Raw genomic sequence first — 121,896 nt, 5'->3', positions numbered from 1 at the left:
ACGGCACGGCGGACCTTTATTTTGACGGTGCTGAGAACACCAGAGCCTGAGCTCACAGCGCTCGCATTCTCCGCGTTCATTAGTTTACGACCTGTCTAACACGATATTAGATAGAATTGTTATACCTGGAAAGTAAACAGTATATAAAAAGGTATTTGCGTATGCCGTGTGGTTGATGTCCAGTGTCGCTAGCTGAACAGAAATGCAAAATCGTGTTTCGCATGGTCCCCTCAAAGTTGCGTTGGATTTTCTCCTTAGCGTAAAGGTTGAGATCTATCACTGTTTTCCATGTTCGTAGAGTTAGTTTCTGGGGTAAATATATAGTCTATAATCCATTTTGTCAAAATGGCGGGTGCTGGTGTTTCGCGTGCGTTCGGCCAATCAGCGAACACTAATGTCACTGGTAGTTCCTATAGTGCTGGTTTAGACCCTACTCTGAAGTTGGAGCTAAATTAGTTCCTCCAAAAAAACAGGTACTTCCGCCATTAGTTCTGGGAACTATGAAAAGGTTTCTCCGGTGCGAAAGCCCCTAAGCATTGACTAGAGTGGCCGCGATCAGCTCTGGTGGCCGTGTCGGAGCCGTAATGCGCCGCAGATGTAATAAGGGGTAAAGTATATTTGAGACTATAGACTATATAGTTCTGCCTATGTGAGATTATCGTTTGATTAATTCTTTTCTTTGCGTTACAGTACAGAATGGCTCTTTTGTCATTATCCTGAACATTGTATAAGCATTCATTTCATGTGTCATTGAACATAAGAGAGGGGAGCGCACTTAAAAGTCACATCCTTTTGATTTTCCCCGCAAAAATGTCCTGAGTAAAACATAAAAATCAGTCTACAGGCTTTCAGAGATAATCTACAGTACGAAGTCGTGGAAGGGGAAGGTCGGGGAAGGTATCGTTTTTTTAAGTTTCGTTTCAAGCTGTTCACACTTTGGCAATTAAAAAAAGCGATTAAGACATGAAAAATCTTACATATAGCCCCGTTAAACATTTCAAATTTGTATCTAATGGCTTATGGATAAATGTTCTGTAAAATGTTAGTTAAAAACATTTTTGTAAGTTGGAGTTGGAGTGGATAGTAAAGGAAATTCAGAATCTAGACAAGGAAGAACAAATCTAAACTTGGTTAAGAAATAATTAAAATTGTATTTGGTCAGTACATAATTCCATTTGTTATTTCATAGTGGTAATGATTATTATCATCCACATTTTAGAATAATTGAAAAGAAAAGGTGTGTCCAAACTTTTCACCGGTAGTGTCCACATACACTGTACATTAAAACACTGACTCTTTGTCCCTCTGCATGCATACCTCTGTAAATACTGTGAAAAGAAAATATCATTCTCATTTCAAGCGTCTGACCTTGTGTATTCAACTAGCTCATCTAAGTCTTATTTGTATATGATTATAGGACTATGAAAAGACATGAAGGCTTTTTTTCTACCGGTGTTCAGGTGTCTCTGGACTTTCAGCTCAGGGTTGAGTCATATTAATCGATGGGTTCATTAAATATACCATAATATAAATACAACATTAATGCTTTGTTCTGATGCTGCTGTGAAAGTTGTAGTTCTCATTGTAAAAAAAAAAAAAAAAAAAAAAAAAAACACCACATACAGTATGTGGAATATGTACATAATAGATAGTCATGCTTTGTGCTTTAATGTGTGTTATCATGACCAATGAAACCAGAGAACCAGTGGCCACGTTCAGTCAAACTGCTAGACAAAGCCAGTGATCACCAACTTCATTAGTTTTAAGGCAGGCAATAGCAGGTTGACTGAATTTGCCTATTATCCTGAACATCTCCTATCGTATATTGTAGTGTGGCAAAATATGGATGTCCAAACTCATTTTAATTGGCCAGAGGGTGAACCTATTTCATACAGCATTCAGAAATGTCATGCACTGGAATTTGCTGTTTATCGTTTTTGTAGCCTTGCTATTCTGTTGCATGATGGGACACCAAGATTTCAAGGGAACCCTTCGTTTCGTCATGTTTAATGGAAGTGATTTTATTTGCCAGTGGACAATTCTGTCCACAACACTGAACATTGATAGGAATGGAAATTCAAAATGCAAAATATCGCAATTTCCATGTTTTCAAATATTCAGCTTAATTAATTGCGTTTGTTAAATGTGATGTTTTTGGATCATTTTTACAAAGCCTGTCAATAACATCATATCAGGGTCATAATTTACCCCAAAATCAAAAGATAAAAAAAAATATATATATATATATATTAAGAAAGTATTAAGAAAATGACATGTATTAAACATTGTGAAAAGAAAAATGAAATTGTATAGTATTTCTACATCATGGCAGTGTTTGTGATCAAACAACAAAAATATTGTCTTTCATTGCTCTCATTACAGTAATGAGAATCATCATTGAGAATAATGAGAATCACAAACAAACTCAAATTAAATCATCCGGATGCATTACCGTAATGAGGATTCGGAAGGGAAATGTCCTTAATTATGAGCATAATGTCACAATGCAAAACATCTTAATGGTCCTTTAAATAGACTATGTAAAATATATACCGGTACATTTTTTTCTTTTTCATATGTTTTTAGGATGAAATATGATCTGAAAAAAGTGAAATTCACCCCTTTGGATGACAGTATAGAGTTGACTGGCCTGATTATTTCTTTACACTGATTAAAAAAAAACAAAAAAAAAAAACAGATGATTCTTACATAACATGGCTTGACATAAAACCAACCCATTGCCCTTTAAAAAAAAACATGATAATTATACATCAAAACAAGAAAATATGCAAATGACCTGAACATCTGGAAAATGCGTGTTCAACTTTTTTCTTTCGAGGTTTGAAATCTTTTCAGTGTTTGGTGATTTCATAGCGAATGTGAAATGTGTTTTGTTTGCATGTTTAGCAGCATTATTATAAATGTTTCAGTTTAAAACAGTCTGTCACTTAATTCCAAAAATACAACTCTGGGAGTATATATAAAAAAAAAGAAATCAGTTCCCAGATTCACTGGGAATCGCCTTATTAAATTTGTAAAGTGATTTTTGATTGTTTATATGTTCAAAAAAATTGAATTGTTTTATATGTTAGTACTGCCACAATAAAACTGGAGTGAAAACATTGTAGTCTTTATTTTTGCTTATTAAGATTTCAAATTTAAACCAACATTCACTCAATTATAAATGCAAATTAAATACAGTGAAATAAGAATTACAGATAAGACATTAGCATGACATTCATATAATTGTGAATACATTTAACATATAATAAATGTTTTTTTAAGTGTGCACTGTTTATTACACAATATAATGTTACATATATGAGCTGTGCTCTTGAGAAATTCATAAAGCAATGATAGTATAAAGATAAAAGCTTTCACAAAAGCTTGTTTTAAAATGGGTTCAGCACTGAGCAAGTAAAGGAAGAAAAAAAAAAACATTTTTAAATGTATTTTTTATAATTTAAAGCTACAAGCCAAAAATGAAGGCTTTGGATCAGGCATCAACTTCCAGTTCTGTTAAAAAACTTCTGTCATTTTTCATACACTTCTTAGAACTTAAACAGAACTTTTCACATTATTTCAACTTTCACATATTACCACTCACACACACACTTACAGAACTACTATGATATATTCCTTCTCTCTTAGCTAAAGGAAGGTTTCATGAAATAAATAAAGGCAAAGTGCAGCGTACTAAATTCCTGACTGAGTGTATGTTCACTTCATAAGCTACTAATAATCGTCTGTAATATAAAAGCTGTGAAACGCAGGGCTGTTAAAGGCAACCCATGACTCAAAGCTATGAGACAGTCCTGAGGACAATACTTGAACACATTTAGCACAGTGAAAACAACTTGGACTATCGCAAACCGGCATCTCCCATGTAATGTGACTTGAATAAATAGTTGAATGATTAAATATTTGATTAGCTCTATGTCGAAGCCTCGCGTCGTACCTGCACACGGGCTGTCGCCGGGTCATGTGACGTGGACACGCATCAGCCCATGCAGCAGTTTGGGCTTGGCATCTTTTTGTTATTGTTTCCAGACAGTTTGGCCACTGACACGGGCTTCTTGAACTCATCAGCATGCTTGGTCACCTCTCTAAAGTGCAGGAAAGAGAAAACATTTAGCCTTTTAAGTCTTGACTTTTAAATGTATTAGGCTAATATGCAAGTATAATGCTGGGAAGTGAATTTGGTAACAGTAGAGCTGGGCGATTAATCAAATATGATTTTGGCTTCCAATGATTATGAAAGCAAAGTAATGGCATTAAAAAATAAAAATTATATATATACACACACACACACACACACACACACATTATAGCATATTTTTTAACTTGTTTTCATTTCAATTATATTTAAAGTTCAATGAAATCCACTGTTCAGTAAATGCATGATGCTTGCAAAGTCTATGAGTAACTGTGTTAAATAATCATGTTTATGATTTTTGCCGTAATTGGGCAGCCCTAGGTTCTCATTTTCGGATGTGAACTGAATGCTGAAATTTGCTGCAAAACATTACACAAGAAGGCTTGACTGTCAGAATAATGTGTTTTTATTCACTTCACAAGGGTTCATCAATGCGTTATGCTCAGATTATTAAACTCAATAAACCTCAATCTGCTGCCCTCTTGTGTTGAAAGCGCTTTATGGGTGAATCTCAGAAAACCTATCAAGAATATGTCTCCAAAATATTATTTTTACGTTTTTCCTGCATTTTATTATATGAATTGTATCACTGCTTTACACATTTATTTTTTCAATTGAATACTGTCATGAAAACACAAAAACAAATAATCAGTTTAAAAAATAAACTGTCTTTGGGGGAAAATATGTATGTATTTATTTAAAAAAAAAAATTCAACTTGGTCTTTTGAATTCAGAGAGAAATGTGATTTGGACATGTTTTTGTAAAAATGCACCTTTCAACTTTAGTCTATTTGGGTATCATTTTTGGGAGTCAGATGTTGACTTTAAAATGTATACCAGACAGAAGTATTGTATTTACAGAATGTGATTTCATTTTGAATCGTGGACTGGGCTTACCGGGCTAAATGAAGAACAGCCTCAATGATGTTGGATCCATCCTTTGCACTCGTCTCACAGAATAAGGCACTGTATGTCTGAACGGAGAGAGCAGCCACAGTTACAGTTACACTTACAGCAATAAAAACTGCACAGAAGACCAATGGCCAAAGTCAGGATTTACGTTAAATTAAACATACAATTTCAGTGTTTATTTTTTTCCCCCAAACCCTATTGTTTACCCCCAGAACACTCGGAATATACTGTATGATACGTCACATTGGATAATTCTGTGATACTTTTGCGTCTTTTTGATGCTGGTCGCCATTCACTGCCATTATATGGACGAGTTTGAGCGGGACATTTTTTTAAAATTCTCCTTTTATGGTCCATTAAAGGGCATACGTCATTAGAACAACACCAGGGTGAGTAAATTATGATTTAATTTTCATTTTAGGGTGAACTATCCCTTTAAGTTAAAAAAGTCCAGTCTTCTGAAGCCTATGATAGTTTGTTGTCTATGATAGACTATTTTTATGGTGTGTTCATGGTGTTTAGTGTCCATTTTGCCGCTTGAAAGTTTCAGACTCCGTTCATGGTAAACTGCATGGAAAAGAGCAGCCAGCTGTGTGTTTTTCTTTTGTGTTTCAGGGGAGAATCAAATTCAAACGGTTTGTATGAGGGTGAGTAAATAATGATCATTTTCATTTTTGGGTGAACAATCCCTGTAAAAAAAACCGAAAGCAATGGTAAATCATAGTGAATAATGTCCGGGTACGAACCATGGCCAGTTTCTCTCCGTAGCTGGTTGGAATACAGGTGACTCCATCCAGAAGAGCTTCCTTTCTCAGGTCTGTCTTATTCCCAACAAGCATGATGGGAATGTCATCCTGGGACACATCCTGCATCAGAAATGAATATCAATCAGTATCTTATTCAATCTAACCCAGCAACATTCCATATATCAGTATCTTTTAACTGTAGGTGTATATTTAAAATGTCAAATCATCAAAAACTTCAGGGTACATTCAACTTTAGAACCAAAAGATCAAGAAAAATCTATTTAGACATGTTCAGAAGATTCCTCTTAAATTCACCAAGAACATTTATGGAAACAAAGCTATAAAAACGCTTCATTCAGAAATATCATGAACACATTTGCATAGGACTGTTCAGCAACTAGGATTGTCCCAATGAACAACAGTCTTAAAGGGACAGTTCGCGCAAAAATGAAAAAAAAAAAATCATAATTTTCTCACTATCATGTAATTCTAAAACCATAAGACTTTTGTTCATATTCGGAACAGCATGCTTGCTTGATGCGCAAGAACCAATGAGGTTCATTCTCTTGTGTTACGCAGCATTTTGTGCTTCGGCAAGAACCAATGAGGTTTGTTTCACATGAAGCAAGTACAGTTGAGCTTATGTTTATGTTTTTATGTAAATAAAAGTCTAAATTAAATGTTCATCATATAAAGTGATCAAGTCTCTTCAGAAGACTTGGATTAAACTGTTTGATTCATAAGATAAGATTTCATTTAAAATATCTTTGTGTTTTGAAGATAAATGAAAGTGTTATGCGTGTGGAACAGAGAGAATCTAAATTTTACAGTCGCGCCAGGAACAAACAGTGCATTTAATTCCTAGAGTTTGGAAAGTGGTCAAGTCAACTAAATGAGGACTGTTTTGTATGAAACCTTAACTAATATTATAAGTTTACAATTACTGTAGTAAAAAAAAAATATGCTAAACAGGACAGCGTCGAGAAAATACCTCAATGATGTCGACCCATTCGCGCACATTTAGAAAGCTCTTTTCGCAAGTGACGTCATACAGTAGAAGGACCCCATCAGCTCTCCTGAAGTAAGACTTAGCAATGCTCCGAAACCTGTAAAAGAGACACCAGAATAATTAACCAGTCCTACTCGACCTGTTTAGAGTGGGATTCGAACCGGGGTCTCAGGCGTGGGAGACGGGTGTGCTAACAAGGATGCCAAAGACCACAGCCTCTAGCATCAGGGTATGCATATCGTAATATCATATAATAATAATTGTATTTTTTGAAAAACTAGAAATCTCAGGAGGTCATTCAGGTAAGAAGAATCCTGGGTCTAGAAGAACAGGTCGATTAGTTTAGAGTTTAAAGCCGTGACACACCAAGTCAATTGTCGGTTTTTGTGATGTGTCCTACACACCCTTGCAACAAGTTTACTGAGTATATTGAATTGCCATTGGGCAGTCGGTGAGAAAGATCACTCTGATTGGCAGTTCAGCTTAGATGTGCACAAAAAGAATAACCAGTGGATGAAAAAACAAGGAATAGTCACACAGAGTCATCATCTTACCTGAGCATTCCAATACACAAATATCTTCATAAAACATGGTTGTCTGGAATTAAGAAAGTGAAGACCAGCTGACAACATGATTCATATTCAAAATGGTAAGCAAGCACTGCCTTGTTTACGGTTTGTACTGTATATCTGCAGTCCTTGTTTTGGTTCCCCATTTCGAATCACGAACAGGGCTTGACATTAACTTTTTTCTCTCATCTGCCACTGTGGCTTGTGGTTTTCCAAAGTCACTAGCCTGACATCGATACCATGGGCAAAAACTGCCATATAGATATTTTTAATATTATCTGATAATTTGGCTGATGGTATATTAGGCTGCTGTCACTTTAAGACCTGACGCATTATGCGTTTTCTTAACTGTTTGTTCACTTAAAACATAACTGGACTGTGTTTACGTGAATACTCCCCGGCATTTTTAATTATTTTGTGTGTATTTGACTTTTTAAGCGCAATAAGCGATAACATTTTTTCTTAATGTGCGCAAACTTTGGGTGTGGGCACAACATCTGTGGAAATGAGTACAATTATGTGCAATGCGTGCAATCCTATGCTATGCCGAAATTCGAGTCCTGTAACACCAACAATATTCATCCAGAGCAAATAAAACGAGTGAATGAGGAGAGACGGTTTTGTGTGTCACTTGCTGTCGGAGAGATGAGAGAGCAAGAACGTGCAGCTGATATAGTCTATTCCATCTATTCTGTGGAAAATTAATGTTGGAAGCCTTCCAAATATTTCAGTATCGATATGTATCGAAAATATTTTTGACGACACTAAATTGCACTTAGTTTATTATTTCAGATGCCACTTCTGAAATACACCCGTGGGTGTTAATGTCAAGCCCTGGGGCCTCATTTATAAACGTTGCGTACGCACAAAAGAAGGCGTACGCTGCTCTCTACGCAATAATTGGTATTTATTAAAAGCAAACTTGACGGGAAAATGTGCGGTCCTTCACGCAAACTCTGACCCAGGCGTACGCACAAAAACGGGTGAAATGAGAAATGGCGACACCGTCGGCAGATGGAAGAAATACGTGAAAGTGTGTGAAACTGTAGACCGTTGTGTAAAAGAAATGGCAATACTGCCTCTCATAAATAACATGAAGACTTCACAAAGCAAGTCTTACAATTAACAGCCTACATGAACACCCGTTTGATCGATCTGCATTGTAAAACAAACAAAATCAAAAGAAGATTAGGCTACAACAGAAATGCAAATTAACGCATTTTCACAAAAGTGAAATATGTTCTGCAATCATATTGGCATGTTATGCAATTCATCCTCATAACACATCTAGCTTGTCAGATGCAATCAAATGGATGGTAATAAAATGCCATGATGCCATCACAATGCGTAATGACGTGAGTGAAGTTACGTTTCTTGGTTTTCCTCTCAGTGTTTGCCATGATTTCGCAATCAATGAATATTAACTTGTGGGAGTTTCACGGACTATTTATGGGCAACTATGGGCGTGACATGAAGCCGCAAAAGCTGCGCTACATTTAGAATTGATTGTGATTTATTAAGTAAAAACTGCGTAGGATGTGCGTGCGCACGGTTTTATAAATCTGAATATTTCTGTGCGTACGCATGTCCTATGTTTCATCCGTACGCCACTTCTGACGCAAATCCTACGCAAAGTTTTATAAATGAGGCCCCAGGTCACGAATTACTACTGCCACCTGCTGGTATAGATAGTTATTTCCTCTCACACAGGCGAAGAATGTGCGTTCTAGTTGGCTGTAGTCTTTGCAGTGTGTTCAAGCACAATTTTTTGAACCAGACACAGGTGACGCGAAATGGCATCACAGTCGGCTTGTGTCACCGCTAGTTCTATGATGTCGGTTTGGTGTGTCACAACCTTTAAGACCAAAAAGGGGTATAAATATGTTTCGGGCTTCAACTTGATTTTGGGCACTGGGATCTTACCTTTCCTGTCCAGCTGTGTCCCATAACTGCAGCACTGTTGGAACACCATCCACCACCAAAGTTTTCATCTGGAAATCAACCCCTGAAAGGAAAAAGACACATTGTTTAACAATATTTGTGACAGTTAAAGATTAAATTTAAGTGCAGTTAAGCGTTAGAAAGTCTTACCCAGTGTGGCACTAGTGTTGCCTTTGAACTCGTTCTTACAGAGACGAAGGAGGAAACTAGACTTTCCCACAGCGGCGTCTCCTGCCAGCACAATCCTGTAAGCCTTCTCGGATGGAGGCTGAGTCACTGCCAAATCATCCTGCTCTCTCTGCACAGATGCACACACATTTGGGCTTTAGACTTTGAGTCTCAGGACTGGGATTTGTTTGAGTTCAGGATTTAGAATGCCGTGGGTCAAATTTAAGCCTTTATGATACTTCTGGCAGGTGAATCCAGTACCTCGGTGAAGATGGCAGAGAGGCATTTCTTCCCTGAAGCAGTAACTTCATCTTTCTGAGCAGGCTTTGACAGAGTCCAGCTCAGAACGGATTCGCTGTCCGACCCAATCACAGCCTCTTCTTGCGCTTCCACAACCTGAGCGAACAGCATATTTTAAAACAGGAATCTGACTGATCCAGAAATGACAGCAAGTTAAGAACACACAGGGAGATGCCTTTGATTTATTCATTATCTGTTCATACTTAGTATGCTTGGTTGACATTTTTATTCTCAAAAAGTTTTTATTATTCAATGTAAAAAAAAAAAAAATGTATTACGTAAAAATTGGATCATATAATCAGAATCATACAGAACAATTACCTGAAGAATGAATCTGACTGTTGAAAAATGAAGATTTATAGCCACAACAGCATGTGGGACTGTTTCTATTTATTTCATCAGTTTAAGAACATCATTTTTTAGAAAAACAGCTGCCTGAGCAGATTTAGCAAATAAACAAGCAAATATTGCTTGTCAGGGATCATTTTTGAGTTGATTGGACTGTGGTTTTGTATGAATATGCACCAGTGAATCAGTCACAATAAGACCTGGAACGTGTTGAAAGTCTGTAGCTTTTTGAGTGGTCTTAAAATACTATTATTCTCCTTCACTACGACATTCATGACATTCTGCCCTTGTGAAAAAAAAAGCGTGCTTAATAATATTTACTATTTATTAACATGCCACTTTTCTGGCTTTCCGTGTTTTCAATATTACTGTATATGGTAGGGGCGGTATCTTCTGAAAGAGTTCTGAATCTCCTGATCAAAACACAGGAGCACAAAAGCAGAAACAAGCGATAGCATATGTAAGCAGATGCATATGTAAAATAACACGATCATCAACATTGAAAAGCATTTAAATCAAAGCTGCCTAATGTTACTGAATGAAATGTTGACCCAGGACGAGCTATAGGACTGTGAAGCTTTGGGGGTGTTTATGGACTCGATCTACTCCATATATGTTTTGATCATCATTCTGAATCCCATCCAGACGTAGTAGCTCAAAATGTTGCTTTTTTTATTAAACTTACCCACGTTCAAGTGTTAGAATGCAAAAGAATGCATTAAGCTAGAATAAAACGAATACATTTTTTGTTAAATGTGCACTTTAATGTACTTCAAATCTTAAAAGCATATTTTCAAAAAACAACTTTCAAATATTATATTAAAAAGTTACAAAATGTATTTTTTTTTCACCGTTAGAAGTCGATAACCTCTTACAAAGGCGTAGATTGATGACGCAGTGAATAAGCAGAATCATGGAACTTGTCGTCATGCCGATGGATCTAATCATGTTTATGGGAAATAATGGTTATGGATGAGTGAATACATTCATGTTTTTTAACATTGTAATGAGAGACAGATATCAACGTCACAATGCGAGTCCCGCAGATATAAAGGAATGAGGACATTTCATTCTACCGAACTACCCGCAAGTGCTGAATCAGTCAGTTTATGTAACAAATTAAACTTGTGAGGTAACGCGCCGTGACGCTAGACGTTACGCAGTTGTCCACATCTGTCACCATGGTTACTATGGCAGTACGAGCGGAAAACCAGGGATAACGTGGATATTACGTCAGTGACAGGCGTCATTGATAGGGGTGGTGATGGCGCAGTGGATAAGACACATGCCTTTGGTGTGAGAGACCCGGGTTCGAATCCACTGTGAGACACCAATGTGTCCCTGAGCAAGACACTTAACCCCTAGTTGCTCCAGAGGCGTGCGACCTCTGACATGTATAGCAATTGTAAGTCGCTTTGGATAAAAGCGTCAGCTAAATGAATAAATGTAAAATGTAAATGTGACAGGCGACAAGTGACAAGGGATGGGCACTATTTAAAATTATGAATTTCTCAGAATTTACAAATTCTTGGAAACATTTAGGATAATGTAGGTAAACAATTGAAATAAATATAGGTAACACTTTATTTTACAGTGTCCTTGTTACATATGTTACATGTACCATAGTAATAACAGTAAATTATGCATAATTACATGCAACTAACCCTCAACCAAATCCTAATCCTACCCTAACCCTATAGTAAGTACATGTAGTTGCTTAATATTACTCAGTACACAGTAACAAGTGTATCTGAAATAGATAACACTGTGCTAGTGGTTTTTGGATATTTTGATACAAAATTCTTACATATTGTACCTTAAATGAAATAAAAGGCCACTTAAGTGTACTTAAAGAGAGTACATATATTAATGACTGTTTCTTAACGCACTTAAGTACACTTAAATTGAAAGTCAAAGTGGTAGTTGCATAGCTGTCAATGGAGGGACAGAAATCTCTCAGATTTCATTAAAAAGATCTTCTGTCAAAATGCTGTCAGCATTAAGTCTGAGAATGATTCAAGGGCATACTGTATATACAGTAACGCTTGTGATGGTCAAGAAATTACACCTCTTAAAATGTTTTGGTTCAGCCTACTTATCTATTGTAAAAAAAAAAAATTGTCTTTTAAAAGCGCTAAATTACAACTTCATCATTACAGATATGTAATTATAAATAAATACATTTAAATTCATGAAATGTCAATAGACATCAAAGTATATTTTAGTTTACCATAAATTATTGTCAGTACATTTAGCAGTACACTTTAAGTATGTCAGAGACAATAGAAGTAATTATAAAATTACATAAAAAGATGTATTTAAGCAAAAAGCAATGCACAGCTAATTGCATTTAATATAAGTAAAAAATATATATATTTATTTGCAGTTAACATGTAACTAAGTATCTGAAACCATTACATTCAGTTCATACTTAGGTATATTCTTTCAAAGTATATTATTTCTGTAATCTCTTTTTAAAGGTATGTATTTCTAATAGAGCATGATGGAGAGCATAGTGTTTGAATGGTTGGTTGGGAACATTTACTGACATCATACCTCTGTATCTGATGTGTCTCCAGACTCAGTGGTGATGTTGTCCTCTGCTTGGAAGTCCAGGAAACCTTCCAAGGAAGATCTCTGATGCTCATAATCGTAGCCCATATTTGAGCGCAGGGTAGACATGCCGCTGTCGGGGAGGCTGTCTTCCTCAAAGCTGCGTCTGCGCATGGGGTCGCACAGCGCCAGGGCCAGAGCCTCACAGCTCAGCCTGCGACCCTCCATCAGCCGAAAATGAGGACCATAGTCCTCGTCCGCACACGTGTTACAGCATCTAAGCAAGTTTTCATTGTGACAACATCAAAGTTATAAGAATCTATATTTGCATTTCCTAAATGCACAAAACAAAGAATGTTTGTGCTGAATTAATGCAGTGGTTTAATACTAAGGTTTAGGGTTTAGAATGTGTGATCAATATCAATACATTGCAATAGGGTTCTACATATTACAGCATGTAGTAAAAAACTCTAATGTTATCTGCAAATATCTATGCAAATATCTTACCGATCAAAATGAGAGGAATTCTTTCTGTAAACTCCAGGTGAGAGTCCACTAACACGCTGTAAGAGAAAAAAAAAAATATGTCTAGAAAAAAAATCATTCTGTCCTAGTAGATAAGCAGAAATGTAAATATAGTTGACTTGAACCCTAATCCATGCCTCTTAAAAAACACACACACAGTCATCAAAGCATTACCCTGTTCAGCAAGCATTGCTCTCAAATAGCTTAATCCATTTTACAACATCATTAAAATTAAACAAAGGCTCTGGACAGAATGGGTTTCTTACCTGAGACTTACTCTTACTCTGACTGTTCTCCAAGGCCGTACGTAAACTGTCATTACTGTCATGGAGCTTTCTGTTTGCAGCCCTGGATATGGAAAACAATAACAACAAAAACAATAAAGCAACAAACCAAAACTAAACAAAATATACTCGACCAAGAACTAACTTCACAACTTTACTAAAATCAAGTCCCACATTTTTTCTTGTTCAAGAAGCTGTTTCACTCGAATATACATCACAATAGGGAAGAAAAGACTAACACAAATAAGTTCTGTCATGAAACTCTAGATAGTGCAGATGATAGGTCCTTAACACATAATTCTCTATAGAGCACAGCTGATTGGTTAAAGTGGAGCCAATGAGCTCACATGCTCAACCTTTATATATTTAGTCAGCATTTGCCTTAGCAGTGCAGTGTGCTTTCAGAAACCATTTTTTTTGGCCGGGCTGTGTATATCAACATTGTCATATCCATTACCATGCCAAACAATCCAAGAGTTGTAATGACAGAACTTCCGTTTCATGCGGACTTTAAAGATGTTTGGGAGAGCAATTAAAAGAGTAAAGGCACGTAAATATTACATTCATTTGACTAATTTAACTTTTTTACTAACTGAACTGCATCTCCACTTTGAATTTACAGTGTTTGGGCTTGTTTTCTATTGTCACAAAGAACCTGCAAGTGAATCCTAAAAGTGGCTTAGAAACAGCTTTAAATGTTTAACAGCTTCTGCTGTTAGCCTGACATGTTTCTAGCTGTGCTGGAGTGTCATTGATAGCAGTTTCATGTAGTGCTGTGTGTGTTCAACTCACTGAAGCACCTCGATCTGTCTCTCCAGGTTATCTCTCTCCTCAGAAAAGCACTTCATAAGAGCCTCATCTCTGCACACAAATCAACAAACTTTAATACTTATTACATAGAGTCATTGGAACATTTATTTTATTTATGCAAATAAAAAAAAAAATCTGGGATGACCTTTATGTTTGGTTAAGTTTGAAATATGTAATATAAATATAAAATATTTCTTTTTCTTTGAATTATGATCATGAATTTTTGGTGAACAATATTGTGCTGTTGGCCAATTACTTCATACACAAATGCAGATTCTTTAAGAACCCTCCTACTTTCTTACTTTTCCATAAAGATTTAATGATCTTCTTCAAATCTTTAAGACTCGTGCGTAACAAAAAAGCCCTTAAATTATATAATCTTCCGAATGTATTTTTTGATGATAACCCCCTTTTGTAATATTTTATTTATTATTTAATTTCCGTTTTGTTCTTTAGGTTTATGGTGTTTATCTATACTGTTTGCTGCTATTTGAACTTTTTTGAAACGTAGTAAGATTTGTATTTTGAGGTTTGTTTGGTATTTTGTATGTTTCTTTAAGTAATAATAAAAAAGAAACTTTAATACTTATGAGGTTATTTATGTTACTTATGTTACTTATTTGAGGTTAGTTCAAATGCATGTGTACACAGTAAGAACAAACAAAATAAATGGTAATGGCTGCACTAGCAAACACCACTTCTTAATTTTATACTGTAAAACAAATTGCAACTGTTATCTTAAGGAGCTTTTTCTACCATTCAGGTCTGGCTGTTTCGTTGGCTTAACCTAATGTAGTCAGGTTGATTCAGTCATTCAATATTTGGGTTACCTGACAACGTTTTTTACACTGTAATACTCCTTATAATAACGCTGGGACACTCACACACAAGTAAACTGCGCTCTGTTTTGTCGTTACTAGGTGACAAGGTTCAGACATTCCTGTGCAGTGTAATGTGTGACACCAGGATATCCTGCTCTGACGATTTCAGCACTGCAAACAGTCACAAAACCAGTTTACAGCTGCTCATGCGGGGGAATGATTATGTTCTTTCATTATTGACACTGACGTATCCAATAGGGAGGGTTAGAATCAGAAGAGATAGTCTGGGTTACTTCAGAATACATATTTGATGGGGTTCTTAAAAATTCCTGGTCTGAAGATCAGAATCCAAAGGGTTCAATACATATACATCAATAACTAAGTCAAATGTGAATGCTGAGATGCCGCCAGCACGCACACAGAGAGAGAGCGAGAGAGCGAGAGAGAGAGAGAGAGAGAGAGAGAGAGAGATGCTCAGTACCGTTCAAAGTTGATGCTTTGGTCTGTGAGATCACTCTTCAGAGAGTCCAGCTCACTCTGCAAGAACGCAACATTAGTGTGGGACTCCAAAAGCTCCTGTTTCAACTTCTGGTTTTGCTGAAAAAGAGAAACAAGACAAAAACACATTATATAATATCATACATAACTTTTGTTAAGATTCGAAGTAGGAAAGCTTTTGTTTATCAGCACGGAATAAAACTATTTAAAAGATAAGTGCGACTTTTTATCTCACAATTGCAAGTTTACATCTCACTATTCAGAATTGTGAAATATAAAATCTGAATTGTGAGATTAAAAAAAAAGTCTGAAATGCGGGATATAAACCAGCAATTGTGAGAAATAAAGTCTGAATTACGAGATCTAAACTGAAATATTTCTGGTGTTTTTTCTCGCAATTGCCATATCTCGCAATTCTGACTTCTTTTCTCAGAATTGTGAGATATAAAGTCGCAATTGCGTGTTATAAAGTCCAATTCTGAGGAAAAAATAGAGACTTTTTTTAACTTGCAATTGCGACTTTATATCACGCAATTCTGACTTTATAACTTGCAATTGTGAGTTTATATCACGCAATTCTGACTTTATAACTCGCAATTGCAAGTTTATATCACGCAATTCTGACTTTATAACTTGCAATTGCAAGTTTATATCACGCAATTCTGACTTTATAACTTGCAATTGCAAGTTTATATCATGCAATTCTGAATTGTGAGATGTAAACTCGCAATTACAAGAAAATAAGTCAGAATTGTGAGACAAAAAGTCGCAATTACCTTTTTTATGTTTTATTCTGTGGTGGAAACAAGCTTCGATAAATAGGCATACCAGCATTAGCTCATTGTTCTGTCGTTTCAGTGCTGAGGTTTCCTCTTTGAGGCTGGTACTCCTGTTCTGGTTTTCCATCTAAAAAAATCAAAAATCAAAAATAAATCTTGTCTACAGATTGTTTCAAAGCAGCATCACAGTAATTAACAGGAAAATAACAGTGTTAATGCTGCAATTTCATCAAATTCATTTTCAGCTATAAGCGGCTCTACAGAAGACAATGGAGTCATTTCCCAGCTTAATTCAGTCTTCAGTTCTCATCTGATAGTGTCAGTGCAGTTAAATCGATTATATAACTCAATATTAATTGTCTATTAAACCCCAACTTTTTTGAAACCAACTTTTATACAGCTAAAACTATATAAGCCTGTTATTAGTAGGAGTCAGTCACCATCTGCAGAGTCTGTATCTTCTGCTGAAGTTCACATATCTGAGACTCGTACTGGTGTTTCATGCTGCTCAGAGTCGTCTCTGCTTTTTTAGACTCCTGTGGGAAAATGACAGAAACCATATGCTGGGGTTAAAAATAATACAATGTTATAACATTATAAGGACAAAAAAAATTATACACTGAGTAAAATGTGTTGGATTGGAAAAAACTAAAGACATTACTAAAGTAAAACATTAAATCAAGACAATTAAGGGAACAAAAGGCTGCAGAATGCATTCATAGGTACAAATGCTTGTCTCTTTTTACAGGAACTTGAACAGGTGCAACAACTGAACAAACAGTCAGTTCATTTTACATTACATAACGTGAGAAGTCGCGGAACACGGCTCTAAGATAAGGAACAAGAACAAACACAGGACTGTCGAAGATTGTCTGCACTAAAATGTGACGTCGTGGATAAATTAAGCCTTGAAAGTGATCCAAGACACTCATATGATTTGGCTGGAACCCAGATCACAGCAAACACCTGTACCAATTCCTTTAGAGTTGTGTATGTCAACTCCTAACTCAAAATAAACAGAGTGCTGTATCCATAGAAATAATACAAATACCAACACTAAAATTGTAATTGATTATATATTACTTCAACGCTTGATTACAGTGACGATGGAAAATAAAATGCAGAATATTTCTGGACTATAGATAAGGGTTGCTTGCAAAAAACATTCAAATGTTTGGTAACATACCAGCCTAATCAGTTCCTTTAAGATAAGCGATCATTACAAATCAACATTTAAAAATGAAAATGAACCATTATTTTGATAATTTTAAGTTATATATTATATTAGAATTAGTGCTGTTAATTCGATTAATTGTGATTAATTGCATCTAACATAAAAGTTTGTGTTTATATAATATATGTGTGTATATATATATATACATATATATATAATGTATCCGTGTGTGTGTGTGTGTGTGTGTGTGTGTGTGTGTGTGTGTGTGTGTGTGTGTGTGTGTGTGTATTTATATATACACACACACATCAATATATTCTTATTTTCACATATCAAATATCATTTTTTTTTTTCTCAGGCGGTCTGTTCTGGGTTTGTTGGGGTGGGATTGAAAATGTAAAAAGAGAAAAGGCTGGTGGTGCCAACGGAGGAGCTTCGGGAGCATAAAACGAGAAGCGACGACAGTGAAGGGCGAGAGAGGACCAGGCCTGGATTTTACATTGTGTTTTGTTTATGTGTGTGTGGCAGTCGTCCGTGCGGGGCTGCCTCTTTACTTTCGTTTTGTGTTTGTTTATTTATTAAAGTGTGTTTGAAACGTTTGCCGGTTCCCACCTTCTTCTTCCCTGATCCCTTAACTTCTCTACAATCACAGTTGCTCTTGAAAATAAAAATAATTACGCCAAAAATGTAACTGATTAAATTAAAAAGGAAATAAAACTAAATTAAATAAAACTAAATCCATAAAATAATGGGAACCCCTTAAACTGTCTAAATGAAGCGCCTAACAAAACCCTTCAAGGTTCTATGTAGAACCTTTCCTTTAAAAGTATATATTACTCCTGAGGTTGGATCAGCCAGGTCTTGTGTTTGTCTCCTCACCTGTAGACGTGTGTTTCTCTCTGCAGTTTGGATGCGGTGATCCATCTCTTCCTCCATCTCACTCAACTGTATAGCCGACTGATCCTGAGCTCTGAACAAACACCCACATAACAAACATTAGTCATCACATACGTAACAATATACAATACTCTTAGTGAAATAGTTCACCCAAACTTTCTTTCTTCTGTGGAGCACATAAGAAGATTATTTTTTTGAAGAATGTTGTTAACCAAAAAGGTTTGGTTATCACAGACCTCCATTGTATGACAAAAAAATTGTTCCACAGAAGAAAGACAGTTACACAGTTTTGGAATGACAGCAAATGATGACAGAATAGTAACTACATGTAAAGTGTAACAAGGACACTTTAAAATAGAGTGTTTACTGAATTTTCTTTTTTTAAAGTGCCCCTATTATCATGCCATATTGAAGGCTCCTAATATTGTTTTAGAGGTTTACATGCATCAAAGGTCAAAAAACAGTTTATTTTACACCACATTTTTTCAATCTCTCTATATCCCTCTTTCTGCCAGCCTACTCTGCTCTGATTGGCCAGATGGCCCAGTCTGCTGTGATTGGTCTACCGTTTACATTATCATGATTTTGCCATCAGTCCGAGCGCAAGTCCGATGATGAAACATTGGAAGAACTAGTTATTGAACCCGAACCTCGCAAGGACGACTTGAGCAGGACGCTTCTCAGTGGTACGCTACTCAGTTTGACGTTCATCATGAGATGTTGCACCTGTAATGCTTCTACATCAGCATTAACAAGCGTCTGTCCATCAACAAACTGATGTGTATATTTCTAATTTATTGTGGTACACATGTGGGAACTGTATCAATAACATATGTTGGCCGAGCACTAACTTGAATAACTGATGTAACAAACATTTCTAAAACAAATCTTGCTCCATCCTTTATCTTTACTCAAAGTAGTAAGAACAACAGAAAATCTGCATTAATGTACACAATTTTAGGTAATAGTGGCCCACAGCTGATTAGCAGAAGTATTTCAGTAAGTGTTAGATAAAATTGGATAGCAGAAGTCAACGATCAATGCAGAGCAGAGTAGAACACCAGATCTGGGGATCAAGAATGACACAAACACAGAAGTGCAGTTCACTCAAAGTCATCTTTATTGTGCTCGTGCCATAGTTTAGGCTATATAGCAAGTCTAGGGTATAGGCTGAAACCAAGAAAAACAAGTCCATACAGAAAAGAAAGGAGACTGTCAGCTTCTCTGAAAGAGTCCATAGAGAGACAAACAACTCCATTCATTATTATACCATATGCAACATTGATCCTTATGGATAATAACTAGCACATGCCTTACGAGCGATTGACTAAACAGAAACACCTGCCCGCAGGAACGAAGGGTCCGACCACAAGCTGAGAGTTTGGCGACAGTGAGGGGTAACTTGGACCCGGCACAAGCCGCTCTGCCACGCCCATCTTGGGACTCGATCGTGGAGCCAGTGTTGGAGCGGCCTCATATGAAGCAATCCGAGCAGCGTTACCTCAGCTGCAGATGCCATGTGCCCCAGGAGCCTCTGAAAAAATCTCATTGGTGCCGCTGTTCTGCGTCTGAGCGAGCTCACGCTGTTCAACACTGACTGACACGCTGTCATGTTGATCGAGTCCAACTCCATACCAAGAAAAGAGATCCTCTGCCCAGGGGTGAGTTTGCTCTTTTCCCAGTTGACCCGAAGCCCTAGGTGGCTGAGGTGACTTCCGTGGTTGACTTCCGTGGTTGGCAGGATGTGCCGTATGGCCTCCGTCTGCTTCTGGGCGGCCGAGAACTGCTGGGCAAAGCTCTCGATCGCATCGCCCAATAACCCAACCTGGGTAAGAGGGGCATCCAGGAACCGATATTGGACAAAAACTTACAAGCCTTGGATGGGAGGCGTGGATTACCCCGCCAGGAGGAGGCGGACGCTGGACACAGTTGCATCGCAACGGCACGCTCCACCAGCGGGACATCCACATACCCCTTAGCTGCTCCTCCATCGACTAGGATGGCTTCTGGCACTATAAGGCGCCGTCCACGTCCTAGTGAGCTCCTCATGCACTTCTGGAAAGAATGGTACCGGGGCGGTGCGCTGAGAACCAGCACAGCCCGCCCCGAGAAACCAATCGTCCAACTGAGAAGGTTCGGGACGTGGAGGAGGGACGACCTTCTCGGCAGCCCGGGAAAGCATAGTCGCCCATTCTGGATTGGACTCAGGCAACGCTACACTCCCCTAAGGTGGTAACGCAGCCGAATCCTCATCTCCAGAGGACTGAAGCTCCCCCTCCGATGCTGCAAATGACATCTGGTTGTCAGGTGGAGCCTCCAAAGGACACGACTGGTTGTCCATGACAAGGACCAGCACGCTCCTTTGGAGGCTCCAAAGGCGGCAGCGTTTGTGAGGCGTGAGGGACCCACGGAGATTGCCTCGGCAGGGAAGCCCTCACGGTAATCCTCAGATCACCCTGGCTAAGCACCGAAGTAGGTCTTATTCTGAGGTCCAGAATAGGCACTAGATCGGGGCATAGGCGAGGGGACTCCACCTCCCTTGAGGTAAGCGAGTCTCGATCTCAATGCTGCCATAGTCATATTCCCGCAATGGGAACATGAACTATTCACAATGGCTGCCTCAACGTGCTGAATGCCCAAACACGAGAGGCAGCAATTGTGGCCGTCTGCTGGCGCCAGGGAACGACCGCATCCAGAAACGCACAGGCGGAATGACATCCTGAAAAGGACGCAGTGTCATGCTTGTTTTGCTCTTTATAAGAAGAAAGTACTCTTTTAATCTCTCTCAGCAGTGCTGAGGCACCTAGGGAGAATGGCCACGATACACAGCAAAGAGATCTGCTGTGCACTCTCAGGGAACGGCCACCGAAATCGACTCAGAAATTTGTGCTGTGAAAACAGCAGTTTGTTTGAGGTGTAATTCAGCCCGCGGCCACTCGCTGAACGCACAGTCACACCAACACTGTAGGGAGAGGCGAACAAAGAGATCTTCAACATGCAGAGTCTTGTTGCTGGAGACAAACAGGAAGCTCGGCTCCGAAGTGAAAGACAATGTGTGTGTGCGCCCGTTTCCTGTTTATACCCACGCGGCGGAGCGGGGCGCGTGACGCGATTCACGCATGCCAACGTTCATTGGCTCATTCTGTAGACACTCGAAGATGATAGGGCTCCCGGAAGTGATCCCAATTACGTTGTCACGTCGACGTTACGTCGAACATGAGCGACTGATAGGGAACACTGTTTTCACACTTGACAGTTTTGGTTTGATTGAACGAACTCTAGTGTGATTGCTTTGTTAGTGCGGTTCATTTGAATAAGTGTGAACGCTGCCACCCGAACCCTGGTGAGCACCAAACACTGAAAAAGTGGGTCTCGGTCTGCTTTCAAACGAACTCTGGTGCGGTTCAACCGAAATATCAACGCAACACGGACCAAAGACATCCAAACAAACCAAAAACAGGACGTAATGTCACAAGATGCCACCCTAAAAAGAACAGAATTATACCTCCAGAAGTTACGTAGCCGATTACAGTTTGGTACAGGTGTTGGAAACATTGTCTTCCTGCAGCAGATCTTGGTTTGTGTGTGACAGAAATTTTTGGCATTGTTTTGACTCCTTTACACAATTTCTAAGCTTTTTGTGAGTTCTCAGCTGGTAAAAATACCACCATATAACAAACGCATTGAACCCAGCACACAACATTGTGTTTGGGATGTTTGGTAAGTTCCGTCACAAAATATATGCCATAAAAACCTTTTTTCGTTGTTTTTGTCTTTAGGGTTGGTCATACAAATGACAGTGTGCACACTAAATGAACCAGGACTAAATGTATCATTTTCTTTCTTGGTCCGGACCAAAAGAACCAGGACAACCAAAGTACAAACCCAAAAAGTAACATCACATTTAGGGCCAGATTTACTAAACGGGGCAAATTAGCGTGAGAGCGCAATCCCATAACAGCGCCGATGGGAGTGGAACGTTCAGCGCATGATTTACTGACATTGCGCAGATTAAAGAACACAGACGCAGCCGGATAATTTGCATAATGACCAACTCAATCTACCAAGAGCAGCGCAAATTAGTGCCTGGTTTAAGATATGCTTTTTTGGGGAGTTAAATAATGACGCAAATACCAGTAACTCGTTACCCGACTAGAGCAACCCTTAGTAAATCACCTTGGATGATTCATTTAAATACTCTCCTCCCATAAATTTTGCATCTGAAAGGGAAACTCCTACAAATGCATATGCAATAAGGTCAGCCACAAAAATGACTTTCCATGCCTTTTCAGCTCAAATTTTTCACTGCGTGTCTTTAGTAAACCCTGCCAGTAGTTTTTTAACGGCAAAAGAAGGTTTGCGTTGGCGCAAGCTGTTAGTAAATTTGGCCCTTGAGCTGCATGGAACTATTAAGCAACTCAAGAACCATAAAGATGCTGCAAAGAATTTCTGAAGAGCTCTGAAGGTTTCAACTGCACCCAGTTTCTATTAAAAACAAGGTGAAGAAAACTGGCCACAAGAGTATGTAGCCTATGTGCATGAGAGTGTGTACCTCTTTACAGCAAGTGCCAGATGTTCCATTTCAGTGTTCAGTATTCGGATCTCTTTGATAAAACTGAGGAGAACTCGTTCATACTGAGGGACCATTCTGGGCTCCGTCAAACTGATGTTCTGGAACAGAGTTGATACTGGCTCAATCCTACACACATAAAAACAACACCAAGCCATTAAAACTTACATAAATGTAAACTGGAAAAGAAAGAATCATCTGTAGTATTTATTCACAGAATTTATGTAAAACTAATTGTTGGGGATCACCCAACGAAATATGACAAGCATTAAAACTATTGTGACATAATGAAAGATCTCTGCATACACATTTATGGAAAACATTTATGCATCTTGTTGAGTTATTGAGGTTAAAGCTAAAGGTTAAACTTAAGGACAATCATGTGTTTTTCAGGCAATATTCAACCCAATGAAGTCTAATAAATTGGTGCCAGGTTGTTCATAACTGCATGTTTTTGAGCCTCATGACTTTGCTGTTCTCTTTTATGAAGTAGCACTTGTGGTGTCAGATGCTATGGCTGATGAGTGAAATAAGAGAGGTATTGATAGTCCACAACTAATCGATGTTCTGTCGACATTAGCGGGCATGAAGGCGATGTGTCTCATGTCAAGCCTCTGGCTTCAACTCCACCGTCCTGACATGACCGACATCAACCAAACAAAAGCTCAAATTCTCATGACTTGAACATTTAAAATTGTACAACTTGGACTTGTAGACTTGGAAAGATTTCATGATTTAGAACATCAGCTTTCACCACAAATATGAAACAAATAAAATCTCCCTCAATAATTTCACATATTTCTACATACATATGGAGACCTGTACATTGTGGTAAATGGGTGGCAGTGTACCTGTTTGGATATTTGCACAGGCTGATAACCAAAACTAGGTCAGATATATTTAGTTATTGTAATAGTGTAGATAGTGTAATTGTCCCTTTCATTTTGATATGTGATACTTTTAAAATTTTAACATTTCAGCCCAGAATAAAGATAAAGATAAATTTAATTTGTTTAGTTGCAGTCTACCAAACAGTGTTTGGCAAAAGCAGTGTAGCTGCATCGCCGATTACACACTTTTAAAAATAAAGGTTCTTTATTGGCATATATGGTTCAATGAAGAAACTTTGACATCAAAACTCTTAAATATATATATATATTTTTTTTTTATTGGCATTGATGGTTCCATGAAGAACCTTTAACATCCATGAAACCTTTCCATTGCACACAAAGTTCATTATAGTAGAACAAATGTTCTTTAGGTTATTAAAATGTTCATTACACTAAGTAAAAAAATATTATTTTAGGTCTTATTTAGGTCTTTTAGGTTCTTTTAGGATCTTATGCCATCACAGCGAAAAACCCCTTTTGGAACCTTTGGAACCTCGTAGAATACTAACCAAACAGAGCTCTCAGATCGGAAAGATCAAGCCAGTTACACCTAGGGTAAATTTAAAACATGCTGAGATGGCGTTTAGCCCGCAGCTGGAACCAGCTTCTATCTAGAGGATATCAGATATGTCCCGTCAGTAGCTTCCTTTAAATCCAGATTAAAACACATCTGTTAAAACACATCACACTGTTTCTGCGCTGTACAGATCGCACTGAACAGTTCTTTTATTTTTTTAATCCTCTTTTCCTTTAATGCCCCTCATATTCCTTTTAATGTAATCTTATTTCATTTTAAATTATTTCTTTTCTTTTTACTTTAATTGTAGCCTAATATTTTATATTTCTTAAGAAAGTTTTTATGATTGCGATTTTTTTTTAAATAATAATCTTTCTGTAAAGCACTTTGAGTTACACTTTGTATGAAATGTGCTATATAAATAAACTTTCCTTGCCCTGTGTGCTAAAATATGTTTTGTGGGTTTTACCAGGTTTTGTGTGATGTTAAGGACTTCCTTTAAGAAAATTTCCATTAGGATATTTTAAGACTCCAATTACAAAATCATTTAGCAAGCAAGCAATAGCCATCATTTCACTGTCTAGGTTAACTATAGACCCAATATAGTCCGGCTATGAGTAATCCACCAAAATCACCTTGAATTTGGTTACATGTCATTTTTGCCTAAATAACTTACGCGATATTCCATTGAGTAAGCAAAGTCAACAGTGATTACAAGGTGTTTGGTTTCATTTCTTCACTCATTTCTTTCTTTGTTATCTAATTGATGACTAGTCTATTCTTGGGCTATGGTTATACATCTATTACATTTTCACTGACAGCCCAAATTTTGCCTTGTTTTAGCCTATAGACGTCTGGGTTGTGTTTGGACGGCTATTAGACGTCTTTTAAACGCAAAATTGCTTGCAGGGAGGAATCCCACTGAAAAGTCTTATTCCTTTGTGCTAACATCATTAAAAGGAAGGAAGAAAAAAAAAAAAAAACTGAAGGCAATCAGAGGGGTATAACCCTAAATATGTTCTTTAAACTTCTTTTGTTAAACTCCTATGGGAAAATAATCAGAAATATTATGGAAAGTCATATTACCATAAGAAAAACATTTAGCTTTGTTAACCTGGTTTTGTGTTATGTTGTAGTCCAATTAAATAATTTCCATATAGTAACTTTAAGGATAAATTTAAATTATAGACTTTTAAATTTATAGACTATATATGAATACTGTAGAATTTTTTAACGCATTCTTTAGTATTTTGGTTGACTGAGTTAATTTGACAGCTTTATGGCACAGCCTGACAGGTGTTTTACCTGGGGATGAATTTGAGCTGATCCCCCAGACGGGATTTAAAATCCTCCAAGGCGGCAGACGAACTTTCCCCGGCGGGTTCGCTGCTCATCTTCTCGTCTTTCAACAAGTGTGACTCTAGAAACCCGTCCATAAATTCCTCCAGATTGATCGTGCCGTCTTTGTCGGTGTCAAGTCTGGAGAAAATGTCATCTGTCTCGGTGGGTCGGACCTTCAGCTCGGAACATATTTTCAAAAACTCCCATTTCTCAATGCGTCCGGAGTGATCCACATCACAGGCGTGGAAGAGCTCGAGGAGTCTCTCCTTTTGCGCGTCAGACCCCATGGCTGCTCTAGAGAGATGTTATTTAGCAAACATTATGAGTGACTTTTCAAAGTGAGTAGACCTTGTGGTATCTTGCTTGTACATTGGCAATTTCATGAGTTTGGTGAGTGGAGTAAACGCCCCTTACACAAACTGCGCTGAGTAAACAAACTCTGTCAACTTTGAGGCGTTTAGTTTGCCGCGGCTCGTCACGAGGAATTTATAAAACAGGCTTACTTAACAAATACCAGATAATAGAATATTGTTTACAGTACAAGACACTCACGTTTAGCATTTTACCCCTGGATGTCACACTAATAATTGCCCGATTTATTCCACAACAACGGAATGTTAGGCCTACCTGTCCCTTATACACTTACGAAAAGGGTTGAACACAAACAATCAAGAAAACTTGAAGAATTAAGTCTTTTCCCCCCTCTTTTTGAACGAAGTATCAGTAAAATGAGGTTAACATTAATAGAAACTTTAGATTAACTTTAGGCCTAACCCTGTTACCAACATTTTCGACATGTAGCCTACAGTTTAAATTTTCTTTAGTTTTATTATTTTATTATGGCAATAAGCAAACATTAATCATTGCAGTCTTTTTAATTGATGCTTTTGTCTTAGAATAAGGATTTAAATATGACAGAAACATCATGTGCATCTTACATCTTAAATGAAGAAGTGCTTAGAGAGATTCTTAAAAGGTTACAGTGTAGTTCACCCAAAAAATTAAAATTATCCCATAATTTACTCACCCTGAAGCCGTGTGTAAGACTTTCTTCTTTCAACCAAACACAATAGGAGTTATATTAAAAAAAAAATCCTGGCTCTTCCTAGCTTTATAATGGGAGTTTTTTTTTTTTTTTTTACTTTTTTGAAGCCCAAAAAAGCACATCCATCCATCCATCCATCCATCATAAAAGTAATCCATATGGCTCCAGGGGATCAATAAATGCCTTCTGAAGCAAAGCGATGCGTTTTTGTAAGAAAAATATCCCAAATTATAACTTTATAAACCATAATCACTGGCTTCCAGTAACGGAATAATTATATTTTTCTTACAAAAACGCATGGCTTCGTCTCAGAAGGCCTTTAGGAGTCATATGGATTACTTTTATGATGGATGGATGCACTTTTTGGGCTTCAAAAAAATGGTACCATATATATATATATATAAATATATATATATATATATATATATATATATATATATATATATATATATACAGTGCTATGCATAAGTTTAGACACCCATGCTAAAGTTGACTAAAAAGAGGAATAAAAAATCATATTTTGGAAATTGAACTTAATGCCTTAATTTAAAAAATGAGGAAAAATCCAACCTTTAAGGACACCAATTTTCTTAGTGAATGAATAATGTATCGTAAATAAATAAATGTTCTTCCTTAAAATACAGGGTGCATAAGTTTGGACACCCCTATGTTAAATTCCCATAGAGGCAGGCAGATTTTTATTTTTAAGTATTTTTTTTTTTTTTTTTTTAGGATACTATGCATCCTGATAAAGTTCCCTTGGCCCTTGGAATTAAAATAGCCCCACATCATCACATAGCCTTCACCATACCTAGAGATTGGCATGGGGTACTTTCCATAAGATCATCTCTCAATGCAAATCAAACTAGCTATTAGGCTAACTGAAATAAAACCATGCCAATCTCTAGGTATGGTGAAGGCTATGTGATGATGTGGGGCTATTTTAATTCCAAGGGCCAAGGGAACTTTATCAGGATGCATAGTATCCTAAAACATTTTTTTAAAAAAAATACTTAAAAATAAAAATCTGCCTGCCTCTATGGGAATTTAACATGGGGTGTCCAAACTTATGCACCCTGTATTTTAAGGAAGAACATTTATTTATTTACGATACATTGTTCATTCACTAAGAAAATTGGTGTCCTTAAAGGTTGGATTTTTCCTAATTTTTTAAATTAAGGCATTAAGTTTAATTTCCAAAAGATGATTTTTTATTCCTCTTTTTAGTCAACTTTAGTATGGGTGTCTAAACTTATGCATAGCACTGTATATATATATATATATATATATATATATATATATATATATATATATATATATATATATCACAAATTCATATTGTGTTTGGCTGAAATAAGAAAGTAATTTAGTTTCATTAAAAAGTTTCTTATTTCAGCCAAACGCAATATGAATATATATATATATATATATATATATATATATATATATATATATATATATATATATATATATATATATTATATCTATATTTATATATATTATATCTATATTTATATATAAATAAATAAATCCTAGGATGGCTTCAGGGTTGAGTACATTATGGGAACATTTTAATTTTTGGGTGAACTAACTCTTTAAATTCATCTCTGTTTTCAGCAATAACATGATGTAACATCTTCACAGTGTTCGCAGAACTACACCAGCCAGCTCTTTATGCAAGGTAAAACCCTAGCAATGTACTGTGAAAACTGCCTATGCAGTTTAATGCCTGAAACACTAGGTGGAGACAAAATATTCAGGACAAACAACAGCCACCAACTTTGCTGCCTGCCAAACATGTGAGAATTGATTAAGCACATGTATGTGGGTATCTGGTCAAATCATTTTACAAAATAATAACAATATGAGTGCACGATTGATGGCAAGAATACAATGGACAGCTTAGATCTGACAGTGTTTTGATGTAGGAAAATGAAAACAAGTGAGTCAGCTGTCTTATTTAATGCATCATTCCTGCAGATATGTATATTGAATGCAGTATCATTGAGGGTTATAAATTAAAGCATGTCATTATGCCATTGGTCATTTGAAACATGTCTGGTTCTGTCCACCTTTGCACATTTTAATATGTATATTGATATTTTAAGATTAACAAATTATACTAATAAATCATCATAATATTTTGACCATTATCTAAGAGCATTCTGGGATGCATCACTGAAGTTGAAGCCAGGGCATCATGTTCAGTTTAGTATTATATCAGAGATGGGTGAATCTCACCAAAACGGTCAAAAACATGTCCGCATTATATTGGAAAATCCTAAAAGACAAAAGAATTAATAATAGTCTGCAGTAATGCAAAAAAAATGTAATTCTAATTACTTTATTGTAAATAAAACAATTATATATTATTGAAATTATAAATCAATTTGTAAAAGTTTTGTAATGATGGTATTTGCTTAATTTATGCAAATTTTATTTGCAAAAATTATTGTGGTTAATTGTCATTAAATGTCACAAAATAAAAGATTAAAATTAATATATTGATAATAGAAAATGTATATACATAAAAGTTTGGGGTCAGTACCAATTATTTATTTTTTTGACACTGAAGATTGGATGATGATACTGAAAATACAGCTTTGTATCACAGTAAAAAGTATATTTTAAAATATATTAAAATAATAATAATTTAATAATTTTTCTCAATATTTTACTGTATTTTTGATCAAGTAAATGCAGACTTGGTGAGACTTTTAAAAACATTTAAAAATCTTAACAACCCCCAACTTTTTATTGGGAGTGTACTGCACTTTATTTTGTGATCTTACTTTATTATTATTATTATTATTATTATTATTATTATTATTATTATTATTATTATAGAATAGACTTTATTGTCCCATTTGTGGGAAATTTGTCCTGGACAACCATGATACGGCCAGTGCACAACATTGGACTTATATAACATAACATACAATACATACAATAACACAAAATAACTGAAGAAAATACTGCAACAATCCAATCCAGTTTTGGAATTGTCTATTTAATAATTTAACTGCAGTTGGCACCAAATAATTTTTATAATGATTTGATTTACACATCAACAACATGTTTATATATGAAATATGTTCATATGTTTATATCCCATACTCATGTTAAACATAGTGTGGCAGCAAAGATTGTCAAAAAGAATTGTGCTAAGTTCAGGGAAAGTGTCACTAAACCCAGTAGAAAGAGAGTGAATCAGAGAGACAGGAGGCAAAGGAAAGACATATAAAAGCAGAACGGTAGGGAAAAAAAGGGGTGGACCCGGTGGAGAGACATGTATATATCTAGGATGAAAAGATACCGAGGGGGAGGGAAATAAGTGAGCGAGAGAGTAAGATTGAAAGTGAGAGAAACCATGCTGTTTAGGTATACAACCTCAGTCTCAGTGTCTTTCTTGCCGTGCTTGGACTGTCAGCGTTCTGGACTGAGCCACTCTTCATACCACACGGGAAAAACATTTGAGAGAGAGAGTGTTTGTGTGTGCAGCCTGAATAAGTGAGTCAAGCCCAATGCACATCACATCTCTGCAATTGTCTGTCCGAACTGTCCTTACTCCTGTGTGGATGTGTGTGTGAGTGAGTGTGGACCCACATTTCTCCATCAGTGTGTCTGTATGCGTGTCAGACGCTGGCTTGCTCTGCGCAGTCTCTCCAAGCTCCAGTCTTGCGCTCTTTCTGCCTCAGTCTGAGGACCGACACATCCTCTCCCCTCTCGCTGCTGCTTTGCCCTGGATCACCTTTGGCCTCCATGAGTGCAACTGAGGGAATCCAGCCTCTCCCTGGAAGGTAAGCCAAACCTGGAGTGTCAGAAGAGCTGGCATGTGGGAATGTTTTATTGAAGCTTGTTTTATTGGAATCAGAGGCTTTTCAACTCAGAGTTCCTCTGGGACCAATTTTGGGATGCATTGGAGGGCCGGACACTTCAACGACCTTCCAGAGTTTCCCTGATGCAATCTGTCTGCTTTATTTGTTTTATGTGCAGAGCAAAAATAACTCAAAATTTAAGAGCTTGAATTATTGCATTGAAAATACATCAAAAATACAGTAAAACAGTAATATGATTGCAATTTAAAATAAGAAAAATGTATTTAAAAATGTTAAAATGCCATTTATTCCTGTTATGGCAAGGCTGAATTTTCAGTGTTGTTGTAGTGTGTGCAAGTGATTTATAACATACATGAATAATTCTAAATTAATTGCTACTGTGTGAAGCTTAATCATTTTGGCCTTGTTCGGAGCTTTAAAAATCCACTAAAAAATTATTTTAGTGTGGAAAGTTGTTGATAAAATGGCATCACAAAACATCTAGATTGTGCTCAATTCCCTAGACAAATGGTGCAGCTTGTCTCGCAAATTTTTTTTTTTTTTTTTTTTTGTGCAATGACTTCCACATGACATGCTCCTTCAGATGAATGGACATTTTGGCATCTAGCCTGGACGTTGTGACAAACAGTGATAGCAAACTGCTTCCTGACTGCTGACGTGTGTGCGTCACCATCTCCTATCCCAATATACTTTGAGGGATTTATATTTAGCCAACAGTTGATCAGAGCTCAAAACCCTACATATATCTTGATCTAAATGTTATAGAGTGTGAAGATGGCGAATAGGTTATAGGCAAAGCAAATCTCTCTTGTCAAAAGACAGAAGAGAATAATTAGCTCTTCTGGAATCTAATGTCTTCCATTCAGTAATAGACAGGCAATGTTGCAACAGACTTGTTTTGAAATACAAGCAACATGTGAGTGTTCATACGAGTATACAAGTAATATAGGCTTTCAAATAATCAAATTTTACTTGAATACATATACTACATTTAAAATGTAATCTGTTATAGATTTAATTTTTTAAAGCACCTAATCTCCAAATTAATTACTGTAATATGATATGTTGTTACAAAATATTTTAACAACTATTTTAAAACTGTATAAAATATGCAGTTTGAAAAAGCTAAAGTAATTAATTTTACATTAATTATGAAGCGTAGCGTCAGTTCTGGCAAGTCACGCTGACTCTCAGCTGATCCACGTCTACCTATTGGAATACGACGCCCATCACTGTATATATAAGCTCCTTCAGTATTGTCAGCAGCTATCGCGTTCTCAGGAGCTAATTAATTACCCTCCTCCATCCCCAGCTCCTCCTGTCGTCAGTCAGGATTTGGCATTCTGATTCCCCTTGAATCAGAATAAATTCTCGAATTATGTTGTACTTAAAATCTTGAATTAATGATATCAGCAATACATTCATGTTGGTTCTGTTCTGTTTCCCCTAAGGGGGGTTATTGCTGCTCTCATCCATGCTAGGCTGCATGAATGCGCATGGAGTTCATGCCAAGAACAGAACCATCCCGCCAATCCAAACTGTTGACGATAGTGGTCCCGACAGAAATGTAAATATGCTTGTGGGTAACTGACAAGTAAAATAGACATTAACAGAAAATGCTTTTCAGCATCAAGACTGTTAAAATGTGAATGAATATTCATGTATTTTAGGTGTTATAGTCTCTTAAATAGTTCTGTGGTGTGACATTTTTTTAAAATAAAAAATAAATATAAAATATTTTACACTAACGTTCTAAAGTTTGTTCTAAAGGAAGATGTTTTTTCAGTCTCGTTATGCTCACAAAGGCTGCATTTATTTGATCAAAAATACAGTAAAAACAGTAATGTGAAATATTACAATTTAAATTAAAAAAAAATCTATTTTAATATTTGTTCAAATGTATTTTTATTCTTGTAATGACAAAGTTACATTTTCAGCAGAAATCATATGCTGATTTGTTGCTCAAGAAACATTTCTTATTATCAATGTTGAATATAGTTCCCTATTTGATGTGGTGTTGAATTCTGACACTAGGGGTCGCACTTGGGAGCCCCAAACACCTGATACTTCAGAAATGGCTAATGAAAATTGCCGAGTGGAATTGCATGCGTCACTCCCCGGATAAACGGGTATAAAAGGAGCTTGCGCGCAATTATTCAAATTTGTTCTTTGGAGCCGAGTGGTGTTGAAGCAATTGCTCTCCCATTTCACCTCTGCTAGGAAGCTGATTCATCTGAATATACATCGCGTCACAGCGGTCTCTACCACACTGACACAGATAATTGCAGAGAGTTCCCCTGAAAGCTTCAGCAAGAAAAAAAAAAGAGCAGTTTCCTCTGAAAGAGCAAAACACAGACAAAGAGCGTCTTTTTAAAGATGTCTCTCCACCTTTGTGTTTCTGGTTGCGGTCGATACCTGTCAGCCTCGGATGGCCATGAGCGCTGCCTTATGTGTCTGGGTCGTTCACATGCTGAGAATACTTTTGTGGATGGTTCATGTTTTAACTGTGAGAACATTACCATGGCGATGTTGCTGTTATGGCTCTCCTTTCTGGTTAGAGAGGGAGTCACCTCAGCCTCTGGATGAGTTTGACGTTGTGTCACATGTCCATTTCTCATTGATTTCTCATTGGGGGCTCGGGATGAGGATGAGTTATCGAATGAGGACTCGACTGGGCTCCCACCCAGTCTGACTAAAGTGGACCTCTGGAACCTCCACGTCTGGCCCCTAGATGGGATGTGGAAGACTTGAGTGGGCTATCACCAAAAGAGCTTTGCCTATGCTTTGAAGTGATACTAACAACACTAACTGGTGTTCATCCCACAGAGATGGGCAGTCTGGTCAGTGCTTTCCTTCCTGCAGGAGAGGTTTGAGGGTCGGCTGTCCCCCTCCACCCTGAAAGTGTATGTGGCCGCTATAGTGGCATATCACTATGCAGTGGATGGTAAGTATTTATGGAAGCATGACCTGGTCATCAGATTCATTAGAGGCACCAGGAGGTTCAATCCATGCCTTATTCTATCATGGGATCTCTCTGTTGTCTTGATGGGCCTACACAGAGCTCCCTTTGAGCCACTGGAGTCAGTCGAGCTAAGGGCCCTCTCATTGAAGACAACGTTCCTGACTGCACTAACTTCCATCAATAGGGTGGGCGACCTGCAGGCATTTTCTGTCAGCGAGATGTGCCTTGAGTTAGGTCTAGCATACTCATAATCCTGAGACCCCGACCAGCCTATGTGCCCAAAGTTCCCACTTAGTGCAGCAGATTAATGGCATATTTCAAGAGAATCGTTCAAATTGGTATAAAAGCATGAAATTTGGCACAGATACTCTCTAAGGGTCACTTTTTGGGAAAAAGGCGTTGGCCACCCAAAAATTCAAAATGGCGGCCATTTTTTCAAGATGGCCGCTATTTCTGTCAAATTCTCATTATGTAAATTGTTCAAACAGTGATGTAGGCATAACATTTTGTGAAAATACTCATTTCAGAATGTTTTTTTGGAAAACGGTGCTTGTCCCTCAAAAATTCAAGATGGCTACCATTTTTCAAGATGGCCGCCATTTCTCTTGAATCCTTACATCTTTTTTTCAAATGGTGATGCTATCATGAAATTTGGTACAAATATTCTTCAAGGAACATTATCATGGAAAAAGGTGTGTGCCGCTCAAATTCAAGATGGCGACCATTTTCAAGATGGCCACCATTTCTGTCAGAGCTCAATTTAATGTGTTAAAGGGTTACTTCAGGATTTAGCATTAAGCTTTGTATTAGTAGAAAACCTGTAGTATTTTCGAATTACCATGCTTTCCATCCTCATATCCCCCTTAGACAAGAGATTTATGTATTTTTTGTCTGGAAAAAATCCTCCGATGACGCAAATATCGTCATTTTGCGTCATCGGAGGATTTTCTGGACAGAGGCTAAAGACTACAGCCAGTAGATGGCGTTGTTCCGCATGTTTTCAGCCCGCCCATACAGGGTGGGATCTCACTCACAGAATGTACACAGTATCAGCCGTCTTTCTTTGGAAGCTAAGCTAGCAGGCTCTTGTTCAGTGGAGAAAGCTGAATAGTAGGAGAAAGCTGAGTAAGTAACCATCCTCCTTTCCCCGGACTTGTCCGGCGGGCGAGATCGTTCAAAATGTACGGGATTCAGCTTTTGCTTTCTGCGGTCGCCATTCATTGTTTAACGTTACATGCACACCTTTCAATCTAACTGAATTCATTCCGATTGGTGAATTTGAATGTAGTGTTTACATGAACGCTAAACAAGTGATCGGTTGATGTGCGTTTTACCATTGTTAAGAAAAATTCCCGCTTCTCCGTGAGAGATGCGAGACCCGGCGCGTCTCAGAAATCATTGCACCGGCCTCGCGCTGTTCTCCCGCGGCCGTCAGCCTCGTCCTGCTCGCCACTGTAAACATGAATGAATGGCGACTGTAGAACGCAAAAGCCGAATCCCGGACATTTTGGACGATCTCTAATCCCTCGCAAACTCATCACGTAGGCTAGCTATTGTTGTTGCTAGCCTACGCACTCTTACCGGTAGGCGTGGCCTCCTAAGGCAGCGAAGCAAGTGCATTCTGGGAGTTGTTGTCTTTCATCCACATAAGCCAAAAATACATTTTCTGGCTTTTCTCAGTCTAGAAAGCTCCAAATTCAAAAATTTCTTCACATTTCTTCTACTTAAATGACCTATTTTAAATACACATTCATCTTCCCAGAGGTGAAGTATCCCTTTAAGGAAGGTTTTGTTTAATAGAGTGAACGTCATTACACAACCAGGGAACACTGGTGACTTCACTGCTGTGGAACTCAGCATGGGGTTCAGTGTCAGCTGATCTAGTTTTACTTACACTGTAGTTCTTGACTAGTAGTAATAGTATAGCTAAGTTTAGTGTCCCAAATGCTGCCTAACAGCCCCTCATCAATTAGCTAGTAATAGACGTAGTTAGATAGCTGCATTTGAATTGACAAGTTGTGCCAGCGCGGGAGAGCCGAGCCAAGGGTAAGCGGGGCAATATATGACTTGTTCATGTATGCTTACCTGGAAGGTGTACAGATCACACAGGACTTAAATGGCACTGGATGAATGATCAGGCTAGGTGTAGGTGACCCGTACCTAGTTGTATCCCACATAGATATCCATATAAAGGCTAGATGTCTTAAGGCGGAGTCACTTCCGGCATCACCGGTGGCCATCTTACCACAGGGAAGCTGTGCATTAAGGTGAGTGATCAGCACGCACACAAATCCTCATATCTCACTGAAATCTTGACGGATTTACAAACGGTTTGGTTTCTTACAAACGTTATTAAAGTGGCTATAATTCTTTCATATGGAAGTCCATTGTTATAATTATTCATATGTATGCAGTATCATAACTACATCTCTGACGTTTATAACAAACCAAACCGTTTGAAAATCGGTAGAAAATTGAGCAAGTTATGGTTATTTAAAAGTATATGCACCATGTTACGAGTGAGTGAGCACCCTGTGGTAAGATGACCGCCACGTGCGGACGTCGACCTCCATTGGCCAGCAGCGCGCACGAGACATCTAGCCTTTATTATATGATATCTATGGTATCCCATACCTGAATGTGTACTATGTCTATGATTGAGGTGGTAAAAGGATAACCACTCGGCCTTAATCAGACAACAAACCCCCAAAATGGCAAATGAAAATCCCATGTCAGCCAAGAGTCCAACTGATTGGATGAAATGTTGTCTTTGTCAGACAGACACAAAGGAACCCCTCCAATCACCACCTACCCATCATGTTTCTCAACATGATGGCTATAAAATGATTGCCACCAACATTCCACTCTTTCACAAGATGAACAAAATGCCAATGACCCTGGACCTGGAACGACTGGATGAAGTTGGGGGTATAGAAGCTACTTTGAGAAGGAACCAAGCGAAGTATCACCACAATTGTCGACTTCGGTTCAACAACACAAAGTTACTTCGTGCCCAGAAGCAACAATCCGATGCTCAATGTAGTGAGACAGATGAAGGCCAAACAAAGCATTGCAGAACCATGATGCAGAAAAGTCTAGATGATCAGGTTTGCTGTCTTTGTGATAACATATCTCCTGAATCTGACCTACGTCAGGTAATGACACTGCAACTGAATGACAGACTACATGAATGTGCACAAACACGGAATGATGCTAAATTGTTTCAACTAAGTGGTGCTGATGCCATTGCACAGGAGCTGAAATACCATCATTTGTGTCTCATTCATCTTTACAACAGATAGAAACTCCACCTCAGAAGGCTTGAGAAAGAGTCACAGAGTGAAACGATTCAACCAGCCATATTTCCTATGGCTCTTTCTGAACTGGTCGCCTATATTGTTGAAACCAGTCTCAATTCTGATGGTCCTTCTGCCTTCCATCTCGCAGATACAGTGGGGAGAACAAGTATTTGATACACTGCTGATTTTGCAGGTTTTCCCACTTACAAAGCATGTTAAAGTCTGTAATTTTTATCATAGGTACTCTTCAACTGTGAGTGACGGAATCTAAAAAAAAAATCCAGAAAATCACATTGTATGATTTTTAAGTAATTAATTTGAATTTTATTGCAAGACATAAGTATTTGATACATCAGAAAAGCAGAACTTAATATTTGGTACAGAAACCTTTGTTTGCAATTATAGAGAACCTACGTTTCCTGTAGTTCTTGACCAGATTTGCACACACTGCAGCAGGGATTTTGGCACACTCCTCCATACAGACCTTCTCCAGATCTTTCAGGTTTCGGGGCTGTCGCTGGGCAATACGGACTTTCAGCTCCCTCCAAAGATTTTCTATTGGGTTCAGGTCTGGAGATAGGTCTGGCTAGGCCACTCCAGGACCTTGAGATGCTTCTTACGAAGCCACTCCTTAGTTGCCCTGGCTGTGTGTTTCGGGTCGTTGTCATGCTGGAAGACCCAGCCACGACCCATCTTCAATGCTTTTACTGAGGGAAGGAGGTTGTTGGCCAAGATCTCGCGATACATGGCCCCATCCATCCTCCCCTCAATGCGGTGCAGTCGTCCTGTACCCTTTGCAGAAAAGCAAGCCCAAAGAATGAGTGGAGTGGAGTTAAGACCAAAAAGCTCTATTTTTGTCTCATCAGACCACATGACCTTCTCCCATTCCTCCTCTGGGTCATCCAGATGGTCATTGGAAAACTTCAGATGGGCCTGCACATGCGCTGACTTGAGCAGAGGGACATTGCGTGCGCTGCAGGATTTTAATCCATGACAGCGTAGTGTGTTACTAATGGTTTTCTTTGAGACTGTGGTCCCAGCTCTCTTCAGGTCATTGACCAGGTCCTGCCGTGTAGTTCTGGGTTGATCCCTCACCTTCCTCATGATCATTGATGCCCCACGAGGTGAGATCTTGCATGGTGCCCCAGACCGAGGGAGATTGACCGTCATCTTGAACTTCTTCCATTTTTTAATAATTGCGCCAACAGTTGTTGCCTTCTCACCAAGCTGCTTGCCTATTGTCCTGTAGCCCATCCCAGCCTTGTGCAGGTCTACAATTTTATCCCTGATGTCCTTAGCTCTCTGGTCTTGGCCATTGTGGAGAGGTTGGAGTCTGTTTGATTGAGTGTGTGGACAGGTGTCTTTTATACAGGGAACGAGTTCAAACAGATGCAGTTAATACAGGTAATGAGTGGAGAACAGGATGGCTTCTTAAAGAAAAACTAACAGGTCTGTGAGAGCCGAAATTCTTACTGGTTGGTAGGTGATCAAATACTTATGTCATGCAATAAAATTCAAATTAATTATTTAAAAATCATACAATGTGATTTTCTGGATTTTTGTTTTAGATTCCGTCTCTCACAGTTGAAATGTACCTATGATAAAAATTACAGACCTCTACATGCTTTGTAAGTAGGAAAACCTTCAAAATCAGCAGTGTATCAAATACTTGTTCTCCCCACTGTATGTGCAACCTGTACCAGCAGCGTATCCTCTGTGGACTACACCTTGCCGTGGTGGAGAGGCTTGTGTGCTCCAATGAACCTGAGACCTATGCCAGCGGGGATTTTATATCCCTGGCAAGTTTAACTAAGCTGGACAGGTCAAAGGAGAGAAGGCAGACAAAGCAGACTTTATGACTATTTGACAGAAATGGTGGCCATCTTGAAAATGGTGGCCATCCTAAATTTCTGAGTGGCACATACCTTTTTCCAAAAGAGTGTTCCTTGAAGAGTATTTCTGCCTAATTTTATGCTTGCATCACCATTTGAACACTTGAAATAATTAATATTCGACAGGAACGGTGGCCATCTTTAAAAATGGCGGCCATCTTGAATTTTTGAGGGACAAGCATCTTTTTATATTAACTTTTCTATTACCTTTCATCTTTTTCTATGTCCTTTAGAGAGTATTTGTATCAAATTTTATGCTTGGATCACTGTTTGAATAATTTATATAATAAGCATTGAATAGCATATTGAATTTTTGAGTGGCCAACGCCTTTTTCCAAAATAGTGGCCCTTAGAGAGTATCTGTGCCAAATTTCATGCTTCTATACCAAAGTGAACAATTTTTTTACTAATCTGCTGCACTAACTACCCCTTTTAGATATCAAATGATAAACTTGCAAGCGTTGCATCAAGACGAGGCAGACCCAGCATTATAGTTGCTGTGTCAAGTATATTTACTTGGACCATACGCAAAGCTCTAGAGACAATTTTGGGGAACAACAATGGGGAAAGCTGTCTCCAAACAGAAGTTGGCCTACTGGATCGTGGATGTGATTGCCATGGCATATCAGGCACAGGGAAACGTCCTGCCCCTTTGGAGTCAGAGCACATTCTCCTGGGCGCTAGCCAACTGCGCCTCTCTAACAGACGTCTACAGAGTGACGGGCTGGGTGACACCTAATACCTCCGCAAGATTTTACAATCTCCAGGTTGAGCCAGTTTCATCCTCTTTGTTGTCAGGTACGAGCAGGTGAACTGCACGCAACTGGCTTTTGTCTCCCCTAAGTGCGATAACGTGCGCCTTTTGTCCACGTGAGTTCCCTAGTCAGACCCCTGCGGCAATCAAATCACACAGTGGTTTGCCAACATATGCATTGCCAGAACCTCGTAACTCAGTTCAACAGTTGTGCCATTTTCCAAAGGAACCCCTGATATCAGAATTGAACACAGAAGTGGCTGACAGATAGGGAATGTCTCGTTTACTATTGTAACCTCCATTCCTTGATGGAGGGAATGAGACGTGGTGTCCCTCCTGCCACTACCTGCTGGATGACCAGGACACACTCTCGGCTGCTTAGCACAAACCTGAATGAGTGGATGCACGCTAGCTCCTTTTATAGCTGTATGTCTGGAGGAGTGGCGCATGCAAATTCCACTCACCAATTCTCGTTGGCTTTTCCTGAAGTATTAGAGGTGTTTGAGGCTCCCAAGTGCGACCCTTAATGTCAGAATTCAACACCATGTCTCATTCCCTCCATCAGGGAATGGAGGTTACAATAGTAACTGACGTTTTCCTGCTTCATATTTTTTGTGGAAAACATGATACTTATTTTTCCAGGAATATTTGAACAGAAATTTCAAAAGAACATTTATTTAAAATAGAATCTTTTTACAAATATTTTCTTGTCCTTACTGTCACTTTGGATCAATTGAATGCATCCTTGCTGATTTAAAGTATTCATTTCTTTCTTTCTTTTTTTTTTTACTTTCTTACTTACTGACCACAAACTTTTAAATATATAAATTAAATGTACACTTTTGTAATATAATGCATTTCCACACGACCAGGGCTGCTTTTGTTTCGGCTGTTTCATGTGATGTCACCACAGAATGATGCCTTGAGCTTATTACAAGGACAGTTCCCCTGGAATAACCGGGGTTTGAGTTCCCTGCTCAAGGGCACAATGGTGTTGACTTATGGCTCACCTCTTGGGGGCATCGATCCAAACATCTTCCAGTTTCCAACCCTGAGCGTTAACCACTGCAACACACCACCCCATTAGATACCCCAATTGTAGTGGGATCAGGATTAATTTAGCCTGGACCACTGTCCACAGATGATAAAAACCAGATGTAGATTTTCACCACACATTGCTTTAAATTTGTGATTAAAACTACTTTGTCTCATATAACCACACAGTCCTTTCCTAAATAGGTCATTATTAGTCATTTTGGCAAACACCAGATGTGTTTTTACATGATTATTTTTTAATGATATCCATTGTGCGATCCTCTCTGACTACTGGTGCGTCTTTATTCTGTTATCTGCTACTGAACTCTGTGCACTTTAAAAAAATAAATAAAGGCTCCAAAAAGTGAGTTATGCAATGCAAAAACGATTCAACAGAAGATCCATTTTAAGTTTCCACAAAAAAACATTCATTAAAGAGTTCTTAAAATAACTATTTTCTTGGACATTATGGAAAAAGGATCCATGGATGTTAAAGGTTCTTCATTGAGCCAATGATGCCAGTAAAGAACCTTTATTTTTAAAAGTGTAGCTTCTTTAAAGTGATTGTCAGTCTCTCTGTGGTTTCTCTCAGAAGACTTCCTCTTGGTTGTGTCAAAGTCTGAAGGACAACCTCTTTAGGCAGTGTCTATAGATGATGTAGCTTCCACTTCAATTTGAACCAATGAACACTTTCTGTGAACTGAACTGTACGTTATTTATGGAAAATCACTGACTGAACACCAATGCAAACAGAAATTCACGTTTTAAGTCAATTTTCTGCACTGAAACCAAAATATACAGCTACATTTCACTGTAGGATTTTATATAATAAGAAACAACACTTTTAGTTAGAGATCATATTAAAAAAGGGCATGGTAGAAAAAAAAAAGCTGAATAGATCTCCAACCAGCCAAATGAAAGTTTCGCTTCAGTGGTGTGTGGAGACAAGGAGAACTCACTGTCCACTGACAAACACACAAACACATGCTGGGGTACCTCTGGGTATTTATGGATGAAATATGATCTGTTCTTACAGGCGGTGTGTGGGAGAAATATTTGTTGTAATGGGCTTTCAGTTGCAGTAAGTGCCGCTGATTATATACATTAGGCTACATTGATGTTACTGATTTAAAACAATTATGGGCTTCTGGGTAGAACTTACTAAGAGTCTTTCTATGTTTTGAATGGGATACTAAATTGCCTACTGCATACTGCACAGTATAAACAGTATACTCTCTAGAGTCTTTTTTTTTTCATGTGAAGCAGAGCCCAATATGCTACAAAATTGCAAAAACACATTATATAAAGCAGGGTTTCCATCCCATGTGTTCAAAAGAACAGGGCATAGGAGCAAAATTGAAATCGAAACGGAAGATGCTTTTATTAAATGTGATAAATTACAGGTGTAGATTGCAAAACAAAACACTCTGACGAACTTCTTGTTTGCTTGCAAATGTCAGTGGGTGCTTTATGTCTGAAGTGACAGTGAGTCAGACAGTTCTGGGACAGGCTTTGGCTCCGGCATGTCACAGTGTCCAGAGAAACTTGAGATGCTTTGAAATGAAACATAGTCCAATAATATTTTTCACAAATTTACAAAAAACACTCTGCATACAGCAAAAATAGTATGATGGTAGTGTGCTATTTCGATATAGCCTTTGAGTCTAACAGTTATGGAGTTTCTGTGTATGAACTCTGAAAATACGGCTCCATGAGGCCAGCTAACACCTTAAATTATACCGTATCTTGATTTTAACTACTGTTAATGTCATATGATTATGATTCACTGCAACCTAATTTATGTTCCCTTCAGAAAAAGTTAATATATCAATAAAGATTAAAAAAACAATGAACAAAGATAGTATTCACTGGGAAGGCCCCTGGGCTGAACAGTTCTGGTTGAGTGTGCTCATCTTTGACACGTCCAGGATTGATTTGTTAAGATCAGGAGACAGTAGGTCTCAGAGACCAGTAGAGATCCACAGGGCTCGAGTTTTTAAAAAACAATCTGTATATCCCCCATTACCATCCCCATTAGATTAATAGTATTGAGTATCTATTATATAAAACTTATCATGCAAATGAAACATTAAAAATCTCTAATAAACTATAAAAACTATAAACAGTAATTCGACCAATCAGAACTCAATATTGTAATGCGCTGCGCACAGTCAGCATGTTTTCATCGTTAACAGATAGCTAAAGTGAGCTGATTGTAAGGGGTATTTGCTAAAGTTGCATTCAGTTATTGAAAATGAATGCAGTCACCTAGAGGTGATGACACACATGCATATTCTAGCTAAATGTAGGCTACGTGTGTTTATTTGTTTATGCATTCATTTAAATCTGCACAAGAACCATTCAAGCCACAGCTAATGACTGTACCGCTAACCGCTAAAAAGCAGCATTTTTGATGGAGTTTCTGGCTGTTTCTATCCAGATATTTAGAATAAAAGGATGTGTGCTGTATATGCATCAGTGAGGGATGAGAGGCGATACAGAGAGAGAGAGAGAGAGAGTTCCATTCAGAAATGATCACCCTATTCTTTTCGTTATCGAAGATCGTTAGAAGATTTCGTTAGAAGAACTTTGGAGGCCTGAAGAATGTGGGGCTCAAAAATAATTGTCATTTGGAACACATTTATAGAGTTACTTTAATGTTTTCAAAAAAATCTGTTGACAATGATTCGACTACAAACACTTCAGTGAAGACTCTCCCTCTGAAGGCATCATTTAGGCAGTTTGGCAGGCTGTGCTTAGTTATACAAAACTACAGTCATATAAAATATTTCATGAATACTACATGCCTATGTAGATTTTTTATTCTTTTTTTAAATTAATTTTATAATAATTGTGTATATAAACAGATATTTCCTCTTTCCACAGTCTATATCAGGAGTTTTCTTTTTTATTTATTTAGATTTGTCTGTTTGGTCAGCCAGTGGCCTTTTGGGATTATTTACAGGGATTTTGAACACTCTCTCAATCACACACACACACACACACACACACACACACACACACACACACACATACACATTAGTCATAACTTTGCTTGAATGCCAACCTCAAATTTTACATTCTTCTCAACGTTAACACTGTCAGGCACAAATATGACACCAAGAAAAGAGCAAAAAGAAGAAAAAAGTGTCAATACCTTCCCGTAATTTCACTCAGGGTCTGCTTGGGATTAACCAGAGCCCATTTTGAAAACAAATTAAATCTGTTAGTCTCTCTTAATCTTGACCATGACAGTCACCGAGTGTCAGGATTCAGATTTTTTTTTTTTTTTTTTCATGAGTCATCAAGTTTCTGTGCTTGATCGGCTTTAGTAAACTTCATTTTCAGAAGTGTAGAGGCGGCTGACATGATTCTGATGTTTCATGCGGCCTAGGTGCTTATAATTGCATGGTTATGTAACTCAAGAGTGTCTCATTGAGAAGCCTAAAGCATGGTGCTTTGAGAGCAAAAGAGAAAGTCCATAGCAAAGATTCAAAGGCTTAGAAATCAAACAGAAGGGCCTGTTATCTGGAGAGGATGTCTGGGAATGTTGAAATTCTCGTTTCTATCATTTGTGATATTTTTTTTCAAATGCATGCTTTCTTTTCAATAGCTGTCTGTGTGGTGCACCTACCAAAATAACATAAATGTGACTCATGTCTTCTGTAACTGGTAATCATCCCATAAGCACTTTGATGCACAACACACAGCGATGATAATTACCTGATTTTTGAAAAAAACTTGATGGCTAATTTGTCAGAATTGGAGAGTTTAGATCTGACAGAGTAGAACTTTGGCTAATTAGCTTATTCTGTTGTTTTGAATAAGCATGTTGTGCTTTGGTGTTATGACAGTTGTGTTAGTGTTAGTTGACAGCATCTGCCATTGCAGCTAAATGTCAAGTGTATTTCCAAAAGAGAGCTTCATGCATGCAAGATGAAGATTTTTTCCTTATGACTTAATGGTGAACAAAATTGAACACAAAATCAGTACAAATATAAATTGTGAAGTATTAAGAAGGACATACTTATAACCCTGTAAAGCCTACTGGATCCTTTTTAATACACAACATTTTTAGGCCTCTACATTTTTAACATAATTAAAACTTTGCAGAAAAACCTGTTCTACTACATGCCTTCTGTCATCTGATTGATAGTTTATACGTTTTAGCTAGTAAAAGTCTTTTTTAAATGATTGTAAAAACGTCCCCCTTCAGGTCGTGGTTCACGTTGCTGTGAAAACTAATTTTTATAAAGTAAATGTAAGAATAACTTTTATATTATTACTAATGAGTTGAACATTTACTGGACTGAAGCAACTTATATTTACTTGATTATCCATACTTTCTCATTCATATTTTAGAAAAATCATGTTTAAGGGAATACGTTTACACAACAACAATGTTTAAAACGGAGAAGTTTTTCCTTTGAGTTTTCCGCGTACAGACGACACCATTATCAAAACGATCCCCGTTCACATGGATCCGCAAAATGACTAAAAACGCTGTATTCTGCTGCCAGGCCATTAGATGGTGATGAAACACTATAGACTGAACACGTAATACACATGTGCATGACGTCGTCTTCAGAGATTCACGTTTTTGTTGTTTACTCGGAGACCGTTTTATGCGGCAAAACGCATAAAAAGTTTTACGTTTTTAGTTGAAAATGGTGTCGTGCAAACATCCCCTTAATCTGAGCAATGCACAGAAATCTGTGCTCAAGACATAAACTTTATGAGACCGCCCATACATTTCCATAAATCTAAATACATTCTGATCAATTTTGATTGTATGGAACATTGGGATTAGATGTTATCATACATGCCCTAATAAAGCAATTAGCAATGCTGATATGGCCATCTTGAGCAATCACAGGCCAACCTTGATAAAGTCATGATTTCATAATTAATGACTTCCCTTCTCTAATGTCTTCCTACATCGACTCCCTTCTCCCTGACCACGTGAGGCTGCGGAGAGTTTCTGAAAATCACTGCAAGATACTGCTGTTTATAAGCACTATAATGTGTTCCCTGAGAGTTTATATGGGAATAATGAAGAGATTCTATAAAGATTAACTGAGTTAAGAAGGATTAGACAGAAAGGTCGGAGGATATTATCTCTGGAACTCTTGAAACAAATCATGTGTCCATTTGAAAGTAGCTCATAATTTAATACAAACGACCTTCATATAAAGACAATGATGACCTTTCAAAAGATTAAATAACATGCAGACAGACAATGACATGAAAGATTATTAAATACAGATGAAGAGATATTAAAAAAATGGGGAGTGGAAAAACAAGAGGGATACAGAAAGATGAATTAGGATATTTAAAGTATTGATTTTACTTTTCGTACTTCCAGGGGTTGCTGAACCATTTATAGATATGGGATTCAGGTGTGCATTTGCATTTGCACAGTCTTCCAAACCCTGCTGTGACTTCAACGTGTCTTATGTTTCCTCTAGACAGCAATGAGATTAAGACACTATGCGGGAAGGATACAAAATAGGACTTTAAACTGAATTAGTTTTTTTTTTTTTTATCTCATTTAACAAAGTGTCAGGGAAACAGACCTGGTTAACTTTCAGTTTATTTTGAATATGGAGCTGGTTATGTGATGCAAACGTCAAAATGCATTAGTTTATAAATCATGCACTATAGTAAATGTAACATAGTATTGTGGAAGAAATTGCTAATACTTCATTTATTGATAATTTACCCAAGTTTTACTGCATCTAGTGTTCATTTCATCTGTGTAAGGCCTGCCCAATCGGTCCGACGACAGTTTCCGATAAGCGGGTGAAGGTTTACTGCGTGTTACTGTCTTTTCAGCGTGACAAAGTAATTTAATTCCAATTAAACATTTATCTGACTCCATTTTATCATGACCTCCAATTTAGGTTGGAATGCCAATTGCTTATTGGTCATTTATATAATAGTTTAGCAGCACATTTGATTATTCTATTTAACACTTTACTCTTATTATCCTCGTTCACTCGGGTGCCAAAGTCACGCAAGGTCCTCTCACCGGCCGTTTAATGCGGGACCACGATCACAAACTCGCCAGTCTGATCAATAACCAGAGGTTATGGCTAAAGCAATTTTACAATGCCGCCAAAGCTTGCTATTGTGAAAAGGTACCCATGTAGCCCCCTACAGTCGCCTATATTAGTTAAAGCCCAAACAATAACCAGAAGTTATGGCTAGTACATTAAGATAATGTCACTCCAATGCTTGCTATTACTTCAATAGTATTTTTATCTAGCCCCTTATAGTAATGCGCCTGCATAACAATTTAGTTAAAGTCAAGCAGTTAGTCAGGAATCTAGAATCTCACCAGATGTGCCGCATGCTCCATCTAACCTGAGATCTAGTACACCCAAAAAAATTATATGTTGGCTTTAACTTTTTTATGTCAACAGGTGGGTTACATTGAATTTATGTAACATTATTTATTTCAATAAACTTAAGTTAATTACATAAGGTTAATCCAATGCCGTTTGGTTTACGGTCTTAATTTTGTCCAAAACAATTAAGTTAACTAAGTTAAATTATCCTAAAATTAATATTTTTACATTCAACCAAAACAAATGATCCAGTTTCATTATGAGTTTATTCAATGAATACATTCACTTTTTCTTTTTTACAATTTTGTTTACATTTTTGCAAACATTTCCAACGTGAACATGTACAAAATATTTACTTTGTAAAGACTGCCTTCACTTTTTCAAGAAAAATAATTAATTAAATAATAAATAATTAAAAATAAAAGCATGTTGCCTTTAAGTGAAAGAATTTATCAAATACTTATAAATATGCTCTGCAAAAAAAGCAGCAAACAATTTATCAGTTGTTAAAAACAAGACTATTATTCAAAGGAATGTAACATGGTTGATATTGAAACAAAAGTACTGTAAAGCCCTGACGTCGTCATACTCAGATTCTAGTCAGAATGTGAGTCTGATACTACTCCAACTACTCCATTAAAGGTCCCGTTCTTCGTGATCCCATGTTTCAAACTTTAGTTAGTGTGTAATGTTGCTGTTAGAGCATAAATAATATCTGTAAAATTATAAAGCTCAAAGTTCAATGCCAAGCGAGATATTTTATTTAACAGAAGTTGACTACAGTGAACGGCTCGTTTGGACTACATCCCTCTACTTCCTTCTTTAATGATGTCACTAGAACCGTTTTTTGACTAACCTCCGCCCACAGGAATGCTCCCTCAACTCTACTGGCTACTTGCGCACTTCTTATAACTTACTGTTTACTCAGCTCTTACGGTGATTTTCTGAAGTAAAACTGACGCTTCATCTTTTGTGTGATGTACAATAAACTTTATTAAACTCATCAGTATATGTTTGATCATCATTCAGACAGCAGACTTGTAGGCTATTAATAAATAATGGATACATACAAGCAGATGACAAATACGTTATAATAACCGTAATTAAACTACTAAACTATACCTGTTTCATCTCCATACAGCACTCTGACTCTGTAGGCATTATTGTCCGACTCGAAATGAACGCCGCTACTGAGAGTTTCTGATATTATCATCATTCCGAGAGATGAAATTGTCCTGACAGACTGTGCGCGAGCTCATGAAGCTCCGCCCCCTGTGTCGTCCAGCAGCAGCTCATTTGCATTTAAAGGGCACACACTAAAACAGCGCGTTTTTCTGTGCCCCAAAAAATGACAATTTAAACATGCTGTAAAAAATGATCTGTTGGGTACTTTGAGCTGAAACTTCACATACACACTCTGGGGACATCAGAGACTTATTTTACATCTTGTGAAAAGGGGCATAATACGGGACCTTTAAGCTTTGATTATGGGGCGTGTTTCAACCGAACCAGGAAAGAAAATGCCTCTGCACTCAATTGGATAGACCTACAACCAATCAGAGCAACGTAGTAAGTGACGTATGTTTTTCATTCATGTTTCCGATCGACAAATGCCTTGATCGCGGTTCTCTGTTCCTCTTTTAAAATTAATGCGATGTCGATATCTTCTATAACAGACGCGATGGCTCTCGTGATGAATCTACACATGATGTTTCATAAACAAAATTCAGGAGGAGCACGTTCAAATAATCAATCCAATCAACCGTCTACGGTCTACACTATCAGCATGAGAGGAAGCATATATTTATCACTCTGTCAACTCACCTAACATTCCTTGACAGTTTTCAGCATCCCTCCACTCACTCTCGGCTTGGTCTTCCACAGCCAGGAATACGGGGGGGAGTACTTTGGGTTCGGGCCGAATACCGAGCCCGCCCTCTCCTCGTACAGCACGCCAAATATGCATTTATTCCATAGATATCATATATAAACGCGTTTATATATGATATCTATGATTTATTCTATCTGACTCATTAGTAAGCGTGAACTCGTGCAATCACAATTCTCCAGTGGCAGTCATTTGATTTCAACCCAAGCGCTCGTTGATGACGTGGATGATTACGTTACTGTTGCTCATCTGTCCATCATCGCATAAACCCCACCCTGACAATTTGATTGGTCCGAACAATTTTTGTTCGGGCATAATAGCTCCTCAACAGATCGAGTCCAGACCGAACTTCCCGACCTAAACATTTTGTGGGCGGGGCTAAGTTCGGCTGGCATCCAGGCTAGTAAAGCCCCTTTCACATGATCATTCAAATCATCAAATTGCCGGGAAATTGCCAGAACGCCTTCTGTGTGAACGCAAACACAACCCGGGATTAATGCCGGCATCGATGCCGGGTTGGGGACCTAGTAACATTGCCGTTTTCAGTCCCAGAACGCGCGCTGTGTGAACAAAAGCCGTCATCAATGCCGTGTCGTAATGATGCTGAAGCCGGGATCGTTCGCCAGCTAGTGAAACGGTACGTAATGTGCTAGTTTATGATCGAATCAGAGAGAAAAAAATGCACAAGCATGGTTTCTCGAGAGAGAAATCGCAGCTCATAAGCAAACTTAAGACGCTGATGGGACATTACATGTCACGTCGATGTCACGTGTCTTTACGGGAGTTTTACGGCTTGTGTGTGAATGCACTCTGATTCTGGAAAATCACTGGCAGTGTGAATGAACCAAAATCAAACGAACCCAGGTCAAATCCCAGGTCACTTTATCTGTGTATTTTCCGGAATCTCTGTGTGAAAGAGGCTTAACAGATAACAGTCAACAGTGCAACATTATAGAAAGAGCAGAAATGGACCTGACCTCAGATTACAGGAGTTTATTTTTCAAATAAGACCAAACATCGAAGAACACGTCTGCACATTGTTCAGGTTTTCCTGTATTTAGATGCCTTAAATCATGATGCCAACATCTTTGTAAGGGTCTGTAGCCTCTGCTCCTTCATGTCTGACCACATAGATTCCTAGGGTGGTCTTGCGTATCGAGGTTAGGGCTTCATCATGTTCAACATCCTAAAAAAAAAAAAAGTCAAATACAAAAAGAAACAGTTAACAACAGATGAGGAGTGAAAGGGGGAGTTGGTTTTAGAGAAACATACAATAATTTAAATTTTTAAAAAATAATTTACCATGCACTCCTTCACAAGGTTTGAGGGGCCCTCGTCCAGGTAAACGGCAAGTGCTTTCAGGATGCATTCACCTTTTCCCAGAGGTGTCATTCTGAACAATGAGACAAATAAGCAGTGTTCAGAAGAATTAACACAAATGATCCCAAACTTATTTCTACAAAGAGCCAAAAAAAATATTATCTGCAACTGCATCTGTGAGGGCCTTAAAATTCAGAGAACCAGTACAAGAAAACTAATAAGTGGTTCTAAACCAAAAGCGTTCCTACAGAAAAGCTATTAAATAATCTTGGATGTCAGAGCTGTTCCAATTGTAGGTGCAAAATCACAAATCTGATGCTGCTGAGAAATGGGGTAAAGCGACGAACAAGCTCTGAAATTAAAACAGAATTAATCATAAACATTCCAGAGCTTGTATACCAAGCTTCAAGGGATACTTCACCCAAAAATTCAGTATTGTTTTTTTACTGTCATTCAAGTCTTTTTTTCTTCCTAGGAAATTTAATTTTGACCTGTTTTTCCTGCTCATTTCTGTCATTACAATGACAGTCAATGGTGAGTTCTTCTTCCGAAGGTTCAATAGCATCAAACAATTCCATGGGACTTTTGAAGCTTCAGAACAGGAACTCACCATTGACTTTTATTGTATGGACAGAAATGAGTAGGACAAACTGGCCATAATTCACCGTTATAGTTAGAAAAGCGAAAAACAAAAGGGATTCGGTGACATGAAGCTGAGTAAACAACAATGACTGAATTTTCATCTTTGGGTATACTATTTGAATCTATAGTGAATTATTGTCAGATTTAAAATGATGATGAATTTAGCAGAACATACCAGATCCATAACTGATAGGATGCTTATGATCTTCTGTGCCGCTGTTCCTCCTGTCTTTTTGACATTTTTGAGGAGCTGGGTTCAGAAATGATCGAAAAGGACAAATCAGGTCTTTACAATATTATCATACACCAACACTTACAGTATTTCTTTAACAGCATTTACCTGATTTACATCTAAAGGCCTTCAATTTATAATTGCATACAATAACCATCCGAATAATTCATCACAGCTTTACATTATAAGTGAATGTAAAACTTCCCTAAAGAGTGCTGGCTATCTGTTATTAAATTCAGCGATGAAATGCAAATCTTCGAACATCTCATGCCTCCTGTGCGTAAATGATCTCTCCATCAGCACCTTGATAACCTGCATAATATCGAGCATAAATGGGACCACAGCGAATTCCATGTTTTAAAACTGTGTCTGTGTCCATGTACCAACCTGAAGTGTTTTTAAAGCTTAGATCTGGATGTACTTAACCCTGGACGCAACGTAATCTACTAAAGTTAATCATTTCAGAGTAAATCAGAATAAATCCAAATGTAACAATTTATTATGTCAGGTACATATATCATGCCAATTACATAATCTATTCAAAGATAATCAATACAAAACATCAAATGCATCAAAAAACATTTAATGGTCTTTACGCAGTTATTGAATGGAAGTGAATCAACACTTATTTTGTTTTTTTGAAAGCTGCTTTACAGCAGAATTGAACTCCTGTTTATCCCTGTAAACATGCTTTGAAACTGTATTGTATAAAGCATTATATAAATAAAGGTAAAAAAGAAGGTCCACTGAGACAGGACAGGCCTAAAACTGCCATATAAAGGGGCACTAAAATAAAATATAGACTCCCACTCAATCATTACTCATGATCCAATAGAAGTGTGTGGTGGTGTTTGTGTCTACAGAGACATTGTCCTCTGCCTGTGTTTTCTTATTTTATTCCTCTGTTGCTGTGGGACATTTGGGTGTGTCATCTGTGTATGAGGATTGGGAAGCTCCGCTAAGTTGTCGCCCTGATTTCTCTACACAGATACAATTTGCTAATGTTGCTAGTGCCTTATTAACTGCTATCTGTAACTCGACAGATTAGTTTTTATGATGACACGTATAATTATTGTTCATTAGCGAGCTAGACTGAAGATGGATAAACTCACTCGCAAATTAAATGCTGTTCTTTTGAACGTTCTATTCATCAAAGAATCTTGGAAATAAATTGTACACAGCTGTTTTCAACATTCATAATAATAATTGTGTTTTGAGCATCAAATCAAATCCGCATATCAGAATGATTTCTGAAGGATACTTAAGACTGGAGTATTGATGCTGAAAATTCAGCTTTGATCACAGGAATAAATTACATCCTAAAATATATTAAAATAGAAAAGAAATTTTAAATTGTCATACTGTAATTGTCACCAATTTGTACCCAATTTGTGGGAAGCGACTCCTGCTTTCCATACTCTCATGCATCTCCACTAGAGTTTCAGAAAATATCTCAACAATGTCTCAAACTGTGCTCAGGTTTGCTGAGATACAAAGTTTGCAATGAAATGTCAGAGATCTTAAAGGAAAGTTCACTTAAAAATGAAAATTCTGTCATCATTTACTCACCTTCAAGTTGTTTCAAACCTGTATGAATTTCTTTCTCACAAAAGAAGAGATTTTGAAGAGTTGATGAGTACCCCATTGACTTCCATAGTATTTTTTTTCCCTAATATGGAAATAGATATTCTTTGGTTTGAACCAACTTTAGGCTGAATAAATGACATGATTTTAATTTTTAAGTGAACTATTCCTTTAATAAGAACTGAAGCATATTGCAAATGAACTAAACTGCTATCCAGATTCCTTACAGTTCAACATTCTTACAGTAAATGAACTGTCTCATTTGTTTTTACCTTACCTCTGAGGCAAAGTTAATAATGATTAAATAAAGTAGAGATCTTTAAGTTTTTTGAGCTGTGAAGGAGCATCCTCTCAGCAGTAAAATCCTCCTCCGTAAGGCTGGTACTTAAGTTTAACCCAGTAGGCATTAGAGCCGATGTAAATACACTCTAAAACACTGTAGAGCTTTGCACAGTAGCATTTATACATTTGCCCTTAGCAAGATGCTTCGAATGCAATTACTGGAAATTACAGAGCCACTATAACAGCTAGAAAACCAAATGATCATTCCCTGGGAGGCAGTGATTGCAAGAAGCCCCCCAAACAGCCTTCATGGGAGCCAACGGAACCGAGACAAAGATGCAGAGATGGTTATAATAATTACACTCCTGAGAGTTTATGGATTAGCTCTCTGAGAAAAAAAATGGTGACACCATATTGATAATTTTCTAATCCACATGCAAAAAAAAGCTAATTACTCATCACAGCAGAAGACCTTAATTATTTAAGCTCAAAGGAAATTTAACAGTCTGCAAGCAGACATAAACAGACAGTCATTGTCAATAATCATCTCTATTTCGGCACACTTTTAATGTTAAAGGTGTAATTTTCTTTAGATTATAAAAACTTACCTCCTCTTTCAGTTTAATATTCAAAGTCATTTGATAGCTCTATCAAATCACCTATCACATCCAACACTCTATCAAAACATCGCTCCATTTCTTTGAGTCAAGGAGGTCTATAATACCTGGAGAGAGCTTATCATTATCATTCCCCTTCATCTCAATGGCAGCTGCTCGGCGGGGGCTGGTCCCACTGGAATTACACGATTTGAATCCTGCCATTTTTGTGTCACGATTATGTTCAGTTAGTTTCACTTTCATTGACTTTTAGTTTGTTTATCGTCTGTTTCCTGTTTCCTTTGTTTTAGTTTTCCAGCCAGTCATCTGTTACCATGGATATTCATTTAATTATCGCAGCTGATCATTATTGGGTTCGTTATCATTGAGTATTTAAAGGGATAGTTCACCCAAAAATTTAAATTCTGTCATTGTTTACGCACCCTCAAGTTGTTCCAGACCTGTATGAATTTCTTTCCTCTGTTGAACACAAAAGAAGATATTCTGAAGAATATCGGCAACCAAACAGTTGATGGACCCCATTGACTATCATTGTATGGGAAAAACTACTAAGTCAATGGGGTCCATCAACTCTTTGTTTACCGAATTTCTTAAAAATATCTTCTTTTGTGTTCAGCAGAGCAAAGAAATGTATACAGGTTTGAAACAACTCAAGGGTGAGTAAATGATGACAGCTTTTTCATTTTTCGGTGAACTATCCTTTTAAGTTCCTTATTTCCCTTCTGTCTATTGTCTATTGTTGGTGTTTGCTATGTACTCTGTCTCGAGTTGTTTATAAAGTTCAACTACCATCATGGTGTATAGACCATGGACTAACCTACAGAAAACACTAAACCAGACTATTTGAATGCTGAGCAAGCAATCTCATTGGCTGCAGGATCAGCAGAGGCCAACCAGCTTGCACCATGCGGTAGTGATTTGATTGCTTGCAGATTGCATATGAAGGACCAATTAGCTGACTGAACAAGATATATATTCTACAATTTTTATTTATTTCTATTTTTTAAATTTAAACTAAAAGTTTATATTAATTGTCAAAATATAATTGCTTACATGTATATAATATACAGATATAAAATAGGGATATAATATAAATAACAATTCATATAAATATTATAAATAATTAGAAGCAAAAAAGGACCAGTATTACTACTTTCCTGGGTAGCCGTTACAAATTGACAAGCATTTAAAGTTACCTGGGAAATCATGTGACTTATGATTAAAAAAAAATAACTGTACACTCTGAAAAAGGCTGGGTTATTTTTTCAACCTAAACTGCATGCATGGCATGAATATGTGTAGAAAATACAAGAAAACTAATCAAAGCAGAGAGAGAACTTTGAAGCTGACTGCAGCGAGGAACATATTCTTTTAAAACTGTTTTTTGTGTTTACTCTCACAACAAAATCAAGCGGTGACTGATTAGCGGGAACAGAAAAAATCAGAATGGTACTTGAGAGGAGTGATTAAAAACACTTTAACCTTGTTGATTCGCTATAATACACGGTTTATTCCCGACTTTAAGTGTTTATCACAGGCTTTGAGTCCATGTGTTTCTTGGTGGCACTCAAAGCTTGGGCTTTGGCCGTAGTGGAAATATTTTCATTGGGGAAAGAAAAAATTAATTGGTCTTCAAAATTAATTCAACAATGTTCAGTGAACTTTTAAAGCAACTTTGTTTAACTGTATGAGCTTTATAACGGCGGATTTGCCATTTTTTTAATGCACATTTTCTCATTTATAGACATGTACACATTGTTTTTACTTTTGCTTATATATTTTTCATGCTTATCAATAAATTTCACCGTTGATTATTACTGTAGCCAGTGTTGTTAATGTAGTCATTCTGTGTGCGTTGAAGTGATTTTATTTTACAACTCATTTTGGGTTCATTTTAAAGTTTTAAACCTTTCTATAAAATAAACGTCTTAATGTAAGTATCCAAAATACGTTTGGGACCAGTGTACCAAAACAACCTACAATAAATTGAATCAAGCTTTTCATCTGTGGCATTTGCTGCTGTAGTGGCGTCCACAGGCTGTTGACTGCGTAAGTGATTCTGATATTGCACAGGGAGCCAGTTGGAGATTAAATCTACTGACGTTCAAACAACTGCCCCCTCTAAGAGCAAAAATCTACATGCAAATCATAAACATGCCGATGCTTATTTTTCCAAGCTTCCACCTCCAGCAGTGCAGACACTGTTATTTCCTTCAAAGAGAAAACATCAATGGTCAACAACACCATGCTGACCAATGCCTGCTGCTTGTTCTCAAACTAACAATCTAAGCACTAAAGCTCAGATGCATCATCCCCGAGCCGTTAGCGAGCCTGCTTCTCGGGCTAGGGTTCTTGTGGCTATTAGGAAAACCTCACTCTTGTGGCTAAACTGAGGTTGGGCCCACTCCTCATCCGAAAAAATTAGCTGTAATGCTTAATGCACCTCAGTTTAGCCACAAGAGTGAGGTGTTCCTAATAGCCACAAGAGCCAGGCTCCCAACCCATACTTTAAATTCCCTCTAAAAAAAATGTATTGTAGCCCAATGAGGGAGTAAGGGGAAGAGAGGGGGGAGACTAGATGAAAGGAAGAAGAAAGAAAAGCATGAAAAGGGAGCAGAGAAGACGCATCCCTGCTCAATCACTCTTCTATTTTTCAGCATCCAGATCTGTGTGTTACTTGATTCGCTTCACCCTCGGTTCCTCAGAAGGAGAGCTAGCTTAAGCCACACTCGCCTTTTGCTTTTCTCCCCAGGAACTCGTTCCTGGAAAGGGCACAGATGATCTAGGAGCGGAAAGGAATGAAAAGGGGGGCGAGTTTTTAAAAAAAATGTATACATAGCACCCAAATGTGTGTGTGTGGGTTTTTTTTTTAAATACAGTTTTGTTTAACCACACTCACTTTTTGCTCTTCTCCCAAGGAACTCGTTCCTAGAAAGGGCACAGAAGATTTATGAGGAACTTGAGGGAATGGGGGGGGGGGGGGCGAGAGCTTGGGCCTCAGCCCTGCTCAACCATTCTCCTCTTTCTTTGCACAACCACAGCTCCACAATCTGTGTACGGCTTTTTCTTATTGCGCTTCCTTTGCCCCCCACTCCTCGGAGGCAGGGGCGGATATAGGGATTTGGGGGCCCCAGGCAAAATATAGGAATGGGGCCCTTTACCAACACATTTACCTGGATCATCCTTGAGGTTTTCTCTGTTGTGATGCTTGCTGCTGCACAGCGGTCTGTCCCATAGTTGTCCATTTTTCTACATTTTTCATGTAGTCTACATGTTATAAAGGCTTTTATTCTTGTTTTAGACCCCGAAATAGCAACAGTAGGCTATATGGTGAAATCACACGTGGAACTGTCCGAGCGGTGTGGTGTGGCTTAGAATTGTCAAATTATAATTTTCACCCCAGTGTAGTTACAGTATTCAAGTTTAAACAGATTATAACAGTATTAGCGTAGATTGGACACTAGGTGGTGCTTTGGGGTAATTTTCACTTATACACAATAACGCAAATATGTAATTCTATAATTTTTATTTAATTTAACAAATTTAGATAAAAATTAAAATCAATGAAAATGAACTATAATTTAACACACTTAAATTATTATTTCAACCAAAAAAGAAGTACAAATTTGCTGTGCATTCAATGGGGTGAGTTACTGCGCACCCGTCCTCTACTTGGGTCCTTCACAGAGCACGAGTGAATGCCAAGTGAATTAAGTTATAGCTTGAGAGACATGATATTTTCATTTGTTACCAGCAGGATACACAAGAAGCACATCCAACGTGGACGCGCAGATGGTTGTCGTGGTAACGAACACCACGTGCTGAACGCGCATCCCGTATATAAAAAGCATTTTTAGGGGGCCCTTGGATTTTGGGGCCCAAGGCAGTCACCTACCTTTGCCTAATGGTAAGTCCGCCTCTGCTCGGAGGGGAAGGCCTGGTAGCCGCACTCGTCTTTTGACTCTCTGTGGTCATTAAAAATCCCCGGCATCCTGGCCAAATTTGCCCCTTGGCCTCTGTCCATCATGGCCTCCTAATCATCCCCATATATACTGTTTGGCTTCATCACTGTCTCCTCTCCACCAGTAAGCTGGTGTGTGGTGGGCGTTCTGGCGCAATATGGCTGCCGTCGCATCATCCAGGTGGATGCTGCACATTGGTGGTGGTTGAGGAGATTCCCCCCTTCCATGTAAAATGCTTTGAGTACCTAGAAAAGCGCTATATAAATGTAACGAATTATTCTCCCCAGGAACTCTTTCCTGGAAAGGGTGTAGACCAGTGGTTCTCAACTCCAGTCCTCGGGACCCGCTGCTCTGCACATTTTGTATGTCTCCCTTATTTAACACACCTGAATCAGATCATCAGCTCGTTAAGAGAGACTCCATGAACTGAACTGAGTGTGTCAGATAAGAGAGACATACAAAATGTGCAGAGCAACGGGTCCCGAGGACTGGAGTTGAGAACCACTGGTGTAGACGACTTAGGGGGGCCTGAACCCAGCGAGGGATGTACTTCACGAAGTACAGCCGACTGCATTCTCGCTTCTATGAACCTGTCCAGAACCGTCTCAGTGGCCGTGCCAAACAGTCCCAAAGGCGAGACAGGGTCATCAAGGAGGACAGTTGTATCTGACTCCTTGATCCCTGACAAATTATGCCAGAGATCTAGCTCTCTGTCGCCACCATAGGAGCCATGGACCGGCCAATAGAGCGGGCCGCATTTTTGGTGGCACAAAGAGCTAGGCCATACCATAGACTGTAAAAGAAGATGAACGACGCACTTTCACTCTCTTCCATTGTAGAAAAGTGAAGCCGCCAATGTCCCAATATGGTGCTGACATCTTGTGCTGATTTAGGTCCTGATTCTGCTCAGCAGTGAGCGTGATGTGGAGCGGCCCACACTCTCGCAGAGATGTTTAGTACAGCAGAACAACTCATTATGTCGGTGTGAAATAAACAGTTATGGAAATGTAGAAATTAAAGTTGAAGGTCCAAACTCCTCCCGAAAATCCCCCAAAAAGTCTGTTGGTGCCTCAGTGACTACTTCGCTCAGAGAAGCTGTCAATCACAGCTGTCAATCATGACGTCACACTCCCGTTTTTATAGCAATTGTTTAGTTTGCCTCACGTCCCATTAGACTACATGGAGAGGGGCGGGGTTTATGACCTATACTGGGACCAACCTCCTAGGGGGGCGATCGAGATGCTTTGGCTTCACTTTTCAGGACTTGTGCGGCACGCTTGGGCCATGCGCAGTTCAGAGACTGCCTCAGGAGATAAACCCTTCCCTTGATCAAGGTCTCTGAGCAGATCTGCTTGGTAAGCTTGCAGTACTGCCAGGGCCGGACTGGGACACAATTTCAGGCCGGGAAATCCTACACCCATTCAGGCCATCCTATGCACCCAAATAAAGTTTAGAAACACGGACAACCCTATTTTTTCCTAAATTACATTTATCGGTCTAAATCCTTAGGCTGGGGCTAAAATAATTAAAGACTTTCTCTTGAACGGTATATATGTGTGTATGTATGTATAAAGTGTGCGTATCTTTCTTGTATCTGTCTCTTCTTCACCTGTCACTTGTTCTGGCCTCATGTTACAAACAGAACTGTCTCCACCTTGGTGCAAAACAACCACCTTATTGTAATTTGTTTGCCCAGAATCTACATTTATTTTAGTAAAAAATCTAAGTATTATATTTATGACAAAATGTTGTTGTTTTTATCTTTAAATTACTTAAATATCCAACATTTAGCAACACTATATTTCATACAATATGTTTAAAAAAAAGTAAAAAATAAATCTTATTTTGCTTCTACATGTCATCTCACTCCCTGGCTGAATGTGTGATCATTGCACCACAGCTAGTGCTAGGTTGACTGTCTCCACCTTCATTTGATAAAAAAAAAAAAGGAAAAAAAATTTAAACCTCACAAATGGCCAGACATAATTTTCTAAATTGTCTAATAAAATGTTATTGCATTATTTTTTGTTGATGTCTGCACTATCACTCCTGTCTCCCTGCTCCCAGTACCTACCACATAAATGTGTCTGCTAAATTACTAATGTAACTTTACACTAAATAATATTAATCTCCTTTAGCATACAGTATTTTGAGTGACGATAGTAATAGGGGCGCTATACCGCTTACATTTGCTAGCATTTCAATACTAAGTTAACGAAGACTTGAAGCCCTGAACAGGTCATTCATTTTGCAACATTTTGATGCTTGTTCTTGGAGTGCTTTCTTTTTCGTTGTCCTTTCCCTCTCTGCTCCACCTGGCTGTTTTCTCTCCATCATCGGGTGCTGCTCGCATTTTCTGTTTAACCGTTTGGCTGAGGCTTAAAGTCAAATCGTAGCCTTGCCAGTCAAGACTAACAGATTCATGATTTTATTTTATAATAATAATTTTATTAAATGACGAATTTGAAAATGATCACTAGTAAAGGTAGTAGTATAAAATAATAATAATAATAATAAATAAAAACGCTGGCTGGCAGCAGGCAAAATTAGTCGCCAGGCCACCGGGAATTCTCCTGGTGCTCCCGATGGCCAGTCCGGGCCTTAGTACTGCCATAGTGTGCAGAGCTCCACCAGTCTGCCCAGCCGCAGCATTTGCTCTGCCCACTATCCTTGATGTTGTGTGAACCATGGTTTAGAGGGCAATACGGGAGCCTTCAGAATGAGGATGTCCCCGGTGAAAAGGTAATTCCCTAAATTCCTTTCCATCGAGACATCCACCCATAACCCTGCTCTACATTCGAATAACTCGAAGCCAAATGGACCGCACGGCCAGAGTATGGATGTCTCCTCACACCTGACATCTCATTGTGCAGGTCTGGGAGATAGGGAAGACTCACCGGAGCTGCACACTTACAATTCAGCAGATATCGTTTATCTAAACAACCTTCCACAGTCTTGCGCTTCAAACCGGACTAGTTTGAACTCTGGCTGTGGCACGAGTCATAAGTTTCCTCAGCTCATCGTATTCAGCGGTTTGCTGCATCGAGCTGGAAACAGATCTATTAGGCTAAATATATCAATTTCTACTGACACCACATCTATTATATCAGAATCACAGCAATGAGTTCTCTCGCTTTCAAGTTCAAGTTTACTGGAAAGGGAACAAAGAGTCTGGGCTTGTCCAAACTCAACTGTGCTGACAATAATTGGAAGACATTACAATATTCAGTTTCAAATTCGGCAGGGGGCTCCGTCTGCGTTGGGTTGAATGATTGCATTCACTTTGCCATTCATGAATATGTCATCAAAATAAGCATGGGGAACTCTGAGCAATTGTGAAGTAAAGCAATACGTTTCAGAGAAATAGCAGTGTTCTGTGGAGTTGGAAAAATCATGCTGACTGAGAAATGTTATTTTCTGTGGATCACAAACGATGAACATATAAAAATGTTTACACACTCCTTTCCTTACTTTAACACCATAAATGTGTGAGGAACAGATTTAAAAAGTTGTTAGTACAAATATTTTTATAATGTCTTCTGTTTTTATGGCAAGCAGGTTTATATGCAATTCAAGGAATAAACGAGTTAAGGTTTTAATCTTACAAATTGTATGATAATGTTCTTAATCAGCATCTTCTTGTCTATGCCAGAAAAGGTTCTAAACTGAACTATAAAGGGTTCCCAAGGTATCATGTAGTGAATTTATTTGTAATTAATTGTATAAAATTTTATGAACTAAGCTTGTAAACATACTTTATCACAATAATTTTTTTTTAAATAATCCATTAAACATGCAATAATTTAAGACGTTTCTCCTTATATAGAACCTTTTTGGTATAAAGTGTTCTTAAAATTGAGTCAAGAACCCTATGGATTCCTTCCATGTAGAATTATTTTGAAGTAAATGTCACTCCTTGTGATAATTACATTTACAAAATATCATGTTTGATATTTATCAAATATCAAAGAAAGCATAATAAGAGTATAAAAGAATGTCCTTAATCAGTGTTATGCAATAGAATGAAAAGTTTGCCTTTTTTAAAGATTTTGGTCAATTCTAAAGCCACAATCTTAGTTTGAACTAGTGAAGCCTCAAGCCTCAGTGAAGAAGCAATAGGAATATGGCATTTGCGTCTCAATTTGTGTACTTGATATAGGTGCAAAACAGTACAAAACGAATTGATGAACCTCTCGACCTCAGTTTATTTTAGTGTGAGATGCTGACTTGTGCGTTTTTACAGAGTCAATGGATCATATCAGTTCATTTGAGAGGTTTACGTAGCAGCATTCATTACAGTACATATTCACCATGCTTGCAAAGCAGCTTAAGAGTACCACAGACACTTTTCTTATTTAAGAATAATTTGCCTTCGCTTGCCTCTGCGGATAAGAGCACATCAAAGCATCCCATTCATTCGATATGCGTTTTGCAACAGTGAGGCTGTTGACCGTTAAGTTCAAATCCTAATGGCTCAAAAGCCGATTATAGTGGAAAATTTTGATTAAAGTGCTAAGGAAAGAGGGGAAAATAAAAATGTCTTTAATGTTTAAGCATGGGATATATAATGGCAGTTTACTATGTACCATTGTGCTTTCTTTTAACATTCAGACTGGAAAGGGGTGGTAGGGTTAAGTAAATTTAATCAAGCCGCAAAGATGTTGGATTTGAAATTATATAACCATGCTGATTGAGTATATTAAATGGAGAAGTGCAAGGGGAGAAGTGCATGAAGGAAAAACTGCAAGAAAAAAAAAGTGAAAACTAAACAAAAATATGTATATATTTATATCTAAATGTAATGTTTATGTAATTTAATTGTATAAGAGTTCCATCATTTGGGTTACTGTTTTTAAAAAATGCATAAAATGAATGTGATGCATATTTGTCAGTCCTATATAAATGAAACAAGACTGAGATTTATGTATTAGTACTAATACACTGAATGTTTTAAATGCAAAATAACCAGGTTAAAATATTTATCATCATTAAAAACAAGCTATAGCTTGCACGAAAGCTCGCCAAATTTGAACCATGATCATACTTTTAAAATAATTAAATTTAATCTTTTTTTCTCACAATTAACAGATCTGAATAAATTAATTTTGAAAATATTATTGCACCATTATCAAAAGCTCATGTCGTCTTAACTAAATCTATTTGCGTTTAAATTAAAATGTATTATTAAAATTTATATTAAATGAAGTTTAGTTGAATTCAAGAGGTTTTTTTTTTTTTTTCACCTTAAGACTTAAGTAAAAATTTTAATGTAATTGAATACTTCTATTGTCTTTGAAATATGATTAAAGTGTATTGGCTAATGTACTGACAAGCATTTATGGTAAACTAAAATATACTTTATTGTCATTTCTATTGAAACTTATGGCCTGCGGCATGACAACGATAGAGTTCACAAACAAAGTCTTTATTTAGATAAAAAAACACTATCTTAGGAAACGTATGAGAAAATGCAAACCATATAAACTGAAAGAAGTACAGATGAGGAACTGAACCAAACAGAGTTTATATACAAGACGAACATAATGACATGAACATTTTGTGACTATTGTTTTGTACACTGTTGGATTATAGGATAACAAACAGGTACGATTTTAAAACGGTTTAATCTGAAATCAATATCTCTTATCTCCATAATTATTTATGTGGCGAAATTCTGTGTAATAAGTGGTATGACTGTACCGTATCCCTTAAATGTCCGTCTAATTTGAAATTGCCGCGCTAGCAACTGCTCTCTCTGCGGAAACTTTGCGTTTAAAGAGCTAATAAAATATTTAGACTCAGATCAATATTTTGTGTCTAATTATTTACTTATGTGGCAAGTAGCCGTGTAATAAGCGGGATGATAAAATTCCGCTTCGCGTTGGGGTCATCATCACCCTGTCGGGGGTTTATTCTCCGATAACAACCGGCTGGATGTACATTATCCCTTAAAGTCCTCTTGTAGTGAAAATCAAGCTTTTAATGTTGTTTATATGTCTATGTGGTGTTTTTGATATGCTTTAACATTTATAAATCAACACCATTGCTGAGTATTTTCATTCCGTGAGTTACATTCAAGCTATTTTAAGGCCGGAAGAATTTATTCCCTTTCGTACGGTCACTTCGGCGGCGCGGTCGAGGACTTCGCCCAACAGTTCTCGACCGCCCAGAAGCAGACTGAGGCTATTAAGCATATTCTGCCCCGACGGCCTGGGCCGGGGGAGAAACTTTTGTTCTCCGCTCCCCGCTGCTTGCCCCCCATCGGGCAGAACCTTATTGTGGTTGAAGACCAGTGGGTTACGGACAATGCTGGACCTGCGCGTCGTGAACCGATCCCTTCACAGGCTTCCGTTCAAGATGTTGACAGCAAACGCATTTTCGAATTCGTCCGTTGGATTGGTTTGCAGAGATCGACCTGAAGGACGTGTACTTTCATGTCTACATTCTTCCTCGATACAGACCGTTTCTACGGTTTGCTTTCGAGGGGCAGGCATACCAGTACACGGTTCTCCCATTCGGGTAGCCCTGTCTCCTCGCGTCTTCACGAAAGTCGTCGAGGCAGCCCTTGTGCCACTCCGGCAACACGGGGTTCTCATCCTGAACTATCTCAACGACTGGCTGATTCTAGCTCACTCTCGAGACCAGGTTTGCGAACACAGGGACCTTGCCCGTCTGGGCCTTTGGGTCAACTGGGAAAAGAGCAAACTCTCCCCAGTGCAGAGGATCTCTTTTCGATTGGAAATCGACTCGTTTGCCATGTGCGCGCAATTGCCTCGAGTTGCTGGCGGTACGTTTGGCTCTGCACCGCTTCCGAGCGTTGCTCAAGGACCAACACGTACTAGTCCGCTCAGACAGTACCGCGACAGTAGCGTACATTAACCGACAAGGTGGTCTATGCTCTCGCCGTATGTCGCAACTTGCCCGCCACCTCCTCCTATGGAGTCAGAAGCATCTGAGGTCTCTTCGAGCCATTCACACCCCGGGAGAGTTGAACTGTGCAGCCAACAAGCTCTCTCGGTTTCAGCCACTTCCTGGAGAAAGGAGACTCCATCCCCAGTCGGTTCAGCTGATTTGGGAACAGTTCGGCGACGCACAGGTAGATCTGTTTGCCTCCCACGACTCTTCCCATTGCAGCCTTCTTGCACGAACTCTTTGCAAGATCAGGGAGGACGAGGAGCAGGTCATTTTGGTTGCGCCTCATTGGCCCACCCGGACCTGGTTCTCCGAACTAGTACTCCTCGCGACAGCACCTCCGTCGCCAATTCCTCTGAAGAAGGACTTCCTTTGCTAGAGACGGGGCACCCTCTGGCACCTTCGTCCCGATCTATGGAACCTACATGTGTCCTAGATGGGACAAGGCAGGTTTGAGTACCCTACCACCACCGGTGGTGGCTACCATCACTTCCGCTAGAGCCTTGTCAACGAGACACGCCTATGCGTTGAAGTGGAACCTCTTTGTCACCTGTTGCTCTTCTCGCCGAGAATTTCGCTATCTAGCTAATTTTTGATTCTATAGGATTCTATACTCTCCGCTCATCTTCACATGTATAAATGTAGTAAAACATGTTTTTTTAGGGCTTTAGGGTTCCTGAAACCCTGTATATCTATATTATCTATATTATTATTATTATTATTATGGTTGTTATTAATAGTGAATAAATCTAAAGCTTTTGAGACTATTATTTTGTGTTATTGAATTTGTCATGAAGATGTGACCATTTCCTCCTTTTATGTAGGCATAAAAAATTCAAAAAGGGAGGGGGTGCGCTTTTTCAGTTTCAACACATGCCCCTCAAAAGGTCTGTGCACGGCCCTGCACAAATGGGCCAATCAGCATTGTCAGGACAGCTCTTTCCAGTCATGCAAGGACAGCTCCTATGTACTTGAATGGTGAAAGAAAAACTGTTTTGTCAGTGTCACATTTGAATAACATTTCAAATCAGCCAAGAAATCGGACAAAAAGGTCTAAAGATGCTGTTGTAACAGTACAAATGAAAGACAACCCCATTAGGTTATATGTGCTGAACGGTCAGGATCAACTGAACATGTGTGTTTACAGATGGGCACAGTTCCCTATTTACAGCCCACCTCCTAACATCAGCACCTGTCCAGACATCTGCCTCCTCTTCTCCTTTACCGCGTCCCAGTCCTCCTCGATACACGTCTTCTGCTGTCTCAGAGCATTGCTGACTACACTGATGTACTCCAACTTATTCTGTCTCTCCTTTTAAATCTCATATGGCACTGCTGCTTTTAACAGTTCTATAGGTCTATCAACAAGCTGTTATCGAATTGAACAGTACAGTTTTTATAAACCCTGAGGAATATTGTAATGCACAATGGCTCTTTCACAAATTAGTTGTTCTTTTAGAGAGTTCTTAGTTCGGTTTAATTATTAGTGTTTGTATGTATTATTTCACTATTTTTATTGCTTATGTGATTTGTTGTGCTATGCTTTTAAGCAACTGTCCATTGTTATGATTTTTGTCGGGAAGGTGGTGAAGATCCCATAAAACTGATGAAGAGATTTAATATCTATGAGACTTGGGCCATTTAACAACCACCTTGACACCACGCTATAAACTCAACAGTTTTGGAAGGAGCAAACAGAAAATATAAATATTTAAAGTAATAATCCTGTCATTTGAAATTTTAGTTTAAAAATTTAATGGAACCGTTTATTGAACTTTTAGGCATCTAAAAACAATTACACATGTGATTTTGTAGAGTATCATATTTGATAATTCAGGCTTCTATGGCTCATATATTAGTGAGAATATGGAGCTCACATGCGAGGAGGGAAAAACAAAACACCTCAATTTTATTCAGAGGCCCAAACTGAGCAAAATATGCAATTTCGAGCAATTGCCCCAAAAGTAAGGTGAAATTGTGATAGATTATGTAAATCAGGGGTGCCCAATCCTGCTCCTGCCGATCGACTGTCCTGCACAGTTCATCTCCAACCCTAATCAAACACACCTGAAGCAACCAATTAACGTCTTCAGGATCACTTGAAAATTAAAGGCAGGTGTGTTTGATTAGAGTTGGAGATGAACTGTGCAGGACAGTCGATCGGCAGGAGCAGGATTGCCCTGATGTAAATCATTGAGATCTTTATAACAGTTTCGCAGACTACTCGCATAGAATACATATCAATATCAGCTGTCATTCTATATCTTCCATTAATATGTCTTGGTAAGATGATGTTTAAATGCTTAGTTTTATGGTCAAAGCTCTGTAGTTTTGTGAGGGCAAAACATATAATGCAATGCAATACAATGGTGATTGAGAGATGAACAAAACAACAAATGTATCATATTTGAGATTTTTCTAAGAAATTATGTGTGAATAATTAAGTAAATCTAAGTTGCTTCAGTCCAGTAAATGTTCATCTTGAAATATTGCTAACAATAAAAATTAGTCTAATGATTATTTTACAAAAATCTGTAAAGATTTCACAGCAAAATAAGTGAACCACGACCTGAAGTGGGACGTTTTTACAATTATTGGAAAAGTATGAACCATCAATCAGACGACGTAAGGCTTGGATTGTGTGCGACAGGTTTTTTTAGCGATCTTGTTCATAATTTAGAGGCCTTCGATGGCATATATCAAATATAATACAGTAGGTTTTATAGGGTTACTTTGACTCAGATGTTTCTACTACAATTTACTACTAATGTAAAACAGCTCAGATAATTAGACAGTTTGTATTTGACAGACACACCAGTGATCCTCAAACTTAAATGAGATATTTAGTAACATAATGTACTGTAAATTGGAACCTCTCCACAGATATGAAAAAAAAAAAAAAAAAACTTGGACACAAACAACTGCACAGCTCCATCTACATATACAATAGCCATAACTTCACACTTGAGTAAGTCATGGCATGGCCAACCGAGCCTGAATATCCCTCCCTCCAGCCAGCTGATTGGCCAGTGGTGTGTGAAAGATCACACAGTGTATGGTACATGTGTCATGCTGCATGTGGCACAAACCCAGTGCATGTCACTGCAGTTACGCAAGACTTTTAGAAACGTAGATTCCAGCGGCAGTGGGTTTTGGCTAAAACCATCAGGCAAGTAATAATAATAGTTATGAAGCAGGGGTGGAACATGGCTTTCAAAGCTAGTATATCAAATACACAAATAAATGATATTTTTGCATAATTGCATCTTTGTTGAAATTATTCTGCTCACAAGTGATATTTACCTCGTTTGTTTTCGTTTTTTTACACATCATGTCTTATATATTCATCTCAAACATGCTCTTCATTGACAATGTTGTCTGCTCTGTAACAAAGAACAACAATTTTGTGTACAAATTATAGGTTGATGCCACATCTGATTTATTTCTCTCTGTGTTTTCTTATTCATCATAGTTGAAAGTGTAATATTTCATATTTTAAGCAATAAAATGTATTTCTACATAAAATGCGATTGACGACCAATAAGCCACAATGACGTCAAGCTACTTTTATTTTAAAAAACCAACCTCTGATACATAAAATTGCCTGTACTACTGAAACAGCTGCAATGTGCAGTGATGACAACAGAAGTGGGACCTTTGAAATTTGAGTATGAAATGTTCTGGACTCTAACACAATAACTTCCATGTCATGCATCAACAATTCTTCCCATAAGGCACAGACGCTAAACATCCACAATAATACATGACACTTCACATTCCCATTCTCAGATCAAAACAAACACTTTGCCAGGCGGTTGACTATAGCCTTCCTGATGTTATCGCAACTATTAACATGTTGTCCTTCTGATGCCTTAGCCAGCGGATTAGTGAAGGACAGGCGGAGCGGCCGCCCTTGGCTGAAATGAAGCCAGGCTGGGCTATGCTATAGCTGCCCGCTTTGACACACACACACACACACACACACACACACACACACACACACCCGCATAAAAGACCACTAATCGGATGAGCAATGAATGTCGAGTTGAGCTTTTGGACAGTTTGTCCACTCTTCTTGTCCCACATTTTCATGGCTACCATCTATCTGATGATGTTTAAGATGCTACGTTCCAGTACAGCTCTGCACTTGTACCTAAAATAAACAAGATTATTTGTGTTTTGAGAGTTTTTTAGGAAGCATTTAGATAAAGAAAATAGCCTTTTGGCCGGTCAATACTTCAATACCTTCAGAACTAGAAACCTAGGATGGACCTCATGAATACTCAGATTAATACTCACTGTAATTCCCACAATTTGTGTTATTTCATGGTTGGATGGTTGTACTTGAATTTATTGCTATATCAGCTTTTACAGGCGATTCCATAGCAGATACAGATTCAACATTCAACAAAGAATTCAATAAGAAAATAAGAATTCAATAAGAATTCAATAAGAAAAAAAAGTTTTTCTGGGTAATCTCGCAATTGCGAGTTATAAAGTCAGAATTGTGAGAATTTAAAAACTCCCAATTCTGACTTTTTTCTTGCAATTGCGAGTTTACCTTGCAATTCTGACTTTTTTTGCTCAAATTTAGACTTATAAAGTCCGAACTGCAAGACATAAAATCGCCATTCTTAAAAAAAACTTCAGCTCAAAATCCTGTTTTTTCGTGCAATTGCAGGTTTATAGCACACAATTCTGACTTTTTAACTCACAGTTGCGAGTTTATATCTCACAATTCTGAGAAAAAAGTCTGAATTGTGAGATGTAAACTCGCAGTTAGGAGAAAAAAGTCGCAATTACCTTTTTTTTGCATGACAGAAACAAGTTCGTGTTACAATGACATTTTGGTGGTTTTTCGCCCTTCAATAAATGTCCATGAGTCAGTCTAGTATGTAATGTTATTTCATATTTTGATGATTTATTTAAAAATGTGAAAAATCATCATGCTTAAAAGTGAGTTAGTGTGACTAAACATGTGGTGCTGGTTTATATTTTAAACTAAATGTCTACATTTTTGGAAGAAAATTTGAGTGCTGCTGTCCCACGCAAAAGTCAATGACAAAAGTGACAATGGGACACCGCTGGCAAATCCAGCAATGCAGGTTTGAGAGGTGGCGACCCGACAAATCTCGCGAGAATCACGACTTGCTTTACGGCACGACGTCACATACATCAACAACATATGAAGCAGCCTCTATGGAAAACACTAGCACGCATTTCAGACTTGAATCGTGGCAGAGTCGACGAAGAAAACGAAGAAAGCACGGCCGAAAGAGTGCAGAGACGGCTCTGCGTGAGTGGTATTTACGACAGTAACGTTAAATACAAGTACTCCACAGCGACTCTAGGGGTCGCTGTTTGAGAAAAACGGAAACTGCATAGTGTGCCTTTAAAATGTCGTGGATGTCGGGCAGCTTGAGTGTTTTTTAGCGCATTCAGACTGTCACTAGTCTCTATAATATTTTGGTCTCTAGATATAACTTGGATCCCTCATTGTAAATCTACAGGATTCTTACATCCATTTCAACACCCGTCATAAATCTGATCACTTAGAAATAGCCTATTATAGCACACTTCTACTCAACAAGCTGCATGAGTTGAGGAATCATTCATGGCTTCAGCAGAAACAACATGGGACGAGTTATGTGCCGAAGATTAATATAGGGATAGGGGTTTGTTCAAATCCCTAATCCTATCAGAAATAATAGTAGTGATGCCTGCCTTAGCATCTGTTTTTATGTCTCCGCCTATTATGATGCAGTCAGCCACAGCAGGATGAAATATTACAATGACCAAAATGTCCTTAACATAACTGTCCAGCTCTAGCATTTCATTAGAGATAATAACTCTCCCGAAAGCTCATGTAAATGGCCTAAAAGACTACATTAATCATTTCAACATGGAAATGGACCAAAAGAACAAAAGACATGACAAATGCCGCAAACACTCAACGCACGGTTCAAGGACACCCGTGTTAAGTTCACTTGCATATTAACACAAATTCTAGCCAGTGTGTATAGAAATGTGAAATCATTATCTTAAAAGCTAGGTGGTTTGTTCCAGAAACATTTTTTGTTATGCTGGTTGAAAGTCTCTTCACATCCTGACAGCAATTACTAAGTTAAGTGGTCTAAATTTATAATACATGTATGTATTTCTATTGCACCTTGAACAAAAGTTCAGATGGCACGCAAGAGCTTGCTAGTAGCCTATACACTGAGTTTCCATTCATTTTTGTGACAAGCTCCACAAATTTCACGGAAAGGAAACCGGGAGAGCAGAAAGCAGCATCCTCTTTGTTTTATTTTATTGCGAGTGTTCACATTTCGGATGATGTCTTACTTTTATCTGTATGAGTATTTTAAATTGTTTCTGCTGTTATAATGAGGGGGGTAGTGTGCAGATATTTGTAGCCTTTTCCCTTCGATACCGAACTCGTTTCGAACAGTGACCCCAAAACGGATGTACGTACCGAACCATAACTTCTGTGTACCGTTACACCCCTAATATGAACAGATGAATGGTTTACAATAAGATCTATAACATGCATTTACAAAATAGACAGAGTGAATTTTCATTTCAAGCTGACCTTCTCAGCCTCTTTCACTTTCACTGCATGGAAAACAGTAGCTGTCAAGTGTTTCAAAAATGTCACATTTTCCTTTTTTTTTTTAGCTTTAATAATTTCATGTTGATGCAAGTACATCATGTCCTATCTAGACTACAGATGTTGAGATGCTAATTAAATAATCACTCAAACGCTAAACACAAACAGATGTTTGTTTCATATGTATTCATGTTTCTCTAGCAAAATATCAAAACATGTTTCCGAATAGTTTTAATGCCTAGTTGTGTTCTTTCTAACCCATCTGTGTGGACTCATGCCAAGGCTCATCTGTTTCTTTGGCTTATTAGGCTAGTACTCATTACATTCTATTCAGGTCTTAAGCAGGAATCTGTTTTTGGCATTATGACAGCTTTTTGATGGAATTACTGAATACAGGTGGAGAGACATGCTTGGTGTGAGCTGGTAATGAGTCTTCACACTGCCACAGAGGGGGAATCGTAAGAGATGAGCATGCTGAAGTTCTACTTATTTTGTCATTTCATTGCATAAAGCAAACAACGGTGTGACGGTCAGTGTTCCTTGACAGATCATATATGGACAAAGCATCACTGTGCAAAAAAACCCATTTTATCCAGCATACAGGGTTTGTTGCAACCCAGGCTCATTGGAAATACATGACAAAACTGCAAAAATTTACCTGTACATACATTTCACTATAGTTTCCATTTGAAATGAATATTAGAAGCAGTAAAATGCAATCATTTCTATTACATTTCACACAAATTATCAGGCAAATTATCGATAAATAGAGTTATTTTTGCATACTTCCTTGCACAATGCTATGCTATGATTTGCATGATTTGTAAACTAATACATTTTGACGTTTACATCACATAACTAGCTCCATATATATGGCTTTTCTGACATAGTAAACTTGCTTGGTAGCTCACCTGGTACAGCGTTACACTTGTGAAATGGAGAGCTCGGATATGAGTATTGTGAAACAATGTGAGTCACGACACTGCATAAAAGAGCTTGAAGACTTGTAGTAGAAGCAAGCTAAAATTGTATGGTTGGTTCAGCAAATGTGTTTTTATCTTAGATCAGCTTTTGTTTGCAGTATTGGTTAGGTTTAAAGCAAGGTTAAGTGTAAGTGCTACGATAATTTCAAATGCATTAGAGCATTAACATTTTAGCGCCATTCACAAGTCAAGTCAAGTCAAGTCACCTTTATTTATATAGCGTTTTTTACAATACAGATTGTATCAAACAGCTTCACATTGATAACATGAAAATAATACAACAAAGTTTGTTTCTAGAAGAAAATTGCATCATCGTCCACCCATAATAAGGCAGATCAATAATATTGTTGAATATTAAATGTCCCCAACTAAGCAAGCCAAAAGCCAAGGTAACAGTGGCAAGGAACCAAAACTCCATCAGGGCAAAATGGAGAAAAAAAACCTTGGGAGAACCCAGGCTCAGTCGGGGGGGGCAGTTCTCCTCTGGCCAACGAGCGAACAGTTTATGATTATGATCCAGGCAGCATTACAGGTCAGAAGTCAGATTGGTTGTGTCGATGAGGCCTTCACAGGGCTGATGAGGCTGGCACTTCAGGATGCATCATGGTTAGGTCCAGGTGCAGATCCACCATCTGATCTGGATACGTCCGGGGTCCACCTCACTTCAGGAAACGGAGAGACTGGTTGACACTTCAGGACTGCGTTGTCGTTCCGTCCAGGCGCTGGTCCTTCATCAGATCTGGATACGGCCTGGATCCGACGGACTGCGGTAAACCTCGGTATAAACAGAGAGACTAATATTAGCGTAGACACCATTCTTCTTATGATGTAACGAGTACATCAGGATTTATGGGAAGTGTTCCCGGTTCCGGCTGGCCTAATCTATGCAGCCTAATATGGAATTATAGAAGTCTATAATGTGTTATGTGTATGCTAGGCCAAAGAGATGTGTTTTTAGTCTAGCTTTGAACTGACAGAGTGTGTCTGCTTCCCGGACAATGTTAGGATGATTGTTCCAAAGTTTTGGTGCTAAATAGGAAAAGGATCTAGCGCCAGCAGTCGATTTTGATATTCTAGGTATTATCAACTGGCCAGAATTTTGAGATCGCAGTAGACGTGAAGGACTATAATGCATTAAGAGTTCGCTCAAGTACTGTGGAGCTAAACCATTTAGTGCTTTGTAAGTAATCATCAATATTTTAAAAATGTATGCGATGTTTAATAGGGAGCCAGTGCAGTGTTGACAGAACCGGGCTAATATGGTCATACTTCCTGGTTCTGGTAAGAACTCGAGCTGCTGTGTTTTGGACCAGCTGTAGTTTGTTTATTAAGCGTGCAGGGCAACAAGTTATGGGTGATAAGAGCATTACAATAATCTAGCCTTGAGGTCATGAACGCATGAACTAATTGTTCCGCATTTGTCAATGAGAGCATATGGTGTAATTTAGATATATTTTTAAGATGTAAAAATGCGGTTTTACAGATACTAGACACGTGACTTTCAAATGAAAGATTGGCATCAAAGAACACACCCAGGTTTAATGTTAATTTTGGTGATCTCCGACTGGTGGAGTCTAACATCATTAGTGCCGACGTGAATAATAATTTTAGAGAATTTACGATTAGCATTAGCCAGCTCTTTTAAATTTGCTCTGATGTCAGGCGCTCTGGCTCCTGGCAAACATGTGACTATGGTGGCTGGTGTCTCTATTTTCACGTTCTGTGTAATAGAATCGCCAATAACTAGGGCACAATCAACAGGATTCTCAGTGGGTGTTTCACTGAGAGGGGAGAATCTGTTTGATGTTGTAATCGGAACGGAAGAGCGGTGTTTTGTCCCGCGACTACAGCGTCTCACCGTCACCCAATTGCCCTGCTGCGATGGCTCTACTTCAGCCAGAACCGAACAGTGTACAGAGTTCACTAAGCTAGTCGCATCCAAAGCAGTATCTAAAGCCCTTGCACTCTTACAATTAACCTCGATTAAAGTTTGGATGCTTGTCTCTAGTTCTGAAATCTTCTCCGCCAGCCTAACTATCTCCCTGCATTTATCACATGTAAATCCTGTGCTGACAGAGAAGGCTATGCTATACATGTTACATGAGGTGCAGGTGACAATAAAAGGAGAATATGACATGACTCACCGTGTTTGTTGACTGATACTCACCACAGTTTTTTGATGAACTTGTAAAAGGCGCGAGAGAAAAATAAATAAAATAAATAAATAAATAAATAAATAAAGAGCGCACAGAAGGCGCGGGCGTGCTAGAGAATAAATAATAAATAAAGAGTGCACGGATGGTACGCTAACAGGCTAGTGAATTTCAAGCGTGTTGTGCTAGCAATAAAGATTTAGATTGAAGCTAGCGATGTCAGGTTAATGTGGGATGTTGATTAAGATTAAGATGTTGATTATAACGTAATAAAATAATGATTAAAACAGAAAGATACGAAGCTTACAGACGCAAACCAATGCAACGGAGCAGCAGGGCAGCTGCTGCTCAGCAAAGTTATATCAGAATATTCACAATACATTTAAATTCTTAACCACCATGATAAGTATAACAACCATTGCAATAAACATTCTGAAACATTATACAAGGAATGCAATATCATTCAGAAAATGTGTTCCCACAGGCTTAGGAGTATTTCAAGTAAATATTTTATGTCAAATGGTTCATTTTGAACAAAAAAAAAACTTGCATAGTGTACCTTTAAGACGGTTATTCTAAAACTTCAATGCATCATGTTGCCTTTTTTTTTTTACTTTTCTTAACAATTTCCTTTTATACCGTAGTTCTTCCCTCTTTAAAATGTACATGAGCATTTTTTAAACTTTTATTCTGTAAGATGCCAGTTGTAATTTAGAAATTCTTAGCTTTGATACTTGGTACTGAAATATGGGCCTCATATTATCTAATAGGAACATTCTCAGCAAAGTTATATCAGAATATTCTAAATGGGCCATTTTTTTCTTAAAGCAACACTATGTAACATTTTTAACCTTAAAATAATGTTTCCAAAATTGTTTCAGTGGTTCATCAAGTGAAAGGCACTTATGCCTCCGCTTTGCGGTCCTTTATAAGGACCGCAAAGCGGAGGCATAAGTGCCTTTCTTACAGACGCAAGATCGGGTCACAATCTCAAGATGCCAGATCGGGTCATGTTTCTGTAGTTCTAATGAGACATATAAAACTACACATTTGACTTGCTTTACGGCAAGCATTACAATAGTCATTATTTTGTTTTTCTTTGTTTCTGATGTCGCAATACATCATACTTTCATAAAATCATGCATCATACTCTACCTTGTCTGTGGACATCGTTCATTCCAAATCCGGTGCTGGATAAGCAATGGGCATGCGTGCGAAGGTAGGCTGCGGTAGGCTAAATTATTTACGACAGCGGTAATTGACAATTCCGCTTCCAACATGTAGGGGGACCACAGAGGAAAAGTTCCATAGTGTTGCTTTAAGTCACATACAAATATTTCTGTCATGACAACTCTCGGTATGATTGGCTTGGTAATGGGTATGATGATGTTGCATGTTTGGTCTTGGCGGAATAGATCTGCTACGCTGCTGCTGCTGTTATTGCTGCTGCAGAGCAAGTACGGGTCTTGCTACTGCCAATACATACATGACATGCTGCTGTGAGCAAGAAAGACATGCCGCTGCTGTACAATATAGCATTCATGAATTACCCGTAGCAGATCTATACAGGTGGAGCTGGGGAGGTGGAGGGTTTCTGAAAGCGCACTGCACTGCTAAGGCAAATGCTACCCAAGTATTTGAAGGTTGAGCAGCGAGCTCATTGGCTGTTGAAACGGCAGGAACCAATCAGCTGCGCACTCTAGATAATGATGTGATCATGCAGGCGAGTTAAAGGACCTATTATCCTGCACCATTTAGAGTTTCATGACAGAACTTTGTATTTTACTCTGAAGTCAGAATACATGTAGCCTTGTGCAGCCAACCTATAAACCAAATAAATACATCATAAAAAACAAAATAGAAAAGCAATCTGTGGCCGGACACAGTGATTTCAGAATTAATGGAAAACAGACTGAGTCAACATGAACTGAAACATGGTTTTAATAGTGTGAGTTTTCGCTGGATTGGGCTGTGAGCACATTAGTGATGCACCTATCAGAAACAAGTATTAAAGAGAGCTGTGAAACAATATGTATTATAGTAATCTTTCATGCTGATTACACAGTGCTTGTTCTTTGTATCTGCTTGACTCATACAGACAGAGAGACAAGCTGTTCCTAAACCTCAGGCAGAGGCTGAAGCATCACTCCTCTATTTCATTACAGCTGAGTTGACATCTATCAGCCAACAGAAAGTAGGCCATTTGCACAATTTGGTCATTGACTCCTCCAGTTGTGTATAGATAGTAAGAGGATTTACAGGGAAATCAGTGTACGAACATCTATATCTCTCTATTCTCAATAAACTATTCACACAGACATGGTCTGTATGTGAGTGTTTTCAGGAGAATTTAAGGACAGGAAACAAAGAAAGTGTTTGAGAGCTTTTAGTGGAAAAAGGACAGTAGAAGCGAAACTATGTGTTATCTCCTGAGAAGCAAAAGGCAGCTCTGTCTCAGCATTCTGTGGTCAAATGTTTGGTTTAATAACCACTAAACGGTATTAACTATTACCCCTGGCAAACAGTTTCCTACTTTGCGGATTTTAGTTTCATGCTTTTCCCTATTTCAGTATTTATCTACTGGAATGTCTCAGGGGTGAATTTTTAATCTGTTGATGAACTAACAGATTAAATATTAACTAATAAAACATTTGTTTCTTTTGGTTACACGAAAGTCACACTGACTTTTATATAATAAACTGACTTGCCAACTTTTTACCATACCTTCATAATTTATATGCTACTTTCAAATGTGTACATTTTGCAAGGCAGTGGTTGTCAAATTTGAATTTTTTGCCCATAATTGCCTCAAAATAAAAATCTACTCACTCATGTCTCTCCAAACATATATGACTTTTTCATCCATGAAGCTGAAGGTTGATAGGATGGTAATTGAAACTCAAGCTCCAAAAAGCACATAAAAGTATAAACAAAGTCCATATGTTTCGTGTGCATTATTCCATGCCTCCTGAATGCTTTATGAGGAAAAACAGACTGTAATTTAAAACGTATTCACTTAAAATCTTGACCTACCCCAGTTTTTATTCTTTTTACATAAGCGCAGAATAACGTTACACAAAGCTCATTGGTTCTTGCATCTATCGCCATTACTTTCCATTTTGAAAGTAAAATTATGTTATGTTAATAATGTTAAACAATACATAATGTGATGGAAATTATATTTGTTGGTTAAATTAGAATGATATTTCAGAAACAAATTACCAAAATTATTATTTTTACTGGACAAATTTAACTGGAGTTTATTTTAGGCCATAACCCCCCCCCCAAAAAAATGGAGATTTCCTTTCCTTCCTTTACATGTTCCATAAAACAAAAAAGGACTGGACATTCTTGTGTTGGCATTAGCTGTGAATGGGAATCTGGATCTTTTCATAGAGAGATGAGCTGCTAATCTCAATTGTAATGGTCTCACCAAAGAGCTCATAGATCCACAAAGTCCCCTGATTCAGCCCTGAAACCATCAGCTCGCTCATGAATGCTTTCTACTTGTTGTTGTTTTACCACGGTTTCAGCTTCATCCTTTTTCCACTGTTCATCTGATGTCTTGTCTTTCATCTTCTCTGCAGATGGGAAATACCTCGGAAACTTCCCTTTTTGTTTCCAGGATCCCAAAGGAACACGATGTCTTCATGGGTTCCATATACACAACCTTCTGTGAGTCCACTTGCTTACAAGTGATACTGTTTATATATTATTTATTTATTTATTTATTAGCCTTTATTTATATAGCAGTCAGGAGAGACAGAAAAGTTGAGGGAGAGAAAGGAGAAATGGGATGAGGATTTCTTCATGTTGGTTTCAACTACATACTTACTTTAGGTTTAGGTTAGGATTAGGATTTGCTTGAGGGTTAGTTGCATGTAATTATGCATAATTTACTGTTATTACTATGGTAAGTACATGTAACATGTGTAACAAGGACACTGTAAAATAAAGTGTTACCAACATTACATCAAAAACATTTAAAAAACAAAAACAAATTCTGAATGACACACACAATTCTGGTGTGTTATTTACGTCTATGCATTTGGTTGGCGTTTTTATCCAAAGCAACATACACTACTTTCAACATATCATTTTTTTTTTATTTCTTGCATTTCAAACCCACAACCTTGGTGTTGCTAGAGCCATGCACTCATGTTTGAGCTACAGCTATTCTGTATTTTGAACATTAAATTATCAAGGGATGTTAGATCAGAACTTCAGAGGTCACTGGCAAATGGAGTAAGAGGACATACGGCAGTTCAAATGCGGCTTCAAATCGTAAAGTGCCAGAATAAATCATTGCAGTTTTACTTCTAGCCGAGCTGTCAGAGCAATAACAAAATAGTAAAAAAAAAGGGTTGCAGGGAGTTAGAACAAGGAAAAACATCCTGCTTGTGGTAGTGACTATTCACTTAATGCATTTCTTTTTTCTTTTTAGGTATTCTGTCACTCTTGGGAAATGGGATCCTGCTCCTTGTTGCGTATCGTAAGAGATCATCTCTGAAGCCGGCAGAATTCTTCATCATAAATCTATCTATTAGTGACCTTGGAATGACAGTTACACTCTTTCCCTTGGCGATTCCATCAGCCTTTGCTCACAAGTAGGCAGATACCACAAGAAATCTGTGCTAAAATATGACCACCCCATTGTATCAGAGACAAAGCCTAAGGCAGCTCTAATGTGCCATTTCATTGACACAGGACCAGTGCTGCCGCAGAACTGCCTAACACTGTGCCACAACGTGACAAACTTTATACAGTTGGATACGGCAGTTGAGTAGGAACGTCTACTGCAATAACCAACAGTGACTCGCTTGTCATTTTATCGTGTTGCAGAGGGTTGTGACACAGTGTTAGACTAGCTGTTTTCATGACAATTAGAATACGTCTTGTTTTTTTGTTTTTTTTTGTGCTAGTACTGGAATCAGCAATATCTGGAAAAAAAATTTCCATCTCAAAAATAAAAAATATAACAGGTTCTTGTGAAATAAAATAAGAAATAGTCTAATTATGATATATATATATATATATATATATATATATATATATAAAAGCAATAAAGCAATTACAAGATATAAAATTGTAATTATTATAAATATAGTAAAATAAAGTGGTAATTAAAAGAAAAAAAATGTTAATTGTTAGTTATAAAATTAAATTGTGAGATATAAAATCATAATTACGAGAAATAAAGTTGCAATTCTGAGAAATAAAGTAACAATTGTGAGACAAAATCCCATTGGGAGATATCAATTTCTAGAAATAGATTTGTAATTGTGAGATACACAATAAAAAATAAAAAAAAATTGTAATTACAAGAAAATATTATTATTAATAATAATAATAATAGTATTCAATTGTAAATTATTAAATTATTCAGTTATTGAAAAAACTGTCCCACATTTGAAATGTTGAGATGGCTATAGTGAAAACTACAGAGGGACATGGTGATGGAAAAATATGAGAAATATTTCAATGCCTATGTGTTCTCTTGCAAATGTTTTGCATTCCCCTGAAAAACTTTGCGTTCCCTTCGCAAAAACTTTTCGCTCTCAAAGAACTCAAAGGGTTTGCGAGCGAATGACATATAATTTTTCCTCTCATCTCATTTTTTTTTTTTTATCATGTCTCTTTGTAGCTTTGTAGAAAACACAAAAGTACCTTGATTTTCTTTACTTGCCTCTCTCAATCTGCCAAATGCATAACTGTAAGTGTAAATGTCTCTCATTCTCTCAGGTGGTTGTTTGGGGAGCTGACATGTTTATGCTATGCTGTATGTGGCGTCCTCTTCGGCTTATCCAGCCTGACAAATCTCACCGCTCTGTCATCCGTCTGCTGCCTCAAAGTCTGCTTCCCAAACTACGGTATTCTTCCTCGACGGCTTTCACACCACAATACATTTATCTTCCTCCCAAGCCCCCCTCCCTCCTTATCTTAATTAAGAATCGAATGCAACTGCACCATAAAGGGAAATTCATTACCTTATGGTTTTCTCCAATGTGTTCATTAGATATTTCCTTTTCATCAGAGTCTCGATGCCCAGTGTCTGTTCATCTTCTGGTCAATACTGCTATGTATGGACAGGAGCAGTTGGCCTCATTAGAGTTCATTGGTTTTGTTGGTTTCAACTTTTGATTGACTTGAAAAGATGAAGGTGTGCGTGGGAGAGAGGAGATAATTAAAATGGTATAGTTTATCAGCATGTGGGTGAGCTTGATAACAGAGATAACGATGGCAAAAAGGACAGCAGGTGAACAGATGGATTCTGTAGGTGGAAGAGAAGCAAACACATTTGGGATGCAGTGAAAGATTTTAGAGGGCACAGTGCCAGATAAGATATGGTTCTTTAACTCTGCACCTGAGAGAGTAATATACAGTATAGTTTCTATTATAAGAAGTGTTGAGGGTAGCCAAGTAGCTGACGTGCACAGAAGTACTCTTTGCTTTGCTTATGGAAGGATCTCATAAGCAGAAACAGTATTTTTACATTCTTTACAAATTTACATTCTGGCTACGGTGTCATAAATAATTGGGTCCGCCCATCAAATGGGTTCGTGTAAAGAAGAGTAGGGTAGAGTATCCAAAAACTGTACTCAAGTAAAAGTCCAAGTACTTATAGAAATATTTACTCAAAGTAAATGTAAAAGTAATAATAATCGTAATTGTAACTTGAGTAAGAGTAAAAAAATATCCAGTGAAATAACTACTCAAGTTGCTAGTTAGCCACTTCAAGAACTGCTTCAGAGCGTGCAGGGAACTGAACAAATAATTCAAACAGATTCACGAACCAATGTAGACAGTTTTGCCAACTTGTTTTATCAAGCCTTTCAACAGAATTGTCTCAAAAGAGTGATTCATTTGTGAATTGAGCATCGCTCATGCCCCAGAAAAAAGGGATTGTGCGCTTGTAATAAACTATGCATTTCTTAACAGGTATTGCATTCAAATAAAGTAACAAGAGGAACGTCGCCCAGCGTAACAAAGTAAAAGTACAGTTTTTTCATTAGAAATGGACTTGAGTTAAAGTAAAAGTACCCACTTTTAAATCTACTCTTAAAAGTGCAAATTTTCCCCAAAAAAACACTCATGTAAATGTAATGAAGTAAATGTTCTTCATTACTACCCACCTCTGGTATAAAGATAGATGTCTATAAGAGCAAATGCATTAATGATTTGCGAATACGTGTAGAGTAAATGGCTTGTGTAGAGTATAGACCAAGCTAGCAGACCGCTTGCGCCAGCGCAAACCCTGTTTTGCTGTTATAAAAATACTGTCAGGATTTACCAAAGACACACAGTGAAAAATTAGCGCTGAAAGGCATGGACAGGGTTATTTTTGCAGATGACCTTATTGCATATGCATTTGTGGGAGTTTCCCTTTCAGATGTAAAATGTATGTGAGGAGAGTATTTAAATGAACCATGCAAGGTGATTTACTAAGGTTTGCTCTAGTCAATTTACTGCTATTTGCACCATTATTTACCGCCCAAAAAAAGCATGTCTCAAACCAGAAGCTAATTTGCGCTGCTCTAAGTAGATTGAGTTGGTGATTATGGAAATGATCCGGCTGCGTCGGTGTAGTTTAATTTGCTCGTCATCAGTAGATCACGTGCAGAACTTCCCACTCCCATATGCGCTTTTTTTGGTTTGCGCTTTCACGCTAATTTGCCCTGTTTAGTAAATGTGGCCCTAATAGTCTAGAAATATGTTAAGCTATTATGATGAAACTCAAAAAATACTAATGTTTATTTTTACTGTCTATAGCTTCTGCAATTTTTCATTATACATATAATTTAAAGAAGTTAATGGTCATATAGTTAAGATTTTAAATTAACAGTTTATAATTAACAATTATTATTATAAATCAAACACAGAACAAGTTTCCCATTATAAGTAGGCCTACAGAGCTGCTTTAGGGTCCTGCTTGGACCCATTTGGCAAGGGCAGATCCTACAAAGTGCTGTAGTGATAACATATTTTTGTAGGTCAGCCCGGAAATCCCCTTGGTTTCCTTGACAAAAGCCCAATTGTTTTTTTGTTTTTTTTAGGATTTTTTCATTGGGCTTTGGATTATTGTAGAAAATAATATCTGTGACCAACAAAAGATTATTATTCTTACACATTATATTCATCAGGATAATCTTCACAAATAAACACTATTTATGAATTTGAATGCCTAAATACAAGTACTGATGCATTTTATGTTGGAGAATAAAACATGAAAATATCTTGAGTTTGTGATAAAGTCAGTTTGAAACAGAAGTCGCAATGCTCGATTATTCCTTATTATGATATACATCCGAGTGAAACTGCTTCTCAAACAAGAAAAAATTAAGGGTGGGACTTGATTTTGTCCATCGGGAATTGATTGGATCGTTGGTTAGCTGTCATTTGCTATTGGTGGATCTCATGTGAGTGACAGCTATTCCCGGCCTTGTGTCAGTAAACACGTCATCAGAAAAGAGAAGAGATGTCGCTGCAAGAACGAGGGGAAGTTATTTTGAATAAAAAATTATGAGGACACATGAATGAAAACATTTTTTTAAAAAACATTGAATTCAGGACAATGCAACCAGATGTGCTAAAATGCTTACTTGTTTCTGGGGTTTGGCCTACAAAAAATACATCATCCCTGCAACACTATTGTTTATGACTTTGTTCTTTATTGTTTATGACTTTGTTTTTTACACCATTGTTCAATGGTGTCCTTTCCAAAAATTAAGCATTTAAAATTAAAAAAAGTGTACTATTTATGTACTTTTGACAACATTGGGTCTTACCCAAGAGCATGTGGGAAATAAATGGATTAGAGCAACAGGAAGTGGTGTGATTCTAAAGGTTTATTGTTAAGAAATCTTTAAAAATAAAAAATAAATAAAAAAAAGGCTTTGGTTTCAAAATGCATTCATTTTCAGTTTTCAATTTATATTTATAATCTCTAGTTTAAAAGTACTGTAACATGCTCCAGCACCGTATTAAAACATTTGAAAGTGATTAATATTTTGTGCTAAATTAATAATTTTATGTGTTTGCTTTCCTTTAACAGGAAACAAATTCTCCTACTCTCATGCCTGGCTGATGATTGTGGGGGTGTGGTGCTATGCCATGGTGTTTGCTATTGGTCCCTTGGCAAATTGGGGCCAGTATGGCCCTGAACCCTATGGGACAGCATGCTGCATAGACTGGTAAGTGCCTGGGAGGATGTTAATGGAAACACTAAAGGATTCTCAGAGAACCAGCCATAGCAAGCCAGATGTGTGCAATTTATACAACATTAGTGCCACAATGCTAGGGTGTTCAGTGTGATTGCCTGGGCAAAGGGCATTGTAATCGTTTAGGTGTTCTGAGAAGTGTGTGTGTTCTGGGTGGTTGCTTACTGACCTAAATCAAAAGAGCCCTGTTCTTATCTAGAGACTGATATCCTGGTCTGAAAATCATATTTATTAAAGTATATTGGATTTTTTCCCCGTTTTATCATAACTGCCAAGGGAAAATTGTTAATGTGATCACTTTGAAAGTTTTTATAGCACAACAGAACTGCATTGTACTTTTCACTCTTTGGGAAGTCATCCTATAAATGGCTTATTTATAGCTGCAAATTTAACTGGGATAGGATAAAATGTTTGAACATCAAAAAATGACACACTTTTTAAAGTAATCTAATGCACTGCATGTTCTATTGTGCTCACATAGCTGCACTCTAACAAAATAACTACATTCTTTTATTTTATTTTTAGATTTTGTTGCCTTTGTTTATTGGATGGTGGACTGTAGACGGGAAAATTTGGCTGTCTCATTTGTACCCAATAATCATAAGTCTCAGTCAGGCGGCTCAGTGACAAATGCTTTGCATTTGAACAAGGCCAACAAACAGTCATCTGGATGAATGAATAGTTCAACATCTGTATGCAGGGGTGCCCAATGCTGTGAACAGTGTGAAAGTGAATAGCACATAACAGGCACAATACCAATATAGACATGAATATCTATTGGTACAATATGTGCCACATGACTAAACACACGTCATAGTTTTTAAGTCCACACTACAACGCGAAAATGGCGTTTTCAAATTTATCCACTTGGGAGAGCGTTTTCAAAAAGCTTAATTTTCATTAATAAAAATGCTGTCTCAGTGTGGACGGAAGGCCAAAACGGAGAGAAAAAGATGTGTTTTTAAACGAAAACGTATTAGTGTGGACAAGGCCTAAGATGTTCAGGAACACTTTATAATTACAGACAGGAGTGTTGGAACTGAACTCCCTCAGGAAGGTAGCTATAGCAGGAGTGTCCAAACCTCCTCCTGGATAGCCACTATCCTGCATAGTTTATTTTGGTTTGGGCACTTTTATAAGGAAGATGAGTTGTAGCCGAGGATGGTTTCAATCCAGGATCTGGGTATCTACATGAGTAAAGTATTCTAGCTGAAGACGTTCTGTATCAGCCTCTTGCCCCAGCACATTTCCACCCACCCCAAATGGGACTCAGACCCACAATCCCTGGCTTGGGAGGCCAGTGCCTTATCCGTTTATGCCACAGGGGCTGTTGCTCACTTGCTCCCAATATCTATCAGATGACCCAGTGAAACCAATAAGCTGGACATACTGCATTAACAAGGCCAACAAACACTGCAATCTAAGTAAATGGCTACTTCAACAGCTTCTCAGAACATTCACTCAGTATTGCTATAGTTCCAGGACTAAGAGTCTTTGGCCTGGTTTCACAAACAGGGCTTAGATTAAGCCAGGATGAGGCCTTAGTTCAATTAGGTCATTTAAGTAGCTTTTATAAACATGCCTTAGAATAAAACATTACTGTTGTGCATCTTGAGTCAAAATAATGGCACTGACATATTTTAAGATATGTCAAGATAGGCTTCCGGCAACGGTCGACGTGCGTTCACGGGAGATGGATGCCGGCGTATGACGTAGGACGTAGCGTAGTAAGCGTCGTGACGTAGAACGAAGTATAGCTAAATCAAACGCTACGTCCTATGTCATACGCCGGCATCCATCTCCCGTGAACGCACGTCGACCGTTGCCGGAAGCCAGTTATTTTCGTTTATAAAGTTTTAAATATGTATATTTTTACGACAAAACTGCACGGACTACCCTCAGAAGGCCTTCGTTTATCCCCCTGGAGCCGGATGGATTACTTTTGTGAAGGATGCATGCACATTTTTGGGACTTGAAGGAGTGGACCCCATAACTTGACATTATAACCACTGAAAGATCTAAGACATTTTCTAAAATAACTGAAAATGTGTTCGTCTGAAAAATGATTGACATATGCATCTCGAATGGCTTGAGGGTGAGTAAATCATGGGTTTAATATCATTTTTGGCCGAACTATCCCTTTAAGCTACTGGGCCAGTAATTAATTTGCCTCAAATAAATTTCAGTCTCAGTCAGGTGGCCCAGTGACACTAACAAACTGTAATGGAGAGAAAGGTTGGGATGATTCCACGGGCCCTGGTCAGACGATCAGCATTCAGTGATCAGTAATTACAGCCAGAGGCAATAAACTGTACAGGGGGGTCAGAATATCTAGTGGTGTACCTAATTACCATCACTATGTCCTGTTCTCTATTCAACTTTCAGGTATGCTCCAAACCATGACGCTCTATCCATGTCCTATATTATCTGCCTCTTCCTCTTCTGCTATGCGCTGCCTCTTACCGTCATCCTACTCTCCTACATCCTGATCCTCATCACCGTACAAGGGTCACGGCAGGCAGTACAGCAACACGTGTCGCCACAGACCAAGACAACAAATGCACACATCCTCATTGTGAAGGTGAGATGATAAAACATCAGAGTCAGTGCTAAAAGACCGAGACACACCAAGCCGATGGTCGGCCGTCAGGCAATGTCGGGCCAATGTTTGAGAGTCAGCTGGCTTAGTTCGGGTGACATTAGAGCTGATCTGTGCATCTCTAATCCACAGTTCTGGCTCTTCTACTCTCCCTTTGTGAATGCCGAATATAGACTACTGCCACCTGCTGGTATGGTGGCAGTAGTCACCATACTTTCACGCAGCCGCAGAACGTATGTGCTAGCTGGCCGTCGGCTGTACTCTGCAGTGTGTTCAAGCGCAACGTTTTCTGCCCCTTACACAGGCAACGTGAGGGGATGCCACAGTCACTTTCATCAGTGCAAGGTTTTTGGCGTTGTTCCCTACCTTAAGGGACTTGTGTAATGACATGCAGAGTCAGTGAAAATCTTTAATCTGTGTGTATATTGAGTCATTCTCTATTTGGAGTGACAAATGAGAGAGAGAAATTTTCATATGCTAGATCTAAAATGAAAGCTTAGTGGCAATTCAAGTTCCAAGTAATTTTAATGAAATCCTCTTGACAAATCCTGTTTTTATCTGTGGTGTTAGTCTTTCGAGTTAAATAAAATGGAGGCTACCATTGTGCTAGTTTCAAGGCCAGTGGGTATTTTGGAAGAATTAATAACATAATGTACTATATCATTAGTAATGATAACCAGTAGGCAGTCGTGGCCTAATGGCTAGAGAGTGAGACTGGTATCCCAAAGGTTGCGGGTTCGATCCTCAATACCGGCAGGAAATGACTGAGATGCCCTTGAGGCACCTAACCCCCAATCGCTCCCCAGGCGCTGCAGCAAAAATGTCTGCCCACTGCTCCGGGTGTGTGTGTCCACGGTTTGCAGTGTGTGTTCACTGCTTACTACTCCTAATGTGTGTGCACTAATGTAGCAAATTAGCTCTAACGAAATATTAATAATTAATCATAACTTGTTATACTTGATTATGAATATTTGGATCAGTTAATAGAATTAAATTAATGTAGTAAAATGAATATTACAATCAACCCAACTGTTCATCCCGTGAACACTCAGCGTTAATTGTTTATTAATTCTAAGAAATATTCATTTCCGGGGAGCGAAATGTCTTTCTTACTGTACAGTACTACTAAGAGCCTGTAGTCAAAATCTAAATCATAAAATAAACTTTGCTGCAAGCAGAGAATCAGAACCAAATACATTTTGTATACGTTTAGTTAAGTTTTATTAACTAAATCACAAACATAACTAATCTAAACACACATACACGCATGCATAGGTAAAATGGTGAGTGACAGAATGAAACCGGAAGCAGGAAATGGAACTATGGAAAAGATCCATTTAACTATGAAAAGAACCATCAGCTTATCATTTTCAGAGCACCTCATTAAATGTATACTTGAATGGCCTTTGCAGTGGAAACATTTCGTGAAGTTCCTGAAGAAGGATTTTGATGGTTCCATGAGTCTCAATCGATTTCTTCGCCGTTGAATGAAGTGAGGAAGGCGGAAGAGTTGATGGTTACCCATTTAGTGATCCAGTTGCAGGTTTCTTCTGAGTTGGTTTGAAGAAAATACAGTCTGACTCTGTTGGGAGAGTGAAGGCATAGCAGGCTGTGGTCACGGTGGGGGTCCCCACAGACATCAACCTGAAGAAGCCGCAGTAGAGGCCAGAAGAAAAAAAGGGAGGGTCACTGTGAATTTGTCTCTAATAACGCCTGAGAAAAGTCCCACCTCTCCGGATTTGCTTGACGAATGAGAAAGGTGGAATTTCCAAGCCAGAAAATTCCTCTGTTGGCGATTTATGGATCTTTTATTCCAAGCGTGCTCATTTGCATGTGCAGCTGGATTGGTTGCTGATGAAGAAACTATGAAAGATTCTTGTAATACTAATATGTTGTGCAGCTATCAACATATCACATACACGATCATTTCGATCTTCAAACTACCAATTTATAGAGACCAAACATGGTATAGGTGAGGTTACATTGACCATTGATTCTATTGTAAAATACACAGTATCAAAAAATAATAGTATTAAAAGACATTACACAAGACATTCATTCATTCATTCACAAAATTTTCTGGGATGCATGTTCATTTATAGATCAGTTTGTCAATAAATGAAAGTCTGTTTTAAGGTCTGTAGGTCTTTCCATTTTTCACAGCAATAAAGACATCTTATCTGATCGTTGCCCTGGCGACTGAAACCTTTCCTGCTCTCTTGTCTCTTTTGGGGGGATGTTTCATTCCTAAGAGTGGGCTTTGAAGCTTATTTGTTTAATGTAACAAATAGTTATGTGTCTGATTGTCTCTGATTGTCTTTACACTAACTTGGATGGGTTAAATGCAGAGGACAAATTCGTAGTGTGGGTATCCATACTTGGCCTTCACGTGTCACTAAAGAATTTTTTTAAATCTAAATATTTCAAATATGCAATCACCACAGACTAAATAAAGAGTGAAACATGATATTGTCAAAAACAAGCAAAATATATGGAAATCAAATTATTATAAACAATAAGTACTTCAAATATATTTCCCTGTTTACTTAAAGTATCAATTTCCATTACACTACACTACACGTTAAAATATATGTTTTCGTGTTTTATTGACAATTAAAGTTTATTTTTAGTGTAGCAAAGATAAGGCACACCATCTGTCACCAAAAATGAAGAATGACCCTTCTAGACGTTTTCTCCAGAACATGTGGAAATGTTCTCATGAGTTATGTTTCTGTTTTTCTTCTAGCTCTCTGTGGCAGTATGCATTGGTTTTCTGATCGCCTGGAGCCCTTATGCTGTTGTGGCAATGTGGGCTGCATTTGGAGAATATAATAACGTCCCACCTGTAGCCTTTGCTTTGGCAGCTATCTTTGCCAAATCCTCCACAATCTACAACCCTGTGGTGTACCTAGTATTTAAGCCCAACTTTCGTAAATCTCTGAGCATGGACACAGCTCAGATTCGCAGACGAATATGTTCCAGCCCATGTAAGGGAAGCCCTGTGCCTGGACTAAAGGATCTTCAACGGCAAACATCTTTACGCTGCAACAAGGATGCTAGCAACTCCACTCGCCTCTCCAATGGCCTGGCAGACAGCCACGGGGCTTGTCTTCATTGCACCGAGGCGGACCCTCGATGTCAACAGACCACGCCTCAAAGTACTGCCTGTGTGCTGATTGGTACATCCTACAGCGAGGTGACTGTGAGTCAGATGCCGGAGAAGATGCAAGCTGACCTTCTGTGAAGGCCCTGTAGGCCCTCTTCATGCCAGCATGAGGACGAATGTGAGGGAAAGATGGATGGGCAGCCTCAAAATGAAACTTCTGGCCACTAGAGATAAGTTTGTCAGACAATCTGTGGTCAGGAAACACTTCAGAGATGGATGTCATGTATAAGAAACGCAAAAGAATTGACCCTGCACAAAGTCCCGCCTTAAAAAGATTAGTAACCCAATCCGAGCGTAGCAGCTGTTGCCGTCTGCCATTTTGTCAGACTAGCTTGTGCTCTTTAACTGAATATCTGTTCACAGAAATCTGCAATTTTCATTCACTGTAAAAAAAGAAAAGAAAGAAGTTTAATAAAAGATTAGTTAAAAAAGGTAATCGGTGGCAAAGCATTTTTTAGTTTTCTCAACTTCTGAAGTTAGTTGAGCCAACTAATTTTTGAAAGGTAGACTCAAACTTTTATTTTAAGTTAAATCAACTGTACTGAATAGCAAATAGTAATAGTAATTAATAAGAATATGTATGTATGCGGTTGAATAAACTATTAGTTAAACTTTAAAGTTGATATAAAATAAAAATACATTTATTTATTTTATATATTCTAAATGCATGTTATTGTGAATAATTCATCCATGCATATGTTTTTTTTTTCCCTTTAATTTTTATTTAAAATATCATAACTTGATCTTCCAGTAAAACAGACTATGCCGGACTAGTGATAGTCCGAAACACTGCTTCGTGAAACCTCATACCTTTGTGAATCATTTGTTTCGAATGGGGATTTGGAGCTGTAGTCGAACTGCCAGAGTCACATGATTTCAGTAAACATTTAGAAATTTCAATGGTCTGTCACTAGGGAGCAATCTCTGGAACACATGAATGTGTCTAAAGACTAAACTGCTTGTTTGAGCTGCTTTTGACATGACGTGCCACAACTGTTTGAGGCTGTCTACAGTAGACAAAGTAAACTGTATAAACTGGTACATTTGTCTTTCTGAACAGGTGCATGATGATGATGTTTGGTATTGAAGCGTTCTTTGTAGCACGTAATATTACAATGCCCCGTTAGCAGGGCCGTCGCTAATGGGGTGAAAGCTGGTGACAATTATAGGGCCCCCCGCTGCCCAGGGTTATACTATATAGGCCCCTGTTGTATGAATAATTCTAATATTTATATTAGTTGTATGCCTGAGATTTAAATGAAAACCACAAAAACATGCAATTTGGTTAAATATTTTTTCCAAATATCTGCTTCTCTTACCTCCCTAAAAACGGTTTAGTCAGATCTAAAGTATTTATTAATTATTCAGTCAGTGACAAACATCAGAAGGACCCAATCAAATTGTAAGTCCCACCCCAGCTCGGGAACAGAACCAATCAGAGTTGAGGCGGCAGTGCCTGAAGTTAATGATGAACTTGGTGGAAGAGCAGGAGACTGACTGACTGACTGACTGACAAAATGTCGGGGGAAAGAAAACATAAATCAGGGTACCAGAAACGCCAGTCGATCCCAGTATCCCAGTCGATCAAGACGTTCTTAAAGACAGGCTATATTGTTATTTCGCTGGGAATAAGAAAACACGAATACAACACACTGCACTTGAATGAATAAATGATAGCGTTATTTAATAATATTACCAGTTCCATATTGTCTTTATTAAAAAAATAAGACAATCAATTATTTTATTTTTTTTATTTGATTGCATTCTTGTCAATTTCTAAATGTTTACTTTTTGATTTATGAATTATAACAGACTATACTTTTTTTAAATTTGATTTATTATTATTTAACAATTTCTTGCTTTTTGTTTGTTTTTATTAGTTGTAATTTTTATCTAAACATTTAAAATAAAGATTTTACAACAACATCACCTTCTTCTGTTATATGTGGGCCTCCATGCATCTATTGTACAGTATATGATATTGGTGGAGGGTGGTGGGGGCCCACATCAATATTTTTTTCAGTGGGCCCCCAATCCTCTACCTACGGCCCTGCCCGTTAGCTTTGACATCCGCACTGATCCTCAACAAACCCGTCTCCATCCCGGTGTGATGACTGTGATCTAAAACCAGATGGAACCGGATAATATTCTGACTGTTCCAAACCAATCTGACTTCTGACCTATAATGCTGCCTGAATCATAATCATACACTGTTTGTTCATTGGCCAGAGGAGAACTGAACTGCATCATGCAACTGATAGTCGATCTCCGAATGCAACGTAACAGGGAGGAGAGTAAAGATGGAAAGCTCCTAAAGCTTAGATCCATATAAATTCACGGATAATTTGTTGTTTTGTCGTTAGTGAAAATCAATATTGACCTTGTATTTGAAAAAAGATCCTCATATAAGTAGCAATACTAAAATTTAGAGTCAGTTCATTCGCATTCGGAGATTGACTATTTTTGACTGACAAAATTGTCGGCGGACACAGCTACAGTGAGTTGTTCAAAATCTTTCTTTTTAGTAAACTCTGTGTACACAAACAATGTTCTCAATGCTCAAGTGTAGAGCCCCTGGTGATACTTCGAGCCAAGTTTCATGTTGTGTCGAGCCTTCTTAGTGTTTTAAAAATAGCGATTTTGATGCTATCATAGAAGAGCCCCATGCACTTCCATTCAAAAGGCATTTTAACCTAAAACGAAAATACGGTCAAACTTAAAAGTGGCGTTTCCATTCTAGTTATGCTTTTAAACGAAAGTTTGCCTCGGTAGATTAACAAAAAGAGCCTAGGTTGCATTTTGGCGAGAGTTATGCTTTAAGGTATTTACCACGGTCCCACACTGGCTAAACACCCTCTGGCTCCGCCTACTACAGTAGCCACGCCCCAAACTCTCGCTATAGAGCTGGTAAGTCCCGCCTCTTCCGCTAACCCCACTGGACCTCTAGGTTGAAAAATCGTCAATGCAAGTGAATGGGAGAAAATAATTATTTTCTGGTCCCGTTTGAATTGTGCCATGAATGTGAACATATGTTGTCTGTGAATTTTTTATATAATTTTTCGTGTAAAGAATGCTACAATTTAGCGGGTAGAAGTTTGATACGGTTAGACTTTGTGTGAGAGCACTCACACAAAGTCCAGACCATTAAACCAGACCATTCTCAGTAGTAACTGAGTTATGGTCTGGTTTTAACCAAGCTAGAATCTGAGCAGACCACTCTTAAAATGTTTATGGTGCGTAGGAGACCAATTAATTTGGTGCCACGTGTGAGAAGCACTAACAGCATATATCGTTGACAAAAAGTATATTCTAACCAAACACATTTTTTGCAAGCAACATTGTACGTTTAATAGAGTTATAGTAATTTTTTTACCAGTGCCTGCTTATTTTAATTTTTTTTTCAAATTTTTTTATTTAATAACTTCAAGTACTTAATAACGTGAAATTGATTTTACAAAAAAAATTCCCAGGACTGCTGCCTTTGATGTTGCCACTTAAAGGGTTTAGGGCAGTGCACGTTCCCAGCCATTTCATTGTGGGGCCAATTTAGGCACGATATGGGCTTAAGGTATGGGCCCAAGGGTTTCATGTCGGCTCTCTGAATTAGCCCAATGTGGGGACTATACCTCAAGCCCATACCATGCATTGGCCCTACCCTGAAATTTTGGCTGGGGTTCTTGTGAAGTCGTCAGCCAACCAGCGTTATCATGATGACATCTTCCTGCTGCTCCAGAGTGTTTAGTCACATGGCTTTTATGGCTCAGTACCCACAACTGAGTGCCTCTAAGCAGTGTTGGTTGATTTGAAATCGCATACTTGCGCAGCTGAGCAACATTGAGATGAATGGCAATGCTAATGATTAGCTTTCTCCAGATATTCAACCTCTTTGTTCTGAGAGAGCAAGAGTAACATAGGGGGCGGAGCTTAGTGAAGGGTCAATTCAGGAGATTCTGAAGTTCATAAGAGTATTTCAAGGTTCATAGGTCCACTGGTGGTGGTTGAGGAGATTCCCCACTTCCATATGTGAAGCCCTTTGAGGACCCAGAAAAGCACTATATAAATGTAACGAATTATTATTATTATTATTATTATTTTCAGAGAAGTAGCCTACGGGAACTGGAAAATCTGTGAAATCAACTACTCCATTTTACTATCCACTGAAAACCATCATAGATCGTAAAATTTTGTGTGAAAATCTCTCCTTAGCTCATTGTGGTGAATGATTCCACAATCACCAACATAACAAGAAACAGTGAGTGACTTTGTTTAACTAGCACAGCTGTTGCCTGATCAGATCTTGTGACATTAGAGGAAGGTGAATCATTAATCTTTCAATGAAGCAGTGACAAAGAAGAAGAGGAGATTCTTGTTTGCTATTACTTTATAACATTTTACAGAACACCAACTTCTCTATGGAGAAAGAAAGAGCGGATGAAAGCAAGACAAAGGTCAGCTAGAGGAGTAAAGCCCTGGGGAGGACATGGGTTTCAGCAACCCGTCTATATGCTGTACTGATGAAATGGTCTTTGCATTCTACAAAAGTATCTGTGAGTTCCCAAATTCACAATTTTTTATATATATACTCTATGTATATTGTTGTTAAACACCGTTATGCAAAAAAACATTATTTAAAACTTGCATGCAGTACTATTTTTTTTATTTTTTTTATAAAGCAGCTTTTTTTTTAAAACAAAACAAAAAATCAGATGATCATTACATGAACTAAAAGACATTTCTGGATGTGGGAATATGATATCACATGACATTCTGTAACAATGCAGCATTTATCACTGTTTTCATCCGTAAACCACGGTGAACTATGATAGACTACAGTGAGGCAACTGACTGATTCTAATCTGCCATTAGTTTTGAAAAAAGAACAAGTAAAATTATTCGGAGATGATCAATAGAATGCTCTTATGAATTTCTATTTCATTTGGTTTTCTCTTTATTTTATAAAAAAAAATTATATTAGATTACTACTCACTTCCCATAAACAGTGTCCTTAGAGCATTACTCAATATAGTTAACGTTATGCAGATTAATATACTGTGTGTGTGTGTGTGTGTGTGTGTGTGTGTGTATATATATATATATATATATATATATATATATATATTTATATATATATATATATATATATATATATATTTTTTTTTTTTTATCTGCATAACAAATAACATTATCTATATTGAGGAATGCTCTAAGAATGCGACACACACACACACACACACACACATATATATATATATATATATATATATTAGATAACAACAAACATAGGTTAAATATATATCTTTAGGAAAAAATGTACATGTTCCAACAAACTGGAGAGGTTCATTTCCACAAATTGTAAAAAAAAAAAAAAAAACATTTTTTAAGTAATTTCTCTCATTTTGAGAATGTCCTATTAGTAATAAGCTACATCAAATAAATTGATTTTTTTTTATGAAATGCAAAATATGTGATTCATTTGTCAACATTATCAGATTTTTTTCATTAGATGGAGCTGACAGTGTTTGAAAAGCATTTCAAAATTTATTATTAAAGTTGAATGCTTGGTTTGTTATTTATATCTGAGATTTGTAAATATTTGACATTATATATCTGATGGTGTTGTGAAAAACACATTTATTGAGAAAATGGAAGAAGCATGAGGTTGCACTAAAACCTAAAATAATCCAAGTCCCATACTTTGCATATCTACAGTTAATGCCCAGTATAGTATACATATAATACAGTAATCATGTATTCCTTCTTATTTATTGAAAGACACTGTGTGACAATAAGACAATCATATGATAAAATGACATAAAAAGGTAAATAGATTTCTCACAATTAGCCATCTAGATCTCATTTCACACCACAAAAAAAGGAAACTATTTTTGACATGAAGAAAATGAAGCTAAATTTAGGAGCCTGTGACATTAGTTTCATAACAGATTCTTCCCACTTTCTTCCCCTACCTCGTCATTACTTTAGAGTTTGCAATTGTTTTTGCAATGGTGATTGCATGCATTTAGGTGATTAGATACTAAAATTATGTATAAATACTTCTTTTTTTTTTTTTTTTGCAGTACAGGGTTAAAATTTATGTTTTACTGTTCATTGTGGTTTGTTGATAAGGGAAGAAAGAGGCGGGAAATGGCAAACGTTAAACAACTTTAATGATAAATTTAACATAAACCCGCTCCGTTCCCACAGCTCTCGGCCCCGCCCTGCTTGTCACATTCATTTTTTTTTTTAAACAAAATATAATTGATTCATTATTTCACTTGATTTTTGGGAGAAACGTGACCTGGAAACGTGACTGATTTCATGAGATTTCACCCATGTGATTCCCTCAAGCTTGGAGGGTATCTGGGAAAATGAGAGTGACCTTGCCGTGTATCCGAAATGACTCCTTGTTTATTTCAGTATGGACTAATCCTTAGCCTGAGTTCCGGTTTAAAACAGCTACGGCCCGCGGGATCTGTGAAAATCCTCCTTCAGCAGTTGCACTGAATTTTGCCCCTTGATTTTAAAACCTGTATATTTTCAGGCTGTGAGCTTTCATTTCTGACTAATGTCACACTGGCACTATGTGTGGAGTCATCTTTACTCAGAGGGCAGATTTACAAAAGACTAAGCCTGTCCCTGAACCTAGCCTTAACCCATCACTCATTCCATCTGGATGGCTAATCTGCTCCCAAAATCATTTATCTCTTACACTATTGATCAACCGTTTCTGGGACAAGAGTGGTATATTTCTCACCTCTAAATGTCTCCACTGCTGTAATGATATCATGTTTAAACAAAAACGTGTCATGGTCAGGTTTAGCTTTTCTTGTTTCCTGTTAGGTCTTTCTGCTAAAGGGACAGTTCACCCAAATTTTAGAGTTCTGTCATCATTTACTCACGCTTAAAGACATTATTCAATGAAAGTCTTCTCCTGTGCCGCAACAAGACATTGTGCCAATTTGATGTTGATGATTGTATACACAAGAAAAACTGAAAGACAGTCATACTTTTTGGAACGACATGAAAAGGAGTAAATGTTGACTATTTTCATTTTGGGGTGAACTATCTCTTTAATTTCTGTGATGTATTGTGTGTATCCTGTAAATATGATTGCAATAAAGATCATAATACTGGCTATTATCATGATTAAGCTTTGGAATGCACTGTGCAAAGAAATGTTTACACATTATGCAATAGTCAATTTGTAAATAAAAGTTCATTATACCTAAGTATAGCTGTATCTTGCATTTCCTGAAACATCTAGAAACCCTTAGTCAGCAATATGCTAGTAAATATGTTAGTTTCAGTCATTTTGTTGTGTTTTGTCTTTTGTATTAGTTTTAAAAAAATGTCTATACAGTTTTTTTTATAAAATTTTATTTTAGATTTAGTTTGTTATTTTAGTACATCAAGTTAAATTGAATGAAAATAAGAAATGTTTCCTTGGCAATAAAATAATTGTAAGCGTTTATTATATATATATATATATATATATATATATATATATATATATATATATATATATTTTTTTTTTTTTTTTTTTTTTTTTATAAAGTAAAGTAATCCTGGTACACAATACAAAAAATGTCAATGTCCCTCGTGTATCAAATCAAATCAAACTGTTAATGACAAATTTCAAACTGACCCACTAAAAACTTTCATGCAAAAATATTGCACATGCAAGACTTGAACTTGATCGCATTTATACATAATCTAAAGAATGATGAACTATTCTCTTTCCGGGGTTCATTCAAGTTGTTTCCACTTGAGTTTTCTGAGAAACGCACTTGCTTGGACTCCAGCAGCGTCTGCTTGTGAAAAAAAAAAATTGGAATTGAATGGACTTTCTGTAAAGCTCTTATAAAGAGGTAATTCTCTACATGCAATACATTCAATTATCAGCAGGATATTTATTTATAAATCCATATCTTAATGCTTCTTGTATGAGGTAATAAATCTAATCCAAATGTTCATAATAACAAAGTACCCTTTGAAGTGTAAGATATGAACTCTGTTTAGAGAAAGATGAGAAACAGAACATATGACTAGAGAAAATATGAATCCTAAAACAAAGGCTCTTCTAAAAGCAATGCAGTGAGAAACTCATAACTTACCTTGCCTTTTTTACAGTATAATTGCAGGTTTAACATTATTTACAAGGTTGTTTTTTTTTCAGCGAAGGGCACTAAAGCAAAGGTCTCACACTTTTAAAACATACACACTTTCACTTTTTTAACATGGACATGCATCACTGGTGGATTGTCATTTTTATTTTTATTATTTAATTGCCGTTTTTAATTGTTTTCGTTGATCCGTGTATGTGAACGGGGATCTTTTTGACAACATTGTCATTTGTATGTGAAAAACGCGAAGGAAAACGTTTCCATTTTTTGTGCATCATTGTCATGTAATCCTACATTAAAAGTAATGAAAATTACAATCATAGTGTATAAATAATAATCAATATTATTTCCACAATATCAAATGATGTATTGTGTTTAATAGGATTTTTTTTTTTGAAGGGATTGAGTTAAGAATCCTGTAGAATACACATGTTCGCTATCTTTCAGATTTGAGGTGATTACGCTTAGTTTTTTTACAAAATGAATACTTTTATTTCATTAGGGATGCATTTAATTAATCAAAAGTGTCATTAAAGTCATTTATAATGTTGCAAAATATTTATATTTCAAATAAATTCAGTTCCCTTACGTCGGTGACGCTTTGGGAACGCCCCTACGTGATTGCGACTGAAGCACGTATGTCAACCAGTCCCATGGCGAGAGTGAGCGTCACGGGCGGGTGATGTCACGACCAGAAAAAAGATAAAAGCACATTCGGTCTGACCAGCGTCAGATTCTGTGCCTCAGCAAGCGCTCTATGTCAAAACTGTCTGTCTATTTATTGTTGTCTTGTCACAAGCATTTCTATCTATATCATGGCAAAAGAATTATACAAGTTGTGTGCTTCTCCCTGCCTGCGCTATTTAACGGGTGCGGATACACACGATCTATGTGTAATGTGTTTGGGAGTGGAGCATGCTATGTCAGCCTTCGAGGGGGTTAGGGTTAGGATTTGGATAAGAGCGAGGGGATAGGACCCGACAAAGTTCGGGAACTGCGTCGGGCCACAGATCTGTCTCTCAGGGCCACCAAGGAGACCACCGGTCTATGGCAGGCCTGGTGGCCACTGAGAGCCACCTTTGGCTAAACATGGCCAAAATAAAGGACAAAGACAGAGAATTTTTATTAGATGCCCCGTTAACGCCTCCTGGCCTCTTTGGCGACTCTGTGAATACAGTCGTCGCGTCGAGAGGATTCAGGAGGCCAAAAGACAATCTGAGGCATTTATAAAATATCACCCCCAAAGAATACCAATATCGGGTTCTTCCATTCAGTCTAGCTCTATCACCCCGCATGTTCACGAAGTGCGTATGCAGCTCTGGCCCCGCTCAGGCTGCAAGGCATACGCATTCTGAACTATATCGACGACTGGCTGATTCTAGCGGAGTCAGAGCAGTTGGCGGTTCGGCATCGAGATGTCGTCCTCGCACACATGCAAAAGTTGGGCAACCCTAATTCCCTGAGAAGGGAACGAGACGCTGCGTCGCCCTGCCATACTTCCTGCATTCCTGTGATCGACTTGCTTCGGGTAAATCGAAGCTAACGCTGGTCAGACCTTTTATCCTTTCCTGGTCGTGACGTCACCCGCTTCAGATGCAATCACGCAGGGGGCGTTCCCAAAGCGTCATCGACGCAGCGTCTCGTTGATAATAATCATAAATGTTTCTTAGGCAGCAAATAATCATATTAGAATGATTTCTGAAGGATCATGTGACACTGAAGACTGGAGTAATGATTTGCTTTGATTATAGGAATAAATTAAGTTTTAAAATATATTTCAATAGAAAACAGGTATGCAGGTTTGAGGTGATTACGCTTTGTTTTTTTTACAAAATGGATACTTTTATTTCAGCAGGGATGCATTTAATTAATCAAAAGTGTCATTAAAGACATTTATAATGGCATAACAGGTATAACAGAACTGCCGTTTAAGCAGAAAGCTTTACTGTTTGACCTGAAATACAAGATAATTTAGCGCCGAGAGGTTAATGCATTACACAGATCTGCTAACATAGTGCAAAAGAATAGAGCGGGAAACAAACACAGACACAAAACAGAGCAAGAGAACAACAGAGAGACAGAAAGCAAGCGTTTGAGGGGGTTGTGTGAGTAGGATGCCTTTTGCAGCCTTCAGTGATGCAGATGTCTTAAGGGCCACACACAACACACACACAATGACTTTATGTGGCTTGACAGGCTAGCTAAATAAGCGGGCAGCACTTTGTGCATAGTCATCTAAATTAGGTTACATAACCAAACAGATGTAGCAATTTTGCATGCTTTGCTGCTCCGACATCGACTGACCCTGCCATCCTAAAAGCCGATAGTAGAACACCTCGTCTGAGATTCTGATAATTACCTACAGATGAGGTCTTCCTCTCTCTTATTACATGGCTTCATTGTGGTAAGGCGTTGCAAATGGTTGCTAAGCTGTTTTAGTGTGTTGCTATGTGGGTATTTTACTGGTTGCTAGGGCATTGTTAGGGTGTTCTTGCTTGTTTCTTATTGGGCCCAAATCAGGGTTATTAAAAAAAAAGAAAGAAAGAAAGAAAGAAAGAAAGAAAGAAAGAAAGAAAGAAAGAAAGAAAGAAAGAAAGAAAGAAAGAAAGAAAGAAAGAAAGAAAGAAAGAAAAAACACTTATGTTACTTGAAATAAAATAAACTTTAACTGAAATAAAAATTGTAACAATTATTTAACATTTAAAAAAAAAAAACTTAAACTTATTGTCTTTCAGCTAGATACCAAAGCAACATTTCTCATTTTTATCTAGTTTAACTTTATGTACTAAACTAACAAACACTTAAAATAATACAAAATGGCAAAAACCTACAACAAAATTACTAAATTACTAAAACACAGGTGCATCCTATACAGTAGTCGTGTGTGTTGAACCACCTGATATACTTACATGACTTTTCAAACAATGATGCATCTACCTTATTATTTCTTATTTGTGTTTGATTTACTGTTACTGGCTGCAATAAAATACATTAATTTTGTTATGTAATTAAGTTATTAAAGTGTTTGAATAAAGCATCCATTTTTCTACATTTTTAAAAAATGCATCTTGCTTTAGTAATGTTTATTAGACATTTCCTTATTAAAGTTCTAACATTTAACAGATTTCTTGAAGTGCAAGAGACATGTCATAATGTCATATTTATACATATAGCCCACTTATGCATGTATTATATATTGCATGTTGCATGCATATATTGCAAATATTACTCAGTGCTTGCAGAGCACCTTGCCTTCTTTCCTTTAGTGAAGGCAGATGAGGATGGACAATTAAAAAATGAGAAGCACCCTCCTGATATTGGTGACATTGATACATTGAGTTGTAGTCACAGCATAATCACCTGACCTGGGACTTGATGCTATCCTGTGCCTTATCTTCTGCTCCCTGATTACTATTCGTCAGGTAATCATTCATATTCCTGAATCACTATTAAATGTGATGAATGTAACTGATCTCCATTCAGTTCAGCATGTCCCTACTGAAACACAAAAAACTACACCTTGTGTTAAGAAAGTGACTGACGTGGCTATTGTGACAATGAGATTAAGGTCTACATATGGTGAATTTGCCGCTTTAAAGAAATTATCATTGGAAAAACCTAAGCTCTTTTATTCTCCAAGATTGTCACTTGAATGCTGTATAATTTCATGGAACTACATATAGTTTATAGTAATGGCCATAGCTCAGAGGTGTTTATTCCTCTTCATGTTTAGCCCCAACACCCCTGCCTGGAAGTTTTCATTGATCCCAATGATCTTGATTAGCTGCTTCCGGTGTGTTTAATTAGGGCTGGAAAGATTGGACACCTTGCCATGATGCTTCCAGTTGATAGTGGTGTTAATAGGTTTTTGATAAATAGTTTATATACATCATTTAAAAGTATTATAAATATAGTCAGGTTATTTTCTGTTGAGCAATTTAAAAAAGTGAATCATATAGTAAGATTTTGAAAACTTGAACTGTTGCACTGCTTGCAGTTATAGTTGCATTTGCACACTTTGTCTTCAATAACAAATGCACATTAATAGACAAATAATACATAGCTATACTTTGTACAAAATACTATACTATAATGTATTTTGAAAGTATACTTTCAATGCATTGTTACAATGATCATTTCCAGCACACAGTTAAAATATACCTAAAATATATTTTTAATAAAGTGCAAATAAATACGCTTTTAAAAAATAAACAGAATTTTCACTTCAAGTATATTTTTAGAAAATTTATTTTTAGAAAATATACTGAAGTATAATTATTTTAAAGTGTGTTAAAAGTTGTGTAGTGAAAATAAGTAAAAACATGATTCTAACATACTCTTACTATATATAAAAATAGTACAATTTTTGTCAGTATATTTGTAATGTACTATTGAAAAGGGGAATATATTTCAAATACAATAAAGTATACTTTTTTTCTCATCTATATGTGAATAAAAGCCTAAATTCAATCAGTTCATCAAAGCGATCGTGTATCTTTAAAAAGTTTGGACTAAACCGCCAAATTCATATGGATTAGTTTTATGATCTCTTTGTTAACTTATTGAAGCATCAAAGTGGTAGTTGCATAGCTGTCAATGGAGGGACAAAAATCTTCATTTGTATTCCGAAGATGATCGAAAGTCTTACGGGTTTGGAACGACATGATGGTAAGTAAATGATGACAGAATTTTTTTATTTTGGTGCGAACTAACCCTTTAAATTCAACTAAATTGCATTAAAATAAATTGAAATTATAATCCATTTTCATTCAATTGCAATAACATGTAACATTGCATTCAGTTTGCATTTAAGTATATTATTTTCGTAATAAAAGTATGCTAAAGTGTACTTCATTTTTTCACAAGTGAAGTACACTTGTCCCCTCTTAAATTCTCAATATTCTATATTTCCTAGCATGGGCGTGGATTACGCGGAGGACGTGTCCCCCCCACTTTTTATAAAATGTAAATTCGTCCCCCGCACTTTTTCGTATAGGGCAAGTCAAGTGTGTTCACGACTAGTTGAGGTTTTCGCGGGCCAATGTACATCCAGATTTAAAATTCAAAGAGTCAAAATAGTCTATACGTGACTTTCATGTTTCCATGGTAATCAGTCACTCGTGCATCACGACACGCCCATGCTCGCACCCGTGCTGTATCCATCATTTTCATAGAGGTCGCAATGAGTTCAAAACGGCAAAAAACTCTTCACTACTTTTTCACGAAAAAGTCACGCACTGTAAGATGTCATGTGGTCTCCGAATTGTGTTGCACAATTATGATTAACTCTGCTTATTTCTCTCTATTTTGTTGGAAATTGAACATATTCACTACCCGCACGTTTTATTTTCAGTCTTTATTTATTTGTAATGTCTTTTATTTTCACAGATATGTTATCAAAGTCCTTCAAATTAGAATAAAGATGGTGAATGTTAATGCTGAATTTGGATTTTCATGCATTAACAGCCACTATATATCTGCTTGAATCATGCGGCGTTGTAACACGTAGCCTACATGATGTTTACCATATATAATTCGGTAACACTTTACTATTAGATAAAAAAAAAGTTTGTAGACAATCTTTAAGTTGTCTTGAAAAAGCCAAACCAGAAAGTTTGAAGTAGCCTAGTTTTAAAAGCTTGAAGTTTGACGTTGCCTACACAAAAAAAAAACAATTTGAAATATTAATTATTTCAAATATGTATTTGAAATATTCCTAACTGAGCATGCAACACAACTTCTCGTCCAGGCCCTGGTCATATCTAGGCTTGATTACTGTAATGCTCTTCTGGCTGGACTTCCATCATGTGCAACTAAACCTCTACAAATGATTCAGAATGCTGCAGCTCGTCTCGTCTTCAACGAGCCCAAGAGGGCCCACGTCACTCCTCTGTTCATCTCTCTGCACTGGCTACCTCTCGCTGCTCACATCAAGTTCAAGGCATTGACGCTTGCTAACAGATCTATCACAGGCTCAGCTCCCTCCTACTTTCACTCACTCCTACGAGTCTACATCCCTACCAGAAGCCTACGATCGGTCAACTAGCGGCGGCTCGTGGTTCCATCACAGAGAGAGCCACAAAATCACTTTCCAGAACATTCTCATTCACGGTTCCATGCTCTCCCCACCCTCATCCGGACTGCAGAATCCCTGACAACATTCAAAAGACAGCTGAAAACCCATCTCTTCCGTGAGCACTTAACCTCATTAAAAAAATTAAAAAAACATTTCTTTCCTTTTCCTTTAATCCTCCCTTATTGGGCTTATGCTACTCTGAACAAAGCCTGAACTTCGTATTTTGAGCACTTCTTGTGTTGTTTTTGCCTCTTCATGGTGACATGGTGACTTTAGTCCTAAATTGTAAGTCGCTTTGGACTAAAGCGTCTGCTAAATGACTAAATGTAAATGTAAAAAATATAGGATATACAATACTATGTGCAATATAAAGTACAAAACATCTTTCTTTCTTTCTTTCTTTCTTTCTGTTTTATTGCTTTAAACATAAATAGAAGCCAATTAAGCAAAAACCTGTCAACAAAGGTCTGCAAAAAAAATACAAAAAAACTTTTAAATAACGCTTGACGTTCTGTCCCCCTCACTTCTGAAATGATGGCTACGCCCCCGGTTCCTATATATAGTTGAATTTGTTCAAATAATGCTAAGCAGCCGGAGTGTATTTGCGATATGATTTTAAAGCTCATGATTTGAAACAGCATGGGCTAGTTGTTGTTCTAGTTGTTGTTGAAGCCCTGAGGGCCGCTGTAGTGAGTGAGTTTGGGGCGTCCGCAGAGATTTGTCACACCAGCTGTTGTGGAGCTTCCCAGTGACTCCCAGCGACACTTTTGCACGATTTGCAAATCCATGTTGGCGTGTGTATCTCTCAGCTCAGCTGTCTTCGCTTCAGCACACACGCTTAGGCTCTTGAGCATGTATGTGTTTGTGAGCTTTGTGGGAATGTATGTCCTTAATTTGTGTGAGAATGCAAGATTTTCTCTTTGCACAAGGGGCGGGGAGAGAAAGAGAGGAGAACGTATCATTTGTCCTCATCATCATCATCTTGTTACATCATAAATTTAAAAGGACAGTTGTTTCGCATGATGAAGCGTGCTTCATGAGAATGCATGGGCTCATTTTGCCAACTGCTAACAAATTACTGACAAGCTGTAACCTTGGTTTAACCTAGGGTTATACACAGTAAAATCCCATTGTTCATCATATTGTCAAATAATTGCAAATTTAAGAATATTTTCGGTATAATCACAAAAAAGTAATGTGTGTTAATATAATATCCTATATACAAAATATAATATAATATACAAAAAACTTAGCTTAAAGTTGCACGCATTACTTTGGTTACTTTGTTTCTATGGTCCACTTTAGACATTCTACTAAATATAACTGTCTTTGAAACTAGCAACTACATGTCAAATAAGTCTCAGAGTACTAGTACTCTGTAATAGACTGTTAGTAGACTGTTAGGTTAGGGTTATGGTTAGTAAAGTCTCATATATATTCAAACTCCCTGAGCAATAGTAAAACAGATGGTTGCCTTAGCAAGCATCACTAATTACCCACAGTACACTTAGGCTACTTGGAACACATTATTTCATGTTTCAAGCTTTAATTTGAAAATCCATCCTAAAAGTTACTTCTGACATCCAGTTATCCCTTTTCTGCGATAACCGTCAGCTAGCAGAATGCCTACACACTTCTTAAAGCAGCAGTTAAGGTGATTAAGTAGCTACTTACTCTGATCTACGTTCCACATTCCATCCACTCAAAGCGCATTAAGAATCATGTGAAGACAATGTTGCATTAGATGAAGTATGACATGAGCTGAACATTTTGACAACAAAAGTATTCCCTGTTTAACGTCTGGTGAATTAAAGAGTGATGAAGCAGCCAGAACATGAAATAGGGATTTAAGATTGAATTTGCTGAATTATAGTGACATAGAACCATGAGTGTTTCATTGGCTATAGGTCAGACTGCTGTCATCTTCCCACATATCTAAAAAAGGTGAATGAGTCAGACAGGCTTCATATTCCTCTCACGTTCACGTGTGAGGCATTGATTTATGGCCAGGGTATTGGTGTGTGTGTGTGTGTGTGTGTGTGTGTGTGTGTGTGTGTGTGTGTGTGTGTGTGTGTGTGTGTGTGTGTGAGAGAGAGAGAGAGAGAGCGAGAGAGAGAGAGACATATGATTATGTGTGTGTGTGTGTGTGTGTGTGTGTGTGTGTGTGTGTGTGTGTGTGTGTGTGTGTGTGTGTGTGTGTGTGTGTGTGTGTGTCTGTGTGTGTGTGTTTGTGTGTGTGTGTGTGTGTGTGTGTGTGTGCGGCGCGCGCTGCTTGTTTGAGTGACAGCCTCTATTAGCTGGCTGTAGAGAGATATTGGACTCAGGAGATTTTCAGTGTGTAGTGAAGTCAGTCAGCTATGACCATCAGCACCCTGAAACTACATCTGAAGACATCACCCACAGGTCTGCTTATCTCTCCTTCTTGGCCTCTCGTTCACATATTCTCTTTCTCTGCCTCTATAATTCCCTCCTTCATTCATCCTTATTTTTCCCTTTCTCATGTCTTTCAGTCTGTTGTACTCTCTTGCAATGTTTATAATGTTATACTAGACCCAAAAATAATATAATTATATATTATTGATATAATATATATATATATCGTCTCAGGTTACGACTGTAACCATAGTTCCCTGAGTAGGGAGACGATGCGTCAATGACACTTTGGGAACGCCCCTGCATGATTGTGTCTGAAGCACATGTGTCAACTAGTCCAATGGCGAGAATGAACGTCACGGGCGGGTGATGTCATGACCAGGAAAGGATAAAAGCACATCCGGTTAGAACCGCGCTAGCTTCGAAAAAGGCAGAAGCAAGTCGATCACAGGGATGTAGGAAGTATGGCAAAGTGACGCATCGTCTCATTGCTCTGGGAATTATGAGATTCTGAGACATTCTGAGACATTCCCTTTCGAGGGAACTTGTGATGCGTCAATGACGCTTTGGGAACGAGAATGCCCGGACGCCATACGCCCAAGAACCTGTTGTGAAAGCTGTTACAACATAAGAACTCTAGACCCAGGGGTGTCCATGTCTAAGTCATAAAATCTGACAAACGTAAAGACCAACCAGCTGCATTACAAACTTCTTGAAGGGACACCCCAGAAATTAGGGCTTTGGAGGCCGCCATACCCCTAGTAGAATGGGCTCTAGTGGCCAAAGGTGAAGGCTGGCCCATAATCTCATATGCAAGAGAGATAGCCTCTACTATCCACTTGCTAAACGTCTGCTTGGATGCCGGAAGGCCTTTTTTAGGAGGCCCAAAGCATACCAGTAACTGATCAGATTTCCTAAACTGGCCATCTCTGTGGACGTAAGATGTGCTCTGACTGGACAAATGAGGTTCAGTTTCTCCTGGTTTACATCATGAAATGGGGGAGGACAGAATGCCTGCAGTACAATAGGCCGTGGTATTTGTTGGAACTTTAGGTATGTATCCCAGTTACGGATAAAGGAAAGCTTTGACCATCCTGGGTGCAAACTCAAGGCACGAAGGTGTTACTGAAAGGGTCTGAAGATCTCCAACTTTTTTTAGTAAGGAAATGGCTAGAAGGAACACAGTTTTGAGGGTCAGACATTTTTCTGAAACAGTATCAAGAGGCTCAAAGGGAGCGATAGATAAACCTTCTAAGACAGTGGTTCCCAACCCTGCTCCTGTAGTACCCCCAACACTGCACGTTTTCTTTGTCTTCCTAATCAAACACACCTGATTCAACTCATCAGCTCATTATCACATGGCTACCCTCAGAAGTCCGACGCCATGAACGTCAGGACCTCTTCTTTGCCGAAGACTTCTTCACCAGCAGAACAGTCCTCAGATCGGTCTGCTGCTTAGAAGACTTCGGTTGAGAGTGTTGTCCCGCACCCCACGGTTTTTGGGGTGGGGCACGAGAGGCAACACTCTCCTTCTGTTGCGCTCTGTATGAGGAGTTTGACGGCTGGAGGCCTGTTGACGGAGAGGGAGATACCGTTTGAACGCCTCCGCTTGCTTTTTTGCCTCCTGAAACCTGTCTACAACGATGTTGACTGCTTCACCGAAGAGACCATGATGCAATAGCGGGGCGTCCAACAGAAAATATGTGTCCTTATCTTTTATATCTGACATATTTAACCAAAGGTGCCTCTCCGAAGCCACATTAGCTGCCATCGACCACCCAATAGCACGAGCGGTCTCTTTTGTGGCTCGTAGAGACAGAGAGACTTCTCGAACTACGTCAGGCCCCTCCCCCTCGCCAGTCTCAAGGTCCCTCAGCAGGTCAGCCTGGTATGCTTGTAAAATAGCCATGGTGTGAAGGCATGCGCCGGCCTGACCTGCTGCCGTAAATGCTTTACCCACTAACATTGACGGTGTCTTTAAAGGCTTAGTGGGCAGCAGAGAAAGATGGGAAGCAAGTGGTTGTTCTACTTTTGGCATCGTCCTATAACCATATTCATTTAGCCCCTTAATATCGGAGTATACGTGAACGTGAGGGCTAAAAACTCTAGATGAATATGGCTTATTCCATGTTTTTGATAACCCTTTATTTAAATCAGGAAAGAATGGAAGTCCCCTAGGTGGAGGTATTGTGCTGGATGTGAGAAAGCGCTCATCTAAAAGGCTTTTGGGACGAGCGCCTTGTTTCTCGGCTATTCAATATTCAACTTAGACACAGCTCAAGTTAATACCTCCACCAGCTCCTCATGCGCTGGGGAAGAAGCTGGCGTTTCTTCTTCCCCCATTTTGATGCTTAGCACATCTAGTTCCTCATAACTAGACAGCTGAAGCACCGGTGCCTCTTCCGGAGTGGAAGGAACCGCGGGGAGGGCTTCCAACTCCGGAGAGAGAGCACTGGATCCCATGGGTAAAGGTTGAGAAAGGGCGGGGCCCATCTCAAACCCTGCCGTGAGATCCATTTGCGATCCCCACGACAAGAGCTTCGGGGCCCGAGCCACAGGGAACGCTCACTTGAACATCCTCCTCAAAGAGTGACAAGCGAGAGCGGAGCGTGCGAAGTGGCAGCCTCTCACAATGCTCACAATCAGCCCTCTCGAAAGCTGACAAAGCATGCTCCGCTCCCAAACACATCACACAAAGTTTGATAGATAACGAGGGCAGGGAGAAGAACACAACTTGAATGATTGTTTAGACGCCATTTAGATATAATATTGAGCTGTATGGTTTTGTGACAGGAACGTCTCATATTTCATGAATACTGATCATTTGTTTTTGCTCTATTGACCGGTGATGTCTTCCCTATACAGCACTCACATAAGTCCTGATGTCCCTTAAGCCTGGAACACACCAAGCCGACGCCGACGAACTAGTGGCGACGAAAGCAGACTGCAGAGTCGGCTCACGTAGGCAGCGTCTGGGTCCGAAGTTGCCCTGACACACCAAGCCGATTCTCGACACCATGATGCATATGATCAGCGAAACAGTTCATTTCTAGTTTCCTTGCTCTTTATGGCCATTCCTTATTCCTCTTGAACCTAAAAATAGGTAAGCACATTGCATCCCTCCCCTACAAAGATCATATGCCAAAATGATATTAGATTAAAGATTATATTCTGATGCAATCAACCAGTGATGTAATGTATGTGATTTATGTGTTGTGCAATAGTCTGGCAATCCTGTTCTTTACTTTGAAGTCAGTATGCATTCCCTTATTCACCTAAAAGTGTTCCAGCTCCTTTTGGCAGTGGTGAATTAATCACATAAATTATTTACTTGAAATAACACGCATACGGTTAGAATAGTACTGCACTACATCATAATATATTAACAATATTGTTAAAAGCGCTATATAAATGAAGGTCACTAAAAGTTTATGTTCTGCAGTATTTACTCTTAAGCTCAATCAAATATATGCCAAAAGAGATCAATTCGATTTGCATTTGCTCTGTTGCTTGTATTGAGAGTATGTGTGTGTTCACACACATTTTTATGTGAACCAGTCTGGCCACCAGCTCCACAGAACAACTATTACTAACTGAGAAAGAAAAGCACAATTTAGTACCTGTCTATATCACAGGTTCTCAACTGGCTTTGCTTCAGGATCCAAGCCAATACAGAAATTGATATAATACAAAAGTAAACGAAAATGTTATTAAACTGCATATGCCCAACAATATGCAACCTAACTAATTTGACTGAATAGGAAAATGTACAGAATTTTGGAAATGCAAATAACAGCAATAACTGTTACAGATCAGCCACGCTCTCACACCAGCCAATCACAGCGCACTCCCTCACCTGAGTTCTAATCACACACACCTGCACCTCTTCATCACTATCATCACCAGCTCTAAAGACACACTCTTCACCTCAGTTCACTGTCTTGTTTAATCGAAGAGGACAACTTACCTTGCTATCACGAACCTTGATTCTCCAGTATCTTGTCTTTCCTGTGTGTCTCCATTCCTGTAAGAAGAACTATTCCAAACATCACTTGCATTCCACTCTTCAAAGTATAAGTCTCCGCTCAGTGTTATCAATAAACTCCTGTTATCCCTCCATTAACCATCTCTTGAGTCTGCTTCCACAATAACAGTAGAAAAATAATTTTGCCAGCCTTTATGAAATATTGGTCATATTATCAAGTGACAGGGGAAGTTGTGCAAAATACCAAGAGGTAAAGCCTTTGTTGTCAATAAAACTTCCTTTTTAAACATTAAGCCTTATTTTTTTGCTATTATAACAATGAATAATTGTTTATTTATTTGCATTTTATTATTTGTATTTAGAATCGTTTTTTCTCTGCTGTGTTGCGACCCTATCAGGACAGACCTGTAACCCACCTTTTGCCCTCCTTGAGGTAGATACAGCGCTCATCTTCCTGCTGGCTCCTGGCTCCATCCAGTCCCCTGGTCCTTCCTCCTCTACCAGCTCGGTCAGATTTCCCCCTGACTTCCCCAATCCTCCTCCTTCACTAAGGGAGGAGGGTTATTTTAGTCCAATTAAAATTAAGGGACCAATTTTAATTGGACCTCCTATTCCAATTAAAATGAATAGGAGGTCATTATAACAGAGGTCTATCATATATATTTCTCATCCTCTCCTCCGGTAATTTTGTTCATCGGAGTGGTATAAGACTTTGTGACTTTTGTCACACTTGAACTTGGTATATACAAAGAAAACGAGTTTTTTGTGGTTGTAACAAAAATAGTAACCAATGTGAATGAGAGGATTTTTTTTTTTAATTTGTCAAAAAAATATTTAAAAATCTGGCTCAATCCAGAACAAACACACACACACACACAAGGCATGAGACTATAGAACTTCTCAAATGCAGAACACACTCATGCACACACACCTAGGAATTCCCAATTAAAATGAATAGAAGGTCATTATAACGGAGGCAATGTTTTTTAAAAAAATTCAAATACAAATCAGTCACAATGCAGACTGCACAAGATATGAAGTGGTTAAATTTGAACACACACAATGCAGAACACAGGGGAAAAGTTCATTTGCTCCATATAGACCTATCACCAAAGACATCCAATGTGAGACTTTGAGCTGTTTTAACAAGTTTTTTCATTGAATGTTATTTTGAGTTATTATTTCTAATGTTATTAGAGTTATTTTGTATTTAAAGTCCCTGTAGTCAATTTTAACCCTTAAAACTCAAATTTGACCACCCAAAATTACATATTTAAACGTTTTTTCCTGTGAATTTTTTTTTTCTTAATGCCTTAAAATAGCTTGAATGTAACTCTACACCCTTGCTTTATTTAGTATGCGGATGCATGAATATGTAAATTAGCCCCGCCTCCACTCACTCACAGCAGCTCAGCAAAAGGCTGATCCACTTTTTTGATCCACTCGGCTGGTCAACTTTACTGAAGTAAACACTTGCTGCACAATGGATTTGCTCTTTACAATGTCGGACACATAGCAGTAATGAATAAGATGAGCCTTTTGCTTGACGTTATCAAACAGCTAATTATGTTCAAAACATGTTCCCGTTCGCATCCCAGAGTCAGACAGCTGTCTTATAAAACTCAGCATCCTTAGAAACGCTTTGAACAACTCAGAACGTCAGTGGAGGACGTCATGTAGTTCATCAGAACATTATATACATATTTTTGTATATATTGCTAAATGTAGATTTTTCATATCAACAGAAAAATATACCAGGATAACCTGGCTTCTCTTAAGACTCCACTGCTTCAATGAATATTAATGATATGCTAAAGCCCGCCGGCACTTTGAAGTGATTGGTTACAAGGTAGTTTGTGACGTCAGAAACACCAGTGATTTCAAAATGTGTTTTTGAGACTGTCTTTGATTCACTGGAGTTTTAACGAGAAAATACTCCGGTATCATCAGGTGTTGACTTATGAATTTGCATGGTTTGTCTCAAAGCATATTAAAAACACCACATAAACATATAAACAACAATAAAAACTTGATTTTCTCCACAGGGGGGTCTTTAAGATGAAAGCATGTGAAGAATGTGCTTAAATTATATTATTAAATTAAAATATTAATATAATAAAATTTTAAGAAAATAAAAAAATCTCCAAAAAAATCGCATTAAAAAATAGAAAAAACATCATCAAAATAGAATGATATAAGTTTTCTGGACAAAAAAAATAAATAAATATAATTTTTGTGCGAGGGAAGGATTTGGGATGAGAGGATGAGGGTTAAATTTAATGTATAAATCCTCCTGGGACCCAGGAATAGACTTTTGTCCACTGTTACATTTTAGTGAATTTCTCTGACATCATATATGTCACATGACACAACCTGGGTGTCCCGTAAAGAGCACATTCAGGGCTTTTCAGGGACACCAAATGTTTGGAGGTTTCACCATGAAAACAACTTCTCCTTGGTCTTTAAAAATGTCTGACATTAATTTAGTGATCAAATGTAGGAAATATGATAATATATTGTAATTATAATTTAATTCAGACTACTTTTCAAATTGTATTTCATAAACCAACATCTCAGGAAAATGTTATGGGGTTTCAAATAAAAAATGTACTTTCTGTTACAAAACAGGGCATTTATTTCATACATGTCCACTGTAGAGGACATCAGGACTTAAATCATGTTTACCAGGCATTTTGGGAGACACAACAAGTGAATATGGAAAAATTATTCATCAATATTCCTATGAAATATTAGATATTATTATTAAAATGTTGCCAATTATTACTCCAATTATTACACTTCTTTTTTTCATTAAATGTTGCTCCAAGAACACATTAATGTGCAAATTAGATTACAGTGTATAGATACATACATTGCATTGAATGGGAATATTAATTTATGACCATTTTACCCACATATTGCATTAAGTAAAATGGTGTATCAATTCATTCCATTATATCTTTCATAACATAGTTGAGAATCATCTTTATAAAAAAAAATCCTGAAACCCCAGCATTTATGGGTGATTGAAAAAAAAAATCCCATTGTTTTTGCCTATACATATAATTTCATGTCATTTTATTTTTTAAACAACTGAGTCCTGGTGTCCACTACAGAGGACATAGCATAACGTATGAATAAAATATTATTTTTCAAAAATGTTTTTTTTTTTTTTTACCATTTGTTTCTTATGCTCTTAAACAATGTGATGACATAAAAAATAAAAAAATACTTTTTTTTTTCTGGGTCTAAGGAGGATAAACCACTGAAATGATTGTCTTATAAGCAAGAACAAGAGAGTTTGACCCAGAATATGAATTAGCCAAGTACATAGAAGGGCACCTTTAACCATAAGTAGACAAAATAGACACTAATTGCAAACGAGATTTACAACAGATGTGTTCTGGGTCTTGTTGAGTGGTATTGCTAGTTCAGTCCAAAATTTTCAAAATCACTTATCTACATCTCCAGCTGACAAAACTCCTTACCAAGAAAGGCAATAAATCAGTAATGTTGAAAGAAAGCCCAGAAGCCTTCATCAGTTTCCAAGCTTTCTTTCTTATGTGGAACAGAAAAGATTTTGAAGAAAAAAAAATTTTTATATAAAAAACAGAAATGCAAGTCAAATATGTCCATTCAATGCAAGTCAATGGGGTACCCCATGTTGTACCCCACTGACTTCCATTGTATGGACATATTTGACTTGCATCAGAAAAATTGTAGACATTTTTCAATCCAATCTGGGGGGGCATTGTCCTGCTAAATTTAGCCCCATCCTCATTTAAATACACCTGACCAGTTAATCATGGTCAGGCAAACTAGAAGCTTCCAGGCAGGTGTGTTGAGGCAAGCTGGAGATAAACTCTGCAGGACATTGGCACTCCATGACCGAGTTTGGACAAGTGTTGTCAAAAAATATTGATATTTCAATCTTTATCAATACTAAAATATCTGAAATGGTTCCAATACTCTTTTCTGCAGTATCGATACGCCAAAACCAGCTGCGCGTTCACTCTCGAATTGACACACACCCGCCTCCTGTCACTTTACAGTGCTTGTGTAATGGCGCGGAGCGAGCGTTTTCAGTTCATTCCTATAAGTTGAGCTTCATGCTCACGCAACTTCCATACCATAGGAATGAATTGTAAACACTCGCTCTGCGCCAGTGTACACGCACCGTCACTTGTTTCATTGGCTCTGATTGAATCATTCCCGCAGGTTTCGCGCGCGCCACACTGATCTATAAGTGCCGTTCACATACAACGCCTCTCAAACAGCTCACGAGTAAGTTAGGCCTATCAAATTGACTTTTTCTTGTCGACTGCTTAAACGGTCAAATGCATACACAATTGTCAAAATACCCGTTTCGCTGAGTATTTAGGTAAATAGAGCTTGGGTTTTACATAGTCGAGAAAGAAAACGCATGTTGTGTAACACTATTTTGGAACCGTGCTTAAACTCTTAAAGTGACAGCAGCCTAATAATCTTGCTGCTGTCTGTCCTGTTAATCAGAACAAAAGACAAAGAGAAAGTCTTTATTTAATTCTTTACAATGACAACTATCCAGTTATTTTACATTTGTAAAAGTTAATTCATCATTTCTGTAGTATTTCTTACATGAATATTCTGTTAAAAAACTTAAAGCTGTGTTTGTTTATTTATCTAGTCTCTAATCTATTATTTGTGCCCACATTTTCAATTAGTTTATTTGTTCTTATTTTATTACTGTTTGTTTTCTTGTCTTTTTTCTATATTTAGTTCGATGATTCAAATAAAGCCTTCCTTTGCCTTCCAACTTTGGGGAGATTTCGTATGTTTTTAAAATGTGCCTAAATATGAAATATTCAACAATTATTATTATTATTTTTTACATTTATAATAATAATAATAAATGTTTCTTGAACAGCAAATCACCATATTAGAATAATTTCTGAAGGATCATGTGACACTGAAGAGTGAAGACTGGAATAATGATGCTGAAAATTCAGTGTTGCATTACAGGAATAAAGTACAATTTATTATAAATTACAAGCTATTGAACATTTCCCCTGTTTTAGGGCATGCACAACCAGATAAAGTTAATTTAGCACATATTGGCATGTGAGGTAAGTTGCCATTAAACAGCCGTTTAAACAGTAAAACAATCATCAAACTCAATTTATGAAACATCAAAAATGTAAAAAAACTAACAATTTTGAATGAAGAAATTTGGATAAATTAATAGCATTAATTATTATATACATATATGTATATATTGTATCCCTGTTGTATTGTACATGCGCAGAACAACTCAGTGTCATCTGGATAGTGAATGAGTCAGTAAAGCTGCCATGTGAAAATGCTCGTGTCCGTGTCATCACTCAAGCAGTGCACGATCATCATACGATATAACACATATACACAAATAATAAAATACTCTAAAATAAAAAAAGAAAGAGAATAGTTTTTCCTTTTCATTAAAATCTACTTTCATTAGATAGTTGTCTCTTGTATGAATGTAGGCATGTGCCAGTGTGGTTTTATTGTGTTCACAATACAGCCATACCAAAAATATGATAACATAATTTTATTTTAGAGGACAGAATTGACAAAAATTAGACTATTTGAATGTATGAGGGATTTGAAACCACCATACAAAACATGAAATTAAACTCAAAACCTGATTATAGACCTTCCCCGTGTGATTTGCTTATGGGTGCAGAACAAGGATACAAATGTCAATAACCCCGATGGTGATTGGACTCAGTCAATCCCTGAATGAGCAGAGGATTATTTCAGCAGTTTGTGTAGTTCTCTAGCGCCCCCTTGCAGGTGAGGACTGCAACAACAACATACCTGTCCTTATGTATTCATCTTCTTCTGGTCATCTCGGTTCATAATCCAAATATATAATTGGACCTGTAGTATTATATAAAATTGGAAACTCTAGCAATTATTGCAGTGAACTTTTATAATAAATATTTTTATTATTATTTGGATACGATGACTTTTTTCAAAATGTCAAATCTACTCTTTTTCAGGCATAGGAAGACAAATAAGGAAATAAATAAAAAATCGATTACTATCATGTTTCATAGTTATTGGCCTCCTCAAAAAGATTTGGGGTTCAGAAAAAGATAAAACGCCTGTGTACTACTACAAGATAATGTCTATTTTCTTTTTTCTACATACATATTTTAACATACAATTATGCTACAAATACAATTAAGGCAAATATAAAACTATACTAAATAATACAAATATCAAGTACACACACATTTCTGTTCAAGCATTCTTTTAATAAGCAAATTCATGAAGTGTCACCCTCCTATCAGAATGTTGCTATGCAACAGAAATAACAATCCCCTATGGGAGCAGCAGTGATGTGGGTTTCACATCATAGTTCGACCAATCAGAAGCCAAAACCAGAACTTGGCTCAACATTTATTTATCATTCTTTATTTCTTTATTTTTTAATATTTACAAATTTGATCCTCTATAACAGGGTAGCCACAGACCAAATAGTTTCTACATGTAACATTTTATCTATGAATATATTAAAAATTTTGAAGGGTGATTTTAATAGACCGTAATCAAAATGCCTTTGAAAATGTAGTTTTTTAATATGAACATAATTTACATTTATATTTATCAGATGCTTTTATCTGAATGGCAAATAAGAAATAATACAAGCAATTCATCTTTAATCGTGGTTCGACACCACTGACAAAAGAGCACAACAGCTAACGGTGAATGAAATGCATTTCTTATTTTTTCATTCATAGCGTATTATTCTATGAAACTGAATCTCTATTAAATAATGAAACCATGATAAAATACATATAGAATCCATTTAGCATGAAACCAGTAGATTTCTTATAACAATATCTACACGTGTATTATAATGTATGTATTTTGTTCACATATACACAAAATTCTGATTTTTATTTTAACCAGTGCATTGAGAGACAATCTATAAAATATTATGGGTGACCAACCCAAAACCTGTCACAGCCCCGACCAAACACTGTCTAAACATGTAGGGTAAAAACCCTGCACACCTTAATATGTCTGTAGCTAATATATGTGTTTGAAGGAGTGTGAGGACACACAGATTTGTCCTTACAGTGGAGTAACTGTCTCTAGTAAACTCAAAGCTCCTTCTACATGATTGGACACTGAAGGGAAAGGGTGCTGGGTAATTTATTATGGAGAAAGGAATGACATCAGAGGACACCCTTTTCAACCTCCACATCCTCTTCTTTCACCTGAAGAGTAAAGGGACAGCAGATTAGCTGAGAAACACTGGAACATATTGCTGGGTGAGTTTTGACACTTGGTGTGAAGGAATTCATAGAGCGCATCTTTTTGTTTTAAAGTGCTCATATTATGCTTTTTCAGATATAGCCTTTCATGCGGTGTTACATAGCTGTTTGTGAATGGAAAAGGTCTGCAAAGTGCACGATAAATGGAGTTATTGTCTCCCAAAAGAAAGAATCGATTCTGAACTGCCTGAAACGAGTCGTCAGTAATTCCAGTCTCACTTCCTGCATGAACCTACGTAGGTTTGTAACAAATTTGCATAATGCCAGCAAATGGTCTTCATTGGCTGCCCGTGAATAACGACACCATTGTTACGGTTTGTATTACTCTACAAGCTGAGGAAGATCTGGACGTTTCCGACATGTGCTGTAAATGGTAGACCAATCACAACAGACTGGGCCGTCTAACCAATCAGAGCAGAGCAGCTCTCGGAAAGAAGGGGTTCAGAGAGACTGAATCCTTTATCAAACCATTTCAGACACTGTGAGAAAGGAGCTGATGCAGCAGTGTATATTATGAGAAAATCAAGTGCTTTTTTGACCTTTAATGCATGTAAACCTATTGTAGGAGACCTCCAAAACAACATTAGAACCTTTAAAATAGCATAATAGGGGCACTTTAAAGGGGGGGTGAAATGCTCATTTTCACTCAATCTCCTGTTAATCTTGAGTACCTATAGAGTAGTATTGCATCCTTCATATCTCCAAAAAGTCTTTAGTTTTATTATATTTATAACAGAAAGGATAGGCTGTACCGAGTCTTTCCGGAAAAAACCGAGCGTCTGGAGGCGGGCCGTGTGGGCGAAGCCAGAGCCATAGAGAGAATCCGTCGATCTGTAAAACATTCATCGTCGAAATGCAGGGAACAAACAGCATCCACTGTTCCTAACGCTGGGTTCTTTGGGAAGCTTTCCCTCACATCCAAAAACACACTTTGGAGACACTATGCAGCACTGCCGATGATTTCCTGTTGAAGCGCGTTGAGGTGCGCGGTCTCGCTCTCCTCTAGTCGACGTGTGCGCGGGCGAGCTTTTCCGGGAGAAATGCTCATAAAAGGAGTTCCACTCTGGTCTACGTCATTAGATCCACGGTCGAAAAAAAACCAGCCGAAACTTGTACCAACCCGGAAGTAAGATTTTCGGCACAGAAATTCTCCGTTATTCGTCCAAAATATTTTTAAAAAACTTTGGCCATGTTAAGCATGAGAATCCATCTCTTTAACACTGTAAACAACTCTGAATACATGAAACACCATTTTACCCCCCCTTTAAGAAAACGTGTTGAGAATGGTCCGTAACTCCTCACCTGCTCAACTCCCTCCACCTCGGGGACATAGAACTGCAGCATGTTCTGGATGCCACTCTTCAGCGTGATGATGGAGCTGGGACAGCTAGTGCAGGAACCCTGCAGCTTCAGCTTCACTATACCGTCCTCAAAACCATGATACAACACGTCCCCGCCGTCCTCCTGCACTGTGGGCCTGAGGAACGACATGCAGATAGAGGAAAGAAAGTTCCTGAATTAAGAACAACATTATTATTCTTACGACTTCTGTGATTAAACATAAGTGTTGATCACAGCAATACATTTAGTTAATTCCTGTAGAGTCCAAATGTACTATTTAGAATGAAACGGTTCAGAATTATTACACTGACATTCAAAGGTTTGGGGTTTGTATGATTTTTGGTCACACTTTAAATTAAGGTTCAATTCTCACTAGTACTAATAAACTAAAAGTACTAATACACAACCAATATCCTAGTAATATGCATGCTAGTAAGCAACTAGCTAATATTATGATATTGGACCCTAAACTAAAGTGTTACTTTCTTAATGTTTTTGAAAGTCTTTTATGCTCACCAAAGCTGCATTTAGTTAAAAAAATACAGTTAAAAAAAACTTGTGAAATTTGAGTACAATTTAAAATGTTTAAAAAAATATAGCATGTCAAAATTAAAAACTCCTGATGGAAATAAATGTTGTGATGTTATTTCCATGAAGACGTGCATCAGTTTTTTGGTCAAGATCTTGTATTGACAATGCAAGAGTCCAGCTCTCTGTAAAGTCTCCTCCAGCACATCCCAAAGACTTTCAATGAGTTTAAGATCTGGACTCAGAGGAGCCGATTCATGTGTGAAAATGATTCTTCATGATCCTCACAACCATTCTTTCACAATCTGAGCCTGATGAATCTGCACATTATCATCCTGGAATGGCCATGATGTGTCTTCCTACATGAATGTTTAAGAAATGAAAAGCTACACACTCCATCAATTAGGATTAGAAGAATTGTTCGCAAAAATATAACATGGTAGAAACATAATAATCACTGCAATAATGATCCAATCATAGACTCTTAAGCATTTGCCTATTTAAATCCAAATAGTGTATTTTTTTCTTCTTTATTTTGGTCTGGCAGTGTATTTTAGCTGTATATTGCTGCCATATGGATATAACTTTGATACACTCATCTCTGGCTGATGACTGAATACTTTCGTAATTGTAACACTGTAAAAAGCATTTTCTGTAAAGCTGCTTTGAAACAATATGTATTGTGAATTGCGCTATAAAAATAAACTTGAACTGAATTGAATTTGAAGGCTGCATTGAATCTAATATCAAAAGTACAGAAATGTACTGTAGTACCTTATGCGTGTGTCCAGTAGTTCTTTAATCATGGCCACCACCTCGTCATCATCCTCCGAAGGAGCTGCAGGAGTACGACGTGTACAACATGTGTGAAGATCTTGAATTCAGTGATGATGTCAAGATAACAAGCATGAGAAGAAAAGAAGAGAACGTAATGTTCAACCTGTGTCGGCATGTGGAGCATCGGCTTCATTGACAACAGGAAGTCCAGAGGTGAAGAAGTCCATGATGGTAGCGAAGACGTCTGGTTTGAGCACCTTCCACTGCGTTTCGCCATCAGCCTGAATGAAAAAAAGAGATGTCATGCTCAATGCTTAAAAGTTCAATTAAAATAAATATAATAAATTCAATTAAAATGTGTTCAACAGGGCTGGTGGTTTACCTTAGTAATGGTTATGAAGTCAGGGCCGAAGAAGACACTCTTGACTCCTTCAATTCTGAACAACTGTCTGAGGAATGAAAACAGCATCAGTACAGGCAGGACTCCCTTCAGGTTCTGATAGAAACACAGTTCAGCAAAATGCACAGGAACATTCTCACAAAAACATTTCTGGATTTGTAAGCATTTTTTTGGAATACCACACATAAAATAAAGCCAACAGTCTGACACAGATCACTCAAATAGGCGTCCTGATAAATCAGTTATCAATCATTAGTGGTGTTTGCAAAGTCAAGCATCAATATTATCATTGATGATAATTATATTTATGTTTTTTTTCCCCCAGAAGCATCATCTTTTCTCCATTAAGGAAAAGCCCATTATAATTTCACACAAAAATGGTATGCATCCTGTTTCTGGGTCTCTGTGATTTTGTCAAGTAAGACATGTTTTCTGGATCAACTTATTTTGTTGATCCTGGAATAACAATTCTGCCTGAATATTTAGTCCATGTCCCTACCCGTAACCTACCCCTACCCATAACTTACCCCTGAAATCAGAGGGAAATGATAGGTGAATAACACTGATGTAGAAGCACCTAACCCTGACATAAACTGTAAACATGTCCCTCAAATCTGATTGGTCGATTGGAATGTTGTTTCAGGATCAGGAAAGATGTTGATCCTGGAACGTTGCACTTGGTGAAATCACGTTCACCTATGTTTCTGTTCACTTGAAACTGCCTTGATGTCCCATGCATAACAGTTTTTGGAGTGTCTTTTAATCGATTTTAATTTAATTGAGTCTCGAATTCAAAATAATGAATTTATTTCACTTCAGAAAATGTATATTTTTTTAAGGGGTTTAAAGTCAGCATGAAAGTTGCGTTCTTCTTTTCTGCCCTACTGTGACATAGATCGGAGTGAACTGGTTTCTTGAATAAGAACAAATGTAGGGCGGGACTTTGTCTCGACTTTTTGGGGATTTTGTTCACGGGGAATTGATTGGATGGTTGTGGTTTGCTATTGGTGCATCTCATGTGAGTGACAGGTTGTCCCGCCCTCACGCCAGTAAACGCATCATCATGCGATGTCGCTGAAAGAGTGTGGGGGAAGTTATTTTGATTAAAGATTACCTTATCGTTAATACGTGTTTCCCGAAACGTTCTTAGTTAAGTATATCTTCTGTAAGTCATACGTTCGTAAGGTTGGTCTGGACCACTCTTAGCTTTACCTTATCACTGTTGCAGGTCTATATGAATATAATTCTGAAGTTTTAATACACCCAGACAGTGTTCAATTAGGCTAATTCAAGTGTTTTCATGCAAAGAATAAAATTGTCATTACATTGATTGCTGTTAGATTTTTAATTATATTATTCTATATATTATATTATTAATTTAATTAAAACGCTCTTTTAAAGGCCAGTGAAAGCATAGGCTACTGTCAGTTAAGTCCTATTCGGACGCTAATATTGTTTCTCATGGGCTTGTATGGTATTTTAAACATTTACAGGGGTGAGTCGGTGATTTTAGTGCCGTCCGAATCCATAATATCAGTGTTTTTTCTCACCCAACCCGCGTAAAAATCCCTGGCCAAATTAGTACCTACTGTTTTTTGACAAACAGGTCGTGTGGTAATTTAATTGCGGTCTGAATCCACATCTCTGAGTTTACAAGCAGAGATTCAAAATTCACTGTTTAATCCTTTTTGATCACTGCCGAGCACCGTACGTAAGATGTACACTTTTATTACTGAAATGCTGGGAAGTGTTTACAAGAACAATATTTCATCGCAGCTCCACCTCAGCGAACAAAAATGGGAAAGAGAAGAAAGCACGTAAAAAATGTGAAAAATAT

At 37.8% G+C, this 121,896-nt stretch overlaps 3 protein-coding genes across 5 annotated transcripts in view; 1 reads left to right on the top strand and 2 right to left on the bottom strand.

Moving 5' to 3' along the window:
- Nucleotides 1–3,110: 3,110 nt before the first annotated feature.
- rasef (RAS and EF-hand domain containing) lies at nt 3,111–26,418 on the bottom strand. The gene is made up of 18 exons (XM_079896444.1): nt 26,361–26,418; nt 25,773–26,102; nt 23,043–23,189; nt 18,473–18,563; nt 16,860–16,955; nt 16,469–16,546; nt 15,624–15,739; nt 14,304–14,372; nt 13,494–13,575; nt 13,210–13,265; nt 12,706–12,979; nt 9,763–9,897; nt 9,484–9,631; nt 9,316–9,397; nt 6,806–6,920; nt 5,815–5,934; nt 5,054–5,130; nt 3,111–4,106 (listed from the first exon to the last, which is right to left on the bottom strand). Exons 2-18 carry the CDS (start codon nt 26,093–26,095, stop codon nt 4,001–4,003), a joined length of 2,115 nt encoding a protein of 704 aa, XP_079752570.1. The 5' UTR covers nt 26,096–26,102; nt 26,361–26,418; the 3' UTR covers nt 3,111–4,000.
- A 3,698-nt stretch (nt 26,419–30,116) lies between these two features.
- On the top strand, nt 30,117–89,577 carry opn7d (opsin 7, group member d). Of its 3 annotated transcripts, none has more exons than XM_079896463.1 (8): nt 30,117–30,363; nt 30,473–30,653; nt 77,757–77,844; nt 78,614–78,776; nt 79,912–80,039; nt 83,222–83,360; nt 85,773–85,968; nt 88,733–89,539. In XM_079896463.1, exons 3-8 carry the CDS (start codon nt 77,757–77,759, stop codon nt 89,228–89,230), a joined length of 1,212 nt encoding a protein of 403 aa, XP_079752589.1. In that variant the 5' UTR covers nt 30,117–30,363; nt 30,473–30,653; the 3' UTR covers nt 89,231–89,539. The 3 variants fall into 3 exon arrangements, with proteins under 3 accessions (XP_079752589.1, XP_079752588.1, XP_079752587.1); XM_079896462.1 differs by having other exon boundaries at nt 30,449–30,653; XM_079896461.1 differs by having other exon boundaries at nt 30,117–30,653; nt 88,733–89,577.
- A 26,389-nt stretch (nt 89,578–115,966) lies between these two features.
- nfu1 (NFU1 iron-sulfur cluster scaffold homolog) overlaps nt 115,967–121,896 on the bottom strand; it is a 10,074-nt gene continuing 4,144 nt past the window's right edge. The window contains exons 4-8 of the mRNA XM_079896465.1: nt 120,042–120,108; nt 119,823–119,940; nt 119,657–119,720; nt 118,316–118,490; nt 115,967–116,956 (exon numbers count right to left, since the gene is read on the bottom strand). Of these exons, the coding sequence (XP_079752591.1) occupies nt 116,915–116,956; nt 118,316–118,490; nt 119,657–119,720; nt 119,823–119,940; nt 120,042–120,108 (466 nt within the window). The 3' untranslated portion in view covers nt 115,967–116,914. The remainder of the gene's footprint in view (nt 116,957–118,315; nt 118,491–119,656; nt 119,721–119,822; nt 119,941–120,041; nt 120,109–121,896) is intronic.

The sequence above is a fragment of the Squalius cephalus genome (assembly GCF_949319135.1).
Source record: "Squalius cephalus genome assembly, chromosome: 16".
Taxonomy (NCBI): Eukaryota; Metazoa; Chordata; class Actinopteri; order Cypriniformes; family Leuciscidae; genus Squalius; species Squalius cephalus.
This window is presented reverse-complemented; position numbering and strand designations above follow the sequence as displayed.

Bases quoted from the DNA above. Each gene is read 5' to 3' on its own strand.
- rasef (XM_079896444.1), bottom strand. From the start codon at position 26,095: ATGGGGTCTGACGCGCAAAAGGAGAGACTCCTCGAGCTCTTCCACGCC. The intron at 16,956-18,472 runs GTGAGGAGACAA...ATTTTCCCACAG, and splicing joins AGAGAAACACACGTCTACAG to GAGTCTAAAAAAGCAGAGAC. The intron at 13,576-14,303 runs GTGAGTTGAACA...TTCCATATCCAG, and splicing joins AGACAGATCGAGGTGCTTCA to GGCTGCAAACAGAAAGCTCC.
- opn7d (XM_079896461.1), top strand. From the start codon at position 77,757: ATGGGAAATACCTCGGAAACTTCCCTTTTTGTTTCCAGGATCCCAAAG. The intron at 77,845-78,613 runs GTGAGTCCACTT...TTTTCTTTTTAG, and splicing joins TTCCATATACACAACCTTCT to GTATTCTGTCACTCTTGGGA. The intron at 83,361-85,772 runs GTAAGTGCCTGG...TTCAACTTTCAG, and splicing joins ACAGCATGCTGCATAGACTG to GTATGCTCCAAACCATGACG.